Source organism: Oncorhynchus mykiss, chromosome 20 (assembly GCF_057628025.1).
Source record: "Oncorhynchus mykiss isolate SJ-2025 chromosome 20, ASM5762802v1, whole genome shotgun sequence".
In the NCBI taxonomy this organism is placed as follows: domain Eukaryota; kingdom Metazoa; phylum Chordata; class Actinopteri; order Salmoniformes; family Salmonidae; genus Oncorhynchus; species Oncorhynchus mykiss.
Window position 1 is genome coordinate 51,018,243 of NC_143041.1, and position 144,179 is coordinate 51,162,421.

General features: G+C 46.0%; 1 protein-coding gene across 2 annotated transcripts; it reads left to right on the forward strand.

Annotated features, from left to right (window-relative positions):
• Nucleotides 1-642: 642 nt before the first annotated feature.
• On the forward strand, nt 643-97,714 carry disc1 (DISC1 scaffold protein). 2 transcript variants are annotated; one of them, XM_090211967.1, is made up of 14 exons: nt 643-1,750; nt 19,892-21,465; nt 21,658-21,727; nt 31,273-31,423; nt 33,085-33,181; nt 33,623-33,855; nt 34,345-34,399; nt 42,691-42,793; nt 46,696-46,884; nt 47,429-47,489; nt 50,253-50,493; nt 85,889-85,933; nt 94,031-94,172; nt 94,977-97,714. In XM_090211967.1, exons 1-14 carry the CDS (start codon nt 1,681-1,683, stop codon nt 95,141-95,143), a joined length of 3,198 nt encoding a protein of 1,065 aa, XP_090068093.1. In that variant the 5' UTR covers nt 643-1,680; the 3' UTR covers nt 95,144-97,714. The 2 variants fall into 2 exon arrangements, with proteins under 2 accessions (XP_090068093.1, XP_036812343.2); XM_036956448.2 differs by lacking the exons at nt 85,889-85,933; nt 94,031-94,172; nt 94,977-97,714 and having other exon boundaries at nt 50,275-50,493.
• Nucleotides 97,715-144,179: the final 46,465 nt, after the last annotated feature.

A 144,179-nucleotide genomic window follows, 5' to 3' on the forward strand; every position in this document is an offset into this window, starting at 1 on the left:
AAATACATTGCTGAGGTGTAGTCACTTTTGAGGACACAAGCTCAAGTACAAATATAATACAAATGTGAAAATATTAAATATATGATCATGTGTTTCCAGCTCTGTCACGACTTCCGCAGAAGTTGGTCCCTCTCCTTGTTCAGGCGGCGGTCGAAGTCACCGACCTTCAAGCCATCACTGATCCACTTTTCATTTCCCATTGGTTTTGTCTTGTCTTCCATCACACCTGGTTCCAATTCCATCATTACATGTTGTGTATTTAACCCTCTGTTCCCCCCATGTCCTTGTCCATAATTATTTATTGTAGTGCTTGTGCACGGTATGCTGGTTATTACTGGGGTTTGTTTGACCCATTCCATGTATTGTCCTGTTGACGGTGGTTTATTGTTTATTAAACGACACCGTTGTAAATCAGTTTCCGCTCTCCTGCCGCCAGTACGCACCTCATTACAATCATACAAAACTGTATGAGTCAGGTCTGAAAGGACTGACATGCTTTCTAAATATAGTATAATCAATTTATAAAACGACTAATTATAAGGTTTCACATTCCTTATAACTGTAAAATAGATATTTGTTTAGTGTTGGAGAAAATGTAAATTTTTTTCTAAAGATCTCTCTTGATCAAAACGTCTCCGTCTCACAGCGCTCGAGCTTGGCTTCCTGAACCACTGTGTCGGTGAGAGCCGTTTGGATAGACGGTGTCCACAGATCGATTTATCAGCGAAAATATCGGTCGGAACCAGTAACTACGCAGGTCCCCTAAACAGGGAACTTTACATCTAACAGGTCCTTTTATCTCATGTAACCATACCAAACATAACATATACTACGGGAATGAAATGGACTATGTTATGTCTAGTCTATGAGACCAGTCTGGTTGCGCACTAGAATACATCAATAATACAGTTGGCGACAACAATATTATTAAAACGTTATTATTAGGCTATTTTTATTTATTCTGAGTCAATACAAGTAACCATGCATTTCTGTAAACTATTATATCTCAGCATTCTCAGCTATTGGCTCTTGTCTTGCCCTTTTAAAAGGCGGCCTGAAGGCGAAGGAGTCAAATTCCATCTCAAGTAGGAAGCAGCATCTCCTCACGTTTCTCCCTTCTTCCACCACGACGCATAACGGGTCCGCATCAACAGGCCGAATAAGGGGGAGCTTTATTCCTCTTCCGTTGAATTATAACGGTATTGACACATGCTACGGTAATCCACTATTATAATAATAGCGCATTTTCTAGCGTTTTATCGTTTTGAACGAGTTGATTTTATCTGAAATTAACCTTCTTTCTATGGTTGTCAAAGTTTATCTTGATGCAACATAGTGAATTGACGCCCAAGAGGAATCAAATATTTTAACGATTTTCTACACGAAGCAGAATATTTGATTACGGACATGTAAGCATTTCACCGTAAGGTCTACCTACACCTGTTATATTCGGCGCATGTGACAAATACACATGGATTTGATTTGATATAAGGAACAAGCGAAGAGAGGGAGAATCGAACAGCCTGCTACTTTCCCCAGCGGAAATGAGCTCAGTCGGGGTTTTTTCCATCTTTTAGAACATGACGGGTTTCAGCCACTACTTGCTGCCGGTGGAACCCTGAAGGTTCTCATTCCACAACCAAAATCTTTTGATTCGGATGGAATGTCAAAGTAACTCAAATGAACTACAACTACACGGACCGCAGCGACGCGCAGCATAATCATCACTACTGCGAAGGAGGCATGGAAGGTAACCAACCATAACCAACCGAAATTAATTATTATATTCTTGCCAGGCTATTTATATAAGTTGTTTGCATTTATACTATGTAGTTGTAGCTTCATAGGCTAACATACGGACTGACTAGGTGTAGACCACATTTATAGCAAATGCTACATGATAGGTCAATGGCTTTTTACTCAGCAGTTATTTTGGTAACGGCGTGACCTCATTGGAAGGTGGTGTCTCTGAACCAGCTTCCTATTCATAGTGATCGATTGTTCTTGGTATTATGCTATTGACATAAGGGATGGATGGATATAATGTTGTGGTATGAGAGAGGCCCACAGTAGGAAACCTTTGTCAGACAGCTACAATGTTGTCAGTGTTAGTATAAATGACAAGATCCATTTTGTGCTTAGGCTGTTATGTAGCTATTCACTCAATGGGGAGTGATGACAGTGCACAATATTTATCAATAGTTCTGTTTCCATGATTCTTTATGTCTTTCATATCCTTGGTTGTTTTACAACTTACCCTCCAGGCTTTCCTAATAGATTAAATACATATTGAGTGTTGCTCAATGGAGTGGTGCCTATAATAAGCCAATCAGTTAGAATATTAATACAGGTCAGACAAAACTACAACACTGTCTGTCTGTCTGTAAGGCTCTCTGTAAGGTTCTCTGTAAATCTGTCTGTCAGTCTGTCTGTGAGGCTGTCTGTGAGGCTCTCTGTGAGGCTCTCTGTAAGGCTCTCTGTAAGGCTCTCTGTAAGGCTCTCTGTAAGGCTCTCTGTAAGGCTCTCTGTAAGGCTGTCTGTCAGTCTGTCTGTAAGGTTGTCTGTAAGGCTGTCTGTAAGGCTCTCTGTAAGGCTGTCTGTATGTAAGTATGTCTGTAAGCCTGTCTGCCTGTAGGTCTGTCTGTAAGCCTGTAGGGCTGTCTGCCTGTAGGTCTGCCTGGCTGTCTGTCTGTCTGTAGGGCTGTCTGTCTGTCTGTAGGGCTGTCTGTCTGTCTGTCTGTCTGTAGGGCTGTCTGTCTGTCTGTAAGTCTGTTTGTAAGCCTGTAAGGCTGTTTGTAAGTCTGCCAACTATCTACTAAGCTTTGTTGAGAGAGAGAGAGAGAGAGAGAGAGGATGACAGAATGAAGATGTCTCTGAACCGTTCAGATGTGAAAGATACAAATATAACGCTGACATCTTGTTAGAAAATGATCCTCACATTTCTTCAGTAAGAATGTTCTCAGGAGAAGCTGCCCCTTTGTAGTCCCAGATCTCTGAAAGAACAGGAGGCTGAGAAGTGCTTTTCAGATCAAATATTATTCCTACCCCAGCAAGGCTGCCATGGACTGTTAACATGTGAAGGACACCCCCTCTTCTGACTGTTACACACTGTTTTCTTTCCCTGGTTTCTGTCTGTTGATCGTTACATTACTGCCCCTATGTGACAACGTGTACACAGCAGCAACCCACATGAGATTGTGTGTGTGTGTGAGTATCTGCACCAGGGTGTGTGTATCATTATTTTCAGCTGGTTTATGTGTCCCATGTGACAGTACAGGAAGTGTGTGTCTGGGCCAACCCTACCTCGACTGCTGCTGTTATATTTCATATGATGCCGTTTCAGATGCAGTTTCAGGAACAGTTTCTCAACAATCCTCACAGGCAGAGCAATGTCTATCCATTAGGATGTGAGAGCTAAATGTAAATGTAATTCCCTTCCACAAAAGCCAAGATTGAATGAGATTTAGAATAGAGCCCAAAATGATAAAAAACAAGCCCCCCCAGCGCCTTGTTAATGTTTTTGTTTTGTTCATGAAACGGAGCAGAGGAGGAGAGGATTGTCCGGCAGCATGGAAAGTAGGACCATGTGGATGTTAGTTGTAGCAGAGATCATGTTTCAGGGCCATGTGGACGGCTAGAGACGACAGGCAGGCTGTTAGCGGTAGCAGAGAGCATGTTTCAGGGCCATGTGGACGGCTAGAGACGACAGGCAGGCTGTTAGCGGTAGCAGAGAGCATGTTTCAGGGTCATGCGGACGGCTAGAGACGACAGGCAGGCTGTTAGCGGTAGCAGAGAGCATGTTTCAGGGCCATGTGGACGGCTAGAGACGACAGGCAGGCTGTTAGCGGTAGCAGAGAGCATGTTTCAGGGCCATGCGGACGGCTAGAGACGACAGGCAGGCTGTTAGCGGTAGCAGAGAGCATGTTTCAGGGCCATGCGGACGGCTAGAGACGACAGGCAGGCTGTTAGCGGTAGCAGAGAGCATGTTTCAGGGCCATGTGGACGGCTAGAGACGACAGGCAGGCTGTTAGCGGTAGCAGAGAGCATGTTTCAGGGCCATGCGGACGGCTAGAGACGACAGGCAGGCTGTTAGCGGTAGCAGAGAGCATGTTTCAGGGCCATGCGGACGGCTAGAGACGACAGGCAGGCTGTTAGCGGTAGCAGAGAGCATGTTTCAGGGCCATGTGGACGGCTAGAGACGACAGGCAGGCTGTTAGCGGTAGCAGAGAGCATGTTTCAGGGCCATGCGGATGGCTAGAGACGACAGGCAGGCTGTTAGCGGTAGCAGAGAGCATGTTTCAGGGCCATGCGGACGGCTAGAGACGACAGGCAGGCTGTTAGCGGTAGCAGAGAGCATGTTTCAGGACCATGCGGACGGCTAGAGACGACAGGCAGGCTGTTAGCGGTAGCAGAGAGCATGTTTCAGAACCATCAAATCAAAATCTATAATGAATAATGAGGCTATATAATCAAATTAAATCTTAGTCACATCTGCCGACTACAATGTAGAATTTACAGTGAAATGCTGACTTACAAGCACTTAACCAATAATGCAGTTAAAAAAAAAGTTAAAAAATGAGAAATGAAGTAACAAATAATTAAAGAGTAGTAAAGTAACAATAGCGAGACTATATACAGGAGGGTACCGGTACAGAGTCAATGTGGAGGCTATATACAGGGGGTACCGGTACAGAGTCAATGTGGAGGCTATATACAGGGGGTACCGGTACAGAGTCAATGTGGAGGCTATATACAGGGGGTACCGGTACAGAGTCAATGTGGAGGCTATATACAGGGGGTACCGGTACTGAGTCAATGTGGAGGGTATGTACAGGAGGGTACTGGTACAGAGTCAAGGTGCAGGGGCACCGGTGTCGAGGTAATGGAGGTAATATGTACATGTAGGTAGAGTTATTAAAGTGACTGTGCATAGATAATTACAGAGAATAGCAGCAGAGTAGAAGGTGGGGGCAATGCAAATAGTCTGGGTAGCCATTTGATTAGATGTCCAGGAGTCCATCCTTCTTCTTCCTCCAAACCGGCGAGTGGAGTTTAGACCAAAAATCTATATTTTTGTCTCATCAGACCACATGACCTTCTCCCATTCCTCCTCTGGATCATCCAGATGGTCATTGGCAAACTTCAGACAGGCCTGGACATGCGCTGTCTTGAGCAGGGGGACCCTGCGTGCGCTGCAGGATTTTAATCCATGACGGCGTAGTGTGTTACTAACGGTTTTCTTTGAGAATGTGGTCCCAGCTCTCTTCAGGTCATTGACCAGGTCCTGCCGTGTAGTTCTGGGCTGATCCCTCACCTTCCTCATGATCATTGATGCCCCACGAGGTGAGATCTTGCATGGAGCCCCAGACCAAGGGTGATTGACTGTCATCTTGAACTTCTTCCATTTTCTAATAATTGCGCCAACAGTTGTTGCCTTCTCACCAAGCTGCTTGCCTATTGTCCTGTAGCCCATCCCAGCCTTTCGCAGGTCTACAATTTTACCCCTGATGTCCTTACACAGCTCTCTGGTCTTGGCCATTGTGGAGAGGTAGGAGTCCGTTTGATTGAGTGTGTGGACAGGTGTCTTTCATACAGGTAACGAGTTCAAACAGGTGCAGTTAATACAGGTAATGAGTGGAGAACAGGAGGGCTTCTTAAAGAAAAACTAACAGGTCTGTGAGAGCTGGAATTCTTACTGGTTGTTAGGTGATCAAATACTTATGTCATGCAATAAAATTAAAATGAATTACTTAGAAATCATACAATGTGATTTTCTGGATTTTTGTTATAGATTCCGTCTCACGGTTGAAGTGTTCCTATGATAAAAATTACAGACCTCTACATGCTTTGTAAGTAGGAAACACTGCCGATTTAGCAGGTTATCAAATACTTGTTCTCCCCACTGTGTACAGTGTCATGTCTTAGGAGACAGAGGCAGAGCTTCCATGTCTGTCATGTCTTAGGAGATAGAAGCAGAGCTTCCATGTCTGTCGTGTCTTAGGAGATAGAAGCAGAGCTTCCATGTCTGTCGTGTCTTAGGATATAGAAGCAGAGATTCCATGTCTGTCGTGTCTTAGGAGATAGAAGCAGAGCTTCCATGTCTGTCATGTCTTAGGAGATAGAAGCAAAGCTTCCATGTCTGTCATGTCTTAGGAGATAGAAGCAGAGCTTCCATGTCTGTCATGTCTTAGGAGATACAAGCAGAGCTTCCATGTCTGTTGGCGACGCCCTCATGTTAAACACAGTTCCCATTGGCTCACTTCAGTTCAGGATGTTAAAGACAGCTTTCCATTGGTTGAGGGAGGTGAACAGGAATGCAGAGGATGTCATAAAAACAAAGGTTTGCGGATCTGCAGAGCTAATCTCTCCCAGAGACAAGCTAGGATCTGCCACAGCGAATCTGACTGACTGACCACAGATTCCACAGAGCATTAGAGGAAGTGAAAGTCAACTTTCAGCCTCTCCAGGCGTGTTCATCACTCTAAACAGTCAGCAACAAAACTGTTTTTTTTCTTCACCTAATTCCACTCCAGAATAGATCCTTATTTGTCTAAATTATACTAGAGTGGCAATATCAAAACTACACTGGAGTGCTGTGAATGAGATAAAAGTAGAAAAATACATAACTTAAAGTTCGAATCCTTAATTGGTGAAATTGCCACGTAGGTTTGGAATACTACAACAAAGAAGTTACTAACATCATCGCACGCGTGATGGAACAGCGGAGTATGTACTGCCTTTCTTTCCATGTAAAGCCAACCCTGTAAAAGGCTAAACTGCATTGGCCTGTTAATGGGGATTGGAATGATTTCAGAAGCCTATTTTAAATTGTTGGTGTGGAAGTAGGGTATGGTGACTGCCATTTATTTATTTTTATTTAACCTTTATTTAACTAGACAAGTCAGTTAAGAACACATTCTTATTTACATTTAAAGAGCCATATTCTCAAAAGTCTCTTCATTCAAAGACACAATCATGGACACTCTTACTGACAGTTGTGGCTGCTTTGCGTGATGTATTGTTGTCTCTACCTTCTTGCCCTTTGTGCTGTTGTCTGGGCCCAATAATGGTTGTACTCTGTGCTGCTGCCATGTTGTGTTGCTACCAAGTTGTTGTCATGCTGTGTTGTTGTCTTAGATCTCTCTTTATGTGGTGTTGTCTCTCTTGTGTTTTGTCCTATACTTTAATGTAATTTATTTGTAATTTTTAATCCCAGCCTCAGCCATTGTAAATAAGAATTGGTTCTTAACTGACTTGCCTAGTTAAATAAAGGTTAAATTCTGCCCCTTGTGTTGAGACTTTGCTCTGCTTAGTTTCTTCCTTATTTCCTGCTGAACTATTTTAGCCTGCTGCTAACAGGAAGTTGTATAAGCATAGTTTAAGTGCTGCAAGCAGCCACAGTGTGTGTGTGTGTGTTATTCTACCTCACAATGGAGCTACTGGGAGGTGTTTCCTTCTCCTTTAGGAAGAGTCTTTCCTTTCTGTGTCCAAACATAGTATGATCTCCTATCAGCCTCCTATCAAACACCTGTCATTCAAAATTTGATTTGCTAAGTTTCATATGTACTGACTGTACAACCTGTGAGTAACCTTTAGTAACCCCCTATATACAGGGCCTCACCTTTGCCGCTCCCTGTCTCTCCCCTAATCTCTCTCCTACTGTCTCTCTCCTAATCTCTCTCTTTCTGTCCTTTAAGTATTCTCTCAATCTTTCCTCTTTCTCTAATGTCCTTCCTTCTCTCTGTCTCCGCAACATGTTTGTGCCATGACATCATCTGAGCTGAGGGTCATGAAGGTTAGTTTGGTAATGTGGAAGCTTTGTGAGACGGACCAGGCCATATTTAGCTGATGCCTTGGAGAAATGGAAGAGAGAGTGATCTGGACCAGAGAGAGAGAGACAGAAGAGAGAGAGATATGGACCAGAGAGAGAGAGAGAGAGAGAGAGAGAGACAGAAGAGAGAGTGATATGGACCAGAGAGAGAGAGACAGAAGAGAGAGTGATATGGACCAGAGAGACAGAAGAGAGATAGATATGGACCAGAGAGAGAGAGACAGAAGAGAGATAGATATGGACCAGAGAAAGAGAGACAGAAGAGAGATAGATATGGACCAGAGAGAGAGAGACAGAAGAGAGAGAGATATGGATCAGAGAGAGAGAGATAGACAGAAGAGAGAGAGAGATATGGACCAGAGAGAGAGAGAGAGACAGAAGAGAGCGAGATATGGACCAAAGATACAGAAGAGAGAGAGATATGGACCAGAGAGAGACAGAAGAGAGAGATATATGGACCAGAGAGAGAGAGACAGAAGAGATAGATATGGACCAGAGAGAGAGAGAGACAGAAGAGAGAGAGAGATATGGACCAGAGAGAGAGAGAGAGAGACAGAAGAGAGAGAGAGACAGAAGAGAGCGAGATATGGACCAGAGAGAGAGACAGAAGAGAGAGAGATATGGACCAGAGAAAGAGACAAGAGAGAGAGAGATATGGACCAGAGAGAGAGAGACAGAAGAGAGCGAGATATGGACCAGAGAGACAGAAGAGAGAGAGATATGGACCAGAGAGAGAGATATGGACCAGAGAGAGAGAGACAGAAGAGAGAGAGATATGGACCAGAGAGAGAGAGAGAGACAGAAGAGAGATATGGACCAGAGAGAGACAGAAGAGAGAAAGATATGGACCAGAGAGAGAGACAGAAGAGAGCGACTTAAATCCAATGAAAGGGCTGAAGTATTTTCCTAAACCAGAAGCCTTTTCAATATCAATACAAGGAAACAAATGATCAAATGATGATATGTAAAAAGATGGGTTGTGTGAAGGACTTTGTAAACAGATAGCCCACAGAGATGGTTGTATCCTTTCTAGTGCCAGCTCTTCTGAATGACCCCACTGTGTGGTCGGCCTCTTGTCTTCCAGTACAACTGACAGCGAAGAGAGAGCGAGTGAGCAGCACAGCTGTGCACAAAGGATCCGTTGAAGGCTTCAGATTTCCTTGCATTCCTCTCGCCCTTGGTTGCGTCTAATTGTGTTGCTCTCCTGGGGCTCTGTTGGGTCTGTTTGTGTTTGTGAACAGAGCATCAGGACCAGATTGCTTAGGGGACTCTTCTCCAGGTTAATTTATCTGTATGTGATAGCATTGTTATGGAAGGTCTGGGAATCACTTCCTTTTAGGTGGTTGTAGATTTGGTGTTTGTGTTTCCATTCTTAAATGGAAGAAGTTTGGAACCACCAAGACTCTTCCTAGAGCTGGCCGCCCGGCGAAACTGAGAAATCGGGGAGGAGGGCCTTGGTCAGGGAGGTCAGGGACCAAGAAGTTGGTCACTCTAACAGAGCTCCAGAGTTCCTCTGTGGAGATGGGAGAACCTTCCAGAAGGACAACCATCTCTGCAGCACTCCACCAATCAGGCCTTTATGGTAGAGTGGTCAGACGGAAGCCACTCCTCAGTAAAAGGCACACAACAGCCCGCTTGGAGTTTGCCAAAAGGCACCTAAAGACTCTCAGACCATGAGAAACAAGATTCTCTGGTCTGATGAAACCAATATTGAACTCTTTGGCCTGAATGCCAAGTGTTACGCCTGGAGAAAACCTGGCACCATCCATACGGTGAAGCATGGTGGTGGCAGCATCATGCCGTGGGGATGATTTTTAGCGGCAGGGACTGGGAGACTAGTCAGGATTGAGGCAAAGACCAATGGAGCAAAGTACAGAGAGATCCTTGATGAAAACCTGCTCCAGAGCGCTCAGGACCTCAGACTGGGGAGAAGGTTCACCTTCCAACAGGACAACGATCCTAAGCACATAGCCAGACAATACAGATGTGGCTTCGGGACAAGTCTCTGAATGTCCTTGAGTGGCCCAGCCAGAGCCTGGACTTGAACCCGATCAAACATCTCTGGAGAGACCTGATAATAGCTGTGCAGCAACGCTCCCCATCCAACCTGATAGAGATTGAGAGGATCTGCAGAGAAGATTGGGAGAAACTGGTTAGAGCGTTGAACTAGTAAGATCGAATCCCTGAGCTGACAATGTAAAAATCTGTCATTCTGCCCCTGAACAAGGAAGTTAACACACTGTTCCTAGGCCGTCATTGAAAATAAGAATTTATTCTTAACTGATTTGCCTAGTTAAATAAAGGTAAAATAAATAAAATTGTAGCCCAAGAAGACTCCACGCTGTAATCGCTGCCAAAGGTACTTCAACAAAGTACTGAGTAAAGGGTCTGAATACTTATGTAAATGTGATATTTCTGTTTTTTATTTTTAATAAATTAGCAAACATAAAAAAAAAAAAGTTTTTGCTTTGTCATTATGGGGTATTGTGTGTAGATTGATGAGGGGGAAAAAACAATTGAATCAATTTTAGAATAAGGCTGTAACCTAACAAAATTTGGAAAAAGTCAAGGGGTCTGAATTCTTTCCGAAGGCACTGTACGGGACAGTCAAATGTTCCCTATACCCATCATGAGGTTGCTACAACCCAGCCTATGAATTAAAGTATAAAATGTAGGTGAACAGGTCGAGAGAAACATTTGAGAAATCAAGGTGACAGACAGTGACACATTCAATACCTCCTTGCGTCTAGCTGGGTGTAATCATCCAACAGTTGCAAACGAGAGTTTCTATTGGACAAAGTCAGGTATGTTCATCCCCGTTTCAGTCTGATTGCTTCCGTTTAATAAACGTTTTTCAACAGAATCAGCGGAATGAGCCTCCCGAGTGGCACAATGGTCTGCAATGCAGTGCTAGCTGTGCCACTAGAGATTCTGGGTTCGAGTCCAGGCTCTGTCGCAGCCGGCCGCGACCGGGAGACCCATGGGGTGGTGCGCAATTGGCCCAGAGTCGTCCAGGTTAGGGGAGGGTTTGGCCGGCAGGGATGCCCTTATTCCATCGTGCTCTAGCGACTCCTGTGGCGGGCCGGGCACAGTGCACGCTGACATGGTTGCCTGGTGTAAGGTATTTCCTCCGACATATTGGTGCGGCTGGCTTCCGGGTTAAGTGGGCGTTGTGTCAAGAAGCAGTGCGGCTTGGATGGGTTGTGTTTCGGAGGACGCACGGCTCTCGACCTTCGCCTCTCCCGAGTCCGTACGGGAGTTGCAGCGATGAGACAATACTGTAACTAAAAATCAAATCAAATTTTATTTGTCACATACACATGGTTAGCAGATGTTAATGCGAGTGTAGCGAAATGCTTGTGCTTCTAGTTCCGACAATGCAGTAATAACCAACAAGTAATCTAGCTAACAATTCCAAATTTACTACCTTATACACACAAGTGTAAAGGGATAAAGAATATGTTCATAAAGATATATGAATGAGTGATGGTACAGAGCGGCATAGGAAAGATACAGTAGATGGTATTGAGTGCAGTATATACATATGAGATGAGTATGTAAACAAAGTGGCATAGTTTAAAGTGACTAGTGATACATGTATTACATAAAGATGCAGTAGATGATGTAGAGTACAGTATAGAGTACAGTATACATATGAGATGAATAATGTAGGGTATGTAAACATTATATTAGGTAGCATTGTTTAAAGTGGCTAGTGATATATTTTACATCAATTCCCATTATTAAAGTGGCTGGAGTTGAGTCAGTGTGTTGGCAGCAGCCACTCAATGTTAGTGGTGGCTGTTTAACAGTCTGATGGCCTTGAGATAGAAGCTGTTTTTCAGTCTCTCGGTCCCAGCTTTGATGCACCTGTACTGACTTCGCCTTCTGGATGATAGCGGGGTGAACAGGCAGTGGCTCGGGTGGTTGTTGTCCTTGATGATCTTTATGGCCTTCCTGTGACATCGGGTGGTGTAGGTGTCCTGGAGGGCAGGTAGTTTGCCCCCGGTGATGCGTTGTGCAGACCTCACTACCCTCTGGAGAGCCTTATGGTTGTGGGCGGAGCAGTTGCCGTACCAGGCGGTGATTCAGCCCGACAGGATGCTCTCAATTGTGCATCTGTAGAAGTTTGTGAGTGCTTTTGGTGACAAGCCGAATTTCTTCAGCCTCTTGAGCTGCTGCGCCTTCTTCACGATGCTGTCTGTGTGGGTGGACCAATTCAGTTTGTCTGTGATGTGTACGCCGAGGAACTTAAAACTTACTACCCTCTCCACTACTGTTCCTTCGATGTGGATAGGGGGGTGTTCCCTCTGCTGTTTCCTGAAGTCCACAATCATCTCCTTAGTTTTGTTGACGTTGAGTGTGAGGTTATTTTCCTGACACCACACTCCGAGGGCCCTCACCTCCTCCCTGTAGGCCGTCTCGTCGTTGTTGGTAATCAAGCCTACCACTGTTGTGTCGTCCGCAAACTTGATGATTGAGTTGGACGCGTGCGTGGCCACGCAGTCGTGGGTGAACAGGGAGTACAGGAGAGGGCTCAGAACGCACCCTTGTGGGGCCCCAGTGTTGCGGATCAGCGGGGTGGAGATGTTGTTGCCTTCCCTCACCACCTGGGGGCGGCCCGTCAGGAAGTCCAGTACCCAGTTGCACAGGGCGGGGTCGAGACCCAGGGTCTCGAGCTTGATGACGAGCTTGGAGGGCACTATGGTGTTAAATGCCGAGCTGTAGTCGATGAACAGCATTCTCACATAGGTATTCCTCTTGTCCAGATGGGTTAGGGCAGTGTGCAGTGTGGTTGAGATTGCATCGTCTGTGGACCTATTTGGGCGGTAAGCAAATTGGAGTGGGTCTAGGGTGTCAGGTAGGGTGGAGGTGATATGGTCCTTGACTAGTCTCTCAAAGCACTTCATGATGACGGAAGTGAGTGCTACGGGGCGGTAGTCATTTAGCTCAGTTACCTTAGCTTTCTTGGGAACAGGAACAATGGTGGCCTTCTTGAAGCATGTGGAAACAACAGACTGGGATAGGGATTGATTGAATATGTCCGTAAACACACCAGCCAGCTGGTCTGCGCATGCTCTGAGGGCACCGTCTGGGCCTGCAGCCTTGCGAGGGTTAACACGTTTAAATGTTTTACTCACCTCGGCTGCAGTGAAGGAGAGTCAATTGGATACCAGGAAATTGGGGAGAAAAAAAAAAGATTCAGCGTAATGAATACACCCCTGATCCAGTGATTAATTTGAGCCGGAACCTTCCGGAACAGGATCCGACAGCTCTCTCATTTGGACTGTTTTTTGTCCGGAACCTATTTGGCCGGATCCGGTACTCCTTGTGGCATGAAAATGGGGAATGTGTTCTTGTACCTCGGAGCTCACCAGGTCACCCCACTCACTGTTTGTTCCGGTACCTCGGAGCTCACCAGGTCACCCCACTCACTGTTTGTTCCGGTACCTCGGAGCTCACCAGGTCACCCCACTCACTGTTTGTTCCGGTACCTCGGAGCTCACCAGGTCACCCCACTCTAGTGCTCACTGTTTGTTCGGGTACCTCGGAGCTCACCAGGTCACCCCACTCTAGTGCTCACTGTTTGTTCCGCTACCTCGGAGCTCACCAGGTCACCTCACTCACTGTTTGTTCCGGTACCTCGGAGCTCACCAGGTCACCCCACTCTAGTGCTCACTGTTTGTTCCGGTACCTCGGAGCTCACTAGGTCACCCCACTCTAGTGCTCACTGTTTGTTTCCGGTACCTCGGAGCTCACCAGGTCACCCCACTCACTGTTTGTTCCGGTACCTCGGAGCTCACCAGGTCACCCCACTCTAGTGCTCACTGTTTGTTCCAGTACCTCGGAGCTCACCAGGTCACCCCACTCACTGTTTGTTCTGGTACCTCGGAGCTCACCAGGTCACCCCACTCTAGTGCTCACTGTGTGTTCCGGTACCTCGGAGCTCACCAGGTCACCCCACTCTAGTGCTCACTGTTTGTTCCGGTACCTCGGAGCTCACCAGGTCACCCCACTCTAGTGCTCACTGTGTGTTCCGGTACCTCGGAGCTCACCAGGTCACCCCACTCACTGTGTGTTCCGGTACCTCGGAGCTCACCAGGTCACCCTACTCACTGTGTGTTCCGGTACCTCGGAGCTCACCAGGTCACCCCACTCTAGTGCTTACTGTTTGTTCCGGTACCTCGGAGCTCACCAGGTCACCCCACTCTAGTGCTCACTGTGTGTTCCGGTACCTCGGAGCTCACCAGGTCACCCCACTCACTGTTTGTTCTGGTACCTCGGAGCTCACCAGGTCACCCCACTCACTGTTTGTTCCGGTACCTCGGAGCTCACCAGGTCACCCCACTCACTGTTTGTTCCGGTACCTCAGAGCACACCAGGTCACCCCACTCTAGTGCTCACTGTTTGTTCCGGTACCTCGGAGCTCACCAGGTCACCCCACTCTAGTGCTCACTGTGTGTTCCGGTACCTCGGAGCTCACCAGGTCACCCCACTCACTGTTTGTTCTGGTACCTCGGAGCTCACCGGGTCACCCCACTCACTGTTTGTTCTGGTACCTCGGAGCTCACCGGGTCACCCCACTCACTGTTTGTTCTGGTACCTCGGAGCTCCCCAGGTCACCCCACTCTAGTGCTCACTGTGAGTGCCGGTACCTCGGAGCTCACCAGGTCACCCCACTCTAGTGCTCACTGTTTGTTCCGGTACCTCGGAGCTCACCAGGTCACCCCACTCACTGTTTGTTTCCGGTACCTCGGAGCTCACCAGGTCACCCCACTCACTGTTTGTTCCGGTACCTCGGAGCTCACCAGGTCACCCCACTCTAGTGCTCACTGTTTGTTTCCGGTACCTCGGAGCGCACCAGGTCACCCCACTCACTGTTTGTTCCGGCTCCTCCTGTTACTCTGTGCTGTGTTACTCTGTTATGTTGTGTTAATCTGTGTTGTGTTACTCTGTGATGTTGTTTTACTCTGTTTTGTTACTCTTATGTTACTCTGTTGTGTTGCTCTGTGTCATGTTGTGTTACTCTGTGTTGTGTTACTCTGTGTTGTATTGTGTTACTCTGTGTTATGTTGCTTTGTGATGTGTTGTATTGTGTTACTCTGTGTTGTGTTACTCTGTGTTGTATTGTGTTACTCTGTGTTATGTTGCTCTGTGATGTGTTGTATTGTGTTGCTCTGTGTTATGTTGCTTTGTGATGTGTTGTATTGTGTTACTCTGTGTTGTGTTACTCTGTGTTGTATTGTGTTGCTCTGTGTTATGTTGCTCTGTGATGTGTTGTATTGTGTTGCTCTGTGTTATGTTGCTCTGTGATGTGTTGTATTGTGTTGCTCTGTGTTATGTTGCTCTGTGATGTGTTGTATTGTGTTGCTCTGTGTTATGTTGCTTTGTGATGTGTTGTATTGTGTTGCTCTGTGTTATGTTACTCTGTGATGTGTTGTATTGTGTTGCTCTGTGTTATGTTGCTCTGTAATGTGTTGTATTGTGTTGCTCTGTGATGTGTTGTATTGTGTTGCTCTGTGTTATGTTGCTTTGTGATGTGTTGTATTGTGTTGCTCTGTGTTATGTTGCTCTGTGATGTGTTGTATTGTTTTACTCTGTGTTATGTTGCTCTGTGATGTGTTGTATTGTGTTGCTCTGTGATGTGTTGTATTGTGTTACTCTGTGTTATGTTGCTTTGTGATGTGTTGTATTGTGTTGCTTTGTTATGTTGCTTTGTGATGTGTTGTATTGTGTTACTCTGTGTTGTGTTACTCTGTGTTGTGTTACTCTGTGTTGTATTGTGTTGCTCTGTGTTATGTTGCTTTGTGATGTGTTGTATTGTGTTACTCTGTGTTGTGTTACTCTGTGTTGTATTGTGTTACTCTGTGTTATGTTGCTCTGTGATGTGTTGTATTGTGTTTCTTTGTGATGTGTTGTATTGTGTTGCTCTGTGTTATGTTGCTTTGTGATGTGTTGTATTGTGTTGCTCTGTGTTATGTTTCTCTGTGATGTGTTGTATTGTGTTGCTCTGTGTTATGTTGCTCTGTGATGTGTTGTATTGTGTTGCTCTGTGTTATGTTGCTCTGTGATGTGTTGTATTGTGTTGCTCTGTGTTATGTTGCTTTGTGATGTGTTGTATTGTGTTGCTCTGTGATGTGTTGTATTGTGTTGCTCTGTGTTATGTTGCTCTGTAATGTGTTGTATTGTGTTGCTCTGTGATGTGTTGTATTGTGTTGCTCTGTGTTATGTTGCTTTGTGATGTGTTGTATTGTTTTGCTCTGTGTTGTGTTACTCTTTGTTGTATTGTGTTGCTCTGTGTTATGTTGCTCTGTGATGTGTTGTATTGTGTTGCTCTGTGTTATGTTGCTCTGTGATGTGATGTGTTGTATTGTGTTGCTCTGTGTTATGTTGCTTTGTGATGTGTTGTATTGTGTTGCTCTGTGTTATGTTGCTTTGTGATGTGTTGTATTGTGTTGCTCTGTGTTATGTTACTCTGTGATGTGTTGTATTGTGTTGTTCTGTGTTATGTTGCTCTGTAATGTGTTGTATTGTGTTGCTCTGTGATGTGTTGTATTGTGTTGCTCTGTGTTATGTTGCTTTGTGATGTGTTGTATTGTGTTGCTCTGTGTTATGTTGCTCTGTGATGTGTTGTATTGTGTTGCTCTGTGTTATGTTGCTTTGTGATGTGTTGTATTGTGTTGCTCTGTGTTATGTTGCTTTGTGATGTGTTGTATTGTGTTACTCTGTGTTGTGTTACTCTGTGTTGTATTGTGTTACTCTGTGTTATGTTGCTCTGTGATGTGTTGTATTGTGTTGCTCTGTGTTATTTTGCTTTGTGATGTGTTGTATTGTGTTACTCTGTGTTGTGTTACTCTGTGTTGTATTGTGTTACTCTGTGTTGTATTGTGTTACTCTGTGTTATGTTGCTTTGTGATGTGTTGTATTGTGTTGCTTTGTTATGTTGCTTTGTGATGTGTTGTATTGTGTTACTCTGTGTTGTGTTACTCTGTGTTGTATTGTGTTACTCTGTGTTATGTTGCTCTGTGATGTGTTGTATTGTGTTGCTCTGTGATGTGTTGTATTGTGTTGCTCTGTGTTATGTTGCTTTGTGATGTGTTGTATTGTGTTGCTCTGTGTTATTTTGCTCTGTGATGTGTTGTATTGTGTTGCTCTGTGTTATGTTGCTCTGTGATGTGTTGTATTGTGTTGCTCTGTGTTATGTTGCTCTGTGATGTGTTGTATTGTGTTGCTCTGTGTTATGTTGCTCTGTGATGTGTTGTATTGTGTTGCTCTGTGTTATGTTGCTCTGTGATGTGTTGTATTGTGTTGCTCTGTGTTATGTTGCTCTGTAATGTGTTATATTGTGTTGCTCTGTGATGTGTTGTATTGTGTTGCTCTGTGTTATGTTGCTTTGTGATGTGTTGTATTGTGTTGCTCTGTGTTAAGTTACTCTGTGTGTGTTGTATTGTGTTGCTCTGTGTTATGTTGCTCTGTAATGTGTTGTATTGTGTTGCTCTGTGATGTGTTGTATTGTGTTACTCTGTGTTATGTTGCTTTGTGATGTGTTGTATTGTGTTGCTCTGTGTTATGTTGCTCTGTGATGTGTTGTATTGTGTTGCTCTGTGATGTGTTGTATTGTGTTGCTCTGTGTTATGTTGCTCTGTAATGTGTTGTATTGTGTTGCTCTGTGATGTGTTGTATTGTGTTGCTCTGTGTTATGTTGCTTTGTGATGTGTTGTATTGTTTTGCTCTGTGTTGTGTTACTCTTTGTTGTATTGTGTTGCTCTGTATTATGTTGCTCTGTGATGTGTTGTATTGTGTTGCTCTGTGTTATGTTGCTCTGTGATGTGATGTGTTGTATTGTGTTGCTCTGTGTTATGTTGCTTTGTGATGTGTTGTATTGTGTTGCTCTGTGTTATGTTGCTTTGTGATGTGTTGTATTGTGTTGCTCTGTGTTATGTTACTCTGTGATGTGTTGTATTGTGTTGTTCTGTGTTATGTTGCTCTGTAATGTGTTGTATTGTGTTGCTCTGTGATGTGTTGTATTGTGTTGCTCTGTGTTATGTTGCTTTGTGATGTGTTGTATTGTGTTGCTCTGTGTTATGTTGCTCTGTAATGTGTTGTATTGTGTTACTCTGTGTTATGTTGCTCTGTGATGTGTTGTATTGTGTTGCTCTGTGATGTGTTGTATTGTGTTGCTCTGTGTTATGTTGCTTTGTGATGTGTTGTATTGTGTTGCTCTGTGTTATGTTGCTTTGTGATGTGTTGTATTGTGTTACTCTGTGTTGTGTTACTCTGTGTTGTATTGTGTTACTCTGTGTTATGTTGCTCTGTGATGTGTTGTATTGTGTTGCTCTGTGTTATTTTGCTTTGTGATGTGTTGTATTGTGTTACTCTGTGTTGTGTTACTCTGTGTTGTATTGTGTTACTCTGTGTTGTATTGTGTTACTCTGTGTTATGTTGCTTTGTGATGTGTTGTATTGTGTTGCTTTGTTATGTTGCTTTGTGATGTGTTGTATTGTGTTACTCTGTGTTGTGTTACTCTGTGTTGTATTGTGTTACTCTGTGTTATGTTGCTCTGTGATGTGTTGTATTGTGTTGCTCTGTGATGTGTTGTATTGTGTTACTCTGTGTTATGTTGCTTTGTGATGTGTTGTATTGTGTTGCTCTGTGTTATGTTGCTTTGTGATGTGTTGTATTGTGTTGCTCTGTGTTATGTTGCTCTGTGATGTGTTGTATTGTGTTGCTCTGTGTTATGTTGCTCTGTGATGTGTTGTATTGTGTTGCTCTGTGTTATGTTGCTTTGTGATGTGTTGTATTGTGTTGCTCTGTGATGTGTTGTATTGTGTTGCTCTGTGTTATGTTGCTCTGTAATGTGTTATATTGTGTTGCTCTGTGATGTGTTGTATTGTGTTGCTCTGTGTTATGTTGCTTTGTGATGTGTTGTATTGTGTTGCTCTGTGTCATGTTGCTCTGTGATGTGTTGTATTGTGTTGCTCTGTGTTATGTTGCTTTGTGATGTGTTGTATTGTGTTGCTCTGTGTCATGTTGCTCTGTGATGTGTTGTATTGTGTTGCTCTGTGTTATGTTGCTCTGTGATGTGTTGTATTGTGTTGCTCTGTGATGTGTTGTATTGTGTTGCTCTGTGTTATGTTGCTTTGTGATGTGTTGTATTGTGTTGCTCTGTGTTAAGTTACTCTGTGATGTGTTGTATTGTGTTGCTCTGTGTTATGTTGCTCTGTATTGTGTTGTATTGTGTTGCTCTGTGATGTGTTGTATTGTGTTGCTCTGTGTTATGTTGCTTTGTGATGTGTTGTATTGTGTTGCTCTGTGTTATGTTGCTCTGTGATGTGTTGTATTGTGTTGCTCTGTGTTATGTTGCTCTGTGATGTGTTGCATTGTGTTGCTCTGTGATGTGTTGTATTGTGTTGCTCTGTGTTATGTTGCTCTGTGATGTGTTGTATTGTGTTCCTCTGTGTTATGTTGATCTGTGATGTGTTGTATTGTGTTGCTCTGTGATGTGTTGTATTGTGTTACTCTGTGTTATGTTGCTTTGTGATGTGTTGTATTGTGTTGCTCTGTGTGATGTTGCTCTGTGATGTGTTGTATTGTGTTGCTCTGTGATGTGTTGTATTGTGTTGCTCTGTGTAATGTTGCTCTGTGATGTGTTGTATTGTGTTGCTCTGTGTAATGTTGCTCTGTGATGTGTTGTATTGTGTTGCTCTGTGTTATGTTGCTCTGTGATGTGTTGTATTGTGTTGCTCTGTGATGTGTTGTATTGTGTTGCTCTGTGTAATGTTGCTCTGTGATGTGTTGTATTGTGTTGCTCTGTGATGTGTCATGTTGTGTTCCTCTGTGTTGTGTTGTATTGTGTTACTCTGTGTTATGTTGCTCTGTGATGTGTTGTATTGTGTTGCTCTGTGTTATGTTGCTCTGTGATGTGTTGTATTGTGTTGCTCTGTGTTATGTTGCTCTGTGATGTGTTGTATTGTGTTGCTCTGTGTTATTTTGCCCTGTGTGGTGTTGTTGCCAACCTGTAGCCTAGTTTAATGGCTAATCTAATCTCCCTCTTGACAGGTGGCTTGGGCACACCCACGTCATCAGCTGGCAGCTCCACCTGCAAGAGGCTCCAGCAGCACCGGCGCCCAGAGTACCTGAGGACAGAGTTACACAGGCTACAGAGCACCCTGGCTAGGGAGGAGGGGAGGACAGCCTGCCTGACCAACGGAGCATCTGGATGTCATGGGATGAACAGGCAGAACGGTCACAGTGATGTCATAAAGACGAGCAACACCCTGAGACTACATGTACCACCAGCTGGCTCATGTGTCTCAGTCAGCCAGCAGCTCTCTCCTCTGGAGACATCCAGCTCAGAAGCATACAAACCATCCCTAAGTTACCAAAACAACCATTTAATTTCCTCCTCTCCCACTCCCCCTCAGAGTGACTTCAGGTTGACCCCAGGGTCAATCCCCCTACAGCCCTGCCTCTTGAGCCCTAACCCCAGGTCTAGTTCTGCTGCCTCTGCAACTCAGTTCTGCCCTCCTAACTCCAGGACCTGTCCCTATGGTTCCACTGGCTCCAGGTCACCCCAGTCCCCCCGGCCAACCTGCCACTCCAGGCCACCTCCTTCAGGGGACACTCCCTTCAGCTCCTCTTTCAGCTTCATCCAACAGTCACTGAGCCTTGATTCACTGAGCTCCAATCACAGGAAAAATACAGACACCGCAGCTGGTGAGAGGCCCCCTGGCCTAAACCCAGACCAACAACCACTGAACAGGCCCCCTGGCCTAAACCCAGACCCACAACCACTGAACAGCTCCCCTGGCCTAAACCCAGACCCACAACCACTGAACAGCTCCACTAGTCTAGACCCAGACCCGCTGGATCAGTCCTCAGCTAGGTCATTAAGAACTAGATCAGTCCCATCCCACTCAGAACCACTGGAGTGGTCTGCGTCTGTCCCACTCTGCCAACCTGTATCAGCCCCCCTTGACCAATTACCATCCAGGACATCTGGCTCCAGCTCCAACCAATCACGACTAGGAGTTTTGGGTCTCTCTTTGGGGCTTTCTGTTTCAAAACTGTCAACTCCGAGTCGTGTCCAATCAGAGCCAGGCTCCGTCCCTCTCAGCCAGTCAGACGGAGTACGGGACCGGCTCTCACCTTGGGTGTGGCAGGACCGCCACTGGGAAGGCCGGGAGGGGGCGGGACCACATCTGCGGGCGGAGTTACCCTCCTCTGACCTGGCGGAGGTGGAGCCTGACTGTGACTCCTCCTCTCTGGACACAGAAGCCTCCTCCTCCCTGTCAGTAGCGGAGGACTCTGACGCTGCCACTCCCTCCTCCCTCACCTCAGGGTACGAGAGTACCACGCCCACTACCGTCTCTGCCTCCTCCCTCACCTCAGGGTACGAGAGTGCCACGCCCACTACCGCCTCTGCCTCCTCCCTCACCTCAGGGTACGAGAGTGCCATGCCCACTACCGCCTCTGCCTCCTCCCTCACCTCAGGGTACGAGAGTGCCACGCCCACTACCGCCTCTGCCTGGAATGACTGCGTTCCAGACCAGGACCAGGGCTGGGACCAACTGGTCAAGAAGTACGAAGGTGTCCTTCAAGATTGCCTGCACAACAACCGTACTAATACTAAGGTATGTCTTGCACCATAGACATATTTTATACATATAGGGTCATTTAGAAGAGCTACATTCTGCTGTAATAGTTACATTCTGTACTCAGTAATGTAAAGCAACACATTGACCTGGTATTAGTCGTATTTCTGTCTGTGGCAGATGTTTCACAGTGCTTGACTACTGAACTACTGTATTCTGTTCCTGTCTCAGATTGAGTCCATGATGGGGAAGCTGCAGAGACTAAAGCAGAAGGCTATCCTGGAGGATGAGTATGACTCAGGTGAGGGAACATTCAAAGAAAGACTTTGTGTGACACTAAGACATCTGCTCATTTTATGTTGTCTCAGGGCCAGCGTTATAGGTGGCCTTAGAGGGCCTGGCCCGCCCTACCATACCTCTTTACCCATCTGGTGCTGTCTGGACAGGGAAACAGCATCACTCTGTCTCAGTATGTGTAGACCATGTATCTGATGCTGTCTGGACAGGGAAACAGCATCTCTCTGTCTCAGTATGTGTAGACCATGTATCTGATGCTGTCTGGACAGGGAAACAGCATCTCTCTGTCTCAGTATGTGTAGACCATGTATCTGATGCTGTCTGGACAGGGAAACAGCATCTCTCTGTCTCAGTATGTGTAGACCATGTATCTGATGCTGTCTGGACAGGGAAACAGCACCTCTCTGTCTCAGTTTCGCTCACTAGGATGTTTTCTCCGGGGACAACCAGCTTGACTCTGTATTATGTAGCGAAATTTGAAATGGTGTTTTTTACATTGGATAAAAGTATAGACTCAGAGCTAGAAAAATTGTATATCAAACACTACAGTTGAGGAACAATGGGAACGTAATTCTGCTTTAAAGTTGATAAATTTGTTACCCAACTTTTGAGAAAATTACCCTTTAATGTTTTGGTACTTACTGGAGAGCTCTTCTTTGTCTACACCCATTCAACATCATTCACAACCTCTTAAGCTTTAGCCCCACCCATCTCTTTAAGGATTCACATGTGAGGCCATGTGCTAAACAGAGTGAGTACGGTAGTGTAATAAACAACCAAAGATTTCAATACTAAAAGCTGGTTTATACAATGTCTGTATACACTTGTCGCAGTGACATCATGAAATTCTATTTTCGTCCAACATCAAACTTGTCCTTGTCGTTATGAAAAAGTACATACAAAAAAACGACAGGCTGCATGACATCAGCAGCCTGGTGGTCCAAAATAGCATAACTGGTATATTTTAACACCAATAAACCCATCTGTTTAAAAATGAATTCAGTATATGTCAATCTAGCAAACTAGGCTACTAAAAGCAACTTTCTAAACAATGTTTGGGGTCGTTTCTAGCTTGTTGTTATTTAGTTAGCTAACGTTAAGTTAGCTGGCTAGCTTGTTCAAATAATGACCACATCATATAGCTAACATTGTCTTAACTTTAGCTAAGTTGTATTCATTTTTTACAGGAAAAAATCTCACAACAAGATCATTATTTGCAAGTTAATGGCAAGACAATTACATAAAATTGCTTACGGTTGTGAGTGTGACTAAATAAAAGCAGGGCATTCTACCTGAGAAATTCTGAACTTGGACACTGTCTTGTTGGCCTAATGTTACATCCTAATTTGACTTTGGTGCAGGTCATGTTGTTCTTCACATTACCGTCACATTATGCTCCACTACAGCCCCGTCGATGAGAATCACGGATGCCATGATTTCCCTTAGTTTGAAGATGTGATCCAGAGACAGTTGTTTTATACAACAGCCTTCTGTGTGTAGTCTTTTCGACTCTGTCCGCATATTTGCAATCAAAAGCCAGAATCTCCTTAGCTATCATACTCTCCTTCCACAGGACATTCCACTGATTTCAAAACTCGGTCCTCCAGAAAGTGAAGGGCGTTAGCAACACTTTGTCAATTCTTCTTTAATAAAAACAGTGTTAGAAAAGATCACCTACACATACTGAGCTGCTCATGTTATAGACAGAAGCCTGCAACATGGCAGACTAATCTGTACAGGATAGGTTCCTGCCTTTTTCCATGGCTGAACCAATTTGTAATTTAACAATTGTATTCATATTTACAAATGGCATACAAGTTTGTTATTAAGTTGCATAAGGCATTTCTGCCCAAAAAACACATTTTGATAAAAAGAATTATGTTTATGTACAAATGCCTCTCCTGTGAAGTAGTGACGTGCGCTTAGAGTCACAAATAATGTTAGTAAGGTCCAGAACATTGCATCACTGCTAGCTACACAGCAATACTTTCATTCTTACCTCTCTTTATGGGATGTCATATTTAGAACAAAGTTGAGGCTGTTGTAATTGCATCATTTTGGACATGTATTACAAATTGCAGCCCTTTTCCCCCAACCACCACATGATGTCATGATGATGACAGACTGAATTGACTAATTAATGTCAGATAAACTATGTCAAATCAGATTGGTCACATACACATGGTTAGCAGATGCTAACATGAGTGTAGCGAAGTGCTTGAGCTTCTGGTTCTGACCATGCAGTAATATCTAACACGTAATCTAACAATTTCACAAGAACTACCTAATACACAAATCTAAAGGGGTAAATGAGTATATGTGCATGAACAATGGCCAGGCAGTGTAGGCAAGGTGCAGTAGATGGTATACAATAGAGTATATACCAATAGTGGCTTGCTAAAGTATTCACCCCCTTGGCATTTTTCCTATTTTGTTGCCTTGCAACCTGGAATTAAAATGGATTTTTGGGTGGTTTGTATCATTTGATTTACACAACATGCCTACCACTTTGAAGATGCAACATATTTTTTATTGTGAAACAAACAAGAAATAAGACAAAAAAACAGAACTTGAGTGTGCATAACTATTCACCCCCCCAAAGTCAATACTTTGTAGAGCCACCTTTTGTTGCAATTACAGCTGCAAGGTTCTTAGGGTGTGTCTCTATAAGCTTGGCACATCTAGCCACTGGGATTTTTGCCCATTTTTCAAGGAAAAACTGCTCCAGCTCCTTCATGTTGGATGGGTTCCGCTGGTGTACAAAAATATTTAAGTCATATCACAGATTCTCAATTGGATTGAGGTCTGGGCTTTGACTAGGCCATTCCAATACATTTAAATGTTCCCCTTAAACCACTCAAATGTTACTTTAGCAGTATGCTTAGGGTCATTGTCCTGCTGGAAGGTGAACCTCCGTCTCAGTGTCAAATCTCTAGAAGACTGAAGCAGATCTCCCTCAACAATTTGCCTGTATTTAGCGCCATCCATCATTCCTTAAATTCTGACCAGTTTCCCAGTCCCTGTCAATGAAAAAAAAACACAGCATGATGCTGCCACCACCCTGCTTCACTGTGGGGATGGTGTTCTTGGGGTGATGGGAGGTGTTGGGTTTGCACCAGACATAGCGTTTTTTCCTTGATGGCCAAAAAACTACATTTTAGTCTTATCTGACCAGAGTCAGATGTTTGGGGAGTCTCCCACATGCCTTTTGGTGAACACCAAACATGTTTGCTTATTTCTTTCTTTAAGCAATAGCTTTTTTTGGCCACTCTTCCATGAAGCCCAGCTCTGTGGAGTGTATGGCTTAAAGTGGTCCTATGGACAGATACTCCAATCTCCGCTGTGGAGCTTTGCAGCTCCTTCAGGGTCATCTTTGGTCTCTTTGTTGTCTCTGATTAATGCCCTCCTTGCCTGGTCCGTGAGTTTTGGTGGGTGGCCCCCTCTTGGCAGGTTTGTAGTGCCATATTCTTTCCATTTTTTAATAATGGATTTTTAATAATGGATTTAATGGTGCTCCATGGGATGTTCAAAGTTCCATATATTTTTTTATAACCAATCCCTGATCTGAACTTCTCCACAACTTTGTCCCTGACATGTTTAGAGAACTCCTTGGTCTTCATGGTGCCGCTTGCTTGGTGGTGCCCCTTGCTTAGTGGTGTTGGAGGCTCTGGGGCCTTTCAGAACAGATGTATATGTACTGAGATCATGTGACAGATCATGTGACACTTAGATTGTACACAGGTGGACTTTATTTAACAAATTATGTGACTTCTGAAGGTAATTGGTTGCACCAGATCTTATGTAGGGGCTTCATAACAAAGGGGTGAATGTATATGCACGTACCACTTTTCCGTCTTTTATATTTTAGAATTTCACTTCACCAATTTGTAATATTTTGTGTTAGTCCATTACATGAAATCCAAATAAAAATCTATTTTAATTCCAGGTTGTAAGGCAACAAAATAGGAAAAACGCCAATACTTTCGCAAGCCATTGTATGATATGAGTAATGTAAGACGTGTAAACATTATTAAAGTGACATTAGTTAAAGTGACTAGTGATCCATTAGTTAAAGTGACTAGTGATCCATTAGTTAAAGTGACTAGTGATCCATTAGTTAAAGTGACCTAGTGATCCATTAGTTAAAGTGACCTAGTGATCCATTAGTTAATGTGACTAGTGATCCATTAGTTAATGTGGCCAGTGATCCATTAGTTAAAGTGACTAGTGATCCATTAGTTAAAGTGACTAGTGATCCATTAGTTAACGTGACTAGTGATCCATTAGTTAACGTGACTAGTGATCCATTAGTTAACGTGACTAGTGATCCATTAGTTAAAGTGACTAGTGATCCATTAGTTAAAGTGACTAGTGATCCATTAGTTAAAGTGACTAGTGATCCATTAGTTAAAGTGACTAGTGATCCATTAGTTAAAGTGACCTAGTGATCCATTAGTTAAAGTGACTAGTGATCCATTAGTTAAAGTGACTAGTGATCCATTAGTTAAAGTGACTAGTGATCCATTAGTTAAAGTGACTAGTGATCCAATTATTAAAGTGGCCAGTGATTGGGTCTCAATGTAGGCAGCAGCAGTTAGTGATGTCTGTTTAGCAGTCTGACGGCCTTGAGATAGAAGCTGTTTTTCAGTCTCTCGGTCCCAGCTTTGATGCACTGACGAGATGGTCTCCACTCTTAACAATAGTAGTTGTTGTTCCAAAGGTGAGAAGGCAGGCGGTCTGCTTATCATGTTGCTCATCGCTGTACTCCCGCAGGGACAGATTTTGACAGGAGTGGACCCTCTCGTGTCTTTCTCTCTGCTAGCGTTGACAGATACAGTTTGAGTGACATCGAGAATGTTTTTTTTTTTTCCAACTCCCGCCCACTGGATGAGATCTGTGGAGGTCGGTTGGCAAATAACAGAAGGTGCTGTGAGAGGACAGGAGGCGACAAGATGAGAGGAGGGTGATGCCTTTTGGGAGGGGGAAATCTTAACAAGTCTCTCGAGTCATACAGCTCAAGTCCAAGACTGGGTCAAGTGTCTATCTTTCTGTCAAGTCTCAAGTCGCAAAATGTGCGACTGGAGTAGTACTCGAGTCCACCTCTCTGAATACTGTAGTATTTAACCATAGTATATTGTAATATTTAACCATAGTATACTGTAGTATTCAACCATAGTATACTGTAGTATTTAACCATAGTATACTGTAGTATTTAACCATAGAATACTATAGTATTTAACCATAGAATACTGTAGTATTTAACCATAGAATACTGTAGTATTTAACCATAGTATACTGTTGTATTTATTCATGTTGGCTGATTTAATGCAACTCTTGTCTGACTTTAGGCTATATAGAGATAATTTTGGTAATGTAGTGTCTGTGGACAGCTGCTAGTTGAACATCTCATTCCAAAATCATGGCTATTAATATAGAGTTGTTCCCCCCTTTGCTGTTATAACATCCTCCACTCTTCTGGGAAGTCATTAATATGGAGTTGGACCCCCCTTTGCTGTAATAGCAGCCTCCACTCTTCTGGGAAGGCTTTCCACTAGATGTTGGAACATTGCTGTTATAACAGCCTCCACTCTTCTGGGAAGGCTTTCCACTAGATGTTGGAACATTGCTGCTATAACAGCCTCCACTCTTCTGGGAAGGCTTTCCACTAGATGATGGAACATTGCTCCATTCAGCTACAAGACCATTGGTGAGGTCGGGCACTGATGTTGGGCGATTAGGCCTGGCTCGCAGTCGCCATTCCAATTCATCCCAAAGGTGTTTGATGGGGTTGAGGTCAGGGCTCTATGCAGGCCAGTCAAGTTCTTCCACACCAATCTCAACAATCCATTTCCGTATGGACCTTGCTTTGTGCAAGGGGGCATTGTCATGCTGAAACAAGAAAGGGCCTTCACCAAATGCTTGCCACAAAGTTGGAAGCATTGAATGTCCTTGTATGCTGTAGCATTAAGATTTCCTATCACTGGAACTTAGGGGCCCGAACCATGAAAAACAGCCCCAGACCATTATCCTCCTCCACCACCAAACTTTACAGTTGCCACTATGCATTGGGGCAGGTAGCATTCTCCTGGGATCCGCCAAACGCAGATTTGTCCGTCGGACTGCCAGATGGTGAAGCGTGATTCATCACTCCAGAGAACGCGTTTCCACTGCTCCAGAGTCCAATGGCGGCAAACTACACACCACTCCAGCCAACGCTTGTCATTGCGCATGGTGATGTGTGTGGCTGTTCGGCCATGGAAACCCATTTCGTGAAGGATCCGACGAACAGTTCTTATGCTGATGTTGCTTCTAGAGGAAGTTTGGACGTGAGTATTGCAACTGAGGCCAGGCTATTTTTATGTGCTATGTATATCAGCACTCTGCGTTCCCGTTCTGTTAGCTTGTTAGGCCTACCACTTTAAGTAGTTGTTGCTGAGTAGTTTTTGCTGAGTACTTGTTGCTTCTAGATGTTTCCACTTCACAATAACAGCACTTACAGTTGACCGGGCAGCTCTAGCAGGGCAGAAATTTGACAAACTGACTTGTTGGAAAGGTGGCATCCTACGTTGAAAGTCACTGAGCTCTTCAGTAACTCCATTCTACTGCCAATGTTTGTCTATGGAGATTGCATGGCTGTGTGCTCGATTTTATACACCTGTCAGCAATGGGTGTGGCTGAAATAGCCTATTCTACCAATTTGAAGGGGTGTCCATATACTTTTGTGTATATATAGTGTGTCTCTCCTCCTGGATGTTGATGTTGTCTCAGACTAATTCTGTACCCTGACCTGTTTCCATGCCAGGGCTGTGTGACCAACTAGTGCTGTTCTAATCTCCAGTTATTTATGTTCACTGTTCTGTGAATACTTTGTGGGTCAGTAAGGGCTGTTCTGTGAATGCTTTATGTGGGTCAGTAAGGGCTGTTCTGTGAATGCAGCAGTAGTAGTAGTAGTAGTAGTAGAGGAGAGTCCAGCAGTAGTAGTAGTAGTAGTAGTAGAGGCCAGCAGTAGTAGTAGTATAGGAGAGGCCAGCAGTAGTAGTAGTATAGGAGAGTCCAGCAGTAGTAGTAGTAGAGGAGAGGCCAGCAGTAGTAGTAGAGGAGAGGCCAGCAGTAGTAGTAGTAGAGGAGAGGCCAGCAGTAGTAGTAGAGGAGTGGCCAGTAGCAATAGTAGTAGTAGTAGAGACCAGTAGTAGTAGAGGCCAGTAGCAGTAGTAGTAGAGACCAGTAGCAGTAGTAGTAGAGAGCCAGTAGCAGTAGTAGTAGAGGAGAGACCAGCAGTAGTAGTAGTAAAAGAGAGTCCAGCAGTAGTAGTAGTAGTAGTAGAGGAGAGGCCAGCAGTAGTAGTAGTAGTAGTAGAGGAGAGGCCAGTAGTAGTAGTAGTAGTAGTAGTAGAGGAGAGGCCAGTAGTAGTAGTAGTAGTAGAGGAGAGGCCAGTAGTAGTAGTAGTAGTAGTAGAGGAGAGGCCAGTAGTAGTAGTAGTAGTAGAGGAGAGGCCAGCAGTAGTAGTAGAGGAGAGGCCAGCAGTAGTAGTAGTAGAGGAGAGGCCAGCAGTAGTAGTAGAGGAGTGGCCAGTAGCAGTAGTAGTAGTAGAGACCAGTAGTGGTAGAGACCAGTAGCAGTAGTAGTAGAGACCAGTAGCAGTAGTAGTAGAGAGCCAGTAGCAGTAGTAGTAGAGGAGAGACCAGCAGTAGTAGTAGTAAAAGAGAGGCCAGTAGTAGTAGTAGTAGTAGTAGTAGAGGAGAGTCCAGCAGTAGTAGTAGTAGTAATAGTAGTAGTAGTAGTAGAGGAGAGGCCAGTAGTAGTAGTAGTAGTAGAAGTAGTAGTAGAGGAGAGGCCAGTAGTAGTAGTAGTAGTAGAGGAGAGGCCAGTAGTAGTAGTAGTAGTAGTAGAGGAGAGGCCAGTAGTAGTAGTAGTAGTAGAGGAGAGGCCAGTAGTAGTAGTAGTAGAGGAGAGGCCAGTAGTAGTAGTAGTAGAGGAGAGGCCAGCAGTAGTAGTAGTAGTAGTAGAGGCCAGCAGTAGTAGTAGTAGTAGTAGAGGTTAGTAGTAGTAGTAGTAGTAGAGGAGAGGCCAGCAGTAGTAGTAGTAGTAGTAGTAGTAGTAGTAGTAGTAGTAGAGGAGAGGCCAGCAGTAGTAGTAGAGGAGAGGTTAGTAGTAGAGGAGAGGCCAGCAGTAGTAGTAGAGGAGAGGTTAGTAGTAGAGGAGAGGCCAGCAGTAGTAGTAGTAGAGGAGAGGCCAGCAGTAGTAGTAGTAGAGGAGAGGTTAGTAGTACTAGTAGTAGAGGAGAGGCAGGCAGTAGTAGTAGTAGAGGAGAGGCCAGTAGTAGTAGTAGAGGAGAGGCCAGTAGTAGTAGTAGTAGTAGTAGAGGAGAGGCCAGTAGTAGTAGTAGTAGAGGAGAGGCCAGCAGTAGTAGTAGCAGTAGTAGTAGAGGAGAGGCCAGCAGTAGTAGTCGAGGAGAGGCCAGTTGTAGTAGTAGTAGTAGTAGTAGTAGTAGTAGTAGAGGCCAGCAGTAGTAGTAGTAGAGGAGAGGCCAGCAGTAGTAGTAGTAATAGAGAAGAGGCCAGCAGTAGTAGTAGTAGTAGTAGTAGTAGTAGTAGTAGTAGTAGTAGTAGTAGGAGAGGCCAGCAGTAGTAGCAGTAGAGGAGAGGCCAGCAGTAGTAGTTGAGGAGAGGCCAGCAGTAGTAGTAGTAGTAGAGGAGAGGCCAGCAGTAGTAGTAGTAGAGGAGAGGCCAGCAGTAGTAGTAGTAGAGGAGAGGCCAGCAGTAGTAGTAGAGGAGAGGCCAGTAGTAGTAGTAGAGGAGAGGCCAGTAGTAGTAGTAGTAGAGGAGAGTCCAGTAGTAGTAGTAGTAGTAGAGGAGAGGCCAGCAGTAGTAGTAGTAGTAGTAGTAGAGGAGAGGCCAGCAGTAGTAGTCGAGGAGAGGCCAGCAGTAGTAGTAGAGGAGTGGCCAGTAGCAGTAGTAGAGGAGTGGCCAGTAGCAGTAGTAGTAGTAGAGGCCAGTAGCAGTAGTAGTAGAGAGCCAGTAGCAGTAGTAGTAGAGGCCACCCGAGCAGTAGTAGTAGAGGAGAGTCCAGCAGTAGTAGTAGTAGTAGAGGAGAGGCCAGTAGTAGTAGTAGTAGAGGAGAGGCCAGTAGTAGTAGTAGAGGAGAGGCCAGCAGTAGTAGTAGTAGTAGTAGTAGAGGAGAGGCCAGCAGTAGTAGTAGTAGTAGAGGAGAGGCCAGCAGTAGTAGTAGTAGTAGTAGTAGAGGAGAGGCCAGCAGTAGTAGTAGTAGTAGAGGCCAGCAGTAGTAGTAGTAGTAGTAGTAGTAGTAGTAGTAGTAGTAGTAGTAGTAGAGGAGAGCCCAGCAGTAGTAGCAGTAGTAGAGGAGAGGCCAGCAGTAGTAGCAGTAATAGAGGAGAGGCCAGCAGCAGTAGTAGAGGAGAGGCCAGCAGCAGTAGTAGAGGAGAGGCCAGCAGCAGTAGTAGAGGAGTGGCCAGCAGCAGTAGTAGAGGAGAGGCCTGCAGCAATGGATTGTTTCTGGTCTATGACCCAGATATGTGTGCTGTTGTTTCAGCTGAGCGCTTTGGTAAGAAGCTGGAGGAGCTGTGTAGAGAGAGGAGCTCACTGAGGCTGGGTCTCCCCTCCAGACAGCCCAGTGTGGCTCTGTTCCTCCAGAGACTCAGAGAGGCAGTACACAGCGCCCTCGCCAGGATGGAGGACCATAGGTTAGTACCATTACTACAACACATCTCAACACATCACACTACAACACATCACACTACAACACCCCACAACAACTACACCACCCCACACCACAACAACACCCCACACCACCACAACACAACACACCACAACACCCAACAACACATAACAACACCCCAACACCCCACACCACAACACCCCACACCACCCACACCACCCCCAAAACACCCCACACCACACCACCCCACCCCACAACACACTACAACACACAGGATGCTAGTTTAACTGGGTAACACAGACCCACATGATGCTAGTTTAACTGAATAGCACAGATCCACAGGATGCTAGTTTAACTGGGTAACACAGACCCACAGGAAGCTAGTTTAACTGAATAACACAGACCCACAGGAAGCTAGTTTAACTGAATAACACAGACCCACAGGAAGCTAGTTTAACTGAATAACACAGACCCACAGGAAGCTAGTTTAACTGGGTAACACAGACCCACAGGATGCTAGTTTAACTGGGTAACACAGACCCACAGGATGCTAGTTTAACTGAATAACACAGACCCACAGGATGCTAGTTTAACTGGGTAACAGAACAGAGCTACCAGGATGCTAGTTTAACTGGGTAACAGAACAGACCCACAGGATGCTAGTTTAACTGGGTAACAGAACAGAGCTACCAGGATGCTAGTTTAACTAGGTAACAGAACAGAGCTACCAGGATGCTAGTTTAACTAGGTAACAGAACAGCGCTACCAGGATGCTAGTTTAACTAGGTAACAGAACAGAGCTACCAGGATGCTAGTTTAACTGAATAACACAGACCCACAGGAAGCTAGTTTAACTGGGTAACAGAACAGAGCTACCAGGATGCTAGTTTAACTGGGTAACAGAACAGACCCACAGGATGCTAGTTTAACTAGGTAACAGAACAGAGCTACCAGGATGCTAGTTTAACTAGGTAACAGAACAGAGCTACCAGGATGCTAGTTTAACTGGGTAACAGAACAGACCCACAGGATGCTAGTTTAACTGGGTAACAGAACAGACCCACAGGATGCTAGTTTAACTGGGTAACAGAACAGACCCACAGGATGCTAGTTTAACTGGGTAACAGAACAGAGCTACCAGGATGCTTGTTTAACTGGGTAACAGAACAGAGCTACCAGGATGCTTGTTTAACTAGGTAACAGAACAGAGCTACCAGGATGCTAGTTTAACTGGGTAACAGAACAGACCCACAGGATGCTAGTTTAACTGGGTAACAGAACAGAGCTACCAGGATGCTAGTTTCACTGGGTAACAGAACAAAGCTACCAGGATGCTAGTTTAACTGGGTAACAGAACAGAGCTACCAGGATGCTTGTTTAACTGGGTAACAGAACAGAGCTACCAGGATGCTTGTTTAACTAGGTAACAGAACAGAGCTACCAGGATGCTAGTTTAACTGGGTAACAGAACAGATCCACAGGATGCTAGTTTAACTGGGTAACAGAACAGAGCTACCAGGATGCTAGTTTAACTAGGTAACAGAACCGACCCATAGGATGCTAGTTTAACTGGGTAACAGAACAGAGCTACCAGGATGCTAGTTTAACTAGGTAACAGAACAGACCCACAGGATGCTAGTTTAACTGTTAATGTCTGTTATTCTTTCTGCTTTTGACCTGTTAAAGGGAAGAGGTGGAGAGTGATGGAGGGGAAGTGGCTGAAGCCGTCCAGGGTCCACTGCAAAGGAGAGAGTGTTTGCTGCAGGAGAAACGCATAGTGGAGGTGAGTAGATTTCATTAGGTAGCGATTACTGAAAATAACAAGGCATTTTGGACACCTTTGGCCTGCTTGAATTAAATCACATCGATTTGTGCAATTCCCCCAAGTGTACACTCAACAATTCTACAGTTTAGAGCGTTGTAGAATGAAGTAGTTAGATATGCCTGCAGCAGAAATACTACAGGAAATACCCAGTTGTGTACATTAAGAAATGTCCCATGCCCTGTAAATGGATCCTGTCATACATACACTGGTTGAATGAAGAATGTCCCATGCCCTGTAAAATGTTGAATTGAGTGTGAATCCAAGTGCTGATCTAAGATCAGGTCCCCTGTCTGTATAATCCTATTTATTATTATCTAGAAGTCAGAACTGATCCTAGATCAGCACTCCTACTCTGAGACTACTCTTTATGAATGCTCTCTGCCCTCGGGCCTGCCCCAGGCGGAGATGGCAGAGCTGCAGTGGAGGCTTGGAGAGCTGCAGTCTCGGAGTTGCAGCCTGGAACAGCAGATCCAGCAGGAAGAGGAGGAGCTACAGACTGAGGAGGTTGAAGGACCCGCCCTGCGCAGCTGTAGCCACACACAGCTCAGAGACATGGGCAATGCCCTCAATGACCTGGTAACATCACAGAGCAGGACCAGGATTTGTGTCTCTCCCCCTGAAGCCATACTCAGGTCAGTACTAATCCTAACTTCTCCAGGATCACTGTCTCTCCACACGTGGGGTTCCCTGAGAAAATCTGTACTAATCTTATCAAACCAAGTTAGGAATTTAAAAAAAAGATATGTTTCAATATGAACATCTTCAAAGGATCTATCTGTCCATAACATTCCTCCCGTCTTCATCTTCCCTTGTAGGAACACTGAGTCTGTCCATAACATTCCTCCAGTCTTCCTCTTCCCTTGTAGGAACACTGAGTCTGTCCATAACATTCCTCCTGTCTTCCTCTTTCCTTGTAGGAACAATGAGTCTGTCCATAACATTCCTCCTGTCTTCCTCTTCCCTTGTAGGAACACTGAGTCTGTCCATAACATTCCTCCAGTCTTCCTCTTCCCTTGTAGGAACACTGAGTCTGTCCATAACATTCCTCCAGTCTTCATCTTCCCTTGTAGGAACACTGAGTCTGTCCATAACATTCCTCCTGTCTTCCTCTTCCCTTGCAGACTCCAGGATCAGGAGCAATCACTGAGTCTGTCCATTAAAGATGCTACGGCTAAAGTAAGGTTATTTTTATATTGACATTTTAGACATTCAGCAAACACTCTTATACAGAGTGACACAGTTTCAGTTGCAGTCCCCACGACCCCTACTTTGTGGCATGGCAACTCAACCATTCCTCCCAGAGTAAAGCACAGCAGAGTAAAGCACAGCAGAGCAGAGTAAAGCAGAGCAGAGTAAAGCAGAGCAGAGTAAAGCAGAGCAGGGTAAAGCAGAGCAGAGTAAAGCAGAGCAGAGTAAAGCAGAGCAGAGTAAAGCACAGCACAGCAGAGTAAAGCAAAGGACAGCAGAGTAAAGCAGAGCAGAGTAAAGCAGAGCAGAGTAAAGCAGAGCAGAGTAAAGCAGAGCAGAGTAAAGCAGAGCAGGGTAAAGCAGAGCAGGGTAAAGCAGAGCAGAGTAAAGCACAGCACAGCAGAGCAGAGTAAAGCACAAGACAACCAGAGTAAAGCACAAGACAACCAGAGTAAAGCACAACCAGAGTAAAGTAGAGCACAGAGTAAAGCACAGCAGAGTAAAGCACCGCAGAGTAAAGCACAAGACAACCAGAGTAAAGCACAGCAGAGTAGAGTAAAGCACAGCAGAGTAGAGTAGAGCACAGTAGAGTAGAGCACAGCAGAGTAGAGCACAGCAGAGTAGAGCACAGCAGAGTAGAGCACAGCAGAGTAGAGCACAGCAGAGTAGAGTAGAGCACAGCAGAGTAGAGTAGAGCACAGCAGAGTAGAGCACAGCAGAGTAGAGCACAGCAGAGTAGAGCACAGCAGAGTCGAGCACAGCAGAGTCGAGCACCGCAGAGTAAAGCACAAGACAACCAGAGTAGAGTATATCACAGCAGAGTAGAGTAGAGCACAGCAGAGTAGAGTAGAGCAGAGCACAGCAGAGTAAAGCACAGCAGAGTAAAGCACTGCAGAGTAAAGCACAAGACAACCAGAGTAGAGTAGAGCACAGCAGGGTAGAGTAGAGCACAAGACAACCAGAGTAGAGTAGAGCACAGCAGGGTAAAGCACAGTAGAGTAGAGTAGAGCACAGCAGAGTAGAGTAGAGCACAGTAGAGTAAAGCACAGTAGAGTAAAGCACAGCAGAGTAAAGCACAGTAGAGTAAAGCACAGTAGAGTAAAGCACAGTAGAGTAAAGCACAGCAGAGTAAAGCACAGCAGAGTAAAGCACAGCAGAGCAGAGTAAAGCACAAGACAACCAGAGTAAAGCACAAGACAACCAGAGTAAAGCACAAGACAACCAGAGTAAAGCACAACAGAGTAAAGTAGAGCCCAGCAGAGTAGAGCGCAGCAGAGTAGAGCACAGCAGAGTAAAGCACAGCAGGGTAAAGCACAGCAGGGTAAAGCAGAGCAGAGTAAAGCACAGCAGAGCAGAGTAAAGCACAAGACAACCAGAGTAAAGCACAAGACAACCAGAGTAAAGCACAACAGAGTAAAGTAGAGCACAGCAGAGTAGAGTGCAGCAGAGTAGAGCACAGCAGAGTAGAGCACAGCAGAGTAAAGCACAGTAGAGTAAAGCACAGCAGGGTAAAGCACAGTAGAGTAAAGCACAGTAGAGTAAAGCACAGTAGAGTAAAGCACAGTAGAGTAAAGCACAGTAGAGTAAAGCAGAGCAGAGTAAAGCACAGTAGAGTAAAGCAGAGTAGAGTAAAGCACAGTAGAGTAAAGCACAGCAGAGTAGAGCACAGCAGAGTAAAGCACAGCATAGTAAAGCACAGCAGGGTAAAGCACAGTAGAGTAAAGCACAGTAGAGTAAAGCACAGCAGGGTAAAGCACAGCAGGGTAAAGCACAGCAGGGTAAAGCACAGCAGGGTAAAGCGCAGCAGGGTAAAGCGCAGCAGGGTAAAGCACAGTAGAGTAAAGCACAGTACAGTTTAGCACAGTAGAGTAAAGCACAGTAGAGTAAAGCACAGCAGAGTAAAGCACAGTAGAGTAGAGCAGAGTAGAGTAGAGCACAGTAGAGTAGAGCACAGTAGAGTAACGCACATTAGAGTAAAGCACAGTAGAGTAAAGCACAGCAGAGTAAAGCACAGTAGAGTAAAGCACAGCACAGCAGAGCAGAGTAAAGCACAGCAGAGCAGAGTAAAGCACAAGACAACCAGAGTAAAGCACAAGACAACCAGAGTAAAGCACAACAGAGTAAAGTAGAGCACAGCAGAGTAGAGCGCAGCAGAGTAGAGCACAGCAGAGTAAAGCACAGCAGAGTAAAGCACAGCAGGGTAAAGCACAGCAGAGTAAAGCACAGCAGGGTAAAGCACAGCAGAGTAAAGCACAGCAGAGCAGAGTAAAGCACAAGACAACCAGAGTAAAGCACAAGACAACCAGAGTAAAGCACAACAGAGTAAAGTAGAGCACAGCAGAGTGCAGCAGAGTAGAGCACAGCAGAGTAGAGCACAGCAGGGTAAAGCACCGCAGAGTAAAGCACCGCAGAGTAAAGCACCGCAGAGTAAAGCACAAGACAACCAGAGTAAAGCACAGCAGAGTAGAGTAAAGCACAGCAGAGTAGAGTAGAGCACAGCAGAGTAGAGTAGAGCACAGCAGAGTAAAGCAGAGTAGAGTAGAGCACAGCAGAGTAAAGCACAGCAGAGTAAAGCACCGCAGAGTAAAGCACAAGACAACCAGAGTAAAGCACAGCAGAGTAGAGTAGAGCACAGCAGAGTAGAGTAGAGCACAGCAGAGCAGAGTAGAGCACAGCAGAGCAGAGTAGAGCACAGCAGAGTAGAGTAGAGCACAGCAGAGTAGAGCACAGCAGGGTAGAGCACCGCAGAGTAAAGCTCCGCAGAGTTAAGCTCCTCAGAGTAAAGCACCGCAGAGTAAAGCACAAGACAACCAGAGTAGAGTAGAGCACAGCAGAGTAGAGTAGAGTAGAGCACAGCAGAGTTAAGCACAGCAGAGTAAAGCACAGCACAGCAGAGCAGAGTAAAGCACAAGACAACCAGAGTAAAGCACAAGACAACCAGAGTAAAGCACAAGACAACCAGAGTAAAGCACAACAGAGTAAAGTAGAGTGCAGCAGAGTAGAGTGCAGCAGAGTAGAGCACAGCAGAGTAGAGCACAGCAGAGTAGAGCACAGCAGAGTAGAGCACATCAGAGTAAAGCACAGCAGGGTAAAGCAAAGTAGAGTAAAGCACAGCAGGGTAAAGCACAGTAGAGTAAAGCACAGTAGAGTAAAGCACAGTAGAGTAAAGCACAGTAGAGTAAAGCACAGCAGGGTAAAGCAGAGCAGAGTAAAGCACAGTAGAGTAAAGCACAGTAGAGTAAAGCACAGTAGAGTAAAGCACAGCAGAGTAAAGCACAGCAGAGTAAAGCACAGCAGAGTAAAGCACAGTAGAGTAAAGCACAGTAGAGTAAAGCACAGTAGAGTAAAGCACAGTAGAGTAAAGCACAGTAGATTAAAGCACAGTAGAGTAAAGCACAGCAGGGTAAAGCACAGCAGGGTAAAGCACAGTAGAGTAAAGCACAGTAGAGTAAAGCACAGTAGAGTAAAGCACAGCAGAGTAAAGCACAGTAGAGTAAAGCACAGTAGAGTAAAGCACAGTAGAGTAAAGCACAGCAGGGTAAAGCACAGTAGAGTAAAGCACAGTAGAGTAAAGCACAGCAGGGTAAAGCACAGCAGGGTAAAGCACAGTAGAGTAAAGCACAGCAGAGCAGAGTAAAGCACAGCAGAGTAAAGCACAGCAGAGCAGAGTAAAGCACAGCAGGGTAAAGCACAGTAGAGTAAAGCACAGTAGAGTAAAGCACAGCAGGGTAAAGCACAGTAGAGTAGAGTAGAGCACAGCAGAGTAGAGTAGAGCACAGTAGAGTAAAGCACAGCAGAGCAGAGTAAAGCACAAGACAACCAGAGTAAAGCACAAGACAACCAGAGTAAAGCACAACAGAGTAAAGTAGAGCACAGCAGAGTGCAGCAGAGTAGAGCACAGCAGAGTAGAGCACAGCAGGGTAAAGCACCGCAGAGTAAAGCACCGCAGAGTAAAGCACCGCAGAGTAAAGCACAAGACAACCAGAGTAAAGCACAGCAGAGTAGAGTAAAGCACAGCAGAGTAGAGTAGAGCACAGCAGAGTAGAGTAGAGCACAGCAGAGTAAAGCAGAGTAGAGTAGAGCACAGCAGAGTAAAGCACAGCAGAGTAAAGCACCGCAGAGTAAAGCACAAGACAACCAGAGTAAAGCACAGCAGAGTAGAGTAGAGCACAGCAGAGTAGAGTAGAGCACAGCAGAGCAGAGTAGAGCACAGCAGAGCAGAGTAGAGCACAGCAGAGTAGAGTAGAGCACAGCAGAGTAGAGCACAGCAGGGTAGAGCACCGCAGAGTAAAGCTCCGCAGAGTTAAGCTCCTCAGAGTAAAGCACCGCAGAGTAAAGCACAAGACAACCAGAGTAGAGTAGAGCACAGCAGAGTAGAGTAGAGTAGAGCACAGCAGAGTTAAGCACAGCAGAGTAAAGCACAGCACAGCAGAGCAGAGTAAAGCACAAGACAACCAGAGTAAAGCACAAGACAACCAGAGTAAAGCACAAGACAACCAGAGTAAAGCACAACAGAGTAAAGTAGAGTGCAGCAGAGTAGAGTGCAGCAGAGTAGAGCACAGCAGAGTAGAGCACAGCAGAGTAGAGCACAGCAGAGTAGAGCACATCAGAGTAAAGCACAGCAGGGTAAAGCAAAGTAGAGTAAAGCACAGCAGGGTAAAGCACAGTAGAGTAAAGCACAGTAGAGTAAAGCACAGTAGAGTAAAGCACAGTAGAGTAAAGCACAGCAGGGTAAAGCAGAGCAGAGTAAAGCACAGTAGAGTAAAGCACAGTAGAGTAAAGCACAGTAGAGTAAAGCACAGCAGAGTAAAGCACAGCAGAGTAAAGCACAGCAGAGTAAAGCACAGTAGAGTAAAGCACAGTAGAGTAAAGCACAGCAGGGTAAAGCACAGTAGATTAAAGCACAGTAGAGTAAAGCACAGCAGGGTAAAGCACAGCAGGGTAAAGCACAGTAGAGTAAAGCACAGTAGAGTAAAGCACAGTAGAGTAAAGCACAGCAGAGTAAAGCACAGTAGAGTAAAGCACAGTAGAGTAAAGCACAGTAGAGTAAAGCACAGCAGGGTAAAGCACAGTAGAGTAAAGCACAGTAGAGTAAAGCACAGCAGGGTAAAGCACAGCAGGGTAAAGCACAGTAGAGTAAAGCACAGCAGAGCAGAGTAAAGCACAGCAGAGTAAAGCACAGCAGAGCAGAGTAAAGCACAGCAGGGTAAAGCACAGTAGAGTAAAGCACAGTAGAGTAAAGCACAGCAGGGTAAAGCACAGTAGAGTAGAGTAGAGCACAGCAGAGTAGAGTAGAGCACAGTAGAGTAAAGCACAGTAGAGTAAAGCACAGCAGAGTAAAGCACAGTAGAGTAAAGCACAGCACAGCAGAGCAGAGTAAAGCACAAGACAACCAGAGTAAAGCACAAGACAACCAGAGTAAAGCACAACAGAGTAAAGTAGAGCACAGCAGAGTAGAGCGCAGCAGAGTAGAACACAGCAGAGTAAAGCACAGCAGAGTAAAGCACAGCAGGGTAAAGCACAGCAGAGTAAAGCACAGCAGGGTAAAGCACAGCACAGCAGAGTAAAGCACAAGACAACCAGAGTAAAGCACAAGACAACCAGAGTAAAGCACAACAGAGTAAAGTAGAGCACAGCAGAGTAGAGTGCAGCAGAGTAGAGCACAGCAGGGTAAAGCACAGCAGGGTAAAGCACAGCAGGGTAAAGCACAGCAGAGTAAAGCACAGCAGAGTAAAGCACAAGACAACCAGAGTAAAGCACGGCAGAGTAGAGTAAAGCACAGCAGAGTAGAGTAGAGCACAGCAGAGTAGATTAGAGCACAGCAGAGTAGAGTAGAGCACAGCAGAGTAAAGCACAGCAGAGTAAAGCACCGCAGAGTAAAGCACAAGACAACCAGAGTAAAGCACAGCAGAGTAGAGTGAAGCACAGCAGAGTAGAGTAGAGCACATTAGAGTAGAGTAGAGCCAACCAGAGTAAAGCACAGCAGAGTAGAGTAAAGCACAGCAGAGTAGAGTAGAGCACAGCAGAGTAGAGCACAGCAGAGTAGGGCACCGCAGAGTAAAGCACCGCAGAGTAAAGCACCGCAGAGTAAAGCTCCGCAGAGTAAAGCTCCGCAGAGTAAAGCTCCGCAGAGTAAAGCACAAGACAACCAGAGTAGAGTAGAGCACAGCAGAGTAGAGTAGAGCACAGCAGAGTAGAGTAGAGCACAGCAGAGTAGAGTAGAGCACAGCAGAGTAGAGCACAGCAGAGTAAAGCACAGCAGAGTAAAGCACAGCAGAGTAAAGCACAGCACAGCAGAGCAGAGTAAAGCACAAGACAACCAGAGTAAAGCACAAGACAACCAGAGTAAAGCACAAGACAACCAGAGTAAAGCACAACAGAGTAAAGTAGAGCACAGCAGAGTAGAGCACAGCAGAGTAAAGCACAGCAGAGTAAAGCACAGCAGAGTAAAGCACAGCAGAGTAAAGCACCGCAGAGTAAAGCACCGCAGAGTAAAGCACCGCAGAGTAAAGCACAAGACAACCAGAGTAAAGCAGAGTAGAGTAGAGCACAGCAGAGTAGAGCACAGGAGAGTAGAGCACAGCAGAGTAGAGCACAGCAGAGTAGAGCACAGCAGAGTAAAGCAGAGCAGGGTAAAACAGAGCATGGTAAAGCAATCCCATGGCACTTATCGTAAGAGTAGGGGTGTTAACCCCGGTGTCCTGGCTAAATTCCCAATCTGGCCCTCAAACCATCACGGTCACCTAATAATCCCCAGTTTACAATTGGCTCATTCATCCTCCTCCTCTCCCCTGTAACTATTCCCCAGGTTGTTGCTGTAAATGAGAATGTGTTCTCAGTCAATTTACCTGGTAAAATAATGGATAAATAAAAAAGAAAGAAAGAACACCTGTTATTTCCAGGACAGACTGACCAGTTGAATCCAGGTGAAAGCTATGATCCCTTATTGATGTCACCTGTTATATCCACTTCAGTCAGTGTAGGTGAAGGGGAGGAGACGGGTTAAAGAATCATTTTTAAGCCTATTAAAAACAATTGGGACATGGATTGTGTATGTGCGCCATTCAGAGGGTGAATGGGCAAGACAAAATATTTACATGCCTATGAATGGGGTATTGAAGTAGGTGCCGGTTTGTGTCAAGAACTACAAAGCTGCTGGATTTCCCACACAACAGTTTCCCGTGTGTATCAAGAATCGTCTACTACCCAAAAGACATCCAGCCAACTTGATTAGGTCTCACGTTGCAAAATTAGAAACTGTGTTTTTTTACAATGGATTAAAGCAGAGACACAGATCTTCAAATGGTGTATCACACACTGTATTTAAGGAACAATGGGAAAGTCATTCTGCTTTGAAAGTCATTGTATGTTTTGGTACACCTACTGGAGAGCTCTTTTTTGTTCAGCACCTTTCATCTTAAGCTTTAGCCCCACCCATCTCGTTAAGGGTTGATCCGAGACTTCTGTACTAACAACAGTCAAGCACCCAAACTACCTGGCTAACGTTGGCTAGCTTGCTAGCTAATTCCAGACACAAATGAGAGAACAGCTCACTGACCTTTTAGTTGAAGATGTAATCCGGAGACAGTTGTTTTCTCCATCACTTTAGCTCTAATTCTCCATCTCTTTAGCTATCAGACTCTAATTCCACTGATTTCAAAACTCGGTCCTCCAGAAAGTGGAGAGCAACACTTATGCAGTTCTACTAAGTGATATATTTTTTTTAAAGCAGCGTTAGACAGGTTTACCTACACATACTGACCAGATCAAATAGACAGAAGCATGTTATATGGCAGACCAATCCCAACTCTCAACATGTCCAGCCCACTCATTATCTCAGCCAATCATGGCTAGCGAAGGTTGCTGACTTTTTTTGTAGCTTGTAATATAACAATTGTATTCGTATTTACAGATGGCATACAAGTTTGTAATTAAGGTACATGAAAGCTCACATGTTCCAGTAGGCATTTCTGCCTAAAAATGTATTTTGATCAAAAATAAAGTTTACATTCAAACGGCTCTCCTGTGAAGTAGTGACGTGTGATATGCTCCTAATTTCCTGAAACGAGTCACATTTGTGGGAAGCATTGGAGTCAACATGGAGCAGCATTCCTGTAGAATGCTTTCGAACACCTTGTAGAGCCTATGCCCTGGCAAATTGAGGCTGTTCTGAGGTTAAAAAGAGGTGCAACTCCATATTAGGAAGTGTTATATACTGTAGTATAATGATTAGTGTGTCATCTAACCCTCCCTCTCTTCTTTCCTTCATCCTTCTCTAGGTAGTGATGAGTCAGAGGTTGGGAGGAAGTCTGAGAAGGAAAGTCAGTGAGACAGAGACTCAACTCCTGGCTCTCCATGAAGCCAAGTTAGCCGCCATCTCAGGTACCTCGCTATACAGATATCATGCACCTCTACCTCTACATATATCATACACCTCTACAGATATCATACACCTCTACCTCTACATATATCATACACCTCTACATATATCATACACCTCTACATATATCATACGCCTCTACATATATCATACATCTCTACATATATCATATATCATACACCTCTACATATATCAAACACCTCTACATATATCATAAATCTCTACATATATCATACACCTCTACATATATCATACACCTCTACATATATCATACACCTCTACATATATCATACACCTCTACATGTATCATACACCTCTACATGTATCATACACCTCTACATGTATCATACACCTCTACATGTATCATACACCTCTACCTCTACATGTATCATACACCTCTACATATATCATACACCTCTACATGTATCATACACATCTACATGTATCATACACCTCTACATATATCATACACCTCTACAGATATCATACACCTCTACAGATAACATACACCTCTACAGATATCATACACCTCTATATATACAGTGCCTTGCGAAAGTTTTTCTACAGATATCATACACCTCTACATATATCATACACCTCTATATATATCATACACCTCTACCTCTACATATATCATACACCTCTACATATATCATACACCTCTATATATATCATACACCTCTACCTCTACATATATCATACACCTCTACCTCTACATATATCATACACCTCTACCTCTATATATATATCATACACCTCTACATATATCATACACCTCTATATATATCATACACCTCTACCTTTACATATATCATACACCTCTACCTCTACATATATCATACACCTCTATATATATCATACACCTCTACCTCTACATATATCATACACCTCTACATATATCATACACCTCTACTTTTACATATATCATACACCTCTACCTCTACATCTATATGTCATACACCTCTACATATATCATACACCTCTACCTCGACATATATCATACACCTCTACCTCTACATATATCATACACCTCTATATATATCATACACCTCTACCTCTACATATATCATACACCTCTACCTCTACATATATCATACACCTCTACATATATCATACACCTCTACCTCGACATATATCATACACCTCTACCTATACATATATCAAACACCTCTACCTCTACATATATCATACACCTCTACATATATCATACACCTCTACCTCTACATATATCATACACATCTACCTCTCTATATATCATACACCTCTACATATATCATACACCTCTACCTCTATATATATCATACACCTCTTTGGTACACATCCGGTGGATAGAGAGCCGTTTATTATGTTCAACATAGGAGGGCCAAGCACAGGAAGCAGCTCTTTCAGTAGTTTAGTTGGAATAGGGTCCAGTATGCAGCTTGAAGGTTTAGAGGCCATGATTATTTTCATCATTGTGTCAAGAGATATAGTACTAAAACACTTCAGCGTCTCTCTTGATCCTAGGTCCTGGCAGAGTTGTGCAGACTCAGGACAACTGAGCTTTGAAGGAATACGCAGATTTAAGTAGGAGTCCGTAATTTGCTTTCAATAATCATAATCTTTTCCTCAAAGAAGTTCATGAATTTATCACTGCTAAAGTGAAAGTCATCCTCTCTTGTGGAATGCTGCTTTTTAGTTAGCTTTGCGACAGTATCAAAAAGGAATTTCGGATTGTTCTTATTTTCCTCAATTAAGTTAGAAAAATACGATGATCGAGCAACAGTAAGGGCTCTTCGGTACTGCACAGTACTGTCTTTCCAAGCTAGTCGGAAGACTTCCAGTTTGGTGTGGCGCCATTTCCGTTCCAATTTTCTGGAAGCTTGCTTCAGAGCTTGGGTATTTTCTGTGTACCAGGGAGCTAGTTTTTTATGAGAAATGTTTTTGGTTTTTAGGGGTGCAACTGCATCTAGGGTATTACGCAAGGTTAAATTGAGTTCCTCAGTTAGGTGGTTAACTGATTTTTGTCCTCTGGCGTCCTTGGGTAGACAGAGGGAATCTGGAAGGACATCAAGGAATCTTTGTGTTGTCTGTGAATTTATAGCACGACTTTTGATGATCCTTGGTTGGGGTCTGAGCAGATTATTTGTTGCAATTGCAAACGTAATAAAATGGTGGTCCGATAGTCCAGGATTATGAGGAAAAACATTAAGATCCACAACATTTATTCCATGGGACAAAACTAGGTCCAGCGTATGACTGTGACAGTGAGTGGGTCCAGAGACATGTTGGACAAAACCCACTGAGTCGATGATGGCTCCAAAAGCCTTTTGGAGTGGGTCTGTGGACTTTTCCATGTGAATATTAAAGTCACCAAAGATTAGAATATTTTCTGCTATGACTACAAGGTCCGATAGGAATTCAGGGAACTCAGTGAGGAACGCTGTATATGGCCCAGGAGGCCTGTAAACAGTAGCTATAAAAAGTGATTGAGTAGGCTGCATATATTTCATGACTAGATGCTCAAAGGACGAAAACGTCATTTTTTTTTTTTTTGTAAATTGAAATTTGCTATCGTAAATGTTAGCAACACCTCCGCCTTTGCGGGATGCACGGGGGATATGGTCACTAGTGTAGCCAGGAGGTGAGGCCTCATTTAACACAGTAAATTCATCAGGCTTAAGCCATGTTTCAGTCAGGCCAATCACATCAAGATTATGATCAGTGATTAGTTCATTGACTATAATTGCCTTTGAAGTAAGGGATCTAACATTAAGTAGCTCTATTTTGAGATGTGAGGTATCATGATCTCTTTCAATAATGACAGGAATGGAGGTGGTCTTTATCCTAGTGAGATTGCTAAGGCGAACACCGCCATGTTTAGTTTTGCCCAACCTAGGTCGAGGCACAGACACGGTCTCAATGGTGATAGCTGAGCTGACTACACTGACTGTGCTAGTGGCAGACTCCACTATGCTGGCAGGCTGGCTAACAGCCTGCTACCTGGCCTGCACCCTATTTCATTGTGGAGCTAGAGGAGTTAGAGCCCTGTCTATGTTGGTAGATAAAATGAGAGCACCCCTCCAGCTAGGATGGAGTCCGTCACTCCTCAGGAGGTCAGGCTTGGTCCTGTTTGTGGGTGAGTCCCAGAAAGAGGGCCAATTATCTACAAATTCTATCTTTTGGGAGGGGCAGAAAACAGTTTTCAACCAGCGATTGAGTTGTGAGACTCTGCTGTAGAGCTCATCACTCCCCTGAAGTGGGAGGGGGCCAGAGACAATTACTCAATGCCGACACATCTTTCTAGCTGATTTACACGCAGAAGCTATGTTGCGCTTAGTGATCTCTGACTGTTTCATCCTAACATCGTTGGTGCCGACGTGGGCAGAGATGAGACCTGTGTTATGTTGTAGGTAATGCCTTCAGCAGTGCTAAGGAGCTGAAGGCAGAGATGGGAGCTGTGTTGTTATGTTGTAGGTAATGCCTTCAGCAGTGCTAAGGAGCTGAAGGCAGAGATGAGAGCTGTGTTGTTATGTTGTAGGTAATTCCTTCAGCAGTGCTAAGGAGCTGAAGGCAGAGATGAGAGCTGTGTTGTTATGTTGTAGGTAATGCCTTCAGCAATGCTAAGGAGCTGAAGGCAGAGATGAGAGCTGTGTTGTTATGTTATAGGTATTGCCTTCAGCAGTGCTAAGGAGCTGAAGGCAGAGATGGGAGCTGTGTTGTTATGTTGTAGGTAATGCCTTCAGCAGTGCTAAGGAGCTGAAGGCAGAGATGAGAGCTGTGTTGTTATGTTGTAGGTAATGCCTTCAGCAGTGCTAAGGAGCTGAAGGCAGAGATGAGAGCTGTGTTGTTATGTTGTAGGTAATGCCTTCAGCAGTGCTAAGGAGCTGAAGGCAGAGATGAGAGCTGTGTTGTTATGTTGTAGGTAATGCCTTCAGCAGTGCTAAGGAGCTGAAGGCAGAGATGAGAGCTGTCTACGGAGAAAGAGACAGGCTGGAGCTGCTAGTGAAGAGACTCCACAGCCTGAGTTTTGGTAACAGCCAGGATCTGGCCAAGATGAAGACACAACAACAACAGCTGAAACTGGAGCTGGAGGCCAGACAGGCCCAGCATGGTGAGTAGATGAGGCCAGGAGGGTGGTGGGGTAGAACCCAGGGGAGCCTCTCTGGGATGGGAGACGAGTTTGCATGTGGATGATTGTCTTTCAGGTAACAGGGTCATCTACCTGTTCTCCTGTTCCCCACACATATAGTTGACATTGTGTTTCCGAATGACAGAGTAGATAGGGGACAGAGAGAGGAGATGACTGAGGGCAGAGTAGATAGGGGACAGAGAGAGGAGAGGACTGAGGGCAGAGTAGATAGGGGACAGAGAGAGGAGATGACTGAGGGCAGAGTAGATAGGGGACAGAGAGAGGAGAGGACTGAGGGCAGAGTAGATAGGGGACAGAGAGAGGAGATGACTGAGGGCAGAGTAGATAGGGGACAGAGAGAGGAGAGGACTGAGGGCAGAGTAGATAGGGGACAGAGAGAGGAGATGATTGAGGGCAGAGTAGGTAGGGGACAGAGAGGGGAAGACTTAGGGCAGAGATATTGCAATTCTATAGATATGTTATAAACTGTTAATAACTCTCTGTTTCTGTCTTTTCTCCACAAAAGAACTGACTCTGAAAGAGAATGTTGTCAAGTACATCGAGTTACTGGAAGACAGACTGCACAGGTGAGCTTTTTTTTCTCTCTGTCTTTCTCTCTGTCTCTTTCTGTCTCTGTCTCTCAATTTTTATCAATTCAATTCAAGGGGCTTTATTGGCATGGGAAACATGTGTTAACATTGCCAAGCAAGTGAGGTAGATAATATTCAAAGTGAAATAAACAATTACACTCACAGAAGTTTCAAAAGAGTAAAGACATTACAAATGTCATATAATGTCTATATTCAGTGTTGTAACGATGTACAAAAGGGAAAATAAAAAAGCATAAATATGGGTTGTATTTACAATGGTGTTTGTTCTTCACTGGTTGCCCTTTTCTCGTGGCAACAGGTCACACATCTTGCTGCTGTGATGGTACACTGTGGTATTTCACCCAGTAGAAATGGGAGTTTATCAAAATCAGGTTTGTTTTCTAATTCTTTGTGGATCTGTGTAATGTGAGGGAAACATGTGTCTCTAATATGGTCATACATTGGACAGGAGGTTAGGAAGTGCAGCTCAGTTTCTACCGCATTTTGTGGGCAGTAAGCCTTGAGAGCCAGGTATGCCTACGGTGGCCTTTCTCAATAGCAAGGCGATGCTCAATCAGTCTGTACATAGTCAAAGCTTTCCTTAAGTTTGGGTCAGTCACAGTGGTCAGGTATTCTGCAACTGTGTACTCTCTGTTTAGGGCCAAATAGCATTCTAGTTTTCTCTGTTTTTTTCCCCAATGTGTCAAGTAATTCTGAACACCAAATAATGCAGAGCAGAATTAGGCCAATACCCGCTAAATATCAAAATCCAGAAAAGAGCCATTAAATTCTACAACAATGCAGTAATAACCAACGAGTAATCTAACCTAACAATTCCAAAACTACTACCTTATACACACAAGTGTAAAGGGATAAAGAATATGTACATAAAGATGTATGGATGAGTGATGGTACAGAGCGGCATAGACAAGATGCAGTAGATGGTATCGAGTACAGTATATACATATGAGATGAGTAATGTAGGGTATGTAAACAAAGTGGCATAGTTTAAAATGGATAGTGATACATGTATTACATAAAGATGCAGTAGATGATATAGAGTACAGTATATACATATACATATGAGATGAGTAATGTAGGGTATGTAAAAAATTATATTAAGTAGCATTGTTTAAAGTGGCTAGTGATATATTTTGACATCAATTTCCATTATTAACGTAGCTGGAGTCAGTGTGTTGGCAGCCTGGCTCTCGAGAGAAGACAGGCTATGTGCACACTGCCCTCAAAATGAGGTGAAATCTGAGCTGTACTTCCTAACCTCCTGCCAAATGTTTGACCATATTAGAGACACATATCTCCCTCAGATTGCACAGACCTACAAATATTAATACAAATTTGAAAACAAATCCAATTTTGATAAACCCCAATATACGCTAATGTTCAAAAGTTTGGAGTCCTTGTTTTGAAAAGAAAAGCACCTTTTTTGTCCATTAAAATAACTTCAGATTGATCAGAAATACAGCGTAGACATTGTTAATGTTGTAAATTACTATTGTAGCTGGAAACAGCAGATTTTTTTATGGAATATCTACATAGGAGTACAGAGGACCATTATCAGCAACCATCACTCCTGTGTTCCAATGGCACGTTGTTTTAGCTAATCCAAGTTTATCATTTTAAAAGGCTAATTGATCATTAGAAAACCCTTTTGCAATTATTTTAGCACAGCTGAAAACTGTTGTCCTGATTAAATAAGCAATAAAACTGGCCTTCTTTAGACTAATTGAGTATCTGGAGCATCAGCATGTGTGGGTTCGATCACAGGCTCAAAATGGCCAGAAACAAATCACTTTCTTCTGAAACTCAGTCTATCAGTCTATTCTTATTCTGAGAAATGAAGGCTATTCCATGCGATAAATTGCCAAAAAACTGAAGATCTCGTACATCGCTGTGTACTACTCCCTTCACAGAACAGCACAGACTGGCTCTCACCAGAATAGAAAGAGGAGTGGGAGGCCCCGGTGCACAACTGAGCAAGAGGACAAGTACATTAGAGTGTCTAGTTTGTAGCTGGAAACTGGCAGCTCCATTAAATAGGACCCGCAAACACCAGTCTCAACGTCAACAGTGAAGAGGCGACTCCGGGATGCCATCTTAATCTTTTCTTTTTATTGGCTAGTCTGATATATGGCTTTTTCTTTGCAACTCTGCCTAGAAGGCCAACATCCCGGAGTCTCCTCTTCACTGTTGACGTTGAGACTGGTGTTTTGGTGGAAATTTCTAAGTCACCCCAAACCTTTGAATGGTAGTGTAACTCTCATGTTTACTGGGTGAAATACCATAGTGTTCCATCACAGCAGTAAGATGTGTGACCTGTTGCCACAAGAAAAGGGCAACCAGTGAAGAACAAATACCATTTTAAATACAACCCATATTTATGTTTATTTATTTTCCCTTTTGTACTTTAACTATTTGCGCATCCTTATAGGACTGTATAAAGACATAATATGACATTTGAAATGTCTTTATTCTCTTGGAACTTCTGTGAGTGTGATGTTTACTGTTAATTTTTATTGTTTATTTCACTTTTGTTTATTATTTAATTCACTTGCCAATAAAACTCCTGAAATTAAAATTGGATTGACAGAGAGAGACAGAGACAGGGAGAGAGAGAGACAGACTGGGAGAGACGGAGATAGGGAGAGAGAGACACAAAGAGAGCGAGACATAGAGAGACAGAGAGAGAGAGACAGAGAGATGATGTCTGTGTATATGATGATGGCTTGTCTCTCTCTGTAGTTGTGGCTGTCCCCCTCTGCAGCATATCTGGGAGGCTGATCTAGAAGCCTGTCACCTCCTCCTCCGAGGCATCCAGCTGCGTACCCCCTTCTGTGGTGGTGCGGACCCTGCCACAGTGGTACTACCCAACCCCCAACCAGCCACTAAACAAGACGCAGATCTGCAGGAATGTGCCATGTTGACGGCTCTGGGGGGGCGCTGGTGCCCCGAGGCCAACCTACAGAACTCAGAGTTCACCAAGGTAACTAACACAGCAACATGTTCCATTTGTAGTGCACTACTTCTGCCCAGAGCCCTATGGGGAATAGGGTGCCATTTGTAGTGCTCTACTTCTGCCCAGAGCCCTATGGGGAATAAGCTAACATTTGACGTACGTCTTACGTCTTATTTAGGACGCAGCCTCTACGTCTTATTTAGGACGCAGCCTCTACGTCTTATTTAGGACGCAGCCTCTACGTCTTATTTAGGACGCAGACTCTACGTCTTATTTAGGACGCAGCCTCTACGTCTTATTTAGGACGCAGCCTCTACGTCTTATTTAGGACACAGCCCCATGTCTTATTTAGGACACAGCTTCTAAGTCTTATTTAGGACATGTTCATGCACACTAGTAATGTAGAATTTAGAAGTAGTTCATGCCTTTGATTTGAAATAAATAAATATTTATGAAGTCTTAAAAGCAGTGGTTCGCGCTTTCAGTTTCACTAGAATGCTGCCATCAATCCACGGTTTCTGGTTAGGGAATGTTTTAATCGTTGCTATGGGAACGACATCTTCAACGCACGTTCTAATGAACTCGCACACCGAATCAGCGTATTCGTCAATATTGTTATCTGACGCAATACGAAACATCTCCCAGTCCACGTGATGGAAGCAGTCTTGGAGTGTGGAGTCAGCTTGGTCGGACCAGCGTTGGACAGACCTCAGCGCGGGAGCCTCTTGTTTTAGTTTCTGTCTGTAGGCAGGGATCAACAAAATGGAGTCGTGGTCAGCTTTTCCGAAAGGGGGGCGGGGCAGGGCCTTATATGCGTCGCGGAAGTTAGAGTAACAATGATCCAAGGTTTTTCCAGCCCTGGTTGCGCAATCGATATGCTGATAAAATTTAGGGAGTCTTGTTTTCAGATTAGCCTTGTTAAAATCCCCAGCTACAATGAATGCAGCCTCCGGATAAATGGTTTCCAGTTTGCAAAGAGTTAAATAAAGTTCGTTCAGAGCCATCGATGTGTCTGCTTGGGGGGGATATATACGGCTGTGATTATAATCGAAGAGAATTCTCTTGGTAGATAATGCGGTCTACATTTGATTGTGAGGATTTCTAAATCAGGTGAACAGAAGGATTTGAGTTCCTGTATGTTTCTTTCATCACACCATGTCACGTTAGCCATAAGGCATACGCCCCCGCCCCTCTTCTTACCAGAAAGATGTTTGTTTCTGTCGGCGCGATGCGTGGAGAAACCCGTTGGCTGCACTGCCTCGGATAGCGTCTCTCCAGTGAGCCACGTTTCCGTGAAGCAAAGAACGTTACAGTCTCTGATGTCTCTCTGGAATGCTACCCTTGCTCGGATTTCATCAACCTTGTTGTCAAGAGACTGGACATTGGCAAGAAGAATGCTAGGGAGTGGTGCACGGTGTGCCCGTCTCCGGAGTCTGACCAGAAGACCGCCTCGTTTCCCTCTTTTTCGGAGTCGTTTTTTGGGTCGCTGCATGGGATCCACTCCGTTGTCCTGTTTGTAAGGCAGAACACAGGATCCGTGTCGCGAAAAACATATTCTTGGTCGTACTGATGGTGAGTTGACGCTGATCTTATATTCAGTAGTTCTTCTCGACTGTATGTAATGAAACTTAAGATGACCTGGGTTACTAATGTAAGAAATAACACGTAAAAAAACTAAAAACTGCATAGTTTCCTAGGAACGCGAAGCGAGGCGGCCATCTCTGTCGGCGCCGGATGTGTATGTGTGTGATGTGTATGCCGAGGAACTTAAAACTTGCTACCCTCTCCACTACTGTTCCATCGATGTGGATAGGGGGGTGTTCCGAGGGCCCTCACCTCCTCCCTGTAGGCCGTCTCGTCATTGTTGGTAATCAAGCCTACCACTGTTGTGTCGTCCGCAAACTTGATGATTGAGTTGGAAGCGTGCGTGGCCACGCAGTCGTGGGTGAACAGGGAGTACAGGAGAGGGCTCAGAACGCACCCTTGTGGGGCCCCAGTGTTGAGGATCAGCGGGGTGGAGATGTTGTTGCCTACCCTCACCACCTGGGGGCGGCCCGTCAGGAAGTCCAGTACCCAGTTGCACAGGGTGGGGTCGAGACCCAGGGTCTCGAGCTTGATGACGAGCTTGGAGGGTACTATGGTGTTGAATGCCGAGCTGTAGTCGATGAACAGCATTCTCACATAGGTATTCCTCTTGTCCAGATGGGTTAGGGCAGTGTGCAGTGTGGTTGAGATTGCATCGTCTGTGGACCTATTTGGGCGGTAAGCAAATTGGAGTGGGTCTAGGGTGTCAGGTAGGGTGGAGGTGATATGGTCCTTGACTAGTCTCTCAAAGCACTTCATGATGGAGTGCTACGGGGCGGTAGCCGTTTAGCTCAGTTACCTTAGCTTTCTTGGGAACAGGAACAATGGTGGCCCTCTTGAAGCATGTAGGAACAACAGACTGGGATAGGGATTGATTGAATATGTCCGTAAACACACCAGCCAGCTGGTCTGCGCATGCTCTGAGGGCGCGGCTGGGGATGCCGTCTGGGCCTGCAGCCTTGCGAGGGTTAACACGTTTAAATGTCTTACTCACCTTGGCTGCAGTGAAGGAGAGTCCGCATGTTTTCGTTGCAGGCAAGCACAAGCATTTCGCTACACTCGCATTAACATCTACTAACCGTGTGTATGTGACAAATAAAATTTGATTTGATTTTATTTGATTTGAATAAATATATATCAGGTAGCCTGTATTTATCCAGGAATAAATATATATCAGGTAGCCTGTTTTTATCCAGGAATAAATATATATCATGTAGCCTCTATTTATCCAGGAATAAATACATATCAGGTAGCCTGTATTTATCCAGGAATATATATATATATATATATATCATGTAGCCTGTATTTATCCAGGAATATATATATATATATATATATCATGTAGCCTGTATTTATCCAGGAATAAATATATATCATGTAGCCTCTATTTATCCAGGAATAAATACATATCAGGTAGCCTGTATTTATCCAGGAATAAGTATATATCATGTAGCCTGTATTTATCCAGGAATAAATATATATCAGGTAGCCTGATTTATCCAGGAATAAATATATATCATGTAGCCTCTATTTATCCAGGAAGGGCAGATTATGTTAACATCTGGTCTGGCACACGTGTTGTCTTAACATGAAAACCTGACTCGACCTGAAAGTGCCTTTTGAAAAACAGTGTTTTAATTCAGTCAAATATAGTAATTATTGTTAGCGTTCAACAGTAGTTACATATATTCCAACTTTCATATAGCCCGTAATTATCCAGGAAACTTGTGGGCCTGTGAAAACATGACCTGACCTCAAAGAGCCCCTAACTCACAGTCCTCTTAATATGGATAGACACCTGACTTTAAATCAAGCGCTGTTAGCTGACAGGTTTCCAGTGGTGTAGTAGTCAGTGACAGTGTACTGGTGAAACAGGACAGTCCTCTACAGGTTTCCAGTGGTAGTCAGTGAGGTGAGGTGGGCTGTTCTGCTGGCTTCACTGCAGGGTTGCCACCTCTCCAGTGGGTTGTTCTCTGTCAAACGCCATCCTTCCTCACCCTCTCCTCCACCCCACTCACCCTCTCCTCCAGCAGTCTGATCCTCTCCTCCATCCCCCTCACCCTCTCCTCCGTCCCCCTCACCCTCTCCTCCAGCAGTCTGATCCTCTCCTCCATCCCCTCACCCTCTCCTCCAGCAGTCTGATCCTCTCCTCTATCCCCCTCACCCTCACTCTCTCCTCCAGCAGTCTGATCCTCTCCTCCATCCCCCTCACCATCTACTCCAGCAGTCTGATCCTCTCCTCCATCCCCCTCACCCTCTCCTCCAGCAGTCTGATCCTCTCCTCCATCCCCCTCACCCTCACTCTCTCCTCCAGCAGTCTGATCCTCTCCTCCATCCCCCTCACCCTCTCCTCCAGCAGTCTGATCCTCTCCTCCATCCCCCTCACCCTCTCCTCCAGCAGTCTGATCCTCTCCTCCATCCCCCTCACTCTCTCCTCCAGCAGTCTGATCCTCTCCTCCATCCCCCTCACCCTCTCATCCAGCAGTCTGATCCTCTCCTCCATCCCACTCACCCTCTCCTCCAGCAGTCTGATCCTCTCCTCCATCCCCCTCACTCTCTCCTCCATCCCCCTCACCCTCTCCCCCCCTCACCCTCTCCTCCATCCCCCTCACTCTCTCCTCCAGCAGTCTGATCCTCTCCTCCATCCCCCTCACCCTCTCCTCCAGCAGTCTGATCCTCTCCTCCATCCCCCTCACCCTCTCCTCCAGCAGTCTGATCCTCTCCTCCGTCCCCCTCACCCTCACTCTCTCCTCCAGCAGTCTGATCCTCTCCTCCACCCTCCTCACCCTCTCCTCCAGCAGTCTGATCCTCTCCTCCATACCCCTCAACCTCTCCTCCAGCAGTCTGATCCTCTCCTCCATCCCCCTCAACCTCTCCTCCAGCATTCTGACCCTCTCCTCCATCCCCCTCACCCTCTCCTCCATCCCCCTCACCCTCTCCTCCATCCCCCTCTCCTCCAGCAGTCTGATCCTCTCCTCTAGTGCTCTGTTCTGCTCCTGCTTTTTCTCCTGTTAATGTTGTTTCACCACAGTCCAGTACAGATATGTCTCTCTCCACCTCCAGCTCTCCAGGTCTGGTTGAGGGGGTGCTGTTGAGCTGGACTGTTGTCTGGGTCTGGTTGAGGGGGTGTTGTTGTGATGGACTGTTGTCTGGTTAAGGGGGTGTTGTTGTGCTGGACTGTTGTCTGGGTCTGGTTGAGGGGGTGTTGTTGTGCTGGACTGTTGTCTGGTTGAGGGGGTGTTGTTGTGCTGGACTGTTGTCTGGGTCTGGTTGAGGGGGTGTTGTTGTGCTGGACTGTTGTCTGGTTGGGGGGGTGGTGTTGTGCTGGACTGTTGTCTGGGTCTGGTTGAGGGGGTGTTGTTGTGATGGACTGTTGTCTGGTTAAGGGGGTGTTGTTGTGCTGGACTGTTGTCTGGGTCTGGTTGAGGGGGTGTTGTTGTGCTGGACTGTTGTCTGGTTGAGGGGGTGTTGTTGTGCTGGACTGTTGTCTGGTTGAGGGGGTGTTGTTGTGTTGGACTGTTGTCTGGTTGAGGGGGTGGTGTTGTGCTGGACTGTTGTCTGGGTCTGGTTGAGGGGGTGGTGTTGTGCTGGACTGTTGTCTGGGTCTGGTTAAGGGGGTGTTGTTGTGCTGGACTGTTGTCTGGTTGAGGGGGTGGTGTTGTGCTGGACTGTTGTCTGGGTCTGGTTGAGGCGGGTGTTGTTGTGCTGGACTGTTGTCTGGTTGAGGGGGTGGTGTTGTGCTGGACCGTTGTCTGGGTCTGGTTGAGGGGGTGGTGTTGTGCTGGACTGTTGTCTGGGTCTGGTTGAGGGGGTGTTGTTGTGCTGGACTGTTGTCTGGTTGAGGGGGTGGTGTTGTGCTGGACTGTTGTCTGGGTCTGGTTGAGGGGGTGGTGTTGTGCTGGACTGTTGTCTGGGTCTGGTTGAGGGGGTGTTGTTGTGCTGGACTGTTGTCTGGTTGAGGGGGTGGTGTTGTGCTGGACTGTTGTCTGGGTCTGGTTGAGGGGGTGGTGTTGTGCTGGACTGTTGTCTGGGTCTGGTTGAGGGGGTGTTGTTGTGCTGGACTGTTGTCTGGGTCTGGTTGAGGGGGTGTTGTTGTGCTGGACTGTTGTCTTGGTCTGGTTGACGGGGTGTTGTTGAGCTGGACGCGATCATCTCCTTTGTTTTGTTGACATTGAGTGTGAGGTTATTTTCCTGACACCACACTTCGAGGGCCCTCACCTCCTCCCTGTAGGCCGTCTCGTCGTTGTTGGTAATCAAGCCTACCACTGTAGTGTCGTCCGCAAACTTGATGATTGAGTTGGAGGCGTGCATGGCCACGCAGTCATGGGTGAACAGGGAGTACAGGAGAGAGCTGAGAACGCACCCTTGTGGGGCCCCAGTGTTGAGGGTCAGCGGGGTGGAGATGTCGTTACCTACACTCACCACCTGGGAGCGGCCCGTCAAGAAGTCTAGGACCCAGTTGCACAGGGCGGGGTCGAGACCCAGGGTCTCGAGCTTAATGATATAGGTATTCCTGTTGTCCAGATGGTTTAGGGCAGTGTGCAGTGTGGTTGAGATTGCATCGTCTGTGGTCCTATTGGGGCGGTAATCAAATTGGAGTGGGTCTAGGGTGTCAGGTAGGGTGGAGGTGATATGGTCCTTGACCAGTCTCTCAAAGCACTTCATGATGACGGAAGTGAGGTTGACTTTCCGCTTGGGGTTGCTCATCTGTGGGGTTGTGAAATGAAGATGTCTGGTCTGACACACTCGGGGTGGGGTTAACTTTCCTGCTGAGCTATCTCTTTGATAATGTGAAAGTCCAGCTGAAACTGTTTGGGGAATTGTACCATTACTCTTCCAGATTTGTACACATTCACTGTAGACTCAAAGTCCTCGTTGTCTAGTATCCTGAGATTCTACCCATTGTTAACACCCCCACCCTCTTAACAGAGCCGTAGTGTGTAAATATAGCACTGTACCAGGGGATGGTCTAGTTAATATAGCACTGTGTCATGCCAGGGGATGGTCTGGTTAATATAGCACTGTGCCAGGGGATGGTCTGGTAAATATAGCACTGTGCCACGGGATGGTCTGGTTAATATAGCACTGTGCCAGGGGATGGTCTGGTTAATATAGCACTGTACCATGCCAGGGGATGGTCTGGTTAATATAGCACTGTGCCAGGGGATGGTCTTGTTAATATAGCACTGTGCCAGGGGATGGTCTGGTTAATATAGCACTGTGCCATGCCAGGGGATGGTCTGGTTAATATAGCACTGTGCAAGGGGATGGTCTGGTTAATATAGCACTGTGCCATGCCAGGGGATGGTCTGGTTAATATAGCACTGTGCAAGGGGATGGTCTGGTTAATATAGCACTGTGCAAGGGGATGGTCTGGTTAATATAGCACTGTGCCATGCCAGGGGATGGTCTGGTTAATATAGCACTGTGCCAGGGGATGGTCTGGTTAATATAGCACTGTGCCAGGGGATGGTCTGGTTAATATAGCACTGTGTCATGCCAGGGGCTGTTCTGGTTAATATAGCACTGTGTCATGCCAGGGGATTTTTATTTATTTTTTTATTTATTTTACCTTTATTTAACCAGGTAGGCAAGTTGAGAACAAGTTCTCATTTACAATTGCGACCTGGCCAAGATAAAGCAAAGCAGTTCGACAGATACAACAACACAGAGTTACACATGGAGTAAAACAAACATACAGTCAATAATAAAGTATAAACAAGTCTATATACAATGTGAGCAAATGAGGTGAGAAGGGAGGTAAAGGCAAAAAAAAGGCCTTGGTGGCAAGGTAAATACAATATAGAAAGTAAAACACTGGAATGGTAGTTTTGCAATGGAAGAATGTGCAAAGTAGAAATAAAAATAATGGGGTGCAAAGGAGCAAAATAAATAAATTAATTAAATACAGTTGGGAAAGAGGTAGTTGATAGGGCTAAATTATATGTGGGCTATGTACAGGTGCAGTAATCTGTGAGCTGCTCTGACAGTTGGTGCTTAAAGCTAGTGAGGGAGATAAGTGTTTCCAGTTTCAGAGATTTTTGTAGTTCGTTCCAGTCATTGGCAGCAGAGAACTGGAAAGAGAGGCGGCCAAAGAAAGAATTGGTTTTGGGGGTGACTAGAGAGATATACCTGCTGGAGCGTGTGCTACAGGTGGGAGATGCTATGGTGACCAGCGAGCTGAGATAAGGGGGGACTTTACCTAGCAGGGTCTTGTAGATGACATGGAGCCAGTGGGTTTGGCGACGAGTATGAAGCGAGGGCCAGCCAACGAGAGCGTACAGGTCGCAATGGTGGGTAGTGTATGGGGCTTTGGTGACAAAACGGATTGCACTGTGATAGACTGCATCCAGTTTGTTGAGTAGGGTATTGGAGGCTATTTTGTAAATTACATCGCCAAAGTCGAGGATTGGTAGGATGGTCAGTTTTACAAGGGTATGTTTGGCAGCATGAGTGAAGGATGCTTTGTTGCGAAATAGGAAGCCAATTCTAGATTTAACTTTGGATTGGAGATGTTTGATATGGGTCTGGAAGGAGAGTTTACAGTCTAACCAGACACCTAAGTATTTGTAGTTGTCCACGTATTCTAAGTCAGAGCCGTCCAGAGTAGTGATGTTGGACAGGCGGGTAGGTGCAGGTAGTGATCGGTTGAAGAGCATGCATTTAGTTTTACTTGTATTTAAGAGCAGTTGGAGGCCACGGAAGGAGAGTTGTATGGCATTGAAGCTTGCCTGGAGGGTTGTTAACACAGTGTCCAAAGAAGGGCCGGAAGTATACAGAATGGTGTCGTCTGCGTAGAGGTGGATCAGAGACTCACCAGCAGCAAGAGCGACCTCATTGATGTATACAGAGAAGAGAGTCGGTCCAAGAATTGAACCCTGTGGCACCCCCATAGAGACTGCCAGAGGTCCGGACAACAGACCCTCAGATTTGACACACTGAACTCTATCAGAGAAGTAGTTGGTGAACCAGGCGAGGCAATCATTTGAGAAACCAAGGCTGTTGAGTCTGCCGATGAGGATGTGGTGATTGACAGAGTCGAAAGCCTTGGCCAGATCAATGAATACGGCTGCACAGTAATGTTTCTTATCGATGGCGGTTAAGATATCGTTTAGGACCTTGAGCGTGGCTGAGGTGCACCCATGACCAGCTCTGAAACCAGATTGCATAGCAGAGAAGGTATGGTGAGATTCAAAATGGTCGGTAATCTGTTTGTTGACTTGGCTTTCGAAGACCTTAGAAAGGCATGGTAGGATAGATATAGGTCTGTAGCAGTTTGGGTCAAGAGTGTCCCCCCCTTTGAAGAGGGGGATGACCGCAGCTGCTTTCCAATCTTTGGGAATCTCAGACGACACGAAAGAGAGGTTGAACAGGCTAGTAATAGGGGTGGCAACAATTTCGGCAGATAATTTTAGAAAGAAAGGGTCCAGATTGTCTAGCCCGGCTGATTTGTAGGGGTCCAGATTTTGCAGCTCTTTCAGAACATCAGCTGAATGGATTTGGGAGAAGGAGAAATGGGGAAGGCTTGGGCGAGTTGCTGTTGGGGGTGCAGTGCTGTTGACAGGGGTAGGAGTAGCCAGGTGGAAAGCATGGCCAGCAGTAGAAAAATGCTTATTGAAATTTTCAATTATGGTGGATTTATCAGTGGTGACAGTGTTTCCTATCTTCAGTGCACTGGGCAGCTGGGAGGAGGTGTTCTTATTCTCCATGGACTTTACAGTGTCCCAGAACTTTTTTGAGTTAGTGTTGCAAGAAGCAAATTTCTGCTTGAAAAAGCTAGCCTTGGCTTTTCTAACTGCCTGTGTATAATGGTTTCTAGCTTCCCTGAACAGCTGCATATCACGGGGGCTGTTCGATGCTAATGCAGAACGCCATAGGACGTTTTTGTGTTGATTAAGGGCAGTCAGGTCTGGGGAGAACCAAGGGCTGTATCTGTTCCTGGTTCTAAATTTCTTGAATGGGGCATGTTTATTTAAGATGGTTAGGAAGGCATTTTTAAAAAATATCCAGGCATCCTCTACTGACGGGATGAGGTCAATATCCTTCCAGGATACCCCGGCCAGGTCGATTAGAAAGGCCTGCTCGCTGAAGTGTTTCAGGGAGCGTTTTACAGTGATGAGAGGAGGTCGTTTGACCGCTGACCCATTACGGATGCAGGCAATGAGGCAGTGATCGCTGAGATCTTGGTTGAAGACAGCAGAGGTGTATTTAGAGGGGAAGTTGGTTAGGATGATATCTAAGAGGGTGCCCGTGTTTAAGGCTTTGGGGAGGTACCTGGTAGGTTCATTGATAATTTGTGTGAGATTGAGGGCATCAAGTTTAGATTGTAGGATGGCTGGGGTGTTAAGCATGTTCCAGTTTAGGTCGCCTAGCAGCACGAGCTCTGAAGATAGATGGGGGGCAATCAGTTCACATATGGTGTCCAGAGCACAGCTGGGGGCAGAGGGTGGTCTATAGCAGGCGGCAACGGTGAGAGACTTGTTTTTAGAAAGGTGGATTTTTAAAAGTAGAAGTTCAAATTGTTTGGGTACAGACCTGGATAGTAGGACAGAACTCTGCAGGCTATCTTTGCAGTAAATTGCAACACCGCCCCCTTTGGCAGTTCTATCTTGTCTGAAAATGTTGTAGTTTGGAATTAAAATGTCTGAATTTTTGGTGGTCTTCCTAAGCCAGGATTCAGACACAGCTAGAACATCCGGGTTGGCAGAGTGTGCTAAAGCAGTGAATAGAACAAACTTAGGGAGGAGGCTTCTAATGTTAACATGCATGAAACCAAGGCTATTACGGTTACAGAAGTCGTCAAAAGAGAGCGCCTGGGGAATAGGAGTGGAGCTAGGCACTGCAGGGCCTGGATTCTGGGATGGTCTGGTTAATATAGCACTGTGCCAGGGGATGGTCTGGTTAATATAGCACTGTGCCAGGGGATGGTCTGGTTAATATAGTACTGTGTCATGCCAGGGGATGGTCTGGTTAATATAGCACTGTGTCATGCCAGGGGCTGTTCTGGTTAATATAGCACTGTGCCAGGGGATGGTCTGGTTAATATAGCACTGTGCCAGGGGATGGTCTGGTTAATATAGCACTGTGTCATGCCAGCGGATGGTCTGGTTAATATAGCACTGTGCCATGCCAGGGGATGGTCTGGTTAATATAGCACTGTGCCATGCCAGGGGATGGTCTGGTTAATATAGCACTGTGTCAGGGGATGGTCTGGTTAATATAGTACTGTGTCAGGGGATGGTCTGGTTAATATAGCACTGTGTCAGGGGATGGTCTGGTTAATATAGCACTGTGCCAGGGGATGGTCTGGTTAATATAGCACTGTGCCAGGGGATGGTCTGGTTAATATAGCACTGTACCAGGGGCTGTTCTGGTTAATATAGCACTGTGCCAGGGGATGGTCTGGTTAATATAGCACTGTGCCAGGGGATGGTCTGGTTAATATAGCACTGTGCCAGGGGATGGTCTGGTTAATTTAGCACTGTGTCAGGGGATGGTCTGGTTAATTTAGCACTGTACCAGGGGATGGTCTGGTTAACATAGCACTGTGTCAGGGGATGGTCTTGTTAATATAGCACTGTGCCAGGGGATGGTCTGGTTAATATAGCACTGTGCCACGGGATGGTCTGGTTAATATAGCACTGTGTCATGCCAGGGGATGGTCTGGTTAATATAGCACTGTACCAGGGGATGGTCTGGTTAATATAGCACTGTGTCATGCCAGGGGCTGTTCTGGTTAATATAGCACTGTACCAGGGGATGGTCTGGTTAATATAGCACTGTGCCAGGGGATGGTCTGGTTAATATAGCACTGTGCCAGGGGATGGTCTGGTTAATATAGCACTGTGCCAGGGGCTGTTCTGGTTAATATAGCACTGTACCAGGGGATGGTCTGGTTAATATAGCACTGTGCCAGGGGATGGTCTGGTTAATATAGCACTGTGCCAGGGGATGGTCTGGTTAATATAGCACTGTGTCAGGGGATGGTCTGGTTAATATAACACTGTGCCAGGGGATGGTCTGGTTAATATAGCAATGTGCCACGGCATGGTCTGGTTAATATAGCACTGTGCCAGGGGATGGTCTGGTTAATATAGCACTGTGCCGGGGGTTGGTCTGGTTAATATAACACTGTGCCAGGGGATGGTCTGGTTAATATAGCACTGTGCCAGGGGATGGTCTGGTTAATATAGCACTGTGCCAGGGGATGGTCTGGTTAATATAGCACTGTGCCGGGGGATGGTCTGGTTAATATAGCACTGTGCCAGGGGATGGTCTTGTTAATATAGCACTGTGCCAGGGGATGGTCTGGTTAATATAGCACTGCGCCATGCCAGGGGATGGTCTGGTTAATATAGCACTGTGCCAGGGGATGGTCTGGTTAATATAGCACTGCGCCATGCCAGGGGATGGTCTGGTTAATATAGCACTGTGCCAGGGGATGGTCTGGTTAACATAGCACTGCGCCATGCCAGGGGATGGTCTGGTTAATATAGCACTGTGTCATGCCAGGGGATAGTCTGGTTAATATATCACTGTGTCATGCCAGGGGATGGTCTGGTTAATATAGCACTGTGCCATGCCAGGGGATGGTCTGGTTAATATAGCACTGTGCCAGGGGATGGTCTGGTTAATGTAGCACTGTGCCAGGGGATGGTCTTGTTAATATAGCACTGTTTCAGGGGATGGTCTGGTTAATATAGCACTGTGCCATGCCAGGGGATGGTCTGGTTAATATAGCACTGTGCCAGGGGATGGTCTGGTTAATATAGCACTGCGCCATGCCAGGGGATGGTCTGGTTAATATAGCACTGTGCCAGGGGATGGTCTGGTTAATATAGCACTGTGCCATGCCAGGTGATGGTCTGGTTAATATAGCACTGTGCCATGCCAAGGGATGGTCTGGTTAATATAGCACTGTGCCAGGGGATGGTCTGGTTAATGTAGCACTGTGCCAGGGGATGGTCTTGTTAATATAGCACTGTGCCAGGGGATGGTCTGGTTAATGTAGCACTGTGCCAGGGGATGGTCTGGTTAATGTAGCACTGTGCCAGGGGATGGTCTGGTTAATATAGCACTGTGCCAGGGGATGGTCTGGTTAATATAACACTGTGCCAGGGGATGGTCTGTGTTGTCCAGAAGGAGCTTATTTTAAACTCTTTTCATTTTTTTTACATCCAGAGAGTATTGTAATGACCTCTGAGGGAGGGGGCTTCAAAGACCTCTGCCTTGGGAGGGGTAGCATGTTTGATTCTCCTGCTATTGTTGTCAAGGGCTTTGACATCTCTCAGTTCACACCTGCTAATTATTTGTGGAGGGTAGTATCCTGTATATGTCCTGGTGACATAGTGTTGTAGAGGGTAGCATCCTGTATATGTCCTGGTGACATAGTGAAGGTTATGGTGTGGAGGGTAGTATCCTGTATATGTCCTGGTGACATAGTGTTGTGGAGGGTAGTATCCTGTATATGTAATGGTGACATAGTGAATGTTATGTTGTAGAGAGTAGTATCCTTTATATGTCCTGGTGACATAGTGAAGGTTATGTTGTAGAGGGTAGTATCCTGTTTCTGTCCTGGTGACATCGTGTTGTAGAAGGCATTATCCTGTATATGTCCTGGTGACATAGTGAAGGTTATGTTGTGGAGGGTAGTATCCTGTATATGTCCTGGTGACATAGTGAAGGTTATGTTGTGGGGGGTAGCATCCTGTATATGTCCTGGTGACATAGTGTTGTAGAGGGTAGTATCCTGTATATGTCCTGGTGACATAGTGAAGGTTATGTTGTAGAATATGGTATCCTGTATATATCCTGGTTACATTGTGTTGTGGAGGGTAGTATCCTGTATATGTCCTGGTGACATAGTGTTGTGGAGGGTAGTAAACTGTATATGCCCCGGTGACATAGTGAAGGTTATGGTGTGGAGGGTAGTATCCTGTATATGTCCTGGTGACATAGTGAAGGTTATGTTGAAGAATAAGGTATCCTGTATATGTCCTGGTGACATAGTGTTGTAGAGGGTATTATCCTGTATATGTCCTGGTGACATAGTGATGGTTATATTGTGGAGGGTAGTATCCTGTATATGTCCTGGTGACATAGTGAAGGTTATGTGTAGAGGGTAGTATCCTGTATATGTCCTGGTGACATATTGTTGTGGAGGGTAGCGTCCTGGATATATCCTGGTGACATAGTGTTGTAGAGGGTAGTATCCTGTATATGTCCTGGTGACATAGTGAAGGTTATGTGTAGAGGGTAGTATCCTGTTAATGTCCTGGTGACAAAGTGTTGTGGAGGGTAGTATCCTGTATATGTCCTGGTGACATAGTGTTGTGGAGGGTAGTATCCTGTATATGTCCTGGTGACATAGTGTTGTAGAGGGTAGTATCATGTATATGTCCTGGTGACAAAGTGAAGGTTATGTTGTAGAGGGTAGTATCCTGTATATGTCCTGGTGACATAGTGTTGTGGAGGGTAGTATCTTGTATATGTCCTGGTGACATAGTGAAGGTTATGTTGTGGGGGATAGTATCCTGTATATGTCCTGGTGACATAGTGAAGGTTATGTTGTGGAGGGTAGTATCCTGTATATGTCCTGGTGACATATTGTTGTGGAGGGTAGTATCCTGTATATGTCCTGGTGACATAGTGAAGGTTAGGTTGTAGAGGTGGTATGCTGTATATGTCCTGGTGACATAGTGAAGGTTATGTTGTAGAGTGTAGTATCCTGTATATATCCTGGTGACATAGTGTTGTGGAGGGTAGTATCCTGTATATGTCCTGGTGACATAGTGAAGGTTATGTTGTGGGGGGTAGTATCCTGTATATGTCCTGGTGACATAGTGAAGGTTATGTTGTGGACGGTAGTATCCTGTATATGTCCTGGTGACATAGTGATGGTTATGTTGTGGAGGGTAGTATCCTGTTTATGTCCTGGTGACATAGTGAAGGTTATTTGTAGAGGGTAGTATCCTGTATATGTCCTGGTGACATAGTGTTGTGGAGGGTAGTATCCTGTATATGTCTTGGTGACATAGTGTTGTGGAGGGTAGTATCTTGTATATGTCCTGGTGACATAGTGAAGGTTATGTTGTGGGGGATAGTATCCTGTATATGTCCTGGTGACATAGTGAAGGTTATGTTGTGGAGGGTAGTATCCTGTATATGTCCTGGTGACATATTGTTGTGGAGGGTAGTATCCTGTATATGTCCTGGTGACATAGTGAAGGTTAGGTTGTAGAGGTGGTATGCTGTATATGTCCTGGTGACATAGTGAAGGTTATGTTGTAGAGTGTAGTATCCTGTATATGTCCTGGTGACATAGTGTTGTGGAGGGTAGTATCCTGTATATGTCCTGGTGACATAGTGAAGGTTATGTTGTGGGGGGTGGTATCCTGTATATGTCCTGGTGACATAGTGAAGGTTATGTTGTGGACGGTAGTATCCTGTATATGTCCTGGTGACATAGTGATGGTTATGTTGTGGAGGGTAGTATCCTGTTTATGTCCTGGTGACATAGTGAAGGTTATTTGTAGAGGGTAGTATCCTGTATATGTCCTGGTGACATAGTGTTGTGGAGGGTAGTATCCTGTTTATGTCCTGGTGACATAGTGAAGGTTATTTGTAGAGGGTAGTATCCTGTATATGTCCTGGTGACATAGTGTTGTGGACGGTAGTATCCTGTATATGTCCTGGTGACATAGTAAGGTTATGTTGTGGGGGGTAGTATCCTGTATATGTCCTGGTGACATAGTGAAGGTTATGTTGTGGAGGGTAGTATCCTGTATATGTCCTGGTGACATAGTGAAGGTTATGTTGTGGAGGGTAGCATCCTGGTTATGTCCTGGTGACATAGTGAAGGTTATGTTGTAGAGGGTAGTATCCTGTATATGTGCTGGTGACATAGTGTTGTGGAGGGTAGCATACTGGATATATCCTGGTGACATAGTGTTGTAGAGGGTAGTATCCTTTATATGTCCTGGTGGCATAGTAAAGGTTGTGTTGTAGAGGGTAGCATCCTGTATATGTCCTGGTGACATAGTGTTGTAGAGGGTAGTATCCTGTATATGTCCTGGTGACATAGTGACAGTTATGTTGTAGAGGTTAGCATCCTGTATATGTCCTGGTGAAATAGTTTTGTAGAGGGTAGTATCCTGTATATGTCCCGGTGACATAGTGAAGGTTATGTTGTAGAGGGTAGTATCCTGTTTCTGTCCTGGTGACATTGTGTTGTAGAGGGTAGTATCCTGTATATGTCCTGGTGAAATAGTGAAGGTTATGTTGTGGAGGGTAGTATCCTGTATATGTCCCGGTGACATAGTGTTGTAGAGTGTAGTATCCTGTATATGTCCTGGTGAGATAGTGTTATGGAGGGTAGTATCCTGTATTTGTCCTGGTGACATAGTGATGGTTATGTTGTAGAGGGTAGTATCCTGTATATGTCCTGGTGACATAGTGTTGTGGAGAGTAGTATCCTGTATTTCTCCTGGTGACATATTGAAGGTTATGTTGTGGAGGGTAGTATCCTGTATATGTCCTGGTGACATAGTGAAGGTTATGTTGTAGACGGTAGTATCCTGTTTCTGTCCTGGTGACATAGTTTTGTAGAGGGTAGTATCCTGTGTATGTCATGGTGACATAGTGTTGTTCAGGGTAGTATCCTGTATATGTCCTGGTGACATATTGAAGGTTATGTTGTGGAGGGTAGCATCCTGTATATGTCCTGGTGACATAGTGTTGTTCAGGGTAGTATCCTGTATATGTCTTGGTGACATAGTGAAGGTTATGTTGTGGGGGGTAGTATCCTGTATATGTCCTGGTGACATAGTGTTGTGGATGGTAGTATCCTGTATATGTCTTGGTGACATATTGAAGGTTATGTTGTGGAGGATAGTATCCTGTATATGTCCTGGTGACATAGTGAAGTTTATGTTGTGGAGGGTGGTATTCTGTATATGTCCTGGTGACACAGTGTTGTGGATGGTAGTATCCTGTATATGTCCTGGTGACATAGTGAAGGTTATGTTACAGAGGGTAGTATCCTGTATATATGTCCTGGTGATATAGTGAAGGTTATGTTGTAGAGGGTAGTATCCTGTATATGTCCTGGTGACACAGTGTTGTAGAGGGTAGGTTAGTATCCTGTATATGTTCTGGTGACATAGTGTTGTGGAGGGTAGTATCCTGTATATGTCCTGGTGACATAGTGTTGTGGAGGGTTGTATCCTGTATATGTCCTGGTGACATAGTGTTGTGGATGGTAGTATTCTGTATATGTCCTGGTGGCATAGTGTTGTAGAGGGTAGTATCCTGTATATGTCCTGGTGACGTAGTGAAGGTTATGTTGTAGAGGGTAGGATCCCGTATATGTCCTGGTGACATAGTGTTGTAGAGGGTAGTATCCTGTATATGTCCTGGTGACATAGTGAAGGTTATGGTGTAGAGGGTAGGATCCTGTATATGTCCTGGTGTCATAGTGTTGTGGAGGGTAGTATCCTGTATATGTAATGTTGACATAGTGAAGGTTATGTTGTGGAGGGTAGTATCCTGTATATGTCCTGGTGACATAGTGAAGGTTATGTTGTAGAGGGTAGTATCCTGTATATGTCCTGGTGTCATAGTGATGGTTATGTGATGGAGGGTAGTATCCTGTTTATGTCCTGGTGACATAGTGAAGTTTGTGTTGTGGAGGGTAGTATCCTGTATATGTCCTGGTGACATAGTGTTGTGTAGGGTAGTATCCTGTATATGTCCTGGTGAAATAGTTTTGTAGATGGTAGTATCCTGTATATGTCCCGGTGACATAGTGAAGGTTATGTTGTAGAGGGTAGTATCCTGTATATGTCCTGTTGAAATAGTGAAGGTTATGTTGTGGAGGGTAGTATCCTGTATATGTCCTGGTGACATAGAGAAGGTTATGTATATGTGCTGGTGACTTAGTGTTGTGGAGGGTAGCATCCTGGATATATCCTGGTGACATAGTGTTGTAGAGGGTAGTTCCTGTATATGTCCTGGTGAGATAGTGTTATGGAGGGTATTATTCTGTATTTGTCCTGGTGACATAGTGAAGGTTATGTTGTAGAGGGTAGCATCCTGTATATTTCCTGGTGACATAGTGTTGTGGAGGGTTGTATCCTGTATATATCTTGGTGGCATAGTGTTGTGGAGGGTAGTATCCTGTATATGTCCTGGTGACATAGTGAAGGTTATGTTATAGAGGGTAGTATCCTGTATATGTCCTGGTGACATAGTGAAGGTTATATTGTAGAGGGTAGCATCCTGTATATGTCCTGGTGACATAGTGTTGTGGAGGGTATTATCCTGTATATGTCCTGGTGACATAGTGATGGTTATGTTGTAGAGGGTAGTATCCTGTATATGTCCCGGTGACTTAGTGAAGGTTATGGTGTGGAGGGTAGTATCCTGTATATGTCCTGGTGACATAGTGTTGTGGAGGGTAGTATCCTGTATATATGTCCTGGAGACACAGTGTTGTGGAGGGTAGTATCCTGTTTATGTCCTGGTGACATCGTGTTGTAGAGGGTAGTATCCTGTATATGTCCCGGTGACTTAGTGAAGGTTATGGTGTGGAGGGTAGTATCCTGTATATGTCCTGGTAACATAGTGTTGTGGAGGGTAGTATCCTGTATATGTAATGGTGACATAGTGAAGGTTATGTTGTAGAGGGTAGTATCCTGTATATGTCCTGGTGACATAGTGAAGGTTATGTTGTGGGGGGTAGCATCCTGTATATGTCCTGGTGACATAGTGTTGTAGAGGGTAGTATCCTGTATATGTCATGGTGACATAGTGAAGGTTATGTTGTGGGGGGTAGCATCCTGTATATGTCCTGGTGACATAGTGTTGTAGAGGGTATTATCCTGTATATGTCCTGGTGACATAGTGTTGTGGAGGGTATTATCCTGTATATGTCCTGGTGACATAGTGATGGTTATGTTGTAGAGGGTAGTATCCTGTATATGTCCCGGTGACTTAGTGAAGGTTATGGTGTGGAGGGTAGTATCCTGTATATGTAATGGTGACATAGTGAAGGTTATGTTGTGGGGGGTAGCATCCTGTATATGTCCTGGTAACATAGTGTTGTGGGGGGTATTATCCTGTATATGTCCTGGTGACATAGTGAAGGTTATTTTGTAGAGTGTAGTATCCTGTATATGTCCTGGTGACATAGTGAAGGTTATGTTGTAGAGGGTAGTATCCTGTATATGTCCTGGTTAAATAGTGTTGTAGAGGGTAGTATCCTGTATATGTCCTGGTGACATAGTGTTGTAGAGGGTTGTATCCTGTATATGTCCTGCTGACATAGTGTTGTAGAGGGTAGTATCCTGTATATGTCCTGGTGACATAGTGAAGGTTATGGTGTGGAGGGTAGTATCCTGTATATGTAATTGTGACATAGTGAAGGTTATGTTGTAGAGGGTAGTATCCTGTATATGTCCTGGTGACATAGTGAAGGTTATGTTGTGGGGGGTAGCATCCTGTATATGTCCTGGTGACATAGTGAAGGTTATGTTGTGGAGGGTAGTATCCTGTATATGTCCTGGTGGCATAGTGAAGGTTGTGTTGTAGAGGGTAGCATCCTGTATATGTCCTGGTGACATAGTGTTGTAGAGGGTAGTATCCTGTATATGTCCTGGTGACATAGTGATGGTTATGTTGTAGAGGGTAGCATCCTGTTTCTGTCCTGGTGACATAGTGTTGTAAGAGGGTAGTATCCTGTATATATGTCCTGGAGACATAGTGTTGTAGAGGGTAGTATCCTGTATATGTCCTGGTGACATCGTGTTGTAGAGGGTAGTATCCTGTATATGTCCTGGTGACATAGTGTTGTAGATGGTAGTATCCTGTATATGTCCTGGTGACATAGTGAAGGTGAAGCTGTGGAGGGTAGTATCCTGTATTTCTCCTGGTGACATAGTGAAGGTTATGTTGTGCAGGGTAGTATCCTGTAAATGTCCTGGTGACATAGTGTTGTAGAAGGTATCCTGTATTTGTCCTGGTGACATAGTGTTGTGGAGGGTAGTATCCTGTATATGTCCTGGTGACATAGTAAAGGTTATTTTGTTGGGGGTAGCATCCTGTATATGTCCTGGTGACATAGTGAAGGTTATGTTGTGGAGGGTAGTATCCTGTATATGCCCTGGTGACATATTGTTGTAGAGGGTAGTATCCTGTATATGTCCTGGTGACATATTGAAGGTTATGTTGTAGAGGGTAGTATCCTGTATATGTCCTGGTGACATAGTGTTGTAGAGGGTAGCATCCTGTATATGTCCTGGTGACATAGTGAAGGTTATGGTGTAGAGGGTAGGATCCTGTATATGTCCTGGTGTCATAGTGTTGTGGAGGGTAGTATCCTGTATATGTCCTGGTGACATAGTGAAGGTTATGTTGTAGAGGGTAGTATCCTGTATATGTCCTGGTGTCATAGTGATGGTTATGTGATGGAGGGTAGTATCCTGTTTATGTCCTGGTGACATAGTGAAGGTTATGTTGTGGGGGGTAGCATCCTGTATATGTCCTGGTGACAAAATGAAGGTTATGTATGTCCTGGAGACACAGTGTTGTGGAGGGTAGTATCCTGTTTCTGTCCTGATGACATCGTGTTGTAGAGGGTAGTATCCTTTATATGTCCTGGTGACATAGTGTTGTGGAGGGTATTATCATGTATATGTCCTGGTGACATAGTGATGGTTATGTTGTAGAGGGTAGTATCCTGTATATGTCCCGGTGACTTAGTGAAGGTTATGGTGTGGAGGGTAGTATCCTGTATATGTCCTGGTAACATAGTGTTGTGGAGGGTAGTATCCTGTATATGTAATGGTGACATAGTGAAGGTTATGTTGTAGAGGGTAGTATCCTGTATATGTCCTGGTGACATAGTGAAGGTTATGTTGTGGGGGGTAGCATCCTGTATATGTCCTGGTGACATAGTGTTGTAGAGGGTAGTATCCTGTATATGTCCTGGTGACATAGTGAAGGTTATGTTGTGGGGGGTAGCATCCTGTATATGTCCTGGTGACATAGTGTTGTAGAGGGTATTATCCTGTATATGTCCTGGTGACATAGTGTTGTGGAGGGTATTATCCTGTATATGTCCTGGTGACATAGTGATGGTTATGTTGTAGAGGGTAGTATCCTGTATATGTCCCGGTGACTTAGTGAAGGTTATGGTGTGGAGGGTAGTATCCTGTATATGTAATGGTGACATAGTGAAGGTTATGTTGTGGGGGGTAGCATCCTGTATATGTCCTGGTAACATAGTGTTGTGGGGGGTATTATCCTGTATATGTCCTGGTGACATAGTGAAGGTTATTTTGTAGAGTGTAGTATCCTTTATATGTCCTGGTGACATAGTGAAGGTTATATTGTAGAGGGTAGTATCCTGTATATGTCCTGGTTAAATAGTGTTGTAGAGGGTTGTATCCTGTATATGTCCTGCTGACCTAGTGTTGTAGAGGGTAGTATCCTGTATATGTCCTGGTGACATAGTGAAGGTTATGGTGTGGAGGGTAGTATCCTGTATATGTAATTGTGACATAGTGAAGGTTATGTTGTAGAGGGTAGTATCCTGTATATGTCCTGGTGACATAGTGAAGGTTATGTTGTGGGGGGTAGCATCCTGTATATGTCCTGGTGACAAAATGAAGGTTATGTTGTGGAGTGTAGTATCCTGTATATGTCCTGGTGGCATAGTGAAGGTTGTGTTGTAGAGGGTAGCATCCTGTATATGTCCTGGTGACATAGTGTTGTAGAGGGTAGTATCCTGTATATGTCCTGGTGACATAGTGATGGTTATGTTGTAGAGGGTAGCATCCTGTATATATGTCCTGGAGACATAGTGTTGTAGAGGGTAGTATCCTGTATATGTCCTGGTGACATCGTGTTGTAGAGGGTAGTATCCTGTATATGTCCTGGTGACATAGTGTTGTAGATGGTAGTATCCTGTATATGTCCTGGTGACATAGTGAAGGTGAAGCTGTGGAGGGTAGTATCCTGTATTTCTCCTGGTGACATAGTGAAGGTTATGTTGTGCAGGGTAGTATCCTGTATATGTCCTGGTGACATCGTGTTGTAGAGGGTAGTATCCTGTATATGTCCTGGTGACATAGTGTTGTAGATGGTAGTATCCTGTATATGTCCTGGTGACATAGTGAAGGTGAAGCTGTGCAGGGTAGTATCCTGTATTTCTCCTGGTGACATAGTGAAGGTTATGTTGTGCAGGGTAGTATCCTGTATATGTCCTGGTGACATAGTAAAGGTTATTTTGTTGGGGGTAGCATCCTGTATATGTCCTGGTGACATAGTGAAGGTTATGTTGTGGAAGGTAGTATCCTGTATATGTCCTGGTGACATAGTGAAGGTTATGGTGTGGAGGGTAGTATCCTGTTTATGTCCTGGTGACATAGTGAAGTTTGTGGTGTGGAGGGTAGTATCGTGTATATGTCCTGGTGTCATAGTTTTTTGGATGGTAGTATCCTGTATATGTAATGTTGACATAGTGAAGGTTATGTTGTGGAGGGTAGTATCCTGTATATGTCCTGGTGACATAGTGAAGGTTATGTTGTAGAGGGTAGTATCCTGTATATGTCCTGGTGTCATAGTGATGGTTATGTGATGGAGGGTAGTATCCTGTTTATGTCCTGGTGACATAGTGAAGTTTGTGTTGTGGAGGGTAGTATCCTGTATATGTCCTGGTGACATAGTAATATAGAGGGTAGTATCCTGTATATGTCCTGGTGAAATAGTTTTGTAGAGGGTAGTATCCTGTATATTTCCTGGTGACATAGTGAAGGTTATGGTGTGGAGGGTAGTATCCTGTATATGTCCTGGTGTCATAGTTTTGTGGAGGGTAGTATCCTGTATATGTCCTGGTGTCATAGTGATGGTTATGTGATGGAGGGTAGTATCCTGTTTATGTCCTGGTGACATAGTGAAGTTTGTGTTGTGGAGGGTAGTATCCTGTATATGTCCTGGTGACATAGTAATATAGAGGGTAGTATCCTGTATATGTCCTGGTGAAATAGTTTTGTAGAGGGTAGTATCCTGTATATGTCCTGGTGACATAGTGAAGGTTATGGTGTGGAGGGTAGTATCCTTTATATGTCCTGGTGAAATAGTTTTGTAGAGGGTAGTATCCTGTATATGTCCTGGTGACATAGTGAAGGTTATGGTGTGGAGGGTAGTATCCTGTATATGTCCTGGTGACATAGTAATATAGAGGGTAGTATCCTGTATATGTCCTGGTGAAACAGTTTTGTAGAGGGTAGTATCCTGTATATGTCGCGGTGACATAGTGAAGGTTATGTTGTAGAGGGTAGTATCCTGTTTCTGTCCTGGTGACATCGTGTTGTAGAAGGTATTATCCTGTATATGTCCTGGTGACATAGTGATGGTTATATTGTGGAGGGTAGTATCCTGTATATGTCCTGGTGAAATAGTGAAGGTTATGTTGTGGAGGGTAGTATCCTGTTTATGTCCTGGTGACATAGAGAAGGTTATGTTGTGGAGGGTAGTATCCTGTATATGTCCTGGTGACATCGTGTTGTAGAGGGTAGTATCCTGTATATGTCCTGGTGACATAGTGTTGTAGAGGGTAGTATCCTGTATATGTGCTGGTAACATAGTGTTGTAGAGGGTAGTTCCTGTATATGTCCTGGTGACATAGTGAAGGTTATGTTGTAGAGGGTAGTTCCTGTATATGTCCTGGTGACATAGTAAAGGTTATGTGTAGAGGGTAGTATCCTGTATATGTCCTGGTGACATAGTGTAGTGGAGGGTAGTATCCTGTATATGTCCTGATGACATAGTGTTGTAGAGTGTAGTATCCTGTATATGTCCTGGTGACATAGTGAAGGTTATGTTGTAGAGGGTAGTATCCTGTATATGTCCTGGTGACATAGTGAAGGTTATGGTGTGGAGGGTAGTATCCTGTATATGTCCTGGTGAAATAGTTTTGTAGAGGGTAGTATCCTGTATATGTCCTGGTGACATAGTGAAGGTTATGGTGTGGAGGGTAGTATCCTGTATATGTCCTGGTGACATAGTAATATAGAGGGTAGTATCCTGTATATGTCCTGGTGAAACAGTTTTGTAGAGGGTAGTATCCTGTATATGTCGCGGTGACATAGTGAAGGTTATGTTGTAGAGGGTAGTATCCTGTTTCTGTCCTGGTGACATCGTGTTGTAGAAGGTATTATCCTGTATATGTCCTGGTGACATAGTGATGGTTATATTGTGGAGGGTAGTATCCTGTATATGTCCTGGTGAAATAGTGAAGGTTATGTTGTGGAGGGTAGTATCCTGTTTATGTCCTGGTGACATAGAGAAGGTTATGTTGTGGAGGGTAGTATCCTGTATATGTCCTGGTGACATCGTGTTGTAGAGGGTAGTATCCTGTATATGTCCTGGTGACATAGTGTTGTAGAGGGTAGTATCCTGTATATGTGCTGGTAACATAGTGTTGTAGAGGGTAGTTCCTGTATATGTCCTGCTGACATAGTGAAGGTTATGTTGTAGAGGGTAGTATCCTGTATATGTCCTGGTGACATAGTAAAGGTTATGTGTAGAGGGTAGTATCCTGTATATGTCCTGGTGACATAGTGTAGTGGAGGGTAGTATCCTGTATATGTCCTGATGACATAGTGTTGTAGAGTGTAGTATCCTGTATATGTCCTGGTGACATAGTGAAGGTTATGTTGTAGAGGGTAGTATCCTGTATATGTCCTGGTGACATAGTGAAGGTTATATTGTAGAGGGTAGCATCCTGTATATGTCCTGGTGACATAGTGTTGTAGAGGGTAGTATCCTGTATATGTCCTGGTGACATAGTGAAGGTTATGTTGTGGGGGGTAGCATCCTGTATATGTCCTGGTGACATAGTGTTGTAGAGGGTATTATCCTGTATATGTCCTGGTGACATAGTGTTGTGGAGGGTATTATCCTGTATATGTCCTGGTGACATAGTGATGGTTATGTTGTAGAGGGTAGTATCCTGTATATGTCCCGGTGACTTAGTGAAGGTTATGGTGTGGAGGGTAGTATCCTGTATATGTAATGGTGACATAGTGAAGGTTATGTTGTGGGGGGTAGCATCCTGTATATGTCCTGGTAACATAGTGTTGTGGGGGGTATTATCCTGTATATGTCCTGGTGACATAGTGAAGGTTATTTTGTAGAGTGTAGTATCCTGTATATGTCCTGGTGACATAGTGAAGGTTACATTGTAGAGGGTAGTATCCTGTATATGTCCTGGTAACATAGTGTTGTGGAGGGTAGTATCCTGTATATATGTCCTGGAGACACAGTGTTGTGGAGGGTAGTATCCTGTTTCTGTCCTGGTGACATCGTGTTGTAGAGGGTAGTATCCTGTATATGTCCTGGTGACATAGTGAAGGTTATGTTGTGGAGGGTAGTATCCTTTATATGTCCTGGTGACATGGTGTTGTGGAGGGTATTATCATGTATATGTCCTGGTGACATAGTGATGGTTATGTTGTAGAGGGTAGTATCCTGTATATGTCCCGGTGACTTAGTGAAGGTTATGGTGTGGAGGGTAGTATCCTGTATATGTCCTGGTAACATAGTGTTGTGGAGGGTAGTATCCTGTATATGTCCTGGTGTCATAGTTTTGTGGATGGTAGTATCCTGTATATGTAATGTTGACATAGTGAAGGTTATGTTGTGGAGGGTAGTATCCTGTATATGTCCTGGTGACATAGTGAAGGTTATGTTGTAGAGGGTAGTATCCTGTATATGTCCTGGTGTCATAGTGATGGTTATGTGATGGAGGGTAGTATCCTGTTTATGTCCTGGTGACATAGTGAAGTTTGTGTTGTGGAGGGTAGTATCCTGTATATGTACTGGTGACATAGTAATATAGAGGGTAGTATCCTGTATATGTCCTGGTGAAATAGTTTTGTAGAGGGTAGTATCCTGTATATTTCCTGGTGACATAGTGAAGGTTATGGTGTGGAGGGTAGTATCCTGTATATGTCCTGGTGTCATAGTTTTGTGGAGGGTAGTATCCTGTATATGTCCTGGTGTCATAGTGATGGTTATGTGATGGAGGGTAGTATCCTGTTTATGTCCTGGTGACATAGTGAAGTTTGTGTTGTGGAGGGTAGTATCCTGTATATGTCCTGGTGACATAGTAATATAGAGGGTAGTATCCTGTATATGTCCTGGTGAAATAGTTTTGTAGAGGGTAGTATCCTGTATATGTCCTGGTGACATAGTGAAGGTTATGGTGTGGAGGGTAGTATCCTGTATATGTCCTGGTGAAATAGTTTTGTAGAGGGTAGTATCCTGTATATGTCCTGGTGACATAGTGAAGGTTATGGTGTGGAGGGTAGTATCCTGTATATGTCCTGGTGACATAGTAATATAGAGGGTAGTATCCTGTATATGTCCTGGTGAAACAGTTTTGTAGAGGGTAGTATCCTGTATATGTCGCGGTGACATAGTGAAGGTTATGTTGTAGAGGGTAGTATCCTGTTTCTGTCCTGGTGACATCGTGTTGTAGAAGGTATTATCCTGTATATGTCCTGGTGACATAGTGATGGTTATATTGTGGAGGGTAGTATCCTGTATATGTCCTGGTGAAATAGTGAAGGTTATGTTGTGGAGGGTAGTATCCTGTTTATGTCCTGGTGACATAGAGAAGGTTATGTTGTGGAGGGTAGTATCCTGTATATGTCCTGGTGACATCGTGTTGTAGAGGGTAGTATCCTGTATATGTCCTGGTGACATAGTGTTGTAGAGGGTAGTATCCTGTATATGTGCTGGTAACATAGTGTTGTAGAGGGTAGTTCCTGTATATGTCCTGGTGACATAGTGAAGGTTATGTTGTAGAGGGTAGTATCCTGTATATGTCCTGGTGACATAGTAAAGGTTATGTGTAGAGGGTAGTATCCTGTATATGTCCTGGTGACATAGTGTAGTGGAGGGTAGTAGCCTGTATATGTCCTGATGACATAGTGTTGTAGAGTGTAGTATCCTGTATATGTCCTGGTGACATAGTGAAGGTTATGTTGTAGAGGGTAGTATCCTGTATATGTCCTGGTGACATAGTGAAGGTTATGGTGTGGAGGGTAGTATCCTGTATATGTCCTGGTGAAATAGTTTTGTAGAGGGTAGTATCCTGTATATGTCCTGGTGACATAGTGAAGGTTATGGTGTGGAGGGTAGTATCCTGTATATGTCCTGGTGACATAGTAATATAGAGGGTAGTATCCTGTATATGTCCTGGTGAAACAGTTTTGTAGAGGGTAGTATCCTGTATATGTCACGGTGACATAGTGAAAGTTATGTTGTAGAGGGTAGTATCCTGTTTCTGTCCTGGTGACATCGTGTTGTAGAAGGTATTATCCTGTATATGTCCTGGTGACATAGTGATGGTTATATTGTGGAGGGTAGTATCCTGTATATGTCCTGGTGAAATAGTGAAGGTTATGTTGTGGAGGGTAGTATCCTGTTTATGTCCTGGTGACATAGAGAAGGTTATGTTGTGGAGGGTAGTATCCTGTATATGTCCTGGTGACATCGTGTTGTAGAGGGTAGTATCCTGTATATGTCCTGGTGACATAGTGTTGTAGAGGGTAGTATCCTGTATATGTGCTGGTAACATAGTGTTGTAGAGGGTAGTTCCTGTATATGTCCTGGTGACATAGTGAAGGTTATGTTGTAGAGGGTAGTATCCTGTATATGTCCTGGTGACATAGTAAAGGTTATGTGTAGAGGGTAGTATCCTGTATATGTCCTGGTGACATAGTGTAGTGGAGGGTAGTATCCTGTATATGTCCTGATGACATAGTGTTGTAGAGTGTAGTATCCTGTATATGTCCTGGTGACATAGTGTTGTGGGGGGTATTATCCTGTATATGTCCTGGTGACATAGTGAAGGTTATTTTGTAGAGTGTAGTATCCTGTATATGTCCTGGTGACATAGTGAAGGTTACATTGTAGAGGGTAGTATCCTGTATATGTCCTGGTAACATAGTGTTGTGGAGGGTAGTATCCTGTATATATGTCCTGGAGACACAGTGTTGTGGAGGGTAGTATCCTGTTTCTGTCCTGGTGACATCGTGTTGTAGAGGGTAGTATCCTGTATATGTCCTGGTGACATAGTGAAGGTTATGTTGTGGAGGGTAGTATCCTTTATATGTCCTGGTGACATAGTGTTGTGGAGGGTATTATCATGTATATGTCCTGGTGATATAGTGATGGTTATGTTGTAGAGGGTAGTATCCTGTATATGTCCCGGTGACTTAGTGAAGGTTATGGTGTGGAGGGTAGTATCCTGTATATGTCCTGGTAACATAGTGTTGTGGAGGGTAGTATCCTGTATATGTAATGGTGACATAGTGAAGGTTATGTTGTGGGGGGTAGCATCCTGTATATGTCCTGGTGACATAGTGTTGTAGAGGGTAGTATCCTGTATATGTCCTGGTGACATAGTGAAGGTTATGTTGTGGGGGGTAGCATCCTGTATATGTCCTGGTGACATAGTGTAGTGGAGGGTAGTATCCTGTATATGTCCTGATGACATAGTGTTGTAGAGTGTAGTATCCTGTATATGTCCTGGTGACATAGTGAAGGTTATGTTGTAGAGGGTAGTATCCTGTATATGTCCTGGTGACATAGTGAAGGTTATATTGTAGAGGGTAGCATCCTGTATATGTCCTGGTGACATAGTGTTGTAGAGGGTAGTATCCTGTATATGTCCTGGTGACATAGTGAAGGTTATGTTGTGGGGGGTAGCATCCTGTATATGTCCTGGTGACATAGTGTTGTAGAGGGTATTATCCTGTATATGTCCTGGTGACATAGTGTTGTGGAGGGTATTATCCTGTATATGTCCTGGTGACATAGTGAAGGTTATGGTGTGGAGGGTAGTATCCTGTATATGTCCTGGTGAAATAGTTTTGTAGAGGGTAGTATCCTGTATATGTCCTGGTGACATAGTGAAGGTTATGTTGTGGAGGGTAGTATCCTGTATATGTCCTGGTGACATAGTAATATAGAGGGTAGTATCCTGTATATGTCCTGGTGAAACAGTTTTGTAGAGGGTAGTATCCTGTATATGTCGCGGTGACATAGTGAAGGTTATGTTGTAGAGGGTAGTATCCTGTTTCTGTCCTGGTGACATCGTGTTGTAGAAGGTATTATCCTGTATATGTCCTGGTGACATAGTGATGGTTATATTGTGGAGGGTAGTATCCTGTATATGTCCTGGTGAAATAGTGAAGGTTATGTTGTGGAGGGTAGTATCCTGTTTATGTCCTGGTGACATAGAGAAGGTTATGTTGTGGAGGGTAGTATCCTGTATATGTCCTGGTGACATTGTGTTGTAGAGGGTAGTATCCTGTATATGTCCTGGTGACATAGTGTTGTAGAGGGTAGTATCCTGTATATGTGCTGGTAACATAGTGTTGTAGAGGGTAGTTCCTGTATATGTCCTGGTGACATAGTGAAGGTTATGTTGTAGAGGGTAGTATCCTGTATATGTCCTGGTGACATAGTAAAGGTTATGTGTAGAGGGTAGTATCCTGTATATGTCCTGGTGACATAGTGTAGTGGAGGGTAGTATCCTGTATATGTCCTGATGACATAGTGTTGTAGAGTGTAGTATCCTGTATATGTCCTGGTGACATAGTGAAGGTTATGTTGTAGAGGGTAGTATCCTGTATATGTCCTGGTGACATAGTGAAGGTTATATTGTAGAGGGTAGCATCCTGTATATGTCCTGGTGACATAGTGTTGTAGAGGGTAGTATCCTGTATATGTCCTGGTGACATAGTGAAGGTTATGTTGTGGGGGGTAGCATCCTGTATATGTCCTGGTGACATAGTGTTGTAGAGGGTATTATCCTGTATATGTCCTGGTGACATAGTGTTGTGGAGGGTATTATCCTGTATATGTCCTGGTGACATAGTGATGGTTATGTTGTAGAGGGTAGTATCCTGTATATGTCCCGGTGACTTAGTGAAGGTTATGGTGTGGAGGGTAGTATCCTGTATATGTAATGGTGACATAGTGAAGGTTATGTTGTGGGGGGTAGCATCCTGTATATGTCCTGGTAACATAGTGTTGTGGGGGGTATTATCCTGTATATGTCCTGGTGACATAGTGAAGGTTATTTTGTAGAGTGTAGTATCCTGTATATGTCCTGGTGACATAGTGAAGGTTACATTGTAGAGGGTAGTATCCTGTATATGTCCTGGTAACATAGTGTTGTGGAGGGTAGTATCCTGTATATATGTCCTGGAGACACAGTGTTGTGGAGGGTAGTATCCTGTTTCTGTCCTGGTGACATCGTGTTGTAGAGGGTAGTATCCTGTATATGTCCTGGTGACATAGTGAAGGTTATGTTGTGGAGGGTAGTATCCTTTATATGTCCTGGTGACATAGTGTTGTGGAGGGTATTATCATGTATATGTCCTGGTGATATAGTGATGGTTATGTTGTAGAGGGTAGTATCCTGTATATGTCCCGGTGACTTAGTGAAGGTTATGGTGTGGAGGGTAGTATCCTGTATATGTCCTGGTAACATAGTGTTGTGGAGGGTAGTATCCTGTATATGTAATGGTGACATAGTGAAGGTTATGTTGTGGGGGGTAGCATCCTGTATATGTCCTGGTGACATAGTGTTGTAGAGGGTAGTATCCTGTATATGTCCTGGTGACATAGTGAAGGTTATGTTGTGGGGGGTAGCATCCTGTATATGTCCTGGTGACATAGTGTTGTAGAGGGTATTATCCTGTATATGTCCTGGTGACATAGTGTTGTGGAGGGTATTATCCTGTATATGTCCTGGTGACATAGTGATGGTTATGTTGTAGAGGGTAGTATCCTGTATATGTCCCGGTGACTTAGTGAAGGTTATGGTGTGGAGGGTAGTATCCTGTATATGTAATGGTGACATAGTGAAGGTTATGTTGTGGGGGGTAGCATCCTGTATATGTCCTAGTAACATAGTGTTGTGGGGGGTATTATCCTGTATATGTCCTGGTGACATAGTGAAGGTTATTTTGTAGAGTGTAGTATCCTGTATATGTCCTGGTGACATAGTGAAGGTTATATTGTAGAGGGTAGTATCCTGTATATGTCCTGGTTAAATAGTGTTGTAGAGGGGAGTATCCTGTATATGTCCTGGTGACATAGTGTTGTAGAGGGTTGTATCCTGTATATGTCCTGCTTACATAGTGTTGTAGAGGGTAGTATCCTGTATATGTCCTGGTGACATAGTGAAGGTTATGGTGTGGAGGGTAGTATCCTGTATATGTAATTGTGACATAGTGAAGGTTATGTTGTAGAGGGTAGTATCCTGTATATGTCCTGGTGACATAGTGAAGGTTATGTTGTGGGGGGTAGCATCCTGTATATGTCCTGGTGACAAAATGAAGGTTATGTTGTGGAGTGTAGTATCCTGTATATGTCCTGGTGGCATAGTGAAGGTTGTGTTGTAGAGGGTAGCGTCCTGTATATGTCCTGGTGACATAGTGTTGTAGAGGGTAGTATCCTGTATATGTCCTGGTGACATAGTGATGGTTATGTTGTAGAGGGTAGCATCCTGTATATATGTCCTGGAGACATAGTGTTGTAGAGGGTAGTATCCTGTATATGTCCTAGTGACATCGTGTTGTAGAGGGTAGTATCCTGTATATGTCCTGGTGACATAGTGTTGTAGATGGTAGTATCCTGTATATGTCCTGGTGACATAGTGAAGGTGAAGCTGTGGAGGGTAGTATCCTGTATTTCTCCTGGTGACATAGTGAAGGTTATGTTGTGCAGGGTAGTATCCTGTATATGTCCTGGTGACATAGTGTTGTAGATGGTAGTATCCTGTATATGTCCTGGTGACATAGTGAAGGTGAAGCTGTGCAGGGTAGTATCCTGTATTTCTCCTGGTGACATAGTGAAGGTTATGTTGTGCAGGGTAGTATCCTGTATATGTCCTGGTGACATAGTGTTGTAGAAGGTATCCTGTATTTGTCCTGGTGACATAGTGTTGTGGAGGGTAGTATCCTGTATATGTCCTGGTGACATAGTAAAGGTTATTTTGTTGGGGGTAGCATCCTGTATATGTCCTGGTGACATAGTGAAGGTTATGTTGTGGAAGGTAGTATCCTGTATATGTCCTGGTGACATAGTGAAGGTTATGGTGTGGAGGGTAGTATCCTGTTTATGTCCTGGTGACATAGTGAAGTTTGTGTTGTGGAGGGTAGTATCCTGTATATGTCCTGGTGACATAGTGTTGTGGAGGGTAGTATCCTGTATATGTCCTGGTGACATAGTGAAGGTTATGGTGTGGAGGGTAGTATCCTGTATATGTCCTGGTGTCATAGTTTTGTGGATGGTAGTATCCTGTATATGTAATGTTGACATAGTGAAGGTTATGTTGTGGAGGGTAGTATCCTGTATATGTCCTGGTGACATAGTGAAGGTTATGTTGTAGAGGGTAGTATCCTGTATATGTCCTGGTGTCATAGTGATGGTTATGTGATGGAGGGTAGTATCCTGTTTATGTCCTGGTGACATAGTGAAGTTTGTGTTGTGGAGGGTAGTATCCTGTATATGTCCTGGTGACATAGTAATATAGAGGGTAGTATCCTGTATATGTCCTGGTGAAATAGTTTTGTAGAGGGTAGTATCCTGTATATTTCCTGGTGACATAGTGAAGGTTATGGTGTGGAGGGTAGTATCCTGTATATGTCCTGGTGTCATAGTTTTGTGGAGGGTAGTATCCTGTATATGTCCTGGTGTCGTAGTGATGGTTATGTGATGGAGGGTAGTATCCTGTTTATGTCCTGGTGACATAGTGAAGTTTGTGTTGTGGAGGGTAGTATCCTGTATATGTCCTGGTGACATAGTAATATAGAGGGTAGTATCCTGTATATGTCCTGGTGAAATAGTTTTGTAGAGGGTAGTATCCTGTATATGTCCTGGTGACATAGTGAAGGTTATGGTGTGGAGGGTAGTATCCTGTATATGTCCTGGTGAAATAGTTTTGTAGAGGGTAGTATCCTGTATATGTCCTGGTGACATAGTGTTGTAGAGGGTAGTATCCTGTATATGTGCTGGTAACATAGTGTTGTAGAGGGTAGTTCCTGTATATGTCCTGGTGACATAGTGAAGGTTATGTTGTAGAGGGTAGTATCCTGTATATGTCCTGGTGACATAGTAAAGGTTATGTGTAGAGGGTAGTATCCTGTATATGTCCTGGTGACATAGTGTAGTGGAGGGTAGTATCCTGTATATGTCCTGATGACATAGTGTTGTAGAGTGTAGTATCCTGTATATGTCCTGGTGACATAGTGAAGGTTATGTTGTAGAGGGTAGTATCCTGTATATGTCCTGGTGACATAGTGAAGGTTATATTGTAGAGGGTAGCATCCTGTATATGTCCTGGTGACATAGTGTTGTGGAGGTTAGTATCCTGTATATGTCCTGGTGACATAGTGAAGGTTATGTTGTGGAGGGTAGTGTCCTGTATATGTCCAGGTGACATAGTGTTGTGGAGGGTTGTATCCTGTATATATCCTGGTGACATAGTGTTGTGGAGGGTAGTATCCTGTATATGTCCTTGTGACATAGTGAAGGTTATGTTATAGAGGGTAGTATCCTGTATATGTCCTGGTGACCTAGTGAAGGTTATGTTGTAGAGGGTAGTATCCTGTATATGTCCTGGTGACATAGTGTTGTGGAGGGTATTATCCTGTATATTTCCTGGTGACATAGTGGAGGTTATGTTGTTTGGGGTAGCATCCTGTATATGTTCTGGTGACATAGTGAAGGTTATGTTGTGGGGGGTATGTGCCTACATGCTATGCAATGCTATGTAAATCTATATGTTTGTAAAAACATATTGAAAAATACATATCTCTGAAAAATATCTCTGTCTCTCTCTCTGTGTCTTTCTCTTTCTCTCTCTCTGTGACTGTCTCTGTCTCTGTCTCTCTCTCTCTGCCTCTCTGTCTCTCTTTCTGTCTCTCTCTCTCTCTCTGTCTCTGTCTCTCTGTCTTTGTCTCTCTCTCTCTTTGTCTCTCTCTTTGTCTCTCTCTCTCTCTCTCTCTCTCTCTTTGTCTCTCTCTCTTTGTCTCTCTCTGTCTCTGTCTCTCTCTGTCTCTGTCTCTCTGTCTTTGTCTCTCTCTCTCTCTCTCTCTATCTCTCTGTCTCTGTCTCTGTCTCTCTCTGTCTCTCTCTTTGCTGTTTGTCCTTTATTTTTATGCAGCCTGGCCTGTCCTCCTAACCATCTTTATCTTCAGGACAATGAAGGTGAGACAAGGACATCCATCTTTCCCCCTCTCCTGTGTCTCTGCTGTGTATTTCAACTCTTTTTTTCTCCCAACCAACCCATCAAACTACCCACAGCGAATATCTTACTGCTCTCCCAAAGACAGAGACACAGAGATAGTCTGTCTGTACATGTAGGTAGAGGTAGTCTGTCTTTACATGTAGGTAGAGGTAGTCTGTCTGTACATGTAGGTAGAGGTAGTCTGTCTGTACATGTAGGTAGAGGTAGTCTGTCTGTACATGTAGGTAGAGGTAGTCTGTCTGTACAAGTAGGTAGATTTAGTCTGTCTGTACATGTAGGTAGAGGTAGTCTGTCTGTACATGTAGGTAGAGGTAGTCCGTCTGTACATGTATGTAGAGGTAGTCCGTCTGTACATGTATGTAGAGGTAGTCCGTCTGTACATGTATGTAGAGGTAGTCCGTCTGTACATGTATGTAGAGGGAGTCCGTCTGTACATGTATGTAGAGGTAGTCTGTCTATACATGTTGGTAGAGGCAGTCTTTGTATACATGTAGGTAGAGGTAGTCTGTCTGTACATGTATGTAGAGGTAGTCCGTCTGTACATGTATGTAGAGGTAGTCCGTCTGTACATGTATGTAGAGGTAGTCCGTCTGTACATGTATGTAGAGGTAGTCCGTCTGTACATGTATGTAGAGGGAGTCCGTCTGTACATGTATGTAGAGGTAGTCCGTCTGTACATGTATGTAGAGGTAGTCCGTCTGTACATGTATGTAGAGGTAGTCTGTCTATACATGTTGGTAGAGGCAGTCTTTGTATACATGTAGGTAGAGGTAATCTGTCTGTACATTTCGTAACAGTACTGTAGACAGACTGAACACATACAGAACCACAACTACACTACTGTAGATGGATAGAACATACAGAACCACAACTACACTACTGTAGACAGACTGAACATACAGAACCACAACTACAGTACTGTAGACAGACTGAACATACAGAACCACAACTACACTACTGTAGACAGACTGAACATACAGAACCACAACTACACTACTGTAGACAGACTGAACATACAGAACCACAACTACACTACTGTAGACAGACTGAACATACAGAACCACAACTACACTACTGTAGACAGACTGAACATACAGAACCACAACTACAGTACTGTAGACAGACTGAACATACAGAACCACAACTACACTACTGTAGACAGACTGAACATACAGAACCACAACTACACTACTGTAGACAGACTGAACATACAGAACCACAACTGCTCACAAAGCAACGCATTCATGTTATATTTTATTTTAATGTGTGTGTGTTTGCATGTGTGTGTGTGTGTGAATCAGGTCATTTTGGAGATGAATAATTGGCTTCCCCTCATTATGATTATGTTGCAGTAACAAACACACACACACACACACACACACACACACACACACACACACACACACACACACACACACACACAACGCATTATTATGTTTTCAATAATTCATGAGGTTGTTATGATTGTTGCTTCAACAAAATGTTCATCTTTTGTTACAGAAATTGGAAGAGTTTTTATTCTGCATGGAGGATGTTCACCCAGAGGTAGGCACCAATTAACTTTCTCTCTACTCTACTGTATGCTAAAGCTTAAGCTAGAGCTAAACATTATTTTAAAGCTAACGATAAAGAACATTCTATGGCTAATAACAAAGATTATTCTAAAGTTGTTGCTAAAAAGTATTTTAAAGCTTTTGATAAATATTATTCTAATGATAAAGATCATTCTGAAGCTAATGATAAAGAGTATTCTAAAACAAATGATAAAGATCATTCTGAAGCTAATGATAAAGAGTATTCTAAAACGAATGATAAAGATCATTCTGAAGCTAATGATAAAGAGTATTCTAAAACGAATGATAAAGATCATTCTGAAGCTAATGATAAAGAGTATTCTAAAACGAATGATAAAGATCATTCTGAAGCTAATGATAAAGAGTATTCTAAAACGAATGATAAAGATCATTCTGAAGCTAATGATAAAGAGTATTCTAAAACGAATGATAAAGATCATTCTGAAGCTAATGATAAAGATCATTCTGAAGCTAATGATAAAGAGTATTCTAAAACGAATGATAAAGATCATTCTGAAGCTAATGATAAAGAGTATTCTAAAACGAATGATAAAGATCATTCTGAAGCTAATGATAAAGAGTATTCTAAAACGAATGATAAAGATCATTCTGAAGCTAATGATAAAGAGTATTCTAAAACGAATGATAAAGATCATTCTGAAGCTAATGATAAATATTATTTTAAAGCTATTGATAAATATTATTCTAAAGCTATTGATAAATAATTTTCTAATGATAAATATTATCCTAAAGCTAATGATAAATATTATTCTAATGATAAATATTATTCTAATGATAAATATTATCCTAAAGCTAATGCATCAAACCAGCAGACTTGCCTTATTGTGGCCCTGAGGCGGTTTTAACCCTGATCTTACCTCAGTGTAAACATTACCTCCAATATAACCTTGATCTGACCTCAGTGTAAACATCAGTGTAAAGATGATGCCGAAGAACATGTTTTTACATGTTCAACACCATAGTGCCCACGAACCTCATCACTAAGCTAAGGACTCTGGGACTATACCCCTTCCTCTGCAACTGGATCCTGGACTTCCTGACGGGCCGCCCCGAGGTGGTAAGAGTAGGCAACAACACGTCTGCCATGCTGATCCTCAACACAGGGGTGTGTACTTAGTCCCCTTCTGTACTCCCTGTTCACCCACGACTGCGTGGCCAAACACGACTCCAACACTATCATTAAGTTTGCTGATGACACAACAGTTGTAGGCCTGATCACCGACAACGATGAGATGGCCTATAGGGAGGAGGTCAGAGAACTGGCAGTGTGGTGCCAGGACAACAACCTCTCCCTCAATTTGAGCAAGACTAAGGAGCTGATCGTGGACTACAGGAAAAGGCGGGCCGAACACGCCAACATGAACATTGACAGGGCTGTAGTGGAGTTGAAGAGTTTCAAGTTCCTAGGTGTCCACATCACCAACAAACTATCATGGTCCAAACATACCAAGACAGTCATGAAGAGGGCACAACACATTGACTCAGTACCGGTACCCCCTGTATATAGCCTCCACATTGACTCTGTACCGCTGACCCCTGTATATAGCCTCCACATTGACTCTGTACCGTAATACCCTGTATATAGCCTCCACATTGACTCTGTACCGGTACCCCCTGTATATAGCCTCCACATTGACTCTGTACCGCTGACCCCTGTATAAGCCTCCACATTGACTCAGTACCGGTACCCCCTGTATATATCCTCCACATTGACTCTGTACCGTTGACCCCTGTATATAGCCTCCACATTGACTCTGTACCACTGACCCCTGTATATAGCCTCCACACTGACTCTGTACCATAATACCCTGTATATAGCCTCCACATTGACTCTGTACTGTAATAAACTGTATATAGCCTCCACATTGACTCTGTACTGGTACCCCCCTGTATATAGCCTCCACATTGACTCTGTACTGGTACTCCCCTGTATATAGCCTCCACATTGACTCTGTACCGGTACCCCCTGTATATAGCCTCCACATTGACTCTGTAACGTTGACCCCTGTATATAGCCTCCACACTGACTCTGTACTGTAATACCCTGTATATAGCCTCCACATTGACTCTGTAATGTTGACCCCTGTATATAGCCTCCACATTGACTCTGTACCGCTGACCCCTGTATATAGCCTCCACATTGACTCTGTACCGGTACCCCCTGTATATAGCCTCCACATTGACTCTGTACTGGTACCCCCCTGTATATAGCCTCCACATTGACTCTGTACCATAATACCCTGTATATAGCCTCCACATTGACTCTGTACTGTAATACCCTGTATATAGCCTCCACATTGACTCTGTACTGGTACCCCCCTGTATATAGCCTCCACATTGACTCTGTACTGGTACCCCCCTGTATATAGCCTCCACATTGACTCTGTACCATAATACCCTGTATATAGCCTCCACACTGACTCTGTACTGTAATACCCTGTATATAGCCTCACTTGTGTTATTGTTATTGTGTTACTTTTATTATGACTTTTTATTGTATCCTACTTGGTAAATATTTTCTTCTTCTTGAACTGCACTGTTGGTTAAGGGCTTGTTAGTAAACATTTCACGGTAAAATCTACACTTGTTGTATTCGGTGCATGTGACAAATATGATTTGATTTGACCTTCAATTTAACCCTGATCTGACCTCAATGTCAACATGAACTCCACTATAACCCTGATCTGACCTCAGTGTCAACATGAACTCCACTATAACCCTGATCTGACCTCAGTGTCAATATGATCTCCACTATAACCCTGATCTGACCTCAGTGTCAATATGATCTCCACTATAACCCTGATCTGACCTCAGTGTCAATATGATCTCCACTATAACCCTGATCTGACCTCAGTGTCAATATGATCTCCACCCTGCGTGTATGACCCCCTTGTCCTTTCTATAATGACTTGAAATGAATGATTTCCACTTAGCTACTGCTGCACCGCCCCCCATCTATGTCTTCTCCAGAATTCAGCAGAACTTTTGGGAACTCAATCTTGCTCTCTCTCTCTCTCTCTCTCTCTCTCTCTCTCTCTCTCTCTCTCTCTCTCAGTGCATGCTGGGAGTGTTCATAGTTGAGAGACCGTGTGGAGGGCTCTGTCCATACTTACTTTCTTTATTCTTTCCTTGGTCTTTTCTTTCCATTTTTATTTTCTATGGTGGAGGGTTAGCACACTGTTAGTGGGTGGAAGGGGACAGAGTTTAGTTTCCTGGGGGTTGAACGGTGTGGTGTGCACAGCCTTGGGCGGAGGAGACGCTGTCGTTACGGCATGGATTCAGGTGTGTTCCTGAGAATGGAGTTAAGGTGGAGGAGATTCTGCTCATGGTCGGTGAACAGGTAGGACCTGAAGTTAAACATTCAGGCATCCAGAATGAACAAAGCTGTGGTTGTGTTGATGAAAAGAGTACAATTTGTGGGTAGGCTGATTGCTAGTGGAATATTTGTAAGGCATGTAATTGTGACGATTTCTTTTCTTTCGACTCCTTCGACAAGGGTTGTAGTTCCCAATCTGCATCTGTTTACTACGGATGATCAAATCAGTCATTTTGGTAAATTTGCTAGTGGTTTCAGGCCAAATTTCTTCAGCCTCCTGAGGTTTAAGAGGCACTGTTGCGCCTTCTTCACCACACTGTCTTTGTCGGTCTGTGTTAACCTCTCTGCACACACGCTAGCGGGCTGAAATTCCACAACATACGGTGATCGCTACATAAATAGTCATATTAAACATTCATGAAAATACAAGTGTCTCACATGTATCAAAAGCCTAGAATCTTGCTAATCCAACTGCATTGTTAGATTTAAAAAAGGATTTACTGCGAAAGAATACGATACGATTATCTGAGCATAGAGCCCCATAAAAAATATTAAAAAATAACCAGCACAGGTGTAACATAATCACAAACTGCATTAAAATAAATTGTTTACCTTTGACGTTCTTCGTCTGTTTGCAAAAATACAACGTCGTAACATTAAACATTCTTGAAAATGCAAGTGTCTTACACCCTTCAAAAGATGAGAATCTTGGTAATGAAACACATTTTTCTGATTTAAAATAGCTATTACAGAGAACAAATACCATGCTTTTGTTTGAGAAGAGCAATCAACAACAAAAACATTTTCCGCCATGACAGTTTTTACACATTCACATCTGAAGGTAAAATTAATACTTACATTCTGATATCTTGCTCTTATGTCTCTTCCTGAGGGTCCCAGTGATCAAATGAAGTGCCGTTTTCTTTGATAAAATACATTTTTATAGCCTAAATCGAAACATTTTGTAACCCGTTTGTGCCGTGAATTCCATCTCTATACATTTTTTACGGAGCATTCGACGTAATTACACACGGTAAACAATCGTTTATCTAGTCATGGTTGGTTTCAGTGCATTCCTCTGGATGTTTGCAACACAGCCAAACCACATAGTTTTTTTTGCGGGGAGTATTGACCGAAGTGAACTGATTTGAAGACAACGAGCAATGACTACCTTCCGCACCAATAATTTTAGCGAAGCTTCGTTGATTGACTGTATTTCTGCCCAATGACCACTGATCTTCTTGAAATCTAGCTGGGTAGATAGGCAATGAGCTGAGGTAAACGCCAGTATGTAATGGTTTTTGGTGGGACCACCATTCCTTGTTTGTAAATGCACGCGTAACGAACACCATTCTCGCCTTGACTATCAGAGGAGTTGCTGAGAGGATTGTTACGCGCAGCAGTATTTCGGAAAGTTGTTCATTGAAGACATCATGGCAAATAAATCAGGAAAAGCGAAGTCTAAAGTGAAAGTGAGACAGATTTTTTGTTTGAGGAATCTTTGAGTGTTATGATTCAAACAGGAACTGAGGAGCTGTTTCTGCAAGGACAGGACGTACTTCTGGACGGGTAAGTGCTAATGCCATTTTATGAAATATAAATATATACAGTATAAATATATATATATATATACAAAAACAAACCATACATTTCATTGCAAATTGCAAATATATATATATATATATATATATATTTGCAATTTGCAATGAAATGTATGGTTTGTTTTTGTTTGTGTGTGTGTGTGTGTTTGTGTGTGTGTGTGTGTGTGTGTGTGTGTGTGTGTGTGTGTGTGTATATATATATATAAATTCCATGTCAGATATATATATATTTTCCATGTCAGATATATATATATATATTCCATGTCAGATATATATATATATTCCATGTCAGATATATATATATATATTCCATGTCAGATATATATATATTTTCCATGTCCGATATATATATATTTTCCATGTCAGATATATATATATATTCCATGTCAGATATATATATATTTTCCATGTCAGATATATATATATATTCCATGTCAGATATATATATATTTTCCATGTCAGATATATATATATTTTCCATGTCATATATATATATATATTCCATGTCAGATATATATATATATATTCCATGTCAGATATATATATATTTTCCATGTCAGATATATATATATATTTTCCATGTCAGATATATATATATATATATATTCCATGTCAGATATATATATATTTTCCATGTCAGATATATATATATATTTTCCATGTCAGATATATATATATATATATATATTCCATGTCAGATATATATATATTTTCAATTTTTTCATTCAAATGGAATGGAGTAGAACAGCAAACACACACATGACCACTGCGCCTGCTACTCCTCTCCATTTCCATATGAAATAGCCATTGGGTGCTGTTCAGGGGAGGGCAGGCCCACAACAATGGCCGGAGTTGAATGGAACAGCACTTCACCTTAGTGAAGGTTCCCTCTGCTCTATACAATACATATCTGTTTAATTTATGTGATGATAAAAGGCTCATACAATACAAATGTTTTTTTTATGTTTTCTTTCACAGTGATAGCGACTCCGACTGGGAGCCCCCGATGCCAAGCTGCCCCATCTACTCCTTCCTCCAGTGGTGGTCATATGCCACAGTTCATTACTGCAGGCATGACTGTGCCTCAGGGCCAAAAGGGCACAGCATGGAGGCGTCGTTGTGTTCTGTGTCGCATGAACTGCACCACTTGTTCAGTTTGCCTCTGCTTTACATCAGAAAGAGACTGCTATGGGACATGGCACAGGCAGCAAAATATTGTGTAGAGGACTTCCAAAGGGTGTACTGTTTTTTTTTTCTTCGTTTTTTTTTTCTAATATTTTTTTAAACATTTTTTTGTTGTGTGTGTTAGAATTGCTTTTTGATATGTTGTATATATTGTTTTACAACAATAAAAAACAGAAAACGTATGCTCTTTCTTTCTCTTTTCTCCCACCAGGTCTACTGTGTTATATTCTCCTACATTCAATTAACATTTCCGCAAACTTCAGAATGTTTCCATTCAAATGATACCAAGAATATGCATATCCTTTCCTCTGGGGCTGAGCTACAGGCAGTTAGATTAGGGTATGTCTTCAGGCGGAAATTGAGAACAAGGGATGCAGCCATAAGAGGTTAATATACAGTGCCTTGCGAAAGTAATCGGCCCCCTTGAACTTTGCGACCTTTTGCCACATTTCAGGCTTCAAACATAAAGATATAAAACTGTATTTTTTTGTGAAGAATCAACAACAAGTGGGACACAATCATGAAGTGGAACGACATTTATTGGATATTTCAAACTTTTTTAACAAATCAAAAACTGAAAAATTGGGCGTGCAAAATTATTTTTGTTTTTATTATTAGTGGGTATTGGCCTAATTCTACCCTGCATGCATTGTTTTTAGTTTTCCTCTGGACATGTCGGAGAATCTTACGGAATTCTTCATGCAGGGTTTCAATGGGGTGCTTGTCCCATTTGGTGAAATATTGTTTTGCAAGTGGACCCCACACCTCGCTGCCATAAAGTACAACTGGTTCAATGACACATTCAATTAGTTTTTGCCAAATTTTTATAGGTATATCAATTTGAATAGATTTTTTAATGGCTTAGAATGCCCTGCGTGCTTTCTCTCTCAGCATCATTAAGGTGTCCAGTTGAGCTTATTTTTAAACCTAAGTAATTGCAGTGTGCAGTACTCTATATTTTTATTTATTTTGTACGAATTGAGAACTTTGGTCTAATTCCCTGAGATCTGGATCTTCTCTGGAAAATCATCATTGTAGTCTTTTTGGATTTTACTGCCAGGGCCCAAGTCTGGCAGTACTGCTCTTGCAGGTCCAGGGTCTGCTGTAGGCCATGTGCTGTGGGTGACAGCAGGCATAGGTAATCTGCGAAGAGTAGGCATTTAACCTCTGAATTGTGGAGACAAACACCAGGGGCTTAGGATGTCTCTAGTATAGTGGCCAATTTGATTGATGTAAATATTGAAGTGTGCAGGGCTCAGATTGCAACCCCGGCGAAGGCCCCGCCCCTGGTTAAAGAATTCATATTTTTTCTTTCCAATTTTAATGCTGTGCATATTGCCAGAATACATTGATTTAATTATGTCATATGTTTTACCCCCTACACCACTTTCAAGAATTTTGTAGAACAAATGCCAAATGGAATCAAATGCTTTTTGGAAGTTGACAAAGCAAGCGTATATTTTGGTGGACATGTTAATCTATCAGGGTGTGTAGGGTGTAAATATCATCAGTTGTGCGATGTTTTGGTATAAATCCAATTTGACTTTTACTCAATACATTATGCTTATTAAGGAAGTTTAGACCTCTTACATTTATAATACTACAGAAAACCTTCCCCAGGTTACTGTTCACACAAATGCCTCTGTAATTGTTAGGGTCAAATTTGTATCTGTTCTTAAAGATTGGGGTTATGAGTCCTTGATTATGAGTTCCAGATGTCAAGGAAATAGCCTACACTCAGGATCAAATTAAACCGTTTTAATATAGCCAATTTAAATATCCATCACTCCCTCTCTCACCCTCTCTCTCTTTATCTTACCCTCTCTCTCACCTTCTCTCTGTCCCTCTCTCTCTCTCACCTTCTCTCTGTCCCTCTCTCTCTCACCTTCTCTCTGTCCCTCTCTCTCTCACCTTCTCTCTGTCCCTCTCTATCATTCTTTCTCAGGAGGACAGTGGCAGTGAAGCAGCAGGGCTAACAGCAGACCTGACTATAGAGCTGACCGACCAGTGTGAGGAGATCAGTGATAGGCTGTTGATTCTGGAGGATGACCTCCAGACAGCCATGCAGAACAAAGACCAGGATCTCACTCATATCCTTTACCTGTTTCTGTACGGTGTGTGTGTGAGTTACCAGAGGGTGCGTGTGTGAGTTACCAGAGGGTGCGTGTGTGAGTTACCAGAGGGGGCGTGTGTGAGTTACCAGAGGGGGCGTGTGTGAGTTACCAGAGGGGGCGTGTGTGAGTTACCAGAGGGGGTGTGTGTGTGTGTTACCAGAGGGTGTGTGTGTGTGTGTGTGTGAGTTACCAGAGGGTGTGTGTGTGTTACCAGAGGGGGTTTGTTTGTGTGTGAGTTACCAGAGGGTGTGTGTGTGTGTGTCTGTCTGTGTGTGTGTCTGTCTGTCTGTGTGTCTGTCTGTCTGTCTATGTGTCTGTCTGTCTGGCTGGCTCCGCTAGTTAGACAGGGTATCTGTGGTTCTCTCTGACCACTCTGTCACTCTACAGAGAAGAACCAGAGGATAATTTGGTGCTAGTAGACTGTGGGAAAAGTGTAGTCATGCGGCGTGCAGGTAGATGAGCCTAGAAGCAGGTTTCTCCTACATGTTAACACATTACCTTCCCTTATCTTAACAACTTCTATGTATTGTAGAGAAGCAGAGAGAGAAAAACATTTCATATTTTCTATCCAATCAGCCTCCTCATTAAGAAGGAAAGTGATGAATTGTCATCAGCTCCAGCAGATTGATCAGAGTCGTTATGAATATTATCATGGATATTACAATGTCCACCTCCATCCTAAATCTGCTCAGAGGAGGAAGGGAGTGTATTTTTATATATATAATATATATATATATATAAGTATATCAGCTATGTTCTATTCCTTAACCACGATACCACAGTCCCTGGAGCAGGAGGTGAGGGAGGTGAAGGCTACTCTACACACCATGCTGACACAGCTTAATGATGAGGAGGCAGAGGAGGAGAGAGATAATGAGATCATGGAGGAGGAGGAGGAAGAGGAGGAGGAAGACCAGTATTTCAGTGACAGCTGGGAGATTTGATACAGGGGTCTCGGGTTTCTCCTGTGTTTTATGACCATCCCAGAGACCCTTTCTGGTGGCTGTCCTCTGACAAACCGCTGACCTCTAACCCATGAACCCGCAAGACTCTGTGAGAGGTTGACATCAGCAATCATATTAATTTACTGTAGCTCCATCTCCTGTACAATTAGACTCTGTTGTGTTGCTGGACAATTCCAGAGAGATTGGACTATAAACCACTATCAGTTTTTATATATTATGGGAAGACACTTTGATACAAATCTAGTAATTTCTAAATATGTTTAAGATAGCAGTTATGTCCAAGTTTGATTTGGGAGAAAAACATTGGATTTATATATATATATATATATATCTTCTAAATATTTTTGACTGTTCTAGTTAGTTTAACCAGGCTGAAACACAGCAGTGCCTTAGGCAGATAAGACTTAACAAAATGTTGTTACTGCTAGAAGACATGGAGATGCTGGTTTCCTCTCAACATTTTATCGGAATCAGAACAGACTGAACAGCTTTTAATAGTAATAATGTTGATGTATGTGGGGTCACTCCAATACGACCTCAGCTCCATCTGTAATATGTGACAGTAGAGAAGAACAAAATGGACCAACAGCAGAGAAGGACCAAATGAACCAACAGGAGAGATGGACCAACAGGAGAGATGGACAAAATGGACCAACAGGAGAAATGGACCAACAGGAGAAATGGACCAAATGGACCAACAGGAGAGAAGGAGCAAATGGACCAACAGGAGAGATGGACCAACAGGAGAGAAGAACCAAATGGACCAACAGGAGAGAAGAACCAAATGGAGAGATGGACCAACAGGAGAGATGGACAAAATGGACCAACAGGAGAAATGGACCAAATGGACCAACAGGAGAGAAGAACCAAATTGAGAGATGGACCAACAGGAGAGATGGACCAAATGGAGAGATGGACCAACAGGAGAGATGGACCAAATGGACCAACAGGAGAAATGGACCAATAGGAGAGATGGACCAAATGGACCAACAGGAGAGAAGGAGCAAATGGACCAACAGGAGAGATGGACCAACAGGAGAGAAGGACCAAATGGACCAACAGAAGAGAAGAACCAACAGGAGAGAAGAACCAAATGGACCAACAGGAGAGAAGAACCAAATGGACCAACAGGAGAATTGGACCAGATGGACCAACAGGAGAGAAGGACCAAATGAACCAACTGAAGAATCCCACAGTGTTTCTGTGTTTTCTGTAACAGTCTTCTAAAATATGCTAAATGCTAACCACAGTAGTGTGTGTGTGATTCTAAATGATAACCACAGTAGTGTGTGTGTGTGATGCTAACCACAGTAGTGTGTGTGATGCTAAATGCTAACCAAAGTAGTGTGTGTGTGATGCTAATTGTTTATAACTCATTATGATTGCCTTATAGATTTTTTTTGTAATTTTTCTTTTCATTTTTACTCCCTTTTTATTCCCCAATTTCATTATTATAATCTTGTCTCATCGCAGCTACTCCCCAACGGGCTCGGGAGAGGTGAAAGTCAAGTCATGCATCCTCCGAAACATGACCCGCCAAGCCGCGCTTCTTAATAACACCCGCTCGCTTACCCTGGAAACCAGCTGCACCAATGTGTCGTAGGGAACACAGTTCAACTGAAGTCAGCCTACAGGCATCTGGCCCTCCACAAGGAGTCACTAGAGTGCAATGAGAAAAGTAAAGCCCCCCCGCCAAACATTCCCCTAACCTGTGCGACGCGGGGCCAATTGTGCGCCGCCCTATGGGACTATGGGATCGAACCCCAGGCTGTAGTGACGCTGCAACACTGTGATGCAGCATCTTAGACCGCTTCGCCACTAGGGAGGCCAGATTTTATGGTTTTAGTCGATGATATGATTTCTTCAGTGTAGTGCCACAGAGGAGAGGTAAAGCTAAATTGATACTTTGTCTATGTCTTCAGTTAAGGAACTGGGGATGTGGTAAGATCCATAGAAATATCATGAATAGTTCAAGTTAATGAGTGCATAATGAGTGGACTGGCGACCATTACGAGTGTACCCATAGGACCAAAGGAGGAAGTAAAATATCTTCTGTGATTTGTTGATTCAACTCAACTGACATTTCAATTGCATGAGCCACATCAGGTAACATGATTTGAATGAGCATTCTACATATTCTACATTACCATGGAAACGATTGCATCACAATAGCAGGCAGCCATGAGTTTCCCAGTCAAATTGGTTCCAAGCCCTTATCATTCTGTTTCTATGGTAGGATCTCTATCTCTACTTTTTAGGATGAAGGGTTTAGAGGAACAGCCCACACTATACGGAAAATGTTGATGAGCACAGAAAAGTTTTTAGTAACTGCTGTTTGTCCACATTTGTCTTTAAAAAAGCACTTTGTTGTTTATTTGTTATATTTGTTGCTTTTGACAGGAAATGTGTTGCTTTTGACTGGAAATGTGTTGCTTTTGTTTAATGAAGGATTGTTCAGACACTCAGCTACAACATGTTTATTTCACTGGGTACCACTTTGTGTGACTGTACTCTCGGTATTTAACCATAAAGTCTTTGTCTGCGTCCAAAGTGGCAATATGCCATATATTTGTATTGACATGTTTTTTTGTAATTCACTTGTATTTCTACAGGGTGGGGCACCATTGAGATCAGGGTCTCATTTACAAGGGAGCCCTGTGAACATGAACATCATTTATTAACTTAAAATAATATCTATACAATCAATAGAAGATTAATCCAAACAAACAACTCACCTCCCTTAATCTAAACTGTCCAATGGAGACCAGTGAGTCGAACTTCAAGGTGGACTGAATGCTATTCCATGTGCTGGGGGAATAGAAACTAAAAGCATTTTCCCCAGGTCGGGGGAGACCAGTGGGACCTACAGAACCAGTGGGACCTACAGGTCGGGGGAGACCAGTGGGACCTACAGAACCAGTGGGACCTACAGAACCAGCCAGGCCAGAGAGTGGGTCTGAAAATTGCTGAATCTCCAATTAATACGTGAGCTGAGGTATTGGGGGTATCTCTTAAGAACCTATTGTTATATAAACAAGTAGCTGGTCCCTTCTGTTAGTCAAACACTCTCAGCCAACAGAACCATACAAAATGCAGTAGTGTGTACTAAATGGTCCCCAGTGGTAAAACACAGTGCTGAGTGATAGACTGAATCTATAGGTTTTTAACAGAGCCTGCTGAATGCATGTAGATTATACAGTATCATTATGAAGTACTGGGAGAAATGTTGCTTCAACACTACTTTTGACCAGGGCTCTGGTGTAAAGTAATGCACAATATTTATTTATTTTTTATTTAACCTTTGTTTAACCAGGAAAAGCCCATTGAGACCCAGAGTCTCTTTTTCAAGGGAGACCTGACCAAGAAGGCAGCAACAATCAATACATCACATCATTAAAACATACAACAATCAATACATCACATCATTAAAACATACAACAATCAATACAATACAGAAATAAAACATACAACAATACAACAACATGATCCAGACTACAACAAGTATTTACACTCCTCTGCAACAGAGTCTCCCATCCATATCTTAAATTAATTTAGTGGCACTAACACATCTAGATGAAGCAGGGATTGTAGACTATTCCATTCAGTAGCACTAACATATCTAGATGAAGCAGGGATTCTAGACTATTCCATTCAGTAGCACTAACATGTCTAGATGAAGCATGGATTGTAGACTATTCCATTCAGTAGCACTAACACATCTAGATGAAGCAGGGATTGTAGACTATTCCATTCAGTAGCACTAACACATCTAGATGAAGCAGGGATTGTAGACTATTCCATTCAGTAGCACTAACACATCTAGATGAAGCATGGATTGTAGACTATTCCATTCAGTAGCACTAACACATCTAGATGAAGCATGGATTGTAGACTATTCCATTCAGTAGCACTAACACATCTAGATGAAGCATGGATTGTAGACTATTCCATTCAGTAGCACTAACACATCTAGATGAAGCATGGATTGTAGACTATTCCATTCAGTAGCACTAACACATCTAGATGAAGCATGGATTGTAGACTATTCCATTCAGTAGCACTAACACATCTAGATGAAGCATGGATTGAAGACTATGTGCACAAGACGGGAAGGCAGTCTTGCCTAATACTGTGAATGTCCTGGGGACTTTAAGTAGCAACCACCTAGCAGACCGGGTCTGGTAACATAGCAACCACCTAGCAGACCGGGTATGGAAACATAGCAACCACCTAGCAGACCGGGTATGGAAACATAGCAACCACCTAGCAGACCGGGTCTGGTAACTGCTGGTGGTGAAGGAGACCAGACTACAGAGGTAAAGACTACAGAGGTAAAGAGGGAGTTTACCTGCTGGTTGTGAAGGAGACCAGACTACAGAGGTAAAGAGAGAGTTTACCTGCTGGTGGTGAAGGAGACCAGACTACAGAGGTAAAGAGGGAGTTTACCTGCTGGTGGTGAAGGAGACCAGACTACAGAGGTAAAGAGGGAGTTTACCTGCTGTTGGTGAAGGAGACCAGACTACAGAGGGAGTTTACCTGCTGGTGGTGAAGAAGACCAGACTACAGAGGTAAAGAGGGAGTTTACCTGCTGGTGGTGAAGGAGACCAGACTACAGAGGGAGTTTACCTGCTGGTGGTGAAGGAGACCAGACTACAGAGGTAAAGAGGGAGTTTACCTGCTGGTGGTGAAGGAGACCAGACTACAGAGGTAAAGATGGAGTTTACCTGCTGGGGTTGAAGGAGACCAGACTACAGAGGGAGTTTACCTGCTGGTGGTGAAGGAGACCAGACTACAGAGGTAAAGAGGGAGTTTGCCTGCTGGGGGTGAAGGAGACCAGACTACAGAGGGAGTTTACCTGCTGGTGGTGAAGGAGACCAGACTACAGAGGTAAAGAGGGAGTTTACCTGCTGGTGGAAAGGGGACCAGACTACAGAGGGAGTTTACCTGCTGGTGGTGAAGGAGACCAGACTACAGAGGTAAAGAGGGAGTTTACCTGCTGGTGGTGAAGGGGAACAGACTACAGAGGTAAAGAGGGAGTTTACCTGCTGGTGGTGAAGGAGACCAGACTACAGAGGTAAAGAGGGAGTTTACCTGCTGGTGGTGAAGGAGACCAGACTACAGAGGTAAAGAGGGAGTTTACCTGCTGGTGGTGAAGGAGACCAGACTACAGAGGTAAAGAGGGAGTTTACCTGCTGGTGGTGAAGGAGACCAGACTACAGAGGTAAAGAGGGAGTTTACCTGCTGGTGGTGAAGGAGACCAGACTACAGAGGTAAAGAGGGAGTTTACTTGCTGGTGGTGAAGGGGACCAGACTACAATGGTAAATAGGGAGTTTACCTGCTGGTGGTGAAGGAGACCAGACTACAGAGGTAAAGAGGGAGTTTACCTGCTGGTGGTGAAGGAGACCAGACTACAGAGGTAAAAAGGGAGTTTACCTGCTGGTGGTGAAGGAGACCAGACTACAGAGGTAAAGAGGGAGTTTACCTGCTGGTGGTGAAGGGGAACAGACTACAGAGGTAAAGAGGGAGTTTACCTGCTGGTGGTGAAGGAGACCAGACTACAGAGGTAAAGATGGAGTTTACCTGCTGGGGTTGAAGGAGACCAGACTACAGAGGGAGTTTACCTGCTGGTGGTGAAGGAGACCAGACTACAGAGGTAAAGAGGGAGTTTGCCTGCTGGGGGTGAAGGAGACTTGACTACAGAGGGAGTTTACCTGCTGGTGGTGAAGGAGACCAGACTACAGAGGTAAAGAGGGAGTTTACCTGCTGGTGGAAAGGGGACCAGACTACAGAGGGAGTTTACCTGCTGGTGGTGAAGGAGACCAGACTACAGAGGTAAAGAGGGAGTTTACCTGCTGGTGGTGAAGGGGAACAGACTACAGAGGTAAAGAGGGAGTTTACCTGCTGGTGGTGAAGGAGACCAGACTACAGAGGTAAAGAGGGAGTTTACCTGCTGGTGGTGAAGGAGACCAGACTACAGAGGTAAAGAGGGAGTTTACCTGCTGGTGGTGAAGGAGACCAGACTACAGAGGTAAAGAGGGAGTTTACCTGCTGGTGGTGAAGGAGACCAGACTACAGAGGTAAAGAGGGAGTTTACCTGCTGGTGGTGAAGGAGACCAGACTACAGAGGTAAAGAGGGAGTTTACTTGCTGGTGGTGAAGGGGACCAGACTACAATGGTAAATAGGGAGTTTACCTGCTGGTGGTGAAGGAGACCAGACTACAGAGGTAAAGAGGGAGTTTACCTGCTGGTGGTGAAGGAGACCAGACTACAGAGGTAAAAAGGGAGTTTACCTGCTGGTGGTGAAGGAGACCAGACTACAGAGGTAAAGAGGGAGTTTACCTGCTGGTGGTGAAGGGGAACAGACTACAGAGGTAAAGAGGGAGTTTACCTGCTGGTGGTGAAGGAGACCAGACTACAGAGGTAAAGAGGGAGTTTACCTGCTGGTGGTGAAGGAGACCAGACTACAGAGGTAAAGAGGGAGTTTACCTGCTGGTGGTGAAGGAGACCAGACTACAGAGGTAAAGAGGGAGTTTACCTGCTGGTGGTGAAGGAGACCAGACTACAGAGGTAAAGAGGGAGTTTACCTGCTGGTGGTGAAGGAGACCAGACTACAGAGGTAAAGAGGGAGTTTACCTGCTGGTGGTGAAGGGGAACAGACTACAGAGGTAAAGAGGGAGTTTACCTGCTGGTGGTGAAGGAGACCAGACTACAGAGGTAAAGAGGGAGTTTACTTGCTGGTGGTGAAGGGGACCAGACTACAATGGTAAATAGGGAGTTTACCTGCTGGTGGTGAAGGAGACCAGACTACAGAGGTAAAGAGGGAGTTTAACTGCTGGTGGTGAAGGAGACCAGACTACAGAGGTAAAAAGGGAGTTTACCTGCTGGTGGTGAAGGAGACCAGACTACAGAGGTAAAGAGGGAGTTTACCTGCTGGTGGTGAAGGGGAACAGACTACAGAGGTAAAGAGGGAGTTTACCTGCTGGTGGTGAAGGAGACCAGACTACAGAGGTAAAGAGGGAGTTTACTTGCTGGTGGTGAAGGGGACCAGACTACAGTGGTAAAGAGGGAGTTTACCTGCTGGTGGTGAAGGAGACCAGACTACAGAGGTAAAGAGGGAGTTTACCTGCTGGTGGTGAAGGAGACCAGACTACAGAGGTAAAGAGGGAGTTTACCTGCTGGTGGTGAAGGAGACCAGACTACAGAGGGAGTTTACCTGCTGGTGGTGAAGAAGACCAGAGGGAGTTTACCTGCTGGTGGTGAAGGAGACCAGACTACGGAGGTAAAGAGGGAGTTTACCTGCTGATGGTGAAGGAGACCAGACTAAAGAGGGAGTTTACCTGCTAGTGGTGAAGGAGACCAGACTACAGAGGTAAAGAGGGAGTTTACCTGCTGGTGGTGAAGGAGACCAGACTACAGAGGTAAAGAGGGAGTTTACCTGCTGGTGGTGAAGGGGAACAGACTACAGAGGTAAAGAGGGAGTTTACCTGCTGGTGGTGAAGGAGACCAGACTACAGAGGTAAAGAGGGAGTTTACCTGCTGGTGGTGAAGGAGACCAGACTACAGAGGTAAAGAGGGAGTTTACCTGCTGGTGGTGAAGGAGACCAGACTACAGAGGTAAAGAGGGAGTTTACCTGCTGGTGGTGAAGGAGACCAGACTACAGAGGTAAAGAGGGAGTTTACCTGCTGGTGGTGAAGGAGACCAGACTACAGAGGTAAAGAGGGAGTTTACTTGCTGGTGGTGAAGGGGACCAGACTACAATGGTAAATAGGGAGTTTACCTGCTGGTGGTGAAGGAGACCAGACTACAGAGGTAAAGAGGGAGTTTACCTGCTGGTGGTGAAGGAGACCAGACTACAGAGGTAAAAAGGGAGTTTACCTGCTGGTGGTGAAGGAGACCAGACTACAGAGGTAAAGAGGGAGTTTACCTGCTGGTGGTGAAGGGGAACAGACTACAGAGGTAAAGAGGGAGTTTACCTGCTGGTGGTGAAGGAGACCAGACTACAGAGGTAAAGAGGGAGTTTACCTGCTGGTGGTGAAGGAGACCAGACTACAGAGGTAAAGAGGGAGTTTACCTGCTGGTGGTGAAGGAGACCAGACTACAGAGGTAAAGAGGGAGTTTACCTGCTGGTGGTGAAGGAGACCAGACTACAGAGGTAAAGAGGGAGTTTACCTGCTGGTGGTGAAGGAGACCAGACTACAGAGGTAAAGAGGGAGTTTACCTGCTGGTGGTGAAGGGGAACAGACTACAGAGGTAAAGAGGGAGTTTACCTGCTGGTGGTGAAGGAGACCAGACTACAGAGGTAAAGAGGGAGTTTACTTGCTGGTGGTGAAGGGGACCAGACTACAATGGTAAATAGGGAGTTTACCTGCTGGTGGTGAAGGAGACCAGACTACAGAGGTAAAGAGGGAGTTTAACTGCTGGTGGTGAAGGAGACCAGACTACAGAGGTAAAAAGGGAGTTTACCTGCTGGTGGTGAAGGAGACCAGACTACAGAGGTAAAGAGGGAGTTTACCTGCTGGTGGTGAAGGGGAACAGACTACAGAGGTAAAGAGGGAGTTTACCTGCTGGTGGTGAAGGAGACCAGACTACAGAGGTAAAGAGGGAGTTTACTTGCTGGTGGTGAAGGGGACCAGACTACAGTGGTAAAGAGGGAGTTTACCTGCTGGTGGTGAAGGAGACCAGACTACAGAGGTAAAGAGGGAGTTTACCTGCTGGTGGTGAAGGAGACCAGACTACAGAGGTAAAGAGGGAGTTTACCTGCTGGTGGTGAAGGAGACCAGACTACAGAGGGAGTTTACCTGCTGGTGGTGAAGAAGACCAGACTACAGAGGTAAAGAGGGAGTTTACCTGCTGGTGGTGAAGGAGACCAGACTACGGAGGTAAAGAGGGAGTTTACCTGCTGATGGTGAAGGAGACCAGACTAAAGAGGGAGTTTACCTGCTAGTGGTGAAGGAGACCAGACTACAGAGGTAAAGAGGGAGTTTACCTGCTGGTGGTGAAGGAGACCAGACTACAGAGGTAAAGAGGGAGTTTACCTGCTGATGGTGAAGATGACCAGACAACAAAGGTAAATAGGGAGTTTACCTGCTGGTGGTGAAGGAGACCAGACTACAGAGGTAAAGAGGGAGTTTACCTGCTTTTGGTGAAGGAGACCAGACTACAGAGGTAAAGAGGGAGTTTACCTGCTGGTGGTGAAGGAGACCAGACTACAGAGATAAAGAGGGAGTTTACCTGCTGGTGGTGAAGGAGACCAGACTACAGAGGTGAAGAGGGAGTTTACCTGCTGGTGGTGAAGGAGACCAGACTACAGAGGTAAAGAGGGAGTTTACCTGCTGGTGGTGAAGGAGACCAGACTACAGAGGTAAAGAGGGAGTTTACCTGCTGGTGGTGAAGGAGACCAGACTACAGAGGTAAAGAGGGAGTTTACCTGCTGGTGGTGAAGGGGAACAGACTACAGAGGTAAAGAGGGAGTTTACCTGCTGGTGGTGAAGGTGACCAGACTACAGAGGTAAAGAGGGAGTTTACTTGCTGGTGGTGAAGGGGACCAGACTACAATGGTAAATAGGGAGTTTACCTGCTGGTGGTGAAGGAGACCAGACTACAGAGGTAAAGAGGGAGTTTACCTGCTGGTGGTGAAGGAGACCAGACTACAGAGGTAAAAAGGGAGTTTACCTGCTGGTGGTGAAGGAGACCAGACTACAGAGGTAAAGAGGGAGTTTACCTGCTGGTGGTGAAGGGGAACAGACTACAGAGGTAAAGAGGGAGTTTACCTGCTGGTGGTGAAGGAGACCAGACTACAGAGGTAAAGAGGGAGTTTACCTGCTGGTGGTGAAGGGGACCAGACTACAGTGGTAAAGAGGGAGTTTACCTGCTGGTGGTGAAGGAGACCAGACTACAGAGGTAAAGAGGGAGTTTACCTGCTGGTGGTGAAGGAGACCAGACTACAGAGGTAAAGATGGAGTTTACCTGCTGGTGGTGAAGGAGACCAGACTACAGAGGTAAAGAGGGAGTTTACCTGCTGGTGGTGAAGGGGACCAGACTACAGAGGTAAAGAGGGAGTTTACCTGCTGGGGGTGAAGGAGACCAGACTACAGAGGGAGTTTACCTGCTGTTGGTGAAGGAGACCAGACTACAGAGGTAAAGAGGGAGTTTACCTGCTGGTGGTGAAGGGGAACAGACTACAGAGGTAAAAAGGGAGTTTACCTGCTGGTGGTGAAGGAGACCAGACTACAGAGGTAAAGAGGGAGTTTACCTGCTGGTGGTGAAGGAGACCAGACTACAGAGGTAAAGAGGGAGTTTACCTGCTGGTGGTGAAGGAGACCAGACTACAGAGGTAAAGAGGGAGTTTACCTGCTGGTGGTGAAGGAGACCAGACTACAGAGGTAAAAAGGGAGTTTACCTGCTGGTGGTGAAGGAGACCAGACTACAGAGGTAAAGAGAGAGTTTACCTGCTGTTGGTGAAGGAGACCAGACTCCAGAGGGAGTTTACCTGCTGGTGGTGAAGAAGACCAGACTACAGAGGTAAAGAGGGAGTTTACCTGCTGGTGGTGAAGGAGACCAGACTACAGAGGTAAAGAGGGAGTTTACCTGCTGATGGTGAAGGAGACAAGACTACAGAGGGAGTTTACCTGCTAGTGGTGAAGGAGACCAGACTACAGAGGTAAAGAGGGAGTTTACCTGCTGGTGGTGAAGGAGACCAGACTACAGAGGTAAAGAGGGAGTTTACCTGCTGATGGTGAAGGAGACCAGACAACAAAGGTAAATAGGGAGTTTACCTGCTTTTGGTGAAGGAGACCAGACTACAGAGGTAAAGAGGGAGTTTACCTACTGGTGGTGAAGGAGACCAGACTACAGAGGTAAAGAGGGAGTTTACCTGCTGGTGGGAAAGGAGACCAGACTACATAGGTAAAGAGGGAGTTTACCTGCTGGTGGTGAAGGGGAACAGACTACAGAGGTAAAGAGGGAGTTTACCTGCTGGTGGTGAAGGAGACCAGACTACAGAGGCAAAGAGGAAGTTTACCTGCTGGTGGTGAAGGAGACCAGGCTACAGAGGTAAAGAGGGAGTTTACCTGTTGGTGGTGAAGGAGACCAGACTACAGAGGGAGTTTACCTGCTGGTGGTGAAGGAGACCAGACTACAGAGGTAAAGAGGGAGTTTACCTGTTGGTGGTGAAGGAGACCAGACTACAGAGGTAAATAGGGAGTTTACCTGCTGGTGGTGAAGGAGACCAGACTACAGAGGTAAAGAGGGAGATTACCTGCTGGTGGTGAAGGGGAACAGACTACAGAGGTAAAGAGGGAGTTTACCTGCTGGGGGTGAAGGAGACCAGACTACAGAGGGAGTTTACCTGCTGGTGGTGAAGGAGACCAGACTACAGAGGTAAAGAGGGAGTTTACCTGCTGGTGGTGAAGGGGAACAGACTACAGAGGTAAAAAGGGAGTTTACCTGCTGGTGGTGAAGGAGACCAGACTACAGAGGTAAAGAGGGAGTTTACCTGCTGGTGGTGAAGGAGACCAGACTACAGAGGTAAAGAGGGAGTTTACCTGCTGGTGGTGAAGGAGACCAGACTACAGAGGTAAAGAGGGAGTTTATCTGCTGGTGGTGAAGGAGACCAGACTACAGAGGTAAAGAGGGAGTTTACCTGCTGGTGGTGAAGGAGACCAGACTACAGAGGGAGTTTACCTGCTAGTGGTGAAGGAGACCAGACTACAGAGGTAAAGAGGGAGTTTACCTTCTGGTGGTGAAGGAGACCAGACTACAGGGGGATTTTACCTGCTAGTGGTGAAGGAGACCAGACTACAGAGGTAAAGAGGGACTTTACCTGCTGGTGGTGAAGGAGACCAGACTACAGAGGTAAAGAGGGAGTTTACCTGCTGTTGGTGAAGGAGACCAGACTACAGAGGTAAAGAGGGAGTTTACCTGCTGGTGGTGAAGGGGAACAGACTACAGAGGTAAAGAGGGAGTTTACCTGTTGGTGGTGAAGGAGACCAGACTACAGAGGTAAATAGGGAGTTTACCTGCTGGTGGTGAAGGAGACCAGACTACAGAGGTAAAGAGGGAGATTACCTGCTGGTGGTGAAGGGGAACAGACTACAGAGGTAAAGAGGGAGTTTACCTGCTGGTGGTGAAGGGGAACAGACTACAGAGGTAAAGAGGGAGTTTACCTGCAGGTGGTGAAGGAGACCAGACTACAGAGGTACAGAGGGAGTTTACCTGCTGGTGGTGAAGGGGAACAGACTACAGAGTTAAAAATGGAGTTTACCTGCTGGTGGTGAAGGAGACCAGACTACAGAGGTAAAGAGGGAGTTTACCTGCTGGTGGTGAAGGGGAACAGACTACAGAGGTAAAGAGGGAGTTTACCTGCTGGTGGTGAAGGAGACCAGACTACAGAGGTAAAGAGGGAGTTTACTTGCTGGTGGTGAAGGGGACCAGACTACAGTGGTAAAGAGGGAGTTTACCTGCTGGTGGTGAAGGAGACCAGACTACAGAGGTAAAGAGGGAGTTTACCTGCTGGTGGTGAAGGAGACCAGACTACAGAGGTAAAGATGGAGTTTACCTGCTGGTGGTGAAGGAGACCAGACTACAGAGGTAAAGAGGGAGTTTACCTGCTGGTGGTGAAGGGGACCAGACTACAGAGGTAAAGAGGGAGTTTACCTGCTGGGGGTGAAGGAGACCAGACTACAGAGGGAGTTTACCTGCTGGTGGTGAAGGAGACCAGACTACAGAGGTAAAGAGGGAGTTTACCTGCTGGTGGTGAAGGGGAACAGACTACAGAGGTAAAAAGGGAGTTTACTTGCTGGTGGTGAAGGAGACCAGACTACAGAGGTAAAGAGGGAGTTTACCTGCTGGTGGTGAAGGAGACCAGACTACAGAGGTAAAGAGGGAGTTTACCTGCTGGTGGTGAAGGAGACCAGACTACAGAGGTAAAGAGGGAGTTTACCTGCTGGTGGTGAAGGAGACCAGACTACAGAGGGAGTTTACCTGCTAGTGGTGAAGGAGACCAGACTACAGAGGTAAAGAGGGAGTTTACCTGCTGGTGGTGAAGGAGACCAGACTACAGAGGGATTTTACCTGCTAGTGGTGAAGGAGACCAGACTACAGAGGTAAAGAGGGAGTTTATCTGCTGGTGGTGAAGGAGACCAGACTACAGAGGTAAAGAGGGAGTTTACCTGCTGGTGGTGAAGGAGACCAGACTACAGAGGGAGTTTACCTGCTAGTGGTGAAGGAGACCAGACTACAGAGGTAAAGAGGGAGTTTACCTTCTGGTGGTGAAGGAGACCAGACTACAGGGGGATTTTACCTGCTAGTGGTGAAGGAGACCAGACTACAGAGGTAAAGAGGGACTTTACCTGCTGGTGGTGAAGGAGACCAGACTACAGAGGTAAAGAGGGAGTTTACCTGCTGTTGGTGAAGGAGACCAGACTACAGAGGTAAAGAGGGAGTTTACCTGCTGGTGGTGAAGGGGAACAGACTACAGAGGTAAAGAGGGAGTTTACCTGTTGGTGGTGAAGGAGACCAGACTACAGAGGTAAATAGGGAGTTTACCTGCTGGTGGTGAAGGAGACCAGACTACAGAGGTAAAGAGGGAGATTACCTGCTGGTGGTGAAGGGGAACAGACTACAGAGGTAAAGAGGGAGTTTACCTGCTGGTGGTGAAGGGGAACAGACTACAGAGGTAAAGAGGGAGTTTACCTGCAGGTGGTGAAGGAGACCAGACTACAGAGGTACAGAGGGAGTTTACCTGCTGGTGGTGAAGGGGAACAGACTACAGAGGTAAAAATGGAGTTTACCTGCTGGTGGTGAAGGAGACCAGACTACAGAGGTAAAGAGGGAGTTTACCTGCTGGTGGTGAAGGGGAACAGACTACAGAGGTAAAGAGGGAGTTTACCTGCTGGTGGTGAAGGAGACCAGACTACAGAGGTAAAGAGGGAGTTTACTTGCTGGTGGTGAAGGGGACCAGACTACAGTGGTAAAGAGGGAGTTTACCTGCTGGTGGTGAAGGAGACCAGACTACAGAGGTAAAGAGGGAGTTTACCTGCTGGTGGTGAAGGAGACCAGACTACAGAGGTAAAGATGGAGTTTACCTGCTGGTGGTGAAGGAGACCAGACTACAGAGGTAAAGAGGGAGTTTACCTGCTGGTGGTGAAGGGGACCAGACTACAGAGGTAAAGAGGGAGTTTACCTGCTGGGGGTGAAGGAGACCAGACTACAGAGGGAGTTTACCTGCTGGTGGTGAAGGAGACCAGACTACAGAGGTAAAGAGGGAGTTTACCTGCTGGTGGTGAAGGAGACCAGACTACAGAGGTAAAGAGGGAGTTTACCTGCTGGTGGTGAAGGAGACCAGACTACAGAGGTAAAGAGGGAGTTTACCTGCTGGTGGTGAAGGAGACCAGACTACAGGGGGATTTTACCTGCTAGTGGTGAAGGAGACCAGACTACAGAGGTAAAGAGGGACTTTACCTGCTGGTGGTGAAGGAGACCAGACTACAGAGGTAAAGAGGGAGTTTACCTGCTGTTGGTGAAGGAGACCAGACTACAGAGGTAAAGAGGGAGTTTACCTGCTGGTGGTGAAGGGGAACAGACTACAGAGGTAAAGAGGGAGTTTACCTGTTGGTGGTGAAGGAGACCAGACTACAGAGGTAAATAGGGAGTTTACCTGCTGGTGGTGAAGGAGACCAGACTACAGAGGTAAAGAGGGAGATTACCTGCTGGTGGTGAAGGGGAACAGACTACAGAGGTAAAGAGGGAGTTTACCTGCTGGTGGTGAAGGGGAACAGACTACAGAGGTAAAGAGGGAGTTTACCTGCAGGTGGTGAAGGAGACCAGACTACAGAGGTACAGAGGGAGTTTACCTGCTGGTGGTGAAGGGGAACAGACTACAGAGGTAAAAATGGAGTTTACCTGCTGGTGGTGAAGGAGACCAGACTACAGAGGTAAAGAGGGAGTTTACCTGCTGGTGGTGAAGGGGAACAGACTACAGAGGTAAAGAGGGAGTTTACCTGCTGGTGGTGAAGGAGACCAGACTACAGAGGTAAAGAGGGAGTTTACTTGCTGGTGGTGAAGGGGACCAGACTACAGTGGTAAAGAGGGAGTTTACCTGCTGGTGGTGAAGGAGACCAGACTACAGAGGTAAAGAGGGAGTTTACCTGCTGGTGGTGAAGGAGACCAGACTACAGAGGTAAAGATGGAGTTTACCTGCTGGTGGTGAAGGAGACCAGACTACAGAGGTAAAGAGGGAGTTTACCTGCTGGTGGTGAAGGGGACCAGACTACAGAGGTAAAGAGGGAGTTTACCTGCTGGGGGTGAAGGAGACCAGACTACAGAGGGAGTTTACCTGCTGGTGGTGAAGGAGACCAGACTACAGAGGTAAAGAGGGAGTTTACCTGCTGGTGGTGAAGGAGACCAGACTACAGAGGTAAAGAGGGAGTTTACCTGCTGGTGGTGAAGGAGACCAGACTACAGAGGTAAAGAGGGAGTTTACCTGCTGGTGGTGAAGGAGACCAGACTACAGAGGGAGTTTACCTGCTAGTGGTGAAGGAGACCAGACTACAGAGGTAAAGAGGGAGTTTACCTGCTGGTGGTGAAGGAGACCAGACTACAGAGGGATTTTACCTGCTAGTGGTGAAGGAGACCAGACTACAGAGGTAAAGAGGGAGTTTACCTGCTGGTGGTGACGGAGACCAGACTACAGAGGTAAAGAGGGAGTTTACATGCTGTTGGTGAAGGAGACCAGACTACAGAGGTAAAGAGGGAGTTTACCTGCTGGTGGTGAAGGAGACCAGACTACAGAGGTAAAGAGGGAGTTTACCTGCTGGTGGGAAAGGAGACCAGACTACAGAGGTAAAGAGGGAGTTTACCTGCTGGTGGTGAAGGGGAACAGACTACAGAGGTAAAGAGGGAGTTTACCTGCTGGTGGTGAAGGAGACCAGACTACAGAGGCAAAGAGGGAGTTTACCTGCTGGTGGTGAAGGAGACCAGACTACAGAGGTAAAGAGGGAGTTTACCTGTTGGTGGTGAAGGAGACCAGACTACAGAGGGAGTTTACCTGCTGGTGGTGAAGGAGACCAGACTACAGACGGAGTTTACCTGCTGGTGGTGAAGGAGACCAGACTACAGAGGGAGTTTACCTGCTGGTGGTGAAGGAGACCAGACTACAGAGGTAAAGAGGGAGTTTACCTGTTGGTGGTGAAGGAGACCAGACTACAGAGGTAAATAGGGAGTTTACCTGCTGGTGGTGAAGGAGACCAGACTACAGAGGTAAAGATGGAGTTTACCTGCTGGTGGTGAAGGAGACCAGACTACAGAGGTAAAGATGGAGTTTACCTGCTGGTGGTGAAGGAGACCAGACTACAGATGTAAAGAGGGAGTTTACCTGCTGGTGGTGAAGGGGACCAGACTACAGAGGTAAAGAGGGAGTTTACCTGCTGGGGGTGAAGGAGACCAGACTACAGAGGGAGTTTACCTGCTGGTGGTGAAGGAGACCAGACTACAGAGGTAAAGAGGGAGTTTACCTGCTGGTGGTGAAGGGGAACAGACTACAGAGGTAAAAAGGGAGTTTACCTGCTGGTGGTGAAGGAGACCAGACTACAGAGGTAAAGAGGGAGTTTACCTGCTGGTGGTGAAGGAGACCAGACTACAGAGGTAAAGAGGGAGTTTACCTGCTGGTGGTGAAGGAGACCAGACTACAGAGGGAGTTTACCTGCTAGTGGTGAAGGAGACCAGACTACAGAGGTAAAGAGGGAGTTTACCTTCTGGTGGTGAAGGAGACCAGACTACAGAGGGATTTTACCTGCTAGTGGTGAAGGAGACCAGACTACAGAGGTAAAGAGGGACTTTACCTGCTGGTGGTGAAGGAGACCAGACTACAGAGGTAAAGAGGGAGTTTACCTGCTGTTGGTAAAGGAGACCAGACTACAGAGGTAAAGAGGGAGTTTACCTGCTGGTGGTGAAGGAGACCAGACTACAGAGGTAAAGAGGGAGTTTACCTGCTGGTGGGAAAGGAGACCAGACTACAGAGGTAAAGAGGGAGTTTACCTGCTGGTGGTGAAGGGGAACAGACTACAGAGGTAAAGAGGGAGTTTACCTGTTGGTGGTGAAGGAGACCAGACTACAGAGGTAAATAGGGAGTTTACCTGCTGGTGGTGAAGGAGACCAGACTACAGAGGTAAAGAGGGAGATTACCTGCTGGTGGTGAAGGGGAACAGACTACAGAGTTAAAGAGGGAGTTTACCTGCTGGTGGTGAAGGGGAACAGACTACAGAGGTAAAGAGGGAGTTTACCTGCAGGTGGTGAAGGAGACCAGACTACAGAGGTACAGAGGGAGTTTACCTGCTGGTGGTGAAGGGGAACAGACTACAGAGGTAAAAAGGGAGTTTACCTGCTGGTGGTGAAGGAGACCAGACTACAGAGGTAAAGAGGGAGTTTACCTGCTGGTGGTGAAGGGGAACAGACTACAGAGGTAAAGAGGGAGTTTACCTGCTGGTGGTGAAGGAGACCAGACTACAGAGGTAAAGAGGGAGTTTACTTGCTGGTGGTGAAGGGGACCAGACTACAGTGGTAAAGAGGGAGTTTACCTGCTGGTGGTGAAGGAGACCAGACTACAGAGGTAAAGAGGGAGTTTACCTGCTGGTGGTGAAGGAGACCAGACTACAGAGGTAAAGATGGAGTTTACCTGCTGGTGGTGAAGGAGACCAGACTACAGAGGTAAAGAGGGAGTTTACCTGCTGGTGGTGAAGGGGACCAGACTACAGAGGTAAAGAGGGAGTTTACCTGCTGGGGGTGAAGGAGACCAGACTACAGAGGGAGTTTACCTGCTGGTGGTGAAGGAGACCAGACTACAGAGGTAAAGAGGGAGTTTACCTGCTGGTGGTGAAGGGGAACAGACTACAGAGGTAAAAAGGGAGTTTACCTGCTGGTGGTGAAGGAGACCAGACTACAGAGGTAAAGAGGGAGTTTACCTGCTGGTGGTGAAGGAGACCAGACTACAGAGGTAAAGAGGGAGTTTACCTGCTGGTGGTGAAGGAGACCAGACTACAGAGGTCAAGAGGGAGTTTACCTGCTGGTGGTGAAGGAGACCAGACTACAGAGGTCAAGAGGGAGTTTACCTGCTGGTGGTGAAGGAGACCAGACTACAGAGGTAAAGAGGGAGTTTACCTGCTGGTGGTGAAGGAGACCAGACTACAGAGGGAGTTTACCTGCTAGTGGTGAAGGAGACCAGACTACAGAGGTAAAGAGGGAGTTTACCTGCTGGTGGTGAAGGAGACCAGACTACAGAGGGATTTTACCTGCTAGTGGTGAAGGAGACCAGACTACAGAGGTAAAGAGGGAGTTTACCTGCTGGTGGTGACGGAGACCAGACTACAGAGGTAAAGAGGGAGTTTACCTGCTGTTGGTGAAGGAGACCAGACTACAGAGGTAAAGAGGGAGTTTACCTGCTGGTGGTGAAGGAGACCAGACTACAGAGGTAAAGAGGGAGTTTACCTGCTGGTGGGAAAGGAGACCAGACTACAGAGGTAAAGAGGGAGTTTACCTGCTGGTGGTGAAGGGGAACAGACTACAGAGGTAAAGAGGGAGTTTACCTGCTGGTGGTGAAGGAGACCAGACTACAGAGGCAAAGAGGGAGTTTATCTGCTGGTGGTGAAGGAGACCAGACTACAGAGGTAAAGAGGGAGTTTACCTGTTGGTGGTGAAGGAGACCAGACTACAGAGGGAGTTTACCTGCTGGTGGTGAAGGGGAACAGACTACAGAGGTAAAGAGGGAGTTTACCTGCTGGTGGTGAAGGAGACCAGACTACAGAGGCAAAGAGGGAGTTTACCTGCTGGTGGTGAAGGAGACCAGACTACAGAGGTACAGAGGGAGTTTACCTGCTGGTGGTGAAGGAGACCAGAATACAGAGGCAAAGAGGGAGTTTACCTGCTGGTGGTGAAGGAGACCAGACTACAGAGGTAAAGAGGGAGTTTACCTGTTGGTGGTGAAGGAGACCAGACTACAGAGGGAGTTTACCTGCTGGTGGTGAAGGAGACCAGACTACAGAGGTAAAGAGGGAGTTTACCTGCTGGTGGTGAAGGAGATCATACTACTGAAGTAAAGAGGGAGTTTACCTGCTGGTGGTGAAGGAGACCAGACTACAGAGGGAGTTTACCTGCTGGTGTTGAAGGAGACCAGACTACAGAGGTAAAGAGGGAGTTTACCTGCTGGTGGTGAAGGAGACCAGACTACAGAGGTAAAGAGGGAGTTTACCTGCTGGTGGTGAAGGAGACCAGAATACAGAGGTAAAGAGGGAGTTTACCTACTGGTGGTGAAGGAGACCAGACTACAGAGGTAAAGAGGGAGTTTACCTGCTGGTGGTGAAGGAGACCAGACTACAGAGGTAAAGAGGGAGTTTACCTGCTGGTGGTTATGGAGACCAGACTACAGAGGTAAAGAGGGAGTTTACCTGCTGGTGGTGAAGGAGGCCAGACTACAGAGGCAGTTTACCTGCTGGTGGTGAAGGAGACCAGACTACAGAGGTAAAGAGGGAGTGTACCTGCTGACGTGGAAGGAGACCAGACTACAGAGGTAAAGAGGGAGTTTACCTGCTGGTGTTGAAGGGGACCAGACTACAGAGGTAAAGAGGGAGTTTACCTACTGGTGGTGAAGGAGACCAGACTACAGAGGGATTTTACCTGCTGGTGGTGAAGGAGACCAGACTACAGAGGTAAAGAGGGAGTTTACCTGCTGGTGGTGAAGGAGACCAGACTACAGAGGTAAAGAGGGAGTTTACCTGCTGGTGGTGAAGGAGACCAGACTACAGAGGTTAAGAGTGAGTTTACCTGCTGGTGGTGAAGGAGACCAGACTACAGAGGTAAAGATGGAGTTTACCTGCTGGTGGTGAAGGAGACCAGACTACAGAGGTAAAGAGGGAGTTTACCTGCTGGTGGTGAAGGGGACCAGACTACAGAGGTAAAGAGGGAGTTTACCTGCTGGGGGTGAAGGAGACCAGACTACAGAGGGAGTTTACCTGCTGGTGGTGAAGGAGACCAGACTACAGAGGTAAAGAGGGAGTTTACCTGCTGGTGGTGAAGGGGAACAGACTACAGAGGTAAAAAGGGAGTTTACCTGCTGGTGGTGGAGGAGACCAGACTACAGAGGTAAAGAGGGAGTTTACCTGCTGGTGGTGAAGGGGAACAGACTACAGAGGTAAAGAGGGAGTTTACCTGCTGGTGGTGAAGGAGACCAGACTACAGAGGTAAAGAGGGAGTTTACTTGCTGGTGGTGAAGGGGACCAGACTACAGAGGTAAAGAGGGAGTTTACCTGCTGGTGGTGAAGGAGACCAGACTACAGAGGTAAAGAGGGAGTTTACCTGCTGGTGGTGAAGGAGACCAGACTACAGAGGTAAAGATGGAGTTTACCTGCTGGTGGTGAAGGAGACCAGACTACAGAGGTAAAGAGGGAGTTTACCTGCTGGTGGTGAAGGAGATCATACTACTGAAGTAAAGAGGGAGTTTACCTGCTGGTGGTGAAGGAGACCAGACTACAGAGGGAGTTTACCTGCTGGTGTTGAAGGAGACCAGACTACAGAGGTAAAGAGGGAGTTTACCTGCTGGTGGTGAAGGAGACCAGACTACAGAGGTAAAGAGGGAGTTTACCTGCTGGTGGTGAAGGAGACCAGAATACAGAGGTAAAGAGGGAGTTTACCTACTGGTGGTGAAGGAGACCAGACTACAGAGGTAAAGAGGGAGTTTACCTGCTGGTGGTGAAGGAGACCAGACTACAGAGGTAAAGAGGGAGTTTACCTGCTGGTGGTTATGGAGACCAGACTACAGAGGTAAAGAGGGAGTTTACCTGCTGGTGGTGAAGGAGGCCAGACTACAGAGGCAGTTTACCTGCTGGTGGTGAAGGAGACCAGACTACAGAGGTAAAGAGGGAGTGTACCTGCTGACGTGGAAGGAGACCAGACTACAGAGGTAAAGAGGGAGTTTACCTGCTGGTGTTGAAGGGGACCAGACTACAGAGGTAAAGAGGGAGTTTACCTACTGGTGGTGAAGGAGACCAGACTACAGAGGGATTTTACCTGCTGGTGGTGAAGGAGACCAGACTACAGAGGTAAAGAGGGAGTTTACCTGCTGGTGGTGAAGGAGACCAGACTACAGAGGTAAAGAGGGAGTTTACCTGCTGGTGGTGAAGGAGACCAGACTACAGAGGTTAAGAGTGAGTTTACCTGCTGGTGGTGAAGGAGACCAGACTACAGAGGTAAAGATGGAGTTTACCTGCTGGTGGTGAAGGAGACCAGACTACAGAGGTAAAGAGGGAGTTTACCTGCTGGTGGTGAAGGGGACCAGACTACAGAGGTAAAGAGGGAGTTTACCTGCTGGGGGTGAAGGAGACCAGACTACAGAGGGAGTTTACCTGCTGGTGGTGAAGGAGACCAGACTACAGAGGTAAAGAGGGAGTTTACCTGCTGGTGGTGAAGGGGAACAGACTACAGAGGTAAAAAGGGAGTTTACCTGCTGGTGGTGGAGGAGACCAGACTACAGAGGTAAAGAGGGAGTTTACCTGCTGGTGGTGAAGGGGAACAGACTACAGAGGTAAAGAGGGAGTTTACCTGCTGGTGGTGAAGGAGACCAGACTACAGAGGTAAAGAGGGAGTTTACTTGCTGGTGGTGAAGGGGACCAGACTACAGAGGTAAAGAGGGAGTTTACCTGCTGGTGGTGAAGGAGACCAGACTACAGAGGTAAAGAGGGAGTTTACCTGCTGGTGGTGAAGGAGACCAGACTACAGAGGTAAAGATGGAGTTTACCTGCTGGTGGTGAAGGAGACCAGACTACAGAGGTAAAGAGGGAGTTTACCTGCTGGTGGTGAAGGGGACCAGACTACAGAGGTAAAGAGGGAGTTTACCTGCTGGTGGTGAAGGAGACCAGACTACAGAGGGAGTTTACCTGCTGGTGGTGAAGGAGACCAGACTACAGAGGTAAAGAGGGAGTTTACCTGCTGATGGTGAAGGAGACCAGACTACAGAGGTAAAGAGGGAGTTTACCTGCTGGTGGTGAAGGAGACCAGAATACAGAGGTAAAGAGGGAGTTTACCTACTGGTGGTGAAGGAGACCAGACTACAGAGGTAAAGAGGGAGTTTACCTGCTGGTGGTGAAGGAGACCAGACTACAGAGGTAAAGAGGGAGTTTACCTGCTGGTGGATATGGAGACCAGACTACAGAGGCAGTTTACCTGCTGGTGGTGAAGGAGACCAGACTACAGAGGTAAAGAGGGAGTTTACCTGCTGACGTGGAAGGAGACCAGACTACAGAGGTAAAGAGGGAGTTTACCTGCTGGTGGTGAAGGAGACCAGACTACAGAGGGAGTTTACCTGCTGGTGGGGAGGGAGACCAGACTACAGAGGTAAAGAGGGAGTTTACCTGCTGACGTGGAATGAGACCAGACTACAGAGGTAAAGAGGGAGTTTACCTGCTGGTGGTGAAGGAGACCAGACTACAGAGGGAGTTTACCTGCTGGTGGTGAAGGAGACCAGACTACAGAGGTAAAGAGGGAGTTTACCTGCTAGTGGTGAAGGAGACCAGACTACAGAGGTTAAGAGGGAGTTTACCTGCTGGTGGTGAAGGAGACCAGACTACAGAGGTAAAGAGGGAGTTTACCTGCTGATGGTGAAGGAGACCAGACAACATAGGTAAATAGGGTGTTTACCTGCTGTTTTTGAAGGAGACCAGACTACAGAGGTAAAGAGGGAGTTTACCTGCTGGTGGTGAAGGAGACCAGACTACAGAGGTAAAGAGTGAGTTTACCTGCTGGTGGGAAAGGAGACCAGACTACAGAGGTAAATAGGGAGTTTACCTGCTGGTGGGAAAGGAGACCAGACTACAGAGGTAAAGAGGGAGTTTACCTGCTGGTGGTGAAGGGGAACAGGCTACAGAGGTAAAGAGGGAGTTTACCTGCTGGTGGTGAAGGAGACCAGACTACAGAGGCAAAGAGGGAGTTTACCTGCTGGTGGTGAAGGAGACCAGACTACAGAGGTAAAGAGGGAGTTTACCTGTTGGTGGTGAAGGAGACCAGACTACAGAGGGAGTTTACCTGCTGGTGGTGAAGGAGACCAGACTACAGACGGAGTTTACCTGCTGGTGGTGAAGGAGACCAGACTACAGAGGGAGTTTACTTGCTGGTGGTGAAGGAGACCAGACTACAGAGGTAAAGAGGGAGTTTACCTGTTGGTGGTGAAGGAGACCAGACTACAGAGGTAAATAGGGAGTTTACCTGCTGGTGGTGAAGGAGACCAGACTACAGAGGTAAAGATGGAGTTTACCTGCTGGTGGTGAAGGAGACCAGACTACAGAGGTAAAGATGGAGTTTACCTGCTGGTGATGAAGGAGACCAGACTACAGAGGTAAAGAGGGAGTTTACCTGCTGGTGGTGAAGGGGACCAGACTACAGAGGTAAAGAGGGAGTTTACCTGCTGGGGGTGAAGGAGACCAGACTACAGAGGGAGTTTACCTGCTGGTGGTGAAGGAGACCAGACTACAGAGGTAAAGAGGGACTTTACCTGCTGGTGGTGAAGGGGAACAGACTACAGAGGTAAAAAGGGAGTTTACCTGCTGGTGGTGAAGGAGACCAGACTACAGAGGTAAAGAGGGAGTTTACCTGCTGGTGGTGAAGGAGACCAGACTACAGAGGTAAAGAGGGAGTTTACCTGCTGGTGGTGAAGGAGACCAGACTACAGAGGTAAAGAGGGAGTTTATCTGCTGGTGGTGAAGGAGACCAGACTACAGAGGTAAAGAGGGAGTTTACCTGCTGGTGGTGAAGGAGACCAGACTACAGAGGGAGTTTACCTGCTAGTGGTGAAGGAGACCAGACTACAGAGGTAAAGAGGGAGTTTACCTTCTGGTGGTGAAGGAGACCAGACTACAGAGGGATTTTACCTGCTAGTGGTGAAGGAGACCAGACTACAGAGGTAAAGAGGGACTTTACCTGCTGGTGGTGAAGGAGACCAGACTACAGAGGTAAAGAGGGAGTTTACCTGCTGTTGGTGAAGGAGACCAGACTACAGAGGTAAAGAGGGAGTTTACCTGCTGGTGGTGAAGGAGACCAGACTACAGAGGTAAAGAGGGAGTTTACCTGCTGGTGGGAAAGGAGACCAGACTACAGAGGTAAAGAGGGAGTTTACCTGCTGGTGGTGAAGGGGAACAGACTACAGAGGTAAAGAGGGAGTTTACCTGTTGGTGGTGAAGGAGACCAGACTACAGAGGTAAATAGGGAGTTTACCTGCTGGTGGTGAAGGAGACCAGACTACAGAGGTAAAGAGGGAGATTACCTGCTGGTGGTGAAGGGGAACAGACTACAGAGGTAAAGAGGGAGTTTACCTGCTGGTGGTGAAGGGGAACAGACTACAGAGGTAAAGAGGGAGTTTACCTGCAGGTGGTGAAGGAGACCAGACTACAGAGGTACAGAGGGAGTTTACCTGCTGGTGGTGAAGGGGAACAGACTACAGAGGTAAAAAGGGAGTTTACCTGCTGGTGGTGAAGGAGACCAGACTACAGAGGTAAAGAGGGAGTTTACCTGCTGGTGGTGAAGGGGAACAGACTACAGAGGTAAAGAGGGAGTTTACCTGCTGGTGGTGAAGGAGACCAGACTACAGAGGTAAAGAGGGAGTTTACTTGCTGGTGGTGAAGGGGACCAGACTACAGTGGTAAAGAGGGAGTTTACCTGCTGGTGGTGAAGGAGACCAGACTACAGAGGTAAAGAGGGAGTTTACCTGCTGGTGGTGAAGGAGACCAGACTACAGAGGTAAAGATGGAGTTTACCTGCTGGTGGTGAAGGAGACCAGACTACAGAGGTAAAGAGGGAGTTTACCTGCTGGTGGTGAAGGGGACCAGACTACAGAGGTAAAGAGGGAGTTTACCTGCTGGGGGTGAAGGAGACCAGACTACAGAGGTAAATAGGGAGTTTACCTGCTGGTGGGAAAGGAGACCAGACTACAGAGGTAAAGAGGGAGTTTACCTGCTGGTGGTGAAGGGGAACAGACTACAGAGGTAAAGAGGGAGTTTACCTGCTGACGTGGAAGGAGACCAGACTACAGAGGTAAAGAGGGAGTTTACCTGCTGGTGGTGAAGGAGACCAGACTACAGAGGTAAAGAGGGAGTTTACCTGCTAGTGGTGAAGGAGACCAGACTACAGAGGTTAAGAGGGAGTTTACCTGCTGGTGGTGAAGGAGACCAGACTACAGAGGTAAAGAGGGAGTTTACCTGCTGATGGTGAAGGAGACCAGACAACATAGGTAAATAGGGTGTTTACCTGCTGTTTTTGAAGGAGACCAGACTACAGAGGTAAAGAGGGAGTTTACCTGCTGGTGGTGAAGGAGACCAGACTACAGAGGTAAAGAGTGAGTTTACCTGCTGGTGGGAAAGGAGACCAGACTACAGAGGTAAATAGGGAGTTTACCTGCTGGTGGGAAAGGAGACCAGACTACAGAGGTAAAGAGGGAGTTTACCTGCTGGTGGTGAAGGGGAACAGACTACAGAGGTAAAGAGGGAGTTTACCTGCTGGTGGTGAAGGAGACCAGACTACAGAGGCAAAGAGGGAGTTTACCTGCTGGTGGTGAAGGAGACCAGACTACAGAGGTAAAGAGGGAGTTTACCTGTTGGTGGTGAAGGAGACCAGACTACAGAGGGAGTTTACCTGCTGGTGGTGAAGGAGACCAGACTACAGACGGAGTTTACCTGCTGGTGGTGAAGGAGACCAGACTACAGAGGGAGTTTACCTGCTGGTGGTGAAGGAGACCAGACTACAGAGGTAAAGAGGGAGTTTACCTGTTGGTGGTGAAGGAGACCAGACTACAGAGGTAAATAGGGAGTTTACCTGCTGGTGGTGAAGGAGACCAGACTACAGAGGTAAAGATGGAGTTTACCTGCTGGTGATGAAGGAGACCAGACTACAGAGGTAAAGAGGGAGTTTACCTGCTGGTGGTGAAGGGGACCAGACTACAGAGGTAAAGAGGGAGTTTACCTGCTGGGGGTGAAGGAGACCAGACTACAGAGGGAGTTTACCTGCTGGTGGTGAAGGAGACCAGACTACAGAGGTAAAGAGGGAGTTTACCTGCTGGTGGTGAAGGGGAACAGACTACAGAGGTAAAAAGGGAGTTTACCTGCTGGTGGTGAAGGAGACCAGACTACAGAGGTAAAGAGGGAGTTTACCTGCTGGTGGTGAAGGAGACCAGACTACAGAGGTAAAGAGGGAGTTTACCTGCTGGTGGTGAAGGAGACCAGACTACAGAGGTAAAGAGGGAGTTTATCTGCTGGTGGTGAAGGAGACCAGACTACAGAGGTAAAGAGGGAGTTTACCTGCTGGTGGTGAAGGAGACCAGACTACAGAGGGAGTTTACCTGCTAGTGGTGAAGGAGACCAGACTACAGAGGTAAAGAGGGAGTTTACCTTCTGGTGGTGAAGGAGACCAGACTACAGAGGGATTTTACCTGCTAGTGGTGAAGGAGACCAGACTACAGAGGTAAAGAGGGACTTTACCTGCTGGTGGTGAAGGAGACCAGACTACAGAGGTAAAGAGGGAGTTTACCTGCTGTTGGTGAAGGAGACCAGACTACAGAGGTAAAGAGGGAGTTTACCTGCTGGTGGTGAAGGAGACCAGACTACAGAGGTAAAGAGGGAGTTTACCTGCTGGTGGGAAAGGAGACCAGACTACAGAGGTAAAGAGGGAGTTTACCTGCTGGTGGTGAAGGGGAACAGACTACAGAGGTAAAGAGGGAGTTTACCTGTTGGTGGTGAAGGAGACCAGACTACAGAGGTAAATAGGGAGTTTACCTGCTGGTGGTGAAGGAGACCAGACTACAGAGGTAAAGAGGGAGATTACCTGCTGGTGGTGAAGGGGAACAGACTACAGAGGTAAAGAGGGAGTTTACCTGCTGGTGGTGAAGGGGAACAGACTACAGAGGTAAAGAGGGAGTTTACCTGCAGGTGGTGAAGGAGACCAGACTACAGAGGTACAGAGGGAGTTTACCTGCTGGTGGTGAAGGGGAACAGACTACAGAGGTAAAAAGGGAGTTTACCTGCTGGTGGTGAAGGAGACCAGACTACAGAGGTAAAGAGGGAGTTTACCTGCTAGTGGTGAAGGGGAACAGACTACAGAGGTAAAGAGGGAGTTTACCTGCTGGTGGTGAAGGAGACCAGACTACAGAGGTAAAGAGGGAGTTTACTTGCTGGTGGTGAAGGGGACCAGACTACAGTGGTAAAGAGGGAGTTTACCTGCTGGTGGTGAAGGAGACCAGACTACAGAGGTAAAGAGGGAGTTTACCTGCTGGTGGTGAAGGAGACCAGACTACAGAGGTAAAGATGGAGTTTACCTGCTGGTGGTGAAGGAGACCAGACTACAGAGGTAAAGAGGGAGTTTACCTGCTGGTGGTGAAGGGGACCAGACTACAGAGGTAAAGAGGGAGTTTACCTGCTGGGGGTGAAGGAGACCAGACTACAGAGGGAGTTTACCTGCTGGTGGTGAAGGAGACCAGACTACAGAGGGAGTTTACCTGCTGGTGGTGAAGGAGACCAGACTACAGAGGTAAAGAGGGAGTTTACCTGCTGGTGGTGAAGGGGAACAGACTACAGAGGTAAAAAGGGAGTTTACCTGCTGGTGGTGAAGGAGACCAGACTACAGAGGTAAAGAGGGAGTTTACCTGCTGGTGGTGAAGGAGACCAGACTACAGAGGTAAAGAGGGAGTTTACCTGCTGGTGGTGAAGGAGACCAGACTACAGAGGTAAAGAGGGAGTTTATCTGCTGGTGGTGAAGGAGACCAGACTACAGAGGTAAAGAGGGAGTTTACCTGCTGGTGGTGAAGGAGACCAGACTACAGAGGGAGTTTACCTGCTAGTGGTGAAGGAGACCAGACTACAGAGGTAAAGAGGGAGTTTACCTTCTGGTGGTGAAGGAGACCAGACTACAGAGGGATTTTACCTGCTAGTGGTGAAGGAGACCAGACTACAGAGGTAAAGAGGGACTTTACCTGCTGGTGGTGAAGGAGACCAGACTACAGAGGTAAAGAGGGAGTTTACCTGCTGTTGGTGAAGGAGACCAGACTACAGAGGTAAAGAGGGAGTTTACCTGCTGGTGGTGAAGGAGACCAGACTACAGAGGTAAAGAGGGAGTTTACCTGCTGGTGGGAAAGGAGACCAGACTACAGAGGTAAAGAGGGAGTTTACCTGCTGGTGGTGAAGGGGAACAGACTACAGAGGTAAAGAGGGAGTTTACCTGTTGGTGGTGAAGGAGACCAGACTACAGAGGTAAATAGGGAGTTTACCTGCTGGTGGTGAAGGAGACCAGACTACAGAGGTAAAGAGGGAGATTACCTGCTGGTGGTGAAGGGGAACAGACTACAGAGGTAAAGAGGGAGTTTACCTGCTGGTGGTGAAGGGGAACAGACTACAGAGGTAAAGAGGGAGTTTACCTGCAGGTGGTGAAGGAGACCAGACTACAGAGGTACAGAGGGAGTTTACCTGCTGGTGGTGAAGGGGAACAGACTACAGAGGTAAAAAGGGAGTTTACCTGCTGGTGGTGAAGGAGACCAGACTACAGAGGTAAAGAGGGAGTTTACCTGCTAGTGGTGAAGGGGAACAGACTACAGAGGTAAAGAGGGAGTTTACCTGCTGGTGGTGAAGGAGACCAGACTACAGAGGTAAAGAGGGAGTTTACTTGCTGGTGGTGAAGGGGACCAGACTACAGTGGTAAAGAGGGAGTTTACCTGCTGGTGGTGAAGGAGACCAGACTACAGAGGTAAAGAGGGAGTTTACCTGCTGGTGGTGAAGGAGACCAGACTACAGAGGTAAAGATGGAGTTTACCTGCTGGTGGTGAAGGAGACCAGACTACAGAGGTAAAGAGGGAGTTTACCTGCTGGTGGTGAAGGGGACCAGACTACAGAGGTAAAGAGGGAGTTTACCTGCTGGGGGTGAAGGAGACCAGACTACAGAGGGAGTTTACCTGCTGGTGGTGAAGGAGACCAGACTACAGAGGTAAAGAGGGAGTTTACCTGCTGGTGGTGAAGGGGAACAGACTACAGAGGTAAAAAGGGAGTTTACCTGCTGGTGGTGAAGGAGACCAGACTACAGAGGTAAAGAGGGAGTTTACCTGCTGGTGGTGAAGGAGACCAGACTACAGAGGTAAAGAGGGAGTTTACCTGCTGGTGGTGAAGGAGACCAGATTACAGAGGTAAAGAGGGAGTTTACCTGCTGGTGGTGAAGGAGACCAGACTACAGAGGTAAAGAGGGAGTTTACCTGCTGGTGGTGAAGGAGACCAGACTACAGAGGTAAAGAGGGAGTTTACCTGCTGGTGGTGAAGGAGACCAGACTACAGAGGGAGTTTACCTGCTAGTGGTGAAGGAGACCAGACTACAGAGGTAAAGAGGGAGTTTACCTGCTGGTGGTGAAGGAGACCAGACTACAGAGGGATTTTACCTGCTAGTGGTGAAGGAGACCAGACTACAGAGGTAAAGAGGGAGTTTACCTGCTGGTGGTGACGGAGACCAGACTACAGAGGTAAAGAGGGAGTTTACCTGCTGTTGGTGAAGGAGACCAGACTACAGAGGTAAAGAGGGAGTTTACCTGCTGGTGGTGAAGGAGACCAGACTACAGAGGTAAAGAGGGAGTTTACCTGCTGGTGGGAAAGGAGACCAGACTACAGAGGTAAAGAGGGAGTTTACCTGCTGGTGGTGAAGGGGAACAGACTACAGAGGTAAAGAGGGAGTTTACCTGCTGGTGGTGAAGAAGACCAGACTACAGAGGCAAAGAGGGAGTTTGCCTGCTGGTGGTGAAGGAGACCAGACTACAGAGGTAAAGAGGGAGTTTACCTGTTGGTGGTGAAGGAGACCAGACTACAGAGGGAGTTTACCTGCTGGTGGTGAAGGAGACCAGACTACAGACAGAGTTTACCTGCTGGTGTTGAAGGAGACCAGACTACAGAGGGAGTTTACCTGCTGGTGGTGAAGGAGACCAGACTACAGAGGTAAAGAGGGAGTTTACCTGTTGGTGGTGAAGGAGACCAGACTACAGAGGTAAATAGGGAGTTTACCTGCTGGTGGTGAAGGAGACCAGACTACAGAGGTAAAGAGGGAGTTTACCTGCAGGTGGTGAAGGAGACCAGACTACAGAGGTACAGAGGGAGTTTACCTGCTGGTGGTGAAGGAGACCAGAATACAGAGGCAAAGAGGGAGTTTACCTGCTGGTGGTGAAGGAGACCAGACTACAGAGGTAAAGAGGGAGTTTACCTGTTGGTGGTGAAGGAGACCAGACTACAGAGGGAGTTTACCTGCTGGTGGTGAAGGAGACCAGACTACAGAGGTAAAGAGGGAGTTTACCTGCTGGTGGTGAAGGAGAACATACTACTGAGGTAAAGAGGGAGTTTACCTGCTGGTGGTGAAGGAGACCAGAATACAGAGGTAAAGAGGGAGTTTACCTACTGGTGGTGAAGGAGACCAGACTACAGAGGTAAAGAGGGAGTTTACCTGCTGGTGGTGAAGGAGACCAGACTACAGAGGTAAAGAGGGAGTTTACCTGCTGGTGGTTATGGAGACCAGACTACAGAGGTAAAGAGGGAGTTTACCTGCTGGTGGTGAAGGAGGCCAGACTACAGAGGCAGTTTACCTGCTGGTGGTGAAGGAGACCAGACTACAGAGGTAAAGAGGGAGTTTACCTGCTGGTGGTGAAGGAGACCAGACTACAGAGGTAAAGAGGGAGTTTACCTGCTGGTGTTGAAGGGGACCAGACTACAGAGGTAAAGAGGGAGTTTACCTGCTGGTGGTGAAGGAGACCAGACTACAGAGGGAGTTTACCTGCTGGTGGTGAAGGAGACCAGACTACAGAGGTAAAGAGGGAGTTTACCTGCTGGTGGTGAAGGAGACCAGACTACAGAGGTAAAGAGTGAGTTTACCTGCTGGTGGTGAAGGAGACCAGACTACAGAGGTAAAGATGGAGTTTACCTGCTGGTGGTGAAGGAGACCAGACTACAGAGGTAAAGAGGGAGTTTACCTGCTGGTGGTGAAGGGGAACAGACTACAGAGGTAAAGAGGGAGTTTACCTGCTGGTGGTGAAGGAGACCAGACTACAGAGGTAAAGAGGGAGTTTACTTGCTGGTGGTGAAGGGGACCAGACTACAGTGGTAAAGAGGGAGTTTACCTGCTGGTGGTGAAGGAGACCAGACTACAGAGGTAAAGAGGGAGTTTACCTGCTGGTGGTGAAGGAGACCAGACTACAGAGGTAAAGATGGAGTTTACCTGCTGGTGGTGAAGGAGACCAGACTACAGAGGTAAAGAGGGAGTTTACCTGCTGGTGGTGAAGGGGACCAGACTACAGAGGTAAAGAGGGAGTTTACCTGCTGGGGGTGAAGGAGACCAGACTACAGAGGGAGTTTACCTGCTGGTGGTGAAGGAGACCAGACTACAGAGGTAAAGAGGGAGTTTACCTGCTGGTGGTGAAGGGGAACAGACTACAGAGGTAAAAAGGGAGTTTACCTGCTGGTGGTGAAGGAGACCAGACTACAGAGGTAAAAAGAGGGAGTTTACCTGCTGGTGGTGAAGGAGACCAGACTACAGAGGTAAAGAGGGAGTTTACCTGCTGGTGGTGAAGGAGACCAGACTACAGAGGTAAAGAGGGAGTTTACCTGCTGGTGGTGAAGGAGACCAGACTACAGAGGTAAAGAGGGAGTTTACCTGCTGGTGGTGAAGGAGACCAGACTACAGAGGTAAAGAGGGAGTTTACCTGCTGGTGGTGAAGGAGACCAGACTACAGAGGGAGTTTACCTGCTAGTGGTGAAGGAGACCAGACTACAGAGGTAAAGAGGGAGTTTACCTGCTGGTGGTGAAGGAGACCAGACTACAGAGGGATTTTACCTGCTAGTGGTGAAGGAGACCAGACTACAGAGGTAAAGAGGGAGTTTACCTGCTGGTGGTGACGGAGACCAGACTACAGAGGTAAAGAGGGAGTTTACCTGCTGTTGGTGAAGGAGACCAGACTACAGAGGTAAAGAGGGAGTTTACCTGCTGGTGGTGAAGGAGACCAGACTACAGAGGTAAAGAGGGAGTTTACCTGCTGGTGGGAAAGGAGACCAGACTACAGAGGTAAAGAGGGAGTTTACCTGCTGGTGGTGAAGGGGAACAGACTACAGAGGTAAAGAGGGAGTTTACCTGCTGGTGGTGAAGGAGACCAGACTACAGAGGCAAAGAGGGAGTTTACCTGCTGGTGGTGAAGGAGACCAGACTACAGAGGTAAAGAGGGAGTTTACCTGTTGGTGGTGAAGGAGACCAGACTACAGAGGGAGTTTACCTGCTGGTGGTGAAGGAGACCAGACTACAGACAGAGTTTACCTGCTGGTGGTGAAGGAGACCAGACTACAGAGGGAGTTTACCTGCTGGTGGTGAAGGAGACCAGACTACAGAGGTAAAGAGGGAGTTTACCTGTTGGTGGTGAAGGAGACCAGACTACAGAGGTAAATAGGGAGTTTACCTGCTGGTGGTGAAGGAGACCAGACTACAGAGGTAAAGAGGGAGATTACCTGCTGGTGGTGAAGGGGAACAGACTACAGAGGTAAAGAGGGAGTTTACCTGCTGGTGGTGAAGGGGAACAGACTACAGAGGTAAAGAGGGAGTTTACCTGCAGGTGGTGAAGGAGACCAGACTACAGAGGTACAGAGGGAGTTTACCTGCTGGTGGTGAAGGAGACCAGAATACAGAGGCAAAGAGGGAGTTTACCTGCTGGTGGTGAAGGAGACCAGACTACAGAGGTAAAGAGGGAGTTTACCTGTTGGTGGTGAAGGAGACCAGACTACAGAGGGAGTTTACCTGCTGGTGGTGAAGGAGACCAGACTACAGAGGTAAAGAGGGAGTTTACCTGCTGGTGGTGAAGGAGATCATACTACTGAGGTAAAGAGGGAGTTTACCTGCTGGTGGTGAAGGAGACCAGAATACAGAGGTAAAGAGGGAGTTTACCTACTGGTGGTGAAGGAGACCAGACTACAGAGGTAAAGAGGGAGTTTACCTGCTGGTGGTGAAGGAGACCAGACTACAGAGGTAAAGAGGGAGTTTACCTGCTGGTGGTTATGGAGACCAGACTACAGAGGTAAAGAGGGAGTTTACCTGCTGGTGGTGAAGGAGGCCAGACTACAGAGGCAGTTTACCTGCTGGTGGTGAAGGAGACCAGACTACAGAGGAAAAGAGGGAGTTTACCTGCTGGTGGTGAAGGAGACCAGACTACAGAGGTAAAGAGGGAGTTTACCTGCTGGTGTTGAAGGGGACCAGACTACAGAGGTAAAGAGGGAGTTTACCTGCTGGTGGTGAAGGAGACCAGACTACAGAGGGAGTTTACCTGCTGGTGGTGAAGGAGACCAGACTACAGAGGTAAAGAGGGAGTTTACCTGCTGGTGGTGAAGGAGACCAGACTACAGAGGTAAAGAGGGAGTTTACCTGCTGGTGGTGAAGGAGACCAGACTACAGAGGTAAAGAGTGAGTTTACCTGCTGGTGGTGAAGGAGACCAGACTACAGAGGTAAAGATGGAGTTTACCTGCTGGTGGTGAAGGAGACCAGACTACAGAGGTAAAGAGGGAGTTTACCTGCTGGTGGTGAAGGGGACCAGACTACAGAGGTAAAGAGGGAGTTTACCTGCTGGGGGTGAAGGAGACCAGACTACAGAGGGAGTTTACCTGCTGGTGGTGAAGGAGACCAGACTACAGAGGTAAAGAGGGAGTTTACCTGCTGGTGGTGAAGGGGAACAGACTACAGAGGTAAAAAGGGAGTTTACCTGCTGGTGGTGAAGGAGACCAGACTACAGAGGTAAAGATGGAGTTTACCTGCTGGTGGTGAAGGAGGCCAGACTACAGAGGCAGTTTACCTGCTGGTGGTGAAGGGGACCAGACTACAGAGGTAAAGAGGGAGTTTACCTGCTGGTGGTGAAGGAGACCAGACTACAGAGGTAAAGAGGGAGTTTACCTGCTGATGGTGAAGGAGACCAGACTACAGAGGTAAAGAGGGAGTTTACCTGCTGGTGGTGAAGGAGACCAGAATACAGAGGTAAAGAGGGAGTTTACCTACTGGTGGTGAAGGAGACCAGACTACAGAGGTAAAGAGGGAGTTTACCTGCTGGTGGTGAAGGAGACCAGACTACAGAGGTAAAGAGGGAGTTTACCTGCTGGTGGTGAAGGAGACCAGACTACAGAGGTAAAGAGGGAGTTTACCTGCTGGTGGTGAAGGAGATCATACTACTGAGGTAAAGAGGGAGTTTACCTGCTGGTGGTGAAGGAGACCAGAATACAGAGGTAAAGAGGGAGTTTACCTACTGGTGGTGAAGGAGACCAGACTACAGAGGTAAAGAGGGAGTTTACCTGCTGGTGGTGAAGGAGACCAGACTACAGAGGTAAAGAGGGAGTTTACCTGCTGGTGGTTATGGAGACCAGACTACAGAGGTAAAGAGGGAGTTTACCTGCTGGTGGTGAAGGAGGCCAGACTACAGAGGCAGTTTACCTGCTGGTGGTGAAGGAGACCAGACTACAGAGGTAAAGAGGGAGTTTACCTGCTGGTGGTGAAGGAGACCAGACTACAGAGGTAAAGAGGGAGTTTACCTGCTGGTGTTGAAGGGGACCAGACTACAGAGGTAAAGAGGGAGTTTACCTGCTGGTGGTGAAGGAGACCAGACTACAGAGGGAGTTTACCTGCTGGTGGTGAAGGAGACCAGACTACAGAGGTAAAGAGGGAGTTTACCTGCTGGTGGTGAAGGAGACCAGACTACAGAGGTAAAGAGGGAGTTTACCTGCTGGTGGTGAAGGAGACCAGACTACAGAGGTAAAGAGTGAGTTTACCTGCTGGTGGTGAAGGAGACCAGACTACAGAGGTAAAGATGGAGTTTACCTGCTGGTGGTGAAGGAGACCAGACTACAGAGGTAAAGAGGGAGTTTACCTGCTGGTGGTGAAGGGGACCAGACTACAGAGGTAAAGAGGGAGTTTACCTGCTGGGGGTGAAGGAGACCAGACTACAGAGGGAGTTTACCTGCTGGTGGTGAAGGAGACCAGACTACAGAGGTAAAGAGGGAGTTTACCTGCTGGTGGTGAAGGGGAACAGACTACAGAGGTAAAAAGGGAGTTTACCTGCTGGTGGTGAAGGAGACCAGACTACAGAGGTAAAGATGGAGTTTACCTGCTGGTGGTGAAGGAGGCCAGACTACAGAGGCAGTTTACCTGCTGGTGGTGAAGGGGACCAGACTACAGAGGTAAAGAGGGAGTTTACCTGCTGGTGGTGAAGGAGACCAGACTACAGAGGTAAAGAGGGAGTTTACCTGCTGATGGTGAAGGAGACCAGACTACAGAGGTAAAGAGGGAGTTTACCTGCTGGTGGTGAAGGAGACCAGAATACAGAGGTAAAGAGGGAGTTTACCTACTGGTGGTGAAGGAGACCAGACTACAGAGGTAAAGAGGGAGTTTACCTGCTGGTGGTGAAGGAGACCAGACTACAGAGGTAAAGAGGGAGTTTACCTGCTGGTGGTTATGGAGACCAGACTACAGAGGTAAAGAGGGAGTTTACCTGCTGGTGGTGAAGGAGATCATACTACTGAGGTAAAGAGGGAGTTTACCTGCTGGTGGTGAAGGAGACCAGAATACAGAGGTAAAGAGGGAGTTTACCTACTGGTGGTGAAGGAGACCAGACTACAGAGGTAAAGAGGGAGTTTACCTGCTGGTGGTGAAGGAGACCAGACTACAGAGGTAAAGAGGGAGTTTACCTGCTGGTGGTTATGGAGACCAGACTACAGAGGTAAAGAGGGAGTTTACCTGCTGGTGGTGAAGGAGGCCAGACTACAGAGGCAGTTTACCTGCTGGTGGTGAAGGAGACCAGACTACAGAGGTAAAGAGGGAGTTTACCTGCTGGTGGTGAAGGAGACCAGACTACAGAGGTAAAGAGGGAGTTTACCTGCTGGTGTTGAAGGGGACCAGACTACAGAGGTAAAGAGGGAGTTTACCTGCTGGTGGTGAAGGAGACCAGACTACAGAGGGAGTTTACCTGCTGGTGGTGAAGGAGACCAGACTACAGAGGTAAAGAGGGAGTTTACCTGCTGGTGGTGAAGGAGACCAGACTACAGAGGTAAAGAGGGAGTTTACCTGCTGGTGGTGAAGGAGACCAGACTACAGAGGTAAAGAGTGAGTTTACCTGCTGGTGGTGAAGGAGACCAGACTACAGAGGTAAAGATGGAGTTTACCTGCTGGTGGTGAAGGAGACCAGACTACAGAGGTAAAGATGGAGTTTACCTGCTGGTGGTGAAGGAGGCCAGACTACAGAGGCAGTTTACCTGCTGGTGGTGAAGGGGACCAGACTACAGAGGTAAAGAGGGAGTTTACCTGCTGGTGGTGAAGGAGACCAGACTACAGAGGTAAAGAGGGAGTTTACCTGCTGATGGTGAAGGAGACCAGACTACAGAGGTAAAGAGGGAGTTTACCTGCTGGTGGTGAAGGAGACCAGAATACAGAGGTAAAGAGGGAGTTTACCTACTGGTGGTGAAGGAGACCAGACTACAGAGGTAAAGAGGGAGTTTACCTGCTGGTGGTGAAGGAGACCAGACTACAGAGGTAAAGAGGGAGTTTACCTGCTGGTGGTTATGGAGACCAGACTACAGAGGTAAAGAGGGAGTTTACCTGCTGGTGGTGAAGGAGATCATACTACTGAGGTAAAGAGGGAGTTTACCTGCTGGTGGTGAAGGAGACCAGAATACAGAGGTAAAGAGGGAGTTTACCTACTGGTGGTGAAGGAGACCAGACTACAGAGGTAAAGAGGGAGTTTACCTGCTGGTGGTGAAGGAGACCAGACTACAGAGGTAAAGAGGGAGTTTACCTGCTGGTGGTTATGGAGACCAGACTACAGAGGTAAAGAGGGAGTTTACCTGCTGGTGGTGAAGGAGGCCAGACTACAGAGGCAGTTTACCTGCTGGTGGTGAAGGAGACCAGACTACAGAGGTAAAGAGGGAGTTTACCTGCTGGTGGTGAAGGAGACCAGACTACAGAGGTAAAGAGGGAGTTTACCTGCTGGTGTTGAAGGGGACCAGACTACAGAGGTAAAGAGGGAGTTTACCTGCTGGTGGTGAAGGAGACCAGACTACAGAGGGAGTTTACCTGCTGGTGGTGAAGGAGACCAGACTACAGAGGTAAAGAGGGAGTTTACCTGCTGGTGGTGAAGGAGACCAGACTACAGAGGTAAAGAGGGAGTTTACCTGCTGGTGGTGAAGGAGACCAGACTACAGAGGTAAAGAGTGAGTTTACCTGCTGGTGGTGAAGGAGACCAGACTACAGAGGTAAAGATGGAGTTTACCTGCTGGTGGTGAAGGAGACCAGACTACAGAGGTAAAGAGGGAGTTTACCTGCTGGTGGTGAAGGGGACCAGACTACAGAGGTAAAGAGGGAGTTTACCTGCTGGGGGTGAAGGAGACCAGAATACAGAGGTAAAGAGGGAGTTTACCTACTGGTGGTGAAGGAGACCAGACTACAGAGGTAAAGAGGGAGTTTACCTGCTGGTGGTGAAGGAGACCAGACTACAGAGGTAAAGAGGGAGTTTACCTGCTGGTGGTTATGGAGACCAGACTACAGAGGTAAAGAGGGAGTTTACCTGCTGGTGGTGAAGGAGGCCAGACTACAGAGGCAGTTTACCTGCTGGTGGTGAAGGAGACCAGACTACAGAGGTAAAGAGGGAGTTTACCTGCTGGTGGTGAAGGAGACCAGACTACAGAGGTAAAGAGGGAGTTTACCTGCTGGTGTTGAAGGGGACCAGACTACAGAGGTAAAGAGGGAGTTTACCTGCTGGTGGTGAAGGAGACCAGACTACAGAGGGAGTTTACCTGCTGGTGGTGAAGGAGACCAGACTACAGAGGTACAGAGGGAGTTTACCTGCTGGTGGTGAAGGAGACCAGACTACAGAGGTAAAGAGGGAGTTTACCTGCTGGTGGTGAAGGAGACCAGACTACAGAGGTAAAGAGTGAGTTTACCTGCTGGTGGTGAAGGAGACCAGACTACAGAGGTAAAGATGGAGTTTACCTGCTGGTGGTGAAGGAGACCAGACTACAGAGGTAAAGAGGGAGTTTACCTGCTGGTGGTGAAGGGGACCAGACTACAGAGGTAAAGAGGGAGTTTACCTGCTGGGGGTGAAGGAGACCAGACTACAGAGGGAGTTTACCTGCTGGTGGTGAAGGAGACCAGACTACAGAGGTAAAGAGGGAGTTTACCTGCTGGTGGTGAAGGGGAACAGACTACAGAGGTAAAAAGGGAGTTTACCTGCTGGTGGTGAAGGAGACCAGACTACAGAGGTAAAGATGGAGTTTACCTGCTGGTGGTGAAGGAGGCCAGACTACAGAGGCAGTTTACCTGCTGGTGGTGAAGGGGACCAGACTACAGAGGTAAAGAGGGAGTTTACCTGCTGGTGGTGAAGGAGACCAGACTACAGAGGTAAAGAGGGAGTTTACCTGCTGATGGTGAAGGAGACCAGACTACAGAGGTAAAGAGGGAGTTTACCTGCTGGTGGTGAAGGAGACCAGAATACAGAGGTAAAGAGGGAGTTTACCTACTGGTGGTGAAGGAGACCAGACTACAGAGGTAAAGAGGGAGTTTACCTGCTGGTGGTGAAGGAGACCAGACTACAGAGGTAAAGAGGGAGTTTACCTGCTGGTGGTTATGGAGACCAGACTACAGAGGTAAAGAGGGAGTTTACCTGCTGGTGGTGAAGGAGATCATACTACTGAGGTAAAGAGGGAGTTTACCTGCTGGTGGTGAAGGAGACCAGAATACAGAGGTAAAGAGGGAGTTTACCTACTGGTGGTGAAGGAGACCAGACTACAGAGGTAAAGAGGGAGTTTACCTGCTGGTGGTGAAGGAGACCAGACTACAGAGGTAAAGAGGGAGTTTACCTGCTGGTGGTTATGGAGACCAGACTACAGAGGTAAAGAGGGAGTTTACCTGCTGGTGGTGAAGGAGGCCAGACTACAGAGGCAGTTTACCTGCTGGTGGTGAAGGAGACCAGACTACAGAGGTAAAGAGGGAGTTTACCTGCTGGTGGTGAAGGAGACCAGACTACAGAGGTAAAGAGGGAGTTTACCTGCTGGTGTTGAAGGGGACCAGACTACAGAGGTAAAGAGGGAGTTTACCTGCTGGTGGTGAAGGAGACCAGACTACAGAGGGAGTTTACCTGCTGGTGGTGAAGGAGACCAGACTACAGAGGTAAAGAGGGAGTTTACCTGCTGGTGGTGAAGGAGACCAGACTACAGAGGTAAAGAGGGAGTTTACCTGCTGGTGGTGAAGGAGACCAGACTACAGAGGTAAAGAGTGAGTTTACCTGCTGGTGGTGAAGGAGACCAGACTACAGAGGTAAAGATGGAGTTTACCTGCTGGTGGTGAAGGAGACCAGACTACAGAGGTAAAGAGGGAGTTTACCTGCTGGTGGTGAAGGGGACCAGACTACAGAGGTAAAGAGGGAGTTTACCTGCTGGGGGTGAAGGAGACCAGACTACAGAGGGAGTTTACCTGCTGGTGGTGAAGGAGACCAGACTACAGAGGTAAAGAGGGAGTTTACCTGCTGGTGGTGAAGGGGAACAGACTACAGAGGTAAAAAGGGAGTTTACCTGCTGGTGGTGAAGGAGACCAGACTACAGAGGTAAAGAGGGAGTTTACCTGCTGGTGGTGAAGGAGACCAGACTACAGAGGTAAAGATGGAGTTTACCTGCTGGTGGTGAAGGAGACCAGACTACAGAGGTAAAGAGGGAGTTTACCTGCTGGTGGTGAAGGGGACCAGACTACAGAGGTAAAGAGGGAGTTTACCTGCTGGTGGTGAAGGAGACCAGACTACAGAGGGAGTTTACCTGCTGGTGGTGAAGGAGACCAGACTACAGAGGTAAAAAGGGAGTTTACCTGCTGATGGTGAAGGAGACCAGACTACAGAGGTAAAGAGGGAGTTTACCTGCTGGTGGTGAAGGAGACCAGAATACAGAGGTAAAGAGGGAGTTTACCTACTGGTGGTGAAGGAGACCAGACTACAGAGGTAAAGAGGGAGTTTACCTGCTGGTGGTGAAGGAGACCAGACTACAGAGGTAAAGAGGGAGTTTACCTGCTGGTGGTTATGGAGACCAGACTACAGAGGTAAAGAGGGAGTTTACCTGTTGGTGGTGAAGGAGACCAGACTACAGAGGGAGTTTACCTGCTGGTGGTGAAGGAGACCAGACTACAGAGGTAAAGAGGGAGTTTACCTGCTGGTGGTGAAGGGGAACAGACTACAGAGGTAAAAAGGGAGTTTACCTGCTGGTGGTGAAGGAGACCAGACTACAGAGGTAAAGAGGGAGTTTACCTGCTGGTGGTGAAGGAGACCAGACTACAGAGGTAAAGATGGAGTTTACCTGCTGGTGGTGAAGGAGACCAGACTACAGAGGTAAAGAGGGAGTTTACCTGCTGGTGGTGAAGGGGACCAGACTACAGAGGTAAAGAGGGAGTTTACCTGCTGGTGGTGAAGGAGACCAGACTACAGAGGGAGTTTACCTGCTGGTGGTGAAGGAGACCAGACTACAGAGGTAAAGAGGGAGTTTACCTGCTGATGGTGAAGGAGACCAGACTACAGAGGTAAAGAGGGAGTTTACCTGCTGGTGGTGAAGGAGACCAGAATACAGAGGTAAAGAGGGAGTTTACCTACTGGTGGTGAAGGAGACCAGACTACAGAGGTAAAGAGGGAGTTTACCTGCTGGTGGTGAAGGAGACCAGACTACAGAGGTAAAGAGGGAGTTTACCTGCTGGTGGTTATGGAGACCAGACTACAGAGGTAAAGAGGGAGTTTACCTGTTGGTGGTGAAGGAGACCAGACTACAGAGGGAGTTTACCTGCTGGTGGTGAAGGAGACCAGACTACAGACGGAGTTTACCTGCTGGTGGTGAAGGAGACCAGACTACAGAGGGAGTTTACCTGCTGGTGGTGAAGGAGACCAGACTACAGAGGTAAAGAGGGAGTTTACCTGCTGGTGGTGAAGGAGACCAGACTACAGAGGTAAAGAGGGAGTTTACCTGTTGGTGGTGAAGGAGACCAGACTACAGAGGGAGTTTACCTGCTGGTGGTGAAGGAGACCAGACTACAGAGGTAAAGAGGGAGTTTACCTGCTGGTGGTGAAGGGGAACAGACTACAGAGGTAAAAAGGGAGTTTACCTGCTGGTGGTGAAGGAGACCAGACTACAGAGGTAAAGAGGGAGTTTACCTGCTGGTGGTGAAGGAGACCAGACTACAGAGGTAAAGATGGAGTTTACCTGCTGGTGGTGAAGGAGACCAGACTACAGAGGTAAAGAGGGAGTTTACCTGCTGGTGGTGAAGGGGACCAGACTACAGAGGTAAAGAGGGAGTTTACCTGCTGGTGGTGAAGGAGACCAGACTACAGAGGGAGTTTACCTGCTGGTGGTGAAGGAGACCAGACTACAGAGGTAAAGAGGGAGTTTACCTGCTGATGGTGAAGGAGACCAGACTACAGAGGTAAAGAGGGAGTTTACCTGCTGGTGGTGAAGGAGACCAGAATACAGAGGTAAAGAGGGAGTTTACCTACTGGTGGTGAAGGAGACCAGACTACAGAGGTAAAGAGGGAGTTTACCTGCTGGTGGTGAAGGAGACCAGACTACAGAGGTAAAGAGGGAGTTTACCTGCTGGTGGTTATGGAGACCAGACTACAGAGGTAAAGAGGGAGTTTACCTGTTGGTGGTGAAGGAGACCAGACTACAGAGGGAGTTTACCTGCTGGTGGTGAAGGAGACCAGACTACAGACGGAGTTTACCTGCTGGTGGTGAAGGAGACCAGACTACAGAGGGAGTTTACCTGCTGGTGGTGAAGGAGACCAGACTACAGAGGTAAAGAGGGAGTTTACCTGCTGGTGGTGAAGGAGACCAGACTACAGAGGTAAAGAGGGAGTTTACCTGTTGGTGGTGAAGGAGACCAGACTACAGAGGTACAGAGGGAGTTTACCTGCTGGTGGTGAAGGAGACCAGAATACAGAGGCAAAGAGGGAGTTTACCTGCTGGTGGTGAAGGAGACCAGACTACAGAGGTAAAGAGGGAGTTTACCTGTTGGTGGTGAAGGAGACCAGACTACAGAGGGAGTTTACCTGCTGGTGGTGAAGGAGACCAGACTACAGAGGTAAAGAGGGAGTTTACCTGCTGGTGGTGAAGGAGGTCATACTACTGAGGTAAAGAGGGAGTTTACCTGCTGGTGGTGAAGGAGACCAGACTACAGAGGTAAAGAGTGAGTTTACCTGCTGGTGGTGAAGGAGACCAGACTACAGAGGTAAAGATGGAGTTTACCTGCTGGTGGTGAAGGAGACCAGACTACAGAGGTAAAGAGGGAGTTTACCTGCTGGTGGTGAAGGGGACCAGACTACAGAGGTAAAGAGGGAGTTTACCTGCTGGGGGTGAAGGAGACCAGACTACAGAGGGAGTTTACCTGCTGGTGGTGAAGGAGACCAGACTACAGAGGTAAAGAGGGAGTTTACCTGCTGGTGGTGAAGGGGAACAGACTACAGAGGTAAAAAGGGAGTTTACCTGCTGGTGGTGAAGGAGACCAGACTACAGAGGTAAAGATGGAGTTTACCTGCTGGTGGTGAAGGAGGCCAGACTACAGAGGCAGTTTACCTGCTGGTGGTGAAGGGGACCAGACTACAGAGGTAAAGAGGGAGTTTACCTGCTGGTGGTGAAGGAGACCAGACTACAGAGGTAAAGAGGGAGTTTACCTGCTGATGGTGAAGGAGACCAGACTACAGAGGTAAAGAGGGAGTTTACCTGCTGGTGGTGAAGGAGACCAGAATACAGAGGTAAAGAGGGAGTTTACCTACTGGTGGTGAAGGAGACCAGACTACAGAGGTAAAGAGGGAGTTTACCTGCTGGTGGTGAAGGAGACCAGACTACAGAGGTAAAGAGGGAGTTTACCTGCTGGTGGTGAAGGAGACCAGACTACAGAGGTAAAGAGGGAGTTTACCTGCTGGTGGTGAAGGAGATCATACTACTGAGGTAAAGAGGGAGTTTACCTGCTGGTGGTGAAGGAGACCAGAATACAGAGGTAAAGAGGGAGTTTACCTACTGGTGGTGAAGGAGACCAGACTACAGAGGTAAAGAGGGAGTTTACCTGCTGGTGGTGAAGGAGACCAGACTACAGAGGTAAAGAGGGAGTTTACCTGCTGGTGGTTATGGAGACCAGACTACAGAGGTAAAGAGGGAGTTTACCTGCTGGTGGTGAAGGAGGCCAGACTACAGAGGCAGTTTACCTGCTGGTGGTGAAGGAGACCAGACTACAGAGGTAAAGAGGGAGTTTACCTGCTGGTGGTGAAGGAGACCAGACTACAGAGGTAAAGAGGGAGTTTACCTGCTGGTGTTGAAGGGGACCAGACTACAGAGGTAAAGAGGGAGTTTACCTGCTGGTGGTGAAGGAGACCAGACTACAGAGGGAGTTTACCTGCTGGTGGTGAAGGAGACCAGACTACAGAGGTAAAGAGGGAGTTTACCTGCTGGTGGTGAAGGAGACCAGACTACAGAGGTAAAGAGGGAGTTTACCTGCTGGTGGTGAAGGAGACCAGACTACAGAGGTAAAGAGTGAGTTTACCTGCTGGTGGTGAAGGAGACCAGACTACAGAGGTAAAGATGGAGTTTACCTGCTGGTGGTGAAGGAGACCAGACTACAGAGGTAAAGAGGGAGTTTACCTGCTGGTGGTGAAGGGGACCAGACTACAGAGGTAAAGAGGGAGTTTACCTGCTGGGGGTGAAGGAGACCAGACTACAGAGGGAGTTTACCTGCTGGTGGTGAAGGAGACCAGACTACAGAGGTAAAGAGGGAGTTTACCTGCTGGTGGTGAAGGGGAACAGACTACAGAGGTAAAAAGGGAGTTTACCTGCTGGTGGTGAAGGAGACCAGACTACAGAGGTAAAGATGGAGTTTACCTGCTGATGGTGAAGGAGACCAGACTACAGAGGTAAAGAGGGAGTTTACCTGCTGGTGGTGAAGGAGACCAGAATACAGAGGTAAAGAGGGAGTTTACCTACTGGTGGTGAAGGAGACCAGACTACAGAGGTAAAGAGGGAGTTTACCTGCTGGTGGTGAAGGAGACCAGACTACAGAGGTAAAGAGGGAGTTTACCTGCTGGTGGTTATGGAGACCAGACTACAGAGGTAAAGAGGGAGTTTACCTGTTGGTGGTGAAGGAGACCAGACTACAGAGGGAGTTTACCTGCTGGTGGTGAAGGAGACCAGACTACAGAGGTAAAGAGGGAGTTTACCTGCTGGTGGTGAAGGGGAACAGACTACAGAGGTAAAAAGGGAGTTTACCTGCTGGTGGTGAAGGAGACCAGACTACAGAGGTAAAGAGGGAGTTTACCTGCTGGTGGTGAAGGAGACCAGACTACAGAGGTAAAGATGGAGTTTACCTGCTGGTGGTGAAGGAGACCAGACTACAGAGGTAAAGAGGGAGTTTACCTGCTGGTGGTGAAGGGGACCAGACTACAGAGGTAAAGAGGGAGTTTACCTGCTGGTGGTGAAGGAGACCAGACTACAGAGGGAGTTTACCTGCTGGTGGTGAAGGAGACCAGACTACAGAGGTAAAGAGGGAGTTTACCTGCTGATGGTGAAGGAGACCAGACTACAGAGGTAAAGAGGGAGTTTACCTGCTGGTGGTGAAGGAGACCAGAATACAGAGGTAAAGAGGGAGTTTACCTACTGGTGGTGAAGGAGACCAGACTACAGAGGTAAAGAGGGAGTTTACCTGCTGGTGGTGAAGGAGACCAGACTACAGAGGTAAAGAGGGAGTTTACCTGCTGGTGGTTATGGAGACCAGACTACAGAGGTAAAGAGGGAGTTTACCTGTTGGTGGTGAAGGAGACCAGACTACAGAGGGAGTTTACCTGCTGGTGGTGAAGGAGACCAGACTACAGACGGAGTTTACCTGCTGGTGGTGAAGGAGACCAGACTACAGAGGGAGTTTACCTGCTGGTGGTGAAGGAGACCAGACTACAGAGGTAAAGAGGGAGTTTACCTGCTGGTGGTGAAGGAGACCAGACTACAGAGGTAAAGAGGGAGTTTACCTGTTGGTGGTGAAGGAGACCAGACTACAGAGGGAGTTTACCTGCTGGTGGTGAAGGAGACCAGACTACAGAGGTAAAGAGGGAGTTTACCTGCTGGTGGTGAAGGGGAACAGACTACAGAGGTAAAAAGGGAGTTTACCTGCTGGTGGTGAAGGAGACCAGACTACAGAGGTAAAGAGGGAGTTTACCTGCTGGTGGTGAAGGAGACCAGACTACAGAGGTAAAGATGGAGTTTACCTGCTGGTGGTGAAGGAGACCAGACTACAGAGGTAAAGAGGGAGTTTACCTGCTGGTGGTGAAGGGGACCAGACTACAGAGGTAAAGAGGGAGTTTACCTGCTGGTGGTGAAGGAGACCAGACTACAGAGGGAGTTTACCTGCTGGTGGTGAAGGAGACCAGACTACAGAGGTAAAGAGGGAGTTTACCTGCTGATGGTGAAGGAGACCAGACTACAGAGGTAAAGAGGGAGTTTACCTGCTGGTGGTGAAGGAGACCAGAATACAGAGGTAAAGAGGGAGTTTACCTACTGGTGGTGAAGGAGACCAGACTACAGAGGTAAAGAGGGAGTTTACCTGCTGGTGGTGAAGGAGACCAGACTACAGAGGTAAAGAGGGAGTTTACCTGCTGGTGGTTATGGAGACCAGACTACAGAGGTAAAGAGGGAGTTTACCTGTTGGTGGTGAAGGAGACCAGACTACAGAGGGAGTTTACCTGCTGGTGGTGAAGGAGACCAGACTACAGACGGAGTTTACCTGCTGGTGGTGAAGGAGACCAGACTACAGAGGGAGTTTACCTGCTGGTGGTGAAGGAGACCAGACTACAGAGGTAAAGAGGGAGTTTACCTGTTGGTGGTGAAGGAGACCAGACTACAGAGGTAAATAGGGAGTTTACCTGCTGGTGGTGAAGGAGACCAGACTACAGAGGTAAAGAGGGAGATTACCTGCTGGTGGTGAAGGGGAACAGACTACAGAGGTAAAGAGGGAGTTTACCTGCTGGTGGTGAAGGGGAACAGACTACAGAGGTAAAGAGAGAGTTTACCTGCAGGTGGTGAAGGAGACCAGACTACAGAGGTACAGAGGGAGTTTACCTGCTGGTGGTGAAGGAGACCAGAATACAGAGGCAAAGAGGGAGTTTACCTGCTGGTGGTGAAGGAGACCAGACTACAGAGGTAAAGAGGGAGTTTACCTGTTGGTGGTGAAGGAGACCAGACTACAGAGGGAGTTTACCTGCTGGTGGTGAAGGAGACCAGACTACAGAGGTAAAGAGGGAGTTTACCTGCTGGTGGTGAAGGAGGTCATACTACTGAGGTAAAGAGGGAGTTTACCTGCTGGTGGTGAAGGAGACCAGACTACAGAGGTAAAGAGTGAGTTTACCTGCTGGTGGTGAAGGAGACCAGACTACAGAGGTAAAGATGGAGTTTACCTGCTGGTGGTGAAGGAGACCAGACTACAGAGGTAAAGAGGGAGTTTACCTGCTGGTGGTGAAGGGGACCAGACTACAGAGGTAAAGAGGGAGTTTACCTGCTGGGGGTGAAGGAGACCAGACTACAGAGGGAGTTTACCTGCTGGTGGTGAAGGAGACCAGACTACAGAGGTAAAGAGGGAGTTTACCTGCTGGTGGTGAAGGGGAACAGACTACAGAGGTAAAAAGGGAGTTTACCTGCTGGTGGTGAAGGAGACCAGACTACAGAGGTAAAGATGGAGTTTACCTGCTGGTGGTGAAGGAGGCCAGACTACAGAGGCAGTTTACCTGCTGGTGGTGAAGGGGACCAGACTACAGAGGTAAAGAGGGAGTTTACCTGCTGGTGGTGAAGGAGACCAGACTACAGAGGTAAAGAGGGAGTTTACCTGCTGATGGTGAAGGAGACCAGACTACAGAGGTAAAGAGGGAGTTTACCTGCTGGTGGTGAAGGAGACCAGAATACAGAGGTAAAGAGGGAGTTTACCTACTGGTGGTGAAGGAGACCAGACTACAGAGGTAAAGAGGGAGTTTACCTGCTGGTGGTGAAGGAGACCAGACTACAGAGGTAAAGAGGGAGTTTACCTGCTGGTGGTGAAGGAGACCAGACTACAGAGGTAAAGAGGGAGTTTACCTGCTGGTGGTGAAGGAGATCATACTACTGAGGTAAAGAGGGAGTTTACCTGCTGGTGGTGAAGGAGACCAGAATACAGAGGTAAAGAGGGAGTTTACCTACTGGTGGTGAAGGAGACCAGACTACAGAGGTAAAGAGGGAGTTTACCTGCTGGTGGTGAAGGAGACCAGACTACAGAGGTAAAGAGGGAGTTTACCTGCTGGTGGTTATGGAGACCAGACTACAGAGGTAAAGAGGGAGTTTACCTGCTGGTGGTGAAGGAGGCCAGACTACAGAGGCAGTTTACCTGCTGGTGGTGAAGGAGACCAGACTACAGAGGTAAAGAGGGAGTTTACCTGCTGGTGGTGAAGGAGACCAGACTACAGAGGTAAAGAGGGAGTTTACCTGCTGGTGTTGAAGGGGACCAGACTACAGAGGTAAAGAGGGAGTTTACCTGCTGGTGGTGAAGGAGACCAGACTACAGAGGGAGTTTACCTGCTGGTGGTGAAGGAGACCAGACTACAGAGGTAAAGAGGGAGTTTACCTGCTGGTGGTGAAGGAGACCAGACTACAGAGGTAAAGAGGGAGTTTACCTGCTGGTGGTGAAGGAGACCAGACTACAGAGGTAAAGAGTGAGTTTACCTGCTGGTGGTGAAGGAGACCAGACTACAGAGGTAAAGATGGAGTTTACCTGCTGGTGGTGAAGGAGACCAGACTACAGAGGTAAAGAGGGAGTTTACCTGCTGGTGGTGAAGGGGACCAGACTACAGAGGTAAAGAGGGAGTTTACCTGCTGGGGGTGAAGGAGACCAGACTACAGAGGGAGTTTACCTGCTGGTGGTGAAGGAGACCAGACTACAGAGGTAAAGAGGGAGTTTACCTGCTGGTGGTGAAGGGGAACAGACTACAGAGGTAAAAAGGGAGTTTACCTGCTGGTGGTGAAGGAGACCAGACTACAGAGGTAAAGATGGAGTTTACCTGCTGGTGGTGAAGGAGGCCAGACTACAGAGGCAGTTTACCTGCTGGTGGTGAAGGGGACCAGACTACAGAGGTAAAGAGGGAGTTTACCTGCTGGTGGTGAAGGAGACCAGACTACAGAGGTAAAGAGGGAGTTTACCTGCTGATGGTGAAGGAGACCAGACTACAGAGGTAAAGAGGGAGTTTACCTGCTGGTGGTGAAGGAGACCAGAATACAGAGGTAAAGAGGGAGTTTACCTACTGGTGGTGAAGGAGACCAGACTACAGAGGTAAAGAGGGAGTTTACCTGCTGGTGGTGAAGGAGACCAGACTACAGAGGTAAAGAGGGAGTTTACCTGCTGGTGGTTATGGAGACCAGACTACAGAGGTAAAGAGGGAGTTTACCTGCTGGTGGTGAAGGAGATCATACTACTGAGGTAAAGAGGGAGTTTACCTGCTGGTGGTGAAGGAGACCAGAATACAGAGGTAAAGAGGGAGTTTACCTACTGGTGGTGAAGGAGACCAGACTACAGAGGTAAAGAGGGAGTTTACCTGCTGGTGGTGAAGGAGACCAGACTACAGAGGTAAAGAGGGAGTTTACCTGCTGGTGGTTATGGAGACCAGACTACAGAGGTAAAGAGGGAGTTTACCTGCTGGTGGTGAAGGAGGCCAGACTACAGAGGCAGTTTACCTGCTGGTGGTGAAGGAGACCAGACTACAGAGGTAAAGAGGGAGTTTACCTGCTGGTGGTGAAGGAGACCAGACTACAGAGGTAAAGAGGGAGTTTACCTGCTGGTGTTGAAGGGGACCAGACTACAGAGGTAAAGAGGGAGTTTACCTGCTGGTGGTGAAGGAGACCAGACTACAGAGGGAGTTTACCTGCTGGTGGTGAAGGAGACCAGACTACAGAGGTAA

Bases quoted from the DNA above. Each gene is read 5' to 3' on its own strand.
- disc1 (XM_090211967.1), top strand. From the start codon at position 1,681: ATGAACTACAACTACACGGACCGCAGCGACGCGCAGCATAATCATCAC. The intron at 47,490-50,252 runs GTGAGCTTTTTT...CTCTCTCTGTAG, and splicing joins CTGGAAGACAGACTGCACAG to TTGTGGCTGTCCCCCTCTGC. The intron at 94,173-94,976 runs CTCATATCCTTT...TAACCACGATAC, and splicing joins GAACAAAGACCAGGATCTCA to CACAGTCCCTGGAGCAGGAG.